General features: G+C 58.7%; 3 protein-coding genes across 5 annotated transcripts; 1 reads left to right on the top strand and 2 right to left on the bottom strand.

The window, feature by feature from the left end:
* Positions 1-468: 468 nt before the first annotated feature.
* Positions 469-98,886, bottom strand: LFNG (LFNG O-fucosylpeptide 3-beta-N-acetylglucosaminyltransferase). Of its 3 annotated transcripts, XM_047779429.1 has the most exons (13): positions 98,790-98,886; positions 47,519-47,581; positions 31,228-31,380; positions 18,701-18,804; positions 13,577-13,664; positions 8,626-13,032; positions 4,108-4,156; positions 3,499-3,598; positions 3,214-3,367; positions 3,007-3,092; positions 2,400-2,565; positions 1,783-1,868; positions 469-1,595 (listed from the first exon to the last, which is right to left on the bottom strand). In XM_047779429.1, exons 6-13 carry the CDS (start codon positions 9,046-9,048, stop codon positions 1,529-1,531), a joined length of 1,131 nt encoding a protein of 376 aa, XP_047635385.1. In that variant the 5' UTR covers positions 9,049-13,032; positions 13,577-13,664; positions 18,701-18,804; positions 31,228-31,380; positions 47,519-47,581; positions 98,790-98,886; the 3' UTR covers positions 469-1,528. The 3 variants fall into 3 exon arrangements, with proteins under 3 accessions (XP_047635385.1, XP_047635386.1, XP_047635384.1); XM_047779430.1 differs by lacking the exon at positions 13,577-13,664; XM_047779428.1 differs by lacking the exons at positions 13,577-13,664; positions 18,701-18,804; positions 31,228-31,380; positions 47,519-47,581; positions 98,790-98,886 and having other exon boundaries at positions 8,626-12,656; positions 12,863-13,140.
* GRIFIN (galectin-related inter-fiber protein) lies at positions 42,368-43,957 on the top strand. Its single transcript, XM_047779433.1, has 5 exons — positions 42,368-42,428; positions 42,702-42,781; positions 42,878-43,037; positions 43,420-43,586; positions 43,766-43,957. Exons 1-5 carry the CDS (start codon positions 42,417-42,419, stop codon positions 43,779-43,781), a joined length of 435 nt encoding a protein of 144 aa, XP_047635389.1. The 5' UTR covers positions 42,368-42,416; the 3' UTR covers positions 43,782-43,957.
* Positions 76,333-98,907, bottom strand: CHST12 (carbohydrate sulfotransferase 12). The gene is made up of 2 exons (XM_047779426.1): positions 98,790-98,907; positions 76,333-78,072 (listed from the first exon to the last, which is right to left on the bottom strand). The coding sequence occupies exon 2, from the start codon at positions 78,010-78,012 to the stop codon at positions 76,744-76,746; it is 1,269 nt and encodes a 422-aa protein (XP_047635382.1). The 5' UTR covers positions 78,013-78,072; positions 98,790-98,907; the 3' UTR covers positions 76,333-76,743.
* Positions 98,908-101,462: the final 2,555 nt, after the last annotated feature.

Raw genomic sequence — 101,462 nt, 5'->3', positions numbered from 1 at the left:
GGGGCTTCAGAGCCTTAGAGCTGCTTGTCTGGGTGAGGAGGCTCTCCTACAGCCAAGGGGGCCCTGGGGTGGCCACACCTCCCAGGCCACTGCAAGTTACTTTTTTTTTCTTTTTTGCCCCCCCCCCCAGGCATATGGAGTTCCCCGGCCGGGGATCAGATCCAAGCCATAGTTGCAACCCTCACTGCCGCTGCGGTAATGCCGGATCCTTTAACCCACTGTGCTGGGTCGGGGACCAGGCCTGCATCCTGGCGCTGCAGAGATGCCGCCGATTTCACTGCACTACAGAGGGAACTCCAAGTTACTATTTTGATGGCACATGTTCCCTTCCCACAATAGTAGGCTGGAGGGGGGAGGGGTCTACCCACCTCCCCCACGAGAGTGCAAACAGGCCCCCAGGCTCCCTGGAGCCACCTCTCACAAACCTGCACGCTGGTCCAAGTTCCAGCCAAGACCAGGACCCCCGGGTTGTCCCAAAGAGCATCTTTATTCACAGCAAAGGACGTCACCATAGCAACACACTTGCATTCCCTGAGAACTTTTCCCTTATTCACTTTCCTAGCTGTGTCTTTGCAGAAAGAAAAACAGAAGACAAAACACACCCCACGGGCCAGGTGTGCGGAGCTGGGCTGGTGGGAGTCGGGCTATGCAGGAGGTGGGCGGGGAGAGGCCAGGGGCCACGACATATAAATACACAGCGTGTCAGACATTGCCATCCGCTTTAACACAAAAATTATCCCAAGTTTGGCTTCTGCTTTTTCTGATCCACAGAAAAGATAAAATAACACCCTCCCCCAGCCCCGAAAACAAAGACAAAAACACCCTACTTTTTACCCAGCCCCTTTCCGAAAACAAGCACAGTAAAAAATACTGTCACAATATTTACAGACACACCCACTATGGGCGACTTTCTCTCTACTTGGGAGAGGAGATAAAACCCTCAGCTGACTCCCCGTCACAAAGGGAAGAGGGCTGAGAGGCCAGGGAAGACCCCTGCCCGGACAGCGCTGCACTTCACCCGGCGGCAAGACCACCGCGGCTGCTGTTCCTCTGAGCCACGGTGCCCAGGCCAGAGCTCGGGGGTGGGCAGGGGGCTCGGGCCACACCTCCCAAGACCCAGCTTCCTGGCCCTGAGCCTGGTGAGTGGTCCTGGGGGCTCTGAGGCAGACGCAGGACCCCAGGGTGCAAGTGCCCGCAGAGGCAGGCCTGTGCTCAGCAGGAAGAAAAGGCGCGTGCACATCTGGTCCCCATGCTGCCCCAAAGACCCCAGAGTCATAATAAAACCGCTGTCCGAGGTCAGTGTGACTTAACAATCCTCCCGGGGTGGAGCAGGGAAAGACAGACGGGACCGGGCCTGCCCTCGGCAGAGCAGAGCTGCCCAGCAGTCTGCTGCACGGACAGGCACACGGTACACACACAGGCACAGCCCTGAGAGAGCCTCAAATGCCAAGGCCAGGGCGGCACAACAGGGGTCCCCGGGCCCTTTGGATACCAGGGGTGCCCAGGGACCGGGTTTCAGCCATAATGGCTAGAAGATGGCAGTGTGGGGACACCAGGGTGTGTCCGGGTACAGGTGGCAGTGGATGGAGCGGAACCTGTGGGGACAGAGTGGGGGGCTGGTCTGTGGGGGGTGGGGGTGCTGAGTTCACAGCACGGGGGCAGGCGCCCTCCTCCACCCGCGCAGGCTCCTGGGGGCACTGCTGAGTCATGCTGCTTGGCGGCAGCAGACCCCCAGGGGACCCTACAGAAGCCCCGCCCCTACCTGGGCCTCAGGTTCCTCACCTGGATGGGTCCGCCTCCACTGAGAAAGGCCCCTTAATGTGGACGGCATTCCGCTTGTTTTCAAACATGCCATAGCTCAAGGTCACCTGCAGGGAGAGGGACAGAGTGATGCCAGGAGGGTCCCAGTGCCTCCCCCCCCCGCCCGGCTCCGCCCACGGCTCGGAAGGAGGGAACAGCCTTGCCTTCCGCCCACCCTCGGACCAAGGAAGATCCACGCTCCCACTGCCCACACCCCCGGGGAGTAAAAGTCCACAGGGGCTTCGGCCGGGGCTGGCAGTGTCATTAGCTGTGACCAGAATCTCTGCGGACACAGGGAAGACCCAAAAAGCAGAGCAGGGGTCCCGCTGAAGGCAGAGGCGGAAAGGATGGACGACAGGACTTAGGCGGGGGCGCACCGGTAGAGGGATCCGTGTGTGGGTGGCAACCGACAGTAGGGTCTTTGGTGACCTATTTAACACAGCGGTCCCACCTTCTTCCCCCCCGCCTTCCTCCCCCCCACCTTCCCCCCCTCCTCTCCCACCCCATTTCACTCCTCTGTCCCGGCTGCCCCTTCCTTCCTCTTCCAGCTGCTGCTTTCCTAAGTCCCAAGTCCCTTCCCAGGCCCCCGGGAGGCGCACCTGCTCATGGAGCTCGGAGATGGGCACCTGCTGCAGGTTCTCCAGGTGGGAGTGGAAGAGCCCGCTGCGGATGAGGGGCACGCCCAGCAGAGCCTCCACGATGTAGCCAATGGTACAGTCGTCCGGCAGCCGGATCCGCTCGGCCGTGCTCATGAAGTGGCCTCCGCTGTGGGAGGGAAGGACCAGGCGGCCAGAATGAGCAGAAGTGGGGGGCTGGGCGGGACCCCGCCAGACAGAATGTCACATGGAGCTCTTGGTCAAGCTCCGGAGGAGGCGGACATGCCCAGCGGAGCTCGCAGCCCCGTCTGTGTCCCTCACACGCTCTGGCGCCTGGCTGCTCCCGCCCACCTGAGCCACAGGACGGCCCCCTCCTCCGCTCCAGCCTGATGATTCTCTGCAAGGAGGGGGTTACCAGGTGCAGGAAGGGGTCCTCCCCGACCTGGGTGCTGACCACCCTAGTGACTGGTGGGCGGTGGTGGGGTCAGCTCAACCTACCCGTGCACATGAGGTCGGGAACACTGCTGCTGGGAAGATGAACCAAGCCAGGCCCCTCGGTGTGGTGACCTTGCCACGTGGGGCGGGCCCACCTGTGCCCCAGTGCACTCACCTGGCCCATGGGCTCATCTTCAGGGCCAGCCCTCGGCTGATGCAGAAGCCTGCCCCGCCGGTGGCAAACCAGAAGTGGACCGGCCGCTGTGGGAGAGGGAGCGTGGTGAGACTCCCAGACCCCACTGCCAGGCTGCGGGGGGGGGGGGGGGGGGGGCGCCGCCCCTCCAACCCCCGCGGCACAGGCCTGTGTGGCTGGAACACTCACCACCTTGGTCTCGCTGACCCTCTCTGTGGCCTGGATGGGCCTGTCCAGGCTGGGCTTGCCCAGGTAGATGTCCTGTGTGTGCGGGTAACTGGCCAGCAGCCTCAGCAAGGCCCGCACGTTCACGTAGTTATCATCATCCACGTGGCAGAACCACCTGGCAAGAGGCAGGCCGTCAGGGCGCCGTGCCGGGGCGGAGCGGGCTGGGGGGCGGGGGGCGCAGCCGGGGCAGGAGCCCTGCGAGGGGACGGGGACACCGCTGGGCCCCAGCCAAAGGCCGGCACTCACTTTCTCCCGGATTCGATGAAGCGGTCGTACTCCACGGCCATCTTGCAGGACAGCGCCTGGCGGCTGTGGGCGGCCGAGCAGTTAGTATTGACCACGTTGCCTGCGGACAAGGGGAGGGGCTGTGAGTGGGTCCCAGCCGATGGCGAGAGAGCCGCCGGGGCCTGGGCTCACACAGCAGGCCCCGGAGAGCAGAGCAAGATAAGGGGGTAGCAGTCGGTCCCCGGGCAGACTGCCCCAGGTTCAAGCTGGGCGAGCAGCAGCGGCCTCCCGACTCAGCCCCTCGCAGGACCGGGACCCAGGCCTGGCGAGCCCCCCGCCCCCCCAGCGTAGCCCCTCCCAGGCGCCCCGCCCCGCCCCGCCCCCGCCCATTCAGGCAGCTTTTCCCAGCACCAGCCACCTGTTGCCGCCACAGCAGCTCAAAGGGCCCTGGGAGCTGAAAGGGCCTCATTTGCATGAAAATTGGGTGAGGGGGGGCGAGTGGGGGGGGCGGGGCCATGAGCAAACCCGTTGAGTAAACTGCCCTCCCAGGCCCGTGGCCTCGGTGACCTCTCCAGAGGGGAGGGTTTCCAGGAAGTGGAGCCCCCCTCCCTCCCCACACGCAGGGCTCACCCGTGCGCTTGGCCAGGGCTTCATCTTCCCCGTCCGTGAAAATGAACGTCTGCAGGGAAAAATACGGCCTTGAACAGGCAGTCATCGTGGGGTCCAGGGCTGGGCACCCTGCAGCTTCACAGGACCCTCCGTGGCGCCGATGCCCCACCCTTCTCTGAGCCTCAATTTCCCCACGGGCAGCATGGGGCTCGAGTGCCCAGCCTGAGGAGATGTGGGCCAGGGGCTCAGGAAGAACCCCCTCTCCACCTGGGCAGCTGGGCCCAAGGTCACCTGGCAGCTGTGCCGGCACGAGCCAGGTGGGGCGCCCCGCCCACCCGCCAGGTAACCGGCTCCCCGCCCGCCCCACGCACCTGGCGGGGCACACACCCTTATTGACACAGCGGCCGGCCTCTGGGAGGGGCAGAGGGCGGTGGGGGGACAGGCGGAGGAGGTTGGCTTTGGGAAGCCAAGTCTCAATCAGTCGGGGACAAAGGCTTTTGCTGGGCGGCTGCCAAGCCCTGGCGGACAAAGGGCCCGGAGGGAGGGTGAATCACCAGGCATTGTCCGCCAGCTTTGTCCTGGGCCGCGCGAGGCAGGGGAACTCGGCCGCGTTAAGCGGGAGTGGCCGCGCAGCGCATTACCATACAGCTGGCCTGGTTAACTGGGCCGGGCTGGGCGCAAGGTCCGGCGGGCAGAGGTGCAGCCACAGCCTGCAGAGTCCCCCGGGCTGGGCCCTCAAGCTGAGGCCCCCCGCACCCTGGCCGTGTGACCAGCCAGCAGAGCCGGTCACTTTCACTGAGCCAAAGCATCCTCCAGGGTTCTAACGAGACTCCAACGGTCAGCAAGGTCGAGGCAGGAAACCGCACCTGCTCCAGTGCAGGGATCAGCGCCCCCAACGCCCCGCCCGCTGCTCAGGCAAGGAAATTCGGGCGTGCAGACCGGCCTCCCTCAAGGCCACATCAAGGCTCCACCTGTGCCAGCACAGGGCTACCTCTGCCAGGATCGCTCCGCGGAAGCGGGGGGGGGGGGGGGGGGGGGGGGGGGACAACGAGGAGGGGCCAGGAGCTGCCGGCGCCCGCCTGGGCCCGTCGGCACACGGGGAGGAATGTTCCTTCCTCTGCCCGGCCCGCCCAGCGCGTGCCGCCCCGTGCACCCAGGCGTGGCTGAGTGCAAAGCCAGGGGCCCGGGAGAGGGTGCTCTGAGCACAGGCCGCAGGAGACCCCCCCACCTCCTCGCCCACCAGGGCTCGGTCTCCTTCTGGGAACAAAAACGTCCAAGGTTAGATCCAGCATGTGCAGGCCTGGCACACATTACACACCCGGGGACCTGGGGGCCGCTCTCGACTGGCAGCCCCAGCTCCTTGCCTGGCCGGACCTCACACCTGGGCACACGTTCGGCAGAGACAACAAGCCGGGTGAGCCCAGACAGAGCTAAGCGGGTGGCAGACTCCTTCCTCACCATTTCGGCACATGCACCCTCTCCTTCCAGAGCAGACACCCCAGGGCGGCCCGCACGCACAGACTCGCATCCAGCCCCCCACCTGCTCCCCAGCACCTCAGCCCAGGAATGCCGTGGGAGGTTGAGGCCGGCCCGTGCAGACGCCCTGTTGCCGCCACTGGATTAAAAGGAAAATGCTTTCTTAATGAGATCAAGCGAGGCCTGTTCTCCCGCGCTTTGGTGGTGTCCTAAAAACCCAGCCCCAGGCTACGGAGATTAAAGTCACCTTTGTTCAGAGAGCAGCACTAGGAGGCGGAGGCGCGGGGCTGCGGGGGTGTGAGGGTGCCGGGCCTCCTGTCTCCCCACGTCAGAGCAACCAGGAGAGGAGGGGATGGAGGGGCTGCCCGCCGTGGGCCTCCCCGGCTGCTCAGACCTCAGTTTCCCCCCCGTGCAACGGGGTAACCAGGGCTCACAGGTGCCCCCTTCTTTCATCTAACAGCCCTGGGAGGAGGACACGTTAACCACCAAGTGCACAAGTGGGGAAACTGAGGCCCTGAAAGGGACAGCCCCCCCGTCTCAGGGCACACCCTGAGACAGGGCTGGTACCAGTCCACCCCAGCCATGCCCTCCAGGGACCAAGACCACCCCCCCATCCCGCCCTCCCCACTTCCCTGACGAGGACAGGGCTGGAGGAGGAAGAGCGGGGCAGCGAGGGCAGCAGGGCTGCCTGAGGACGGGCGGGGGGACACCCACAGGAAGCAGCATTGTTCCTGGAGCTGCGATTCAAAGAAACACAGGATGCCAAGCTCTCCCCCCAACTATTGTGGCCGCTGTGGTGGCAGCCGAGGCAGCCTGGCCCACTGCTGGGAGGGATGGGGGAGGAACGTGTGGGCCAAAGCCCAGCCCCTCATCCTAGAACTTCAAGGCCTGTCATGGTCCGGCCTCTGCTGACCGCCCCCCACCCAAGTCACTCCAGTTGCTGGAAGCTTCTTGCACACACACCCCCCCCCCACAACCAGGCTTGTGCGCGAGATGCCCAATTGCCCTTTCTGGGCATTTTCTACTCTCAGTCTAGCTCAAATGGCACCTCCTCCAGGAAGTCCCCCCTTCCCTGACGTGGGTCAGATGCCCACTTTCAGCTCGCACAGCCTCTCTGGGTTTCCCCCGCTGCAGCCCTGACTTCCTTGAGTCTCCCCCATTAGACTGGCTCTGAATCACTGCACAAGGTTGGGAAAGAAGGACCCTCCGCTGAAACAGTTTCAAGGACCCCTTCCCCCATACACTCTAAGAGGGGCTCTTGCTTGCGGTGACACATGCACTGATCAACCATCAGGGGCAGGGACAGATTCCGCCTCTCCTGGGTGGGGTCGGCTGGCAAGAAGGACACGTGAGTGGCCCTTCACTGGGGAGCTCAGGGTCCAGGGAAGTGATGGTCCCCGCCCTGACTGAGAGTGCCCCCTGGCTCACTCCCCACATCTCCAGGTTTTGCTAGTCCTCTTTGCCAACCCCCTATTGGCAGGGCAATGCTTGCCCCATTTCAGAGTCTCGGAGGAGACTGAGGGTCAGAGAGGCCCTAGGTCTTGCCCATGGTCACCTAGCTTGACTGAGACCACCTGAGCCCCACTGACCATATCCCCTTTGCTGGACAAAGCCTCCAGAGTTCAAAAAGAGAGGTGCTCAGAGCTGATGGCAGCCCAGAGGGGGCTGAACACTGGCAAAGGTCACACAGCAGGGAGGCAGAGTTCTAGGGGGTGGTGCCTGGCTCAGTGACTGTGCCCCACAAGTGCTGTGACTCGGGGACATGGGGGGGGCCACAGGCCCTCATCGCCAGGCAACCTGAGTGGCCAGCACGCCGGCGGCGGTTCCCATGGAGCACATAGCTGCACACAAGAGGCCGGACGCCTTTCTCCACTGGAGAAAGGGGCTTTGTTACCTTGCCCAAGCGGCCGGCGTGAGAGCCGCCCGGCGCTGGGAATCCTAACGGCCCCGGCAGCCAAACAAAACCCTCGGCCCCCGCGGCCCCCTCCCACCAGCCTGCTGAGCCCCTGGGAAAGGGACGCTGTGTTCCCGGGAGGCTGCCACGGGGTTTCCAGGGCCCCCTCCCCACGCTTGGACCAGATAGGATCCTGCCCCTCAGTCCCCATCATGACCTCACCAGAGCCCTGCCCCCAAAGAGGGCTCAGCCAGGCCAGAAGATCCCCAGACCTCAGGGGTGTAAACAAAGAGGAAGAGGGGTGGGGTATCCTCCAAGCCCTCACCCCAGTGAAGGGTCCTTCGCCCTCACCCCAAATGCCCAGCTGGTCCCTTGAATCTCCCAGCTCAGGGATGTTCCCCTCACCCCCACCCCTCCCCAAGCAGGGCTCACACTCTGCCCTGGTCCTGCCCCAACCCAACCGTCCTGCTGCAGCCGGAGGGCGATTTTCAAAGTGGGGTGTGTCTTTATTATGTGTGTGTAGGAAGTTGATGCTTGACTAGGATGTGCAAAAGGTTCCAGGCTCTGGAGACTTCTGCGCTGCGGAGAGAGAGCCCCCGAACCCAGAAACCTTTCTTTCTCTTGAGATGTACTCCCCAGGGCCCACCCATGCCCACCCCCCAACTCCGGAATACCGTCAGTAATGACTTGTCCCCCATCCCATGGGGGACGGGACTGGCCCTGTGCTCCGGGGACCTAACCTAAACAGTCAGGATCTCCTGGCCTGGCTGAGTCCTGTTTTGGGTCCTGGGTGGATGCCCCATGCAGAATCTGCTTTGGGAGGTTTGGGGAGTGTAATTCCCTATAAATGCATTCCAATGTTTGAGGGGCAAGAAGCACCACAGTGCACCAGCCCCAGCACTGGTGCCTGGGGTAGGGTCCGTGCAGGCCACTCAGGGCCCTGGAAGTTGGGGTGGGGGGACCAGATCCCCACTCCACTTCCACAACTGTATGGGGAGAGTGGCCACACCAGGCAAACTAGGCTGTAGGTGGATGGACTGGCATGACTGGCCCCCACACAGTCCCAGTGGCTGGACAGAGATGCAGCCTGGCGCCCATGGGATGCTGCCACCAGCTGGACAAGAGGGCACCTCGTCCCCTGCCCACCTGCCCAGGTCTCGGGGGCTCACCATCTCCTTGTGGCGGGAGATCCATGTCTCCAGCAGCAGGTCGAGACGCGCGCGGTGAAACTTCTTGGTGGTCTTGACCGCGATGAAGACGTCGTGCGGCGCGAGTGGCTCCAGGGGCCGAGGAAGGCCGTCGGCAGGGCGGTGGACGCCCCCGGGCGGTGAGCCCGCGTCTCGACGAGCGCGGGTCAGCAGGCTGAAGTACTCGGACAGACTGTGCACCTCGCGGACTAGCGCTGGCGCAGCCGCCGCCTCCAGCCCGGTCGCCGGGGCCGCCCCCGAAGGGCCCGCCAGGCTCCGCAGCGCGCGCCGACCGCGCTCAGCGGGTACCGGGGGCGGCGGCGGGTCGGCCGTGAGCACCAGCAGGCAGGCGAGCAGCGCGCCCGCCAGCGCCAGCAGCAGGCGTCGGCCGCAGCGCTTGAGCATGGTGGGGTGGCGGCCGCGCGGTGCGCCCTACCCCGCGCGCCCTGCCCGGCACACCAGCGTAGAGGACCTAGCGTCCAGCGGCACCGACAGCAGGGAACTGCCCGTGCCCCGGGCTCTTAAACCTCCCCAGAGTGGCTCCGCCCCCTGAGGGCGGGGGATGGCCTTAGGCCCCGCCCTCTGCGCGAGTTCACTGGCTCCCGGACCCTGGGGCGGGGCCTCACCGGGTTACCCCCCGACGCCCGGCAGCGCCCACGTGGGGCCGCAGCTGGGGTCTGGGAACTGCAGGGCGGGCGCCGTGGGCTCCCGCCCCCTGTGCGCACGTGCACGCCGGGCCCCGCCTGGATCGCCCCCAGCAGGCCGCCGGGGGGCGTGGGGATTTGGGCCTGCCCCGCCCCAGTGACTCTAAAGGGGAAACCCGAGCGCCGGCTGGAGCTGTACTGGGCTTCTGGCTGGCAGAGGGGCGCGCCCTCGGCGCTGTGACCGGGATTCTGGGACAGGGACTTAGGGCTCAATTTACCCGCGGGGGCCGTCCTTACTTCCTCGCTGTGCACTTCCCCTCCCCAAACCCAGCTTCCTACCACAGGGCCGGTGCCAGCCAAGTCACAGGGTCTGCACCTGCGTAGAGCAGCGCGCTCCAGGTAACAGGGTCTGCACCTGCGGAGACCTGCGCTCTCGGTGCAGAGCAGCTGTTATTAATATCGAGAAGGAACTTAGTCACCTGAGCACGAGGTTCCTGGGAGAAAGCACCTTATAAATTCCCTCCCTAGGCCTCGAGCTAATTTCCTCGTCACGGCCCCACGTCGGGGGGGTGGGCGGGGGACTGGTCCCCAGAAATCCTTGGGCGCCCAGGGTGAGAAGAAACCGATAGCGCCCCTCGTCGCGCGGGATGAAAGGCGGCCTTCTGTCCCATTTGGTCCTTCTCCACTCGGGCCAGATGTGGCCCAGCTGTGCCCCGCCCCGCCTCCCCGGCACACGGCGGGCCCCAGGCCCCCGGCCCTTCCCACGGGCCGGGCCGGCCCACCGCACGAGCTGGGGCGACAGGAATGCGTGCCGGCTGCCCAGGTTGAGGGTGAGGGGCGAGGAAGTGGCCAAGGGCCCCATGCCGAGAAATTCAAGTCTCAGCCCCTGCCTACAGCCGCTTCCGGAAGCGCAGCTAGGGGTGGCTCTCCGCTTGGCTGCTCCTCGTCCCCTTCCCTTCCCTCCTAAGCAGCCTCCCAGCGACCACCGTGGCTTAACCAGTCCCCCGCTTATGGCTCACTCTGCCCGGTGGCCGCGGGCTTCACAGCAGCTCCCCTTTCGTGGTCCCGCTCCCTCCACCTGAATGTCCACCGCTGAAGAACGGGAACACAGTAGGTGCTCTATAAAGATTTACTGTGTGAATGTCTGGTCCAGTTTCCAGACTTGCGCCCAGGGGGCCTGGCCCATTTGTTCTTCAGGCCCCTGCCCCTCTGATGGGGTGTTGGGGAGTGAGAGTTCCCAGGCCTCTTCCTGTACCCGCCTCCGAGGTAATTAGCAGGCACCACCTCAGGCAGGCAGATGCCAGAGCAGATGGTGCTACTGGGTCCAAGTGACAAGACTCCCATAGAGTCACCTCCTGCCATAAACCCCTCCCCCATCAGCCGGAGCCCAGCCTGGGAGCCTTTAGTCAGCTGAAGGGGTGGGGGTGGGCAGGGGAGAAATGGACCTGAAGGCTGGCAGACGGTCAGCTCCAGCCTCTCATCTGAAAGGTCTCTGTGCCCGCGTGTCCCTCACCCACCACCAACTCTTATCTATCCCGGGTCTGGGCTGTTTTGAGAGAGACCCTCCTCTATCCTGGACCTTTTTTTTTTTTTTTTTTTTTTCCATCCGGCTGAGGCATTCTAGTTCCCAGGCCTGGACCAGCGCTGGAGCCTTAGCCCACGGTGCCGGCTGGGGATTGAACCCACGTCCCTGCTGCTGCAGACACACTGTCGATCACCTTGCGCTCCTGCTGGACCTGGACCTCTCGAGCAGCCTCCACCCTGGTCTCGCAGTCCCCAATCCACCTGCTGTACGCATTCTCCACGCAGCTCATCACACCCCCACACCCCCCGCACACACACACATGCAGATCGAAATCTTTGTGGTTCCCCGTCACCTGTGAGTTCAAGTCCTGGCCTGACGTACCTCCCAACTTGGTTCCGGCTCTGTTTCTTACTGTTCCCTGCAATGCCTCCCCATGCTCTAACAGCCCCCAAACTGTCAAGCCCTGAATCATTGCATGAGCTGTGCTCTGTCCCTGGGATTCTGTCACTGGCACCGACATTCCATGATACCCACTAGGTGCTGAGCATCCTGCAAGAGGCAGGAGGAACAGCAGCGTGCAGCCACGCCACCCCGCAGTCCCACCTGGAGGTCCTGGGAACCCACCCTTCCATGGCCCCCACCCAGGGGGCAGGACTCCCTGCCCTGCGCCCCAGAGCTTCCCTGCTTTTTCCAGCTGGTGCTGCCTAGCCCTGGCTGCTGTGCTGTTGATACACCAGGAAGCGGCAGTGACGTGCCCACTGTACAGAATGCAAGTCGGGGCTCAGGAAGCTCTGCTGCATGGTACTCAGGGAGCGAGGGGGAGGAGCCACTGTACAGAGGGGTTGAGGCTCAGCCTGGCAGGGGCGTGGCCTAGATGCGACAGGGAGTGTCTGTACCACCTCTCTGAGGCCAGGCTTGGTGGGAGTGGGGGGGTCTGGGTGCAGCTGCCTGTCTGGGAACAGCAGGACAAAGCTTTGCAGCATTCTTGTGGGGCCGTGGGCTTTGGCAAGAGTGATTCAATTTCTTTGCTGTCAGGAGAATGGAATTTCGTGGTGACTCCTTGAGGTCTGAAAACTGGAGAAGGGTGGCTGGCCCAGCCGCCCCTGCCCCCCTCCCCAGGCTTGGCTCCAGCCTGAGATGCTCCCCTCCCCTGCCCTCACCCTAGACCCAAAGGCCCCTTCAGGGGACCTACTGGGCCAAACAGCTGTGGGGTGGGAGCAGGGGGTGCTGGGCCCAGGAGAAGGAGGTGGGTGGGGAGGGCTGACCCGGTTGCCAGGAAGCCCCCTGGGGCCTTAGGGTCCTTGGGAATTGGGATGGGCGAGAGGCTGTGCCAGGGCCCTCCCCAGACACGGGCACGGGAGTGTAGACCCAGGCTGGGAGCTTCTGGAGAAAGACTGCTTGCTGTCTAATCCCAGAGGGGCCACTTCTCAGCTTCATGGCCTTGGACCTGGGGTATTCCTCCTCTGAGCCTCAGTTTCCCCACTCAGGACGCGAGGACCCATCTTATAAGCTGCTCATGAGTGATGAGGGCCTCGTGCTCAGGGCCAGGGGTCTGGGCGCCTCCTGGGCAGCCGACCTCCTCTCAGCACGGCCCCTCCACCCACCGCCGAGGGGAGCTGGGTGGTAGAATGACTTGAGAGCTGCCCAGCGAGGCTTGGGTGGAGATGGCGGAGGACAGGGGCCCGCGTGACCAGTGAGGCCCCCGGGGCTCAGCTCTGCCTCCCCCGTCAGGCTCAGAGGCGGTGTTGTGTACCCATCACCTGGGGCCTTCTGCAAATGGAGAGGCAGGTTCTAGCAGTCCCCTTCCCCATGGGCTCCTGGGGCCTCCCCTGGGTGTCTCTTTCCTGCGAGATCCAGGAAACATAATGGGTGAGCCATTAACTCGAGGGCAGTCACCCGAGGCAGCCCTGCTCAGTGTCCCGGGAGCAGCCTCCTCCAACCCAGCAGCAGAGCCCAGCGAGGGGAGGAAGGCACTGTCCCCAGTTCCACGAGGTGGTGGCAGGAAGGTGGAGCCAGGCAGGGGCCTCACACTGCCCTGTCGGACACAGACCTGAGAAGGCCCGTCCTCAAGGCTGCCATTGGATCGTCCTAGGAGGAGAAGTGGCAGCAGAGAAGCCCCAGACGTCAGGGTGCTGTGGGCTCGCTCAGAGGCAGGGGGTGGCATGGCCACAGTGGCCCGGAGAGGGTCCAGCCCGGAAGCTTCTGGATGAAGAGTCAGCGCTGGCAGGAGGGAGGGGAGGGAATGGAGAGGGGTTGGCTTAGATGCTGGATGCACGGGCTCCGTGGCAGCTGATTCCCGTTTTACTGCTGCCAGGGGGACGCTGCCTGTGAGAACAGACAGCCCACAGCTGCAAAGGAGCCCCCCGCCCCATCCACCTGCCTCTGCTCCGCCAGAACCCCTCACCCCTGGCCCCTGCTCTTTGTGGTCTTGGGCCAGTGCCCTTCTCTCCATGAGTCTCAGGAGCTCCCTCGACCCTACAGCAGGGATCAGGCCACCCTGGATCCACTGGGGGCTGGAACTCTGCAGACGCCAAGCCCCGCACTGTGGACCCTGAGGGCCTGGCCCTGTGGCCTGAACCCTTGGGCCTGGTGTGGTCAGAGTGGCCAAGCCAACTTTGCCTGGGTGGCTGAGCAAGGCTTTGGAGAGCCCCCTTCAAGGCCAGCCAAGTGCTGCCTTTCCCAGGAAGTCCTCCCCAAGTCCCTAGGGTTCCCCCTAGTCTGGTACTGCCCACCTAAGGGTGTAACTGCCCCTCGCCCTGCCTACCTCCCCAGTAGCCTGGGGGCTCCGTGAGGGCAGAAGTGATGCTTCGCTTCTCATCAGAGCCTGGCACAAAGTAGGTGCTCCATTATCCCTGGTTGACCAGAGGAGGAAGGGGACAGACGGACGGATGGATGTGATCAGGCAGACATACAGAGGCTCGTGAGAACAATCCTTCCCCCCAGGCCCCTCCCAGCCAGGGGAACATGCTCCCAGGGCAAGAAGGCCCGGCAGGACTGTCCGCTGAACTCAGAGCTGGCGCTGGCGGTGGGGCCTGAGGGCAGGGTCGGCCCCATAAAGGTGGCCATAGGCCACATGCCCCGGGGTACCATTCAAACTATGGGCCTTACAGGTGGGACATGGGGGTCCACAGAGGGGAAGAGGCATGCCCTTGACCCCACAGGAAGGTCGGGGGGTCTCTCAGCCTTGGGACCAGGGTTTGTGCGCACAGGGAGGGCGGCAGGCCTAGCGCTGGCAGCTGGGTTTCCTCCTGGTGGCTATGCTGGGGCCACCTTGGTCGTGGGACTGGACAGAGCTAATCTGATTTGCAGCCCACAGTGGCAGAGCCCCCCCACCAGAACCCATTACCGACGTCCTGCAGAGGCCAGACGCCCACCAGAGAGACACCAGATCCACTCCGCCCCAGCCCGCCTTTGTCTTGCCAAGAATGGCTAGTTTGTGCAGGGCAAGGGGTGGGGCATGACGGTGCTGGTGCCTGCCAGGCTCCAGGGACGGTCCCTTGCCCCAGTCATGACCCCGTGCCCATGTCGATGGGACCAGATCCCAGATGAGGCAGCTCTGGGCCGGATGGAGGTAGCAGGCGTCCGAGACTTGGCTTAAAGGAAGACCAGCTTCCTGCGTGACCCTGAGCTGGTCTGTAGCTCCCTGATCTCGGGCCCCTCCTCTGGGACCCGGAGAGCACTGTCTTCTCCCTACTCATTGAGGGGGGGACGGGACATGGCATCCCTGGGTATTCCTAGCTGCCCTGGAAGAGAGGGTGGGGAAGGTTCTGTGCCCAGGAGGGACATTTGCACCCACAGGGAGAAAAGCTGCCGCCATGGGTCCCATCTGTTCACCTGTCTGTCCACTAACACTCCCACCCAGCGGCATCCCTAGGCAGTTTTTGCATCCCTGGCTCTGGCTCCAGTGCAGTGTAGGGGGTGACTCAGACACAGCCCCTGCCTCCACACAGCTCACCGTGCCGTGGGGAGGATTTACCCCGCATCCACAAGTAGGCAGGGGGTGGGAGGGGCTGGAAGGCGGGTCAAGCCCAAGGGTGCCAGGAGCCTGGGCAAGAGGAATCCACCCTGTGCCAGGGCCAGCGGTACAAGGCCTCAGGAGGGGCTTCCAGGAAAAGAAACCTGTTCCCCTGGGTGGGAGAGGGAGGCACTGGGGAGCCACAGATGGTGCGCGAGCAGGGAGGGGGGTGGTCCAGGTTGCTTTATTATATTAACTTTTTATTTTATTTTTGGCTGCCCCACGGCATATGGAGTTTCTGGGCCAGGGATCAGAACTGATCTGAGCCACAGTTGCAACCTATGCTGTAGCTGCCGCCTGCTCCTTCACCCTCGGTGTGGGGCCGGGGATTGAAGCCGCTCCAGAGACGCTGCCAATCTCATTGCGCCACAGAAGGAACTCTGGCCCAGGGTGCTTTGAAGATGGAAGAGAAGCAGCTGCCATTAAGCCCAGATATCAGGAGTCAACCCTGGTCCTCCCTGTATGTCTGTCTGTCCCTCTGGGCCTTGTGTCCTTGTGGCCAGAGAGGGAGGGAGCTGGGGGGCGGCCGGGGGCCAGCTCGGCCTTTGTGCTCAGTCCTCCCTTCCCTCGGAGGCTCTGCCAGCAGTAAAGCTGAGGCTGGGGAGGGTTTTGGGCAGAGGGCAGCGCTGGGTTGCTAGGAGGTGGTGAGAAGGGATAGGGCAGGGCAGGGCAGGGGCTGTCTGGCCCCAGCCCCTGAGGCTCTGCCGTCCCTCTGCAAGCCCGGCTGGCTTCCCAGCCTGTGCACTGCCGGCAGGGCTCGCGGATGGTTCTCAGCCGGGGGGGTTGGCGATGCCTGGAGACGGTTTTGGTTGTCACACCTGTGGGCTCAGGTGGTGCTAGTGGATCTCACCAGTAGAACCAGGAGGAATGCTGCTAAACATCCTAGGATGGACAAGACAGGCCCCAAAGAGTGTCAAGAGGCCGAGGGAAAAATCTGTCATGACGGGTCTCTCTGGGCTGGGTCCTCCGTGGGGCGCTCGGGGGTGGCTCTTTGCCATGCCTGGGGTCGGTACCCAGCGGGCATGTGCCTGGCAGCGAGGCCTCGAGGAGTGGCTCGCATCCCCTTTCCTGGGGGAGGTCACACAAGGGCAGAGGATGCAGCAGGCAGGGCCACCGGGACAGTGCACCCGCCCCGAGCGGAAGGATTACACAGGGGGCTTCCGGCAGAGGCCTCGACCGGGGTCAGTGGGGCTGGGGCAGGGCTGGGGGGCTGGCCAGGGTGCAGTGCAGGGTTTGGTGAGGGGAAGGGGGCTTCCTCCTGGCCCTGCCCCCATCCCCCCAGCCTCCAGGTGGTTCTGGGCTCAGGACAGGCTGGGGATGGGGAGGTGGCAGGGAGGGGCCGCCTTGAAAGCTGTTTGCTCAGCCGAGGTTTAATCTCCAAAACAGGAAGGCTCATATTGACAGAAGCAGCAGACGGAACTGCCTGCCGATGTGTCTGCCAGGTTTAGCTCCTGGGGCCCCCACTCCTGGCCGCATGCTGGGGGCTTCCCACAGAGCCTGCCCTCAGAGGCCAGGGCTTCCACCCTCTCCCACAGCCTCTAGGCTGTGCCACTTGATGCCAGCCAGGCCTTTGAAGAGAGGGCATCTCAGTCCAGTCTGCCAACCGCAGGGAGGGCTGGAGGCAGAGGCAGGGGCAGTGGGGGGGGGGGCAGGAAAGTGGAGGGGGGGAGGGGCTACAGGGTCACAGGCTTAGCAGGGCGTGTCTCCCGGTCTCATTTTGCAAATGAGGAAGCTGAGGCTCAGAGAGGGAAGTGAGCTGGCCTGCGATCCACGGTGGGAGGTGGGGGTGTCTGCCCCGGGTGCCCCCAGCCCAGGTCTAGAACACCCGTGGGTGGGGTTCTGTCCACCCGCACCTTCCTCGGAGCAGAGAAGCAGGGCCCCAGCGGCTGCGGGCGCCCTCCTGTCCGCCCCCTCCCGAGGGCACGCTGAGAGGGAGGATCTGCCCCGGGCTCAGCACGGCTGCCGTGACCATGAAGGTTTGCCAAGCAACCACTGCCCACGTCATCCATCTCCCCACTGCCACCGACAGGAAGGGGCAGGCCTGCAGGTCGCCCACGGGCAACCTCTGGGGACATTCTGGAGGCAGCCATGTCAGCCCTGCAAAGGCCCCGTGGCCCTGACTCCTCTCAAGCACCCCGGTCGGGTGGACCAAGGTTCAGTGGGCAGGGCTGAGGGCACCCTCTGGACCACGCTGCAGAGCCCACACGCCTCTCCGGGAGGGCCCACAGTTTCCCTGGCTGCCTGGGGTGGGAGGTAGGTCAAAATTCCAGGCCAGTTCCATGCCCAGATGCTTGAGGTCTTGCCCGGACGTGGGGTAGAATGAGGAGCAGGCAGTGTGGTCTTGGATGGGCACCACGTTGGCCCCTGAAGCCTAGAAATGGGGTGACAGTCTGACACCCTCCTTGGCTCCCCATTCACTGTCCTCTTGGGAGGGCTGGCCTGCCCCTGGCATTCCTGCCTGCCAGCCTCTCAATATCGTCCTCTCCCTGCTCCCGACACACCCCAGGGCTCAGCCACCCCGTCTTCATCCTGCCTCCCCGCCGGAGCCTGTGTCTCCCCAACCCCGGCTCAGCCTCCCTGCTCAGCTGCCTCCTCCTTGGGGGCAGGCGGCCAGGTTCACCGCCTTCTCGTCTGTCCTGAGTTCCCTCTAGCTGACGAGGAAGCAGAAAGTGCCTGACAGTGGTGACAACCCAAGAGAGCTGCGTTTGTGGGATGGGCCAAGAGCTAGAAGAGTCTGAAAGGGCCAGGTCCCATTTCACAGGTGGGAAGACAGAGGCCCCAGGCGTCACACAGCAGTTGGCATGCATCTCCAGCCACCCCGAGCATGAGCATCTGTGGGCTCGTGTCTCCTGCACCCCAGGAGATGCTAGGGTCCTGTGGGCCCGAGGCTCCAGGGCCCGACCCCTGCACAGGGCAGCAGGAGGGCGAGGCACTCAGAGCAGTGACGGTCCAGGACGCTGGTCCAAGAGGGGCTTGTGGCTAGGCCTGAGTCTCCCTGGCTGCCCCCGGTTAGCTCTGTCCTGGCCAGGAAGCTGCATCCGAGTCGGACACACCCAGGCTGAGGAGCAGTTAGTTGCTGGCTGGGTGCTCCAGGAGGGGCGGGGGCTGGCGGGCCGGAGCCTGTGCCCAGCCCCAGTCCCCACACCCCAGCCTGCAGCATGGCCTGGGGTGCCCCTCTGGGTGGGGGGAGGGAAGTCCTCGGTCTTGGTTCTGTCCCCAACCCTTCTTGGGGTCTTGGGCAGGTGCTTTCTCTCAGCTGCACCCTAAACTTGAGCCCCTCCTTGGAGACCTGGGCCAGACCCCTGCCCTGGGAGAGCTGGCTGCCCTGAGGCAGACCTTCTTTGGGCCAGGCCAGAGTGTCCTCAGAGGCTGGCTGTGCCTGCTGGGTCCCCCCAAGCCCCGTCTCTTCCCTGTCTGCCATTGCTGTCACTCTATCCCAGCGACCCAGTTTTTCTCTCTGTCTATGCCGGTGGGGAGGGGACCCTGGGGGGACAGTGTCCCCCTTTGAGGCGAGGGCGGTGGTGGATCAGGTGTCCCAGGCGGGGCCGTCTGCTGGCTCAGGGCAGGGGCCACAGTTTTCAGGTCTTCAATAGGCTGAGATTAGGTTCCATCCCCGGGGGCCCCTGTTGTGTGGCCATTGTGACAGCGTGGGAACCGCAGCATCCTGGGCCAGACAGTGATGCGCTTCCCTGCCCATGGGAGCCCTGGCTGAGGGGCAGATGGGTCCCCTCCAGAGTAAGAGCGCAGGCAGGCCCATGGACACAAGCATACACAGCCCTGAGACAACGTGGGGTCTTGGGGAAGCAGGGACCCCGGCCATGCGGGCTGAGATGCCTACTCACTGGGTCCTCAGAACCCTGCCAGGCTTCTTACCTGCCTCCCAGGGCCATTGCGTGGGAAAAGGTGCTCCGCCTCTGCCGCCTGGTGAGCAGGGCCTGGGCTGGATTTCAGGCGTTTGTCCTTGGTCAGAGGTCGACCTGTGCAGATGTGCATGGCAGCTGTGGCACGGCCCCCAGCCCCGCCTACCTCTCCCGAGGCTTCCTTCAGCCTCTTCCGACCCTCTTGGCAACGTTCTCCGCCAGCTCTCTGCCCCGACTGCAAGGCCCATCCTCAGCCGACAAAGTCACCAGGTGAGTCCCCGCTGAGCACCTGTGGGCTCGCGTCTCCTGTACCCTAAGAAATGCTAGGGTCCTGTGGGCCCGAGGCTCCAGGGCCCCACCCCTGCACAGGGCAGCGGGAGAGATGAGGAAGCAGGGGACCACGGGCAGACAACTTTAGGCCCTGACTGCCAGGCCTTGCGTTTGCTCCTCCCTGAAGGTGGAAATGCGTGAGCTGCCTCAGCTGCGGGGCCGAACCCGCCCCACCTCCATCACTGTCAACCTGCCCCAGCTGCGGTCCCGAGGACCCGCTTTCCGGGGGCGTCATGCACGGTTTGGCAAAGAGAGGCCCAGCTGTGCCCCTCCAAGTGCCCCAGACGGAGTGCACCTGTGCAGGTGTGTGCACGCCTTCGCACGTGCGGATGAGCCCATGGGCACTGGCCGTGCTAGGGGCATGGCGGCTCCAGGCCCGCAGGCGCCAGCGGGCAGTGTGTGGCTGTACAGGAGGACACGTGTGTCGCCGCACACACACACACACACACACACACACACATACCCGGAGCTGGCCCCTGCAGCTTGAGCCGGCTCCTTCCTCCCTTGCAGCTGGAGACTTGGGAAGGGGGAGGCGGGTCAGGCCGGCCTCAGCCTTGTTCCCCAGAGAGGTGGCCAGGCCAAGGTGGCGGGCCGAGGCCAGGCCAGAGTGCTGGGCGGGGGCCAGGGCTGAGGTGTGGCCTGCGCCACGTGCTTCCTGTCCGGCTGGTGGCGACAACGTGGGACGGAAGGTTGGCCCCCATCAGGAAGGCGCTGCCTGGAGAAGCGGGGCTCCTGGAGGCTGAGTCAGCTTCCCCCAGAGCTCATCCTAATCCTTGACTGATTCTTCCACCGTCCAGCCTTCCCTGACCTCCCTCCACTGTTGCCCCAGAGGCCTCATCCCCAGGACTTGGGCACCGAGCCCCCTCCATCTGCCCCGTGGGCCTGCATGCAGGACTTGAGGGGCAGGGTGCCACTCAGCCCTCTGAGCATCCCCTGGCACCTCCTGGGTTGAATGGCTGCTTCTCTGAGACCCGGGGACCTGGTAGACACAGTCCCCAAATTCTTGCGGCCCTAAGGAGGGGCTGGGGACCCCGAGATGGGCAGGATTTGTTTAGGGGCACGCAGCCAGCTCTGGAAGCATGTGCTGGACCCTGGGGAGCCCAGCTCCCAGTCCAGGGCACTTGCGACTGAGGCAGCCACCAACCCTCCCTGGACGGCTGACCCCAGATGCTCCCACAGCTCACCTGGACCAATGAGCTGAAAACCATCTGCGGAGCAGCCCCTCGGGTCCACGGGAGGTGCCAGGGGAGCATTCACCCAAGCAGTGCCCCGGGCCTCTGACCCTTCCCGCTGCCTACTGGGGTTCTGGGAGATGAGTCTTTTCAGACCCCCTTCCTCCCATAGCAGCGTCCTAGGGATGCTGCAACAAAGGACCATGAGCCTGGCTTAAAACACAGGTATTTACTGTCTCCCAGCTCTGGAGGCCACAGGTCCGAGATCAAGCCGGGCAGAGGCGCTTCCTCTAGAGGCTCAGCGGGGACTCTGACTGGGGCTCCTCCCGGGTCGGCTCCCACCAAGCTTCTGGTGACTGCCCGGTCCTTGAGGTTCCCACTCCCTGCCTCTGTTGGCACACGCTCTTTCTTCTGTGTTTCTGTGTCCTTTCTTCTTTGAAGGACTCAGGTCACTGATTTAGGACCCACTAAGTCCAGGATGACCTCGTCCCAAGGTCCTTCCTATAACTTCATCTGCAAAGCCCCTTTCTCCGAATAAGGCTCTCTTCATGGGTTCTGCGGGTTCGCTTGGACCTATCTTCTGGCAGGGGCCACCATTCAACCCAGCTCACCCTTAAATGCCAAGGACCCGGGAGGCTGCATCTCCTCACTGTCACGCCAGGGTCCCTCGGGGCCAAGGAGGGCGCCTCTTGACAATATGACTCAGGAGGGGCAGAGAGCCCAGTTGATGGAGGCGGGGGTGGCGGCTTGGAGAGCAGGCAGCACCAGGCCTGCCCACTGGGAATGCGGCCTGTGGTCCCCACCTCTGCCTGGGATAGGTGGACAGACAGGCGCCTTACCCCTCTGCCCCTGGCTGGTTCTGGGGGGCCTGGGCAGCTGCCCAGCCTAAAGACGGCGGGGCACATGCTGATGGGCCAACAACCCCTTAAGGGCCGGGGCTCTGCCAGGCCTCTCAGTAGCAGGACGTTTCTCTCTCAGCCTCAGGTCTGGGCATGAGCGCCGGGCGAGTAGCCAGGCCCCAGGCCAGTGAGACCCAGGGCCTGCCCCCCGTGACTGCTCCACGGCGGAAGGCGCCTTCCACTGTAATCACTGTGCCAAGACACAGGCCCAGCCGCTCTTCCAGCTCAGCGGATGCTGGGCTCTGAGCTCACCCAGCCGGGACTGTGGGCCCCCACGCCAGAGGCAGCTTCCTTGGCCCCGAGCTCTGGCCCTGCTGCGGCAGAGCTGGGAGTTCCACGGTGTCTCCCGTGAGCCCACGTGTACCATGGGGTTAGGGTCTGCACCTGTGCTTTGCTCCAGGGACCCGGCAGGGGAAGGACTGTGTCCCGAGTCACAGATACAGAAACTGAGGCCAGGAAGGGCCTGGCGCAGTCGCCCCTGCCCGGCAGAAGCGGGTCGAGGCAAGCCTAGGCCCCAGCTGGCCGCCACCTGCTGACCTGCTTCCTCCCAGGCCCTCTGGGGGCAGGCGGTGGGAACCAGCCCCGGCTCAGCCTCCCAGCCCCCAGGCAGCTGCCCCCTGGGAGGCCTGGTCAGCGGGCTCAGGTGTCCCGCACAGCCGGTTCCTCTGTCTCTTCCCACCCTCGCCTCTGTGGAGCCAGAGGGAGGGTCCCTCCGCAGGGACACCGAGGACGGAGGGCGGGAGGGGCGGCCGTCTGGCTTCTGGTGGGCCGGGCCGGCTCTGATGCCATCTTTGGGTCCCGCAGGAGGCTGGGCCGCCCAGGTGTGTCCACAGGGACCTCCCTTGCTGCCCCTTCCCACGACCTCCATGCTGCCCCGCAGGGTGCAGCACATGCCGTCGCGCCCGCCCCCACCCAGCCTGCTCTGCTTGTGGGGGTGAGGCCCGTGTGGTGTCCACCGACTCAGGCCAGCGGGCGGGCTGCTGGCTGCAGATGGCCGGACTGAAGGCTGGAAATCTCCCTGGCTAAGGAGGCTGCACTCCTCAGCCCCTTGGTTCTTCCTGGAGGGCCAGCATTCTGACGCGTCTGCGAGGGACGCTCAGCACGGGGCGGGGGTCCCACAGCCTGAGAGCCGTCCGAGCCCGCGTTCAGGACGGCCCACCTGCCCCTTGTACTTCCTGCTGTGCCTGGGTTTGGCCAGCAGGACCTCACCTCAAGCCAGGGGGGCTGGGAAAATGGAAGATGAAACGGGGCTAGAAGCTTGGCTCCAGGGCACCCAGCTTATCTGCCTCTGGAGCCACCCCACCAGGGTCTAGGGCCGGGCTCTGCTGTTAGCTGGGTGACCTCAGGTGAGCCACTCAACCCCTCTGTGCCGCGGTTTTTTCAGCTCTAAAATGGGAGCAATGAGGAAGCCTGCTCCAGAGAGTGTTGGGAGGACAGTGAGAGCGGCCCCGCGTGGGCCTGGTACATGGGGAGGGAGGTGAGAGGCCGTGGCCATCGTGGCCGTGGCCACGGTCAGGCAGGCCCTGCTGCTCTGCGAGCCTCCGAGCCTGAGCTTGTCCTGGTCACTTCGGCTTCGCTAGGCTGGGCCGGGGGTATGTTCGGGTTCCTTTGTCAACTTGGGGCAGGAGCGTGAACCCAAACCTGCCTCGCTCCAGAGACCGCGGCCTCCGGGAGACCCCCTCCGCCAGGCCCGACCCCCTCTGGGGACCCTCTGGGACTGGGGACTGAGGCCAGAGAAGGCAGACCCTCTCGACCCGGTTTTGGTGGGTGCCAGGGAGCTGCTGGGTGGTCTACGCCGCTGGGGGCTGGGCCCGGGGTCAGGGCAGAGGAGGAAGGCAGGGCTGGCGGGTGTGGGCCTGGGGCCCCTGCAGGCACGAAGCTGGGCCAGCTTCCAGGTGGCCGGGCCTGCTCCGACTCGCAGTCCAGCCCCGCTTCAGGCCGCGGGCGCCCACACAGCAGCAGATCCAGGCACCCTCCAAGAGTGCCAGGGTCCAGGGTGGCTGTGGGCGAGGGCTGCTGCTAGTGCTGGATGGGACTTGGCAGGGGTGGGCAGAGGCCACTGAAGCTGGTGTTGGCCCCTAAGTGAGCTGCCCCTGCCCCGAGGCTGTCCTGCCCAGAGCAGGGAGGCAGCCCAGGGCGCACGCGACCCACAGGGCGCTCTGCTGGGACCTCCGCTCAGCCCCCCTGTGGACAGGCACGGCTCTTGCCGTGTGGCCCCCCCTCATCCTCTCCGGGCTGTGATGGCAGCTCCTGCAGAGCAGGAGGGGCCCGACCCTCATGACCTGTCTGCAGCCTCCAGGGGGAGTGGGGGGCAGGAAGTGCGGGGTGGGGAGAGCCACAGCCCCCGCAGCACAGCCAGTGGCGCTACAAAGCCAGCTCTTCCTCAGTCCCGCGGGGGTTCCGGAATCTGGCTCTCGCCCACACGCTCCAGAGACGCTCCCAGCCTGGCCCCCCTCCTCTTCCCTCCTTTGCCCTGGGCCCCACACTCCCGTCCGGATCGGGGGGGGGGGCGGTTTTCCCTCCTCTGTCTCTGGGACAGATGGGGAAACTGAGGCAGGGTGGCTCCCACCTCGGCCCGAGGCTTGTAAGGCCCCCACAGCTCCCCCAGCCGGCCTTTCTCACCGCACCTCTCGACAAGCGCATCTTCTGAGCCTCAGCCTCCCTCGCTGTGGCCCGTCTTCTCGGGGTCCTGCCCAGCCGGCACCCTCACCCCCTCTCTGCACGGCTGTCCCCTCACCCCAGCATGACCTGGGCCTCCTATGGACGGACCCCAACTTTATACTGGGCAGGAATCTGGGGAGGCAGCCTCCCCGGCCCCTGTCAGTCCCACAGCCCTGGGAGCTGAGCGCCTGGGGAGGGGGTGGTTGTGGGAGGAGGGCCTGGGCCCCAGTCGCACCCACCTCACACTCAGTACACGGAGAGTCTCAGAGAGCCGGCTCAGCGTGAGGTCCCTCAGCCAGAGGCCGTGAGGCTGGCCTGTCACCCCTTGCCACGTGAGCTGGGGAGAAGCCTCAGGGTCAGAAGTCAGGCTCTGTCTCCCCGCAGCCATCTCCAGCCCTGTCCGCCTAAGACTCAGTGGTTTCAGCTGTAAAATGGAGCCAGGCCTTCCTGCCTCACGTGATTGTGGTGAGCGCCAGAGGGCATTAGCAGAGGCCTGGCTTTGGAACAGCGAGGAAGGAGGGAGGCGGGGACGCTCTGGACACATCAGGCCTGGATCCTTGCTCATAGCCACTCATCCAGGGCCCAGCCAGCGACTGGTCACCCATGTGCCCCAGAAGCCCCCGCAAGGGGCAGCCAAGCTGAGCTTCCCTGCTCCCTGGAGCACACCTGTGCACGAACGCACTTTATCCCACCTGCACCGCCCAGGTGGTGAGATCCCCGTTGCTGGATGCATGCAAGCAGAAGCTTGGCAGGAGAGGTGCTATGGGAGCCCAGCATGGGACTGGCGGCCAGGCTAACTGAATCCTAAAATTTCAGGACCCTGGGACTCTGTCTCCTGGGGACAGAGGGTGCTGCAGCGGGGAGAGGTGGTCTCTGATGAGAGATTCTGGGCCCAGGAGGCAGCTGGGACAGCGAGGACCTCTAGCGTGAAGCCAGAGCAGCCCAGACTTGGGACCATCTACCTCCTGATGCTGTGCGTCCTTGGGGCTCGGGCGCCCTCTCTGAGCTGAGAGCTCCCCCTCCTTTTATGCAGAGCATCCCCCCGCCCCCGCCCTCGCCAGAGGCCAGCCATGGTGCTGGGTCCCTGCCCTCCTGCAGCTGGCATTCCAGAGTGGACGAGGACCCTATGCTCCTGGAGGCGTGTTGGAAGGGACGGGGCTGCAGGGAAAACAGAGCTGGTGCCGAGGAGGCAGGGCAGGGCCTGTGGCCTCACAGCGAAGGGGACACTCGAGTGAAGTGGGGGAGCAATGCCGACATCTGGGGGAGTACATTGCAGACAAGAAAACAGCTGGAGCAAAGGCTCTGCGGTAGGAGCAGGCCTGGCACAGCCCAAGGACAGCACGGAGGCCAGGCCAAGGGGCGGGGGGGAACACAGGAGAAGGAACAGAGAGGAGAAGTGAGAATACAGGGGACAGGACAGAGCCATGGCTGGGCCTGGGGACCTGCCACTCCCCAGGTCAGGAGCTGACCACTTGGCAAAGGCTCCCTTCCCGCCACTGGCTTTCCCAGAAGGGGAGGGCTGGGGACTGAGGGACAATGCCAGGGACAAAGGCCTGGGGCCAGGGGGCTAGGGGCCAGGGGGCTGGATTTACGGCCTCCTCTGACCCCGGCAGAGAAACCAGCCTTGTTGGGCACGGCGAGTCACCAGCGACCAGCCCCGGGGGTGGGACGGCCAGGATGAAAGGCCCAGAGAAAGGATTAGCCGTGGCCCAAAAGGCCACGCAGGGCGCCATGGCAACCGCAAGGCCACGGAGCCCCCGGAGAATGGAGCTTGTGTTAACACCCCGCACAGCCTCCCCAAAGGGGCTGGGGGCTTGTTAACCAGCTTACCAGGCGGCCTGGCCCGGCCCATTGACATGGAAATCCAGACCTGCCATCAGTCAGCCCTGAAAAGGCCTGTCGGACCCTGAAAGGAGGCAGCCGGGGGAGGAGGGCCCCGTGGGCTGGCGTGGTGTGCAGGCGGGCGGGGGCAGGTGCCGGGCCAGGACCAGACGAGCTCCCACCTTCCCACCCTGCGTTCCCCCACAGCCCGGTGCTGACGGGGTCTGCGGAGCCGAGCCCTGAGCCCAGCGTGTGCCCAGGGCTGGCGGGAATGCCAGGTCTCAGAGGGCTGAGGGTTCCCAGCCAGACGCCCACTAGACGGTCTGTTGGGCCCTGGGCAAGCAATGGCAGGCAGAGTGGGCCCCCTGGGGAGACCTGCAGAGGCCACATTTTCCGAGATGCTGGCTGAGCGGGGCCTGTGGGCCCAGGCGCAGGGCGGTGGGCCAGCTCGGTCCCAGACGTTGGGGGTGGGAGGGACACCGGGCACAGCAGTGGGTGCAGGTGTGGGCTGGCTGTGGCGGCCTGACTCCCGCCCTAGCCTGGCCCTTGTCCTGGCTCTGCCTTCAGCTCCGAAGTGACCTGTCCCCTCACTGGGAGACTGTCTCAAGGCTGGCCTTGGCCGCGGGGAGCTCTGGGCCCTCTCATCACTCTGGCCCCCTCCTCGGGGGCGCCCCCGTCCTGGCCCCTCAGCAGGACTCTGTTCTCGCTCTCCTCCCCTCCCCCACCCCACCCCAAGCCACCTGTTCCAAACACCTGAGCGTCTCCAGCCCCAAGCGGGTCCAGAAAAGGCGCTCGAGCTTCCAGTCTGTCCCCAGGACGGCCCTTGGCAGCCCTGAGACTGAGCTCAGACTGTGCCTGGGCTAGGGAAATCTGGCGGGAATGGGGCGGGGGTGGGGAGCCAGCGCCCTGTCACCCCCCCACCCCCGGAGCAGGAGGCCCAGCCTCCACCGTGGGGAAGGCCCCTTGCAAGCAGAGATGTGCAGAAATGCCGGCAGGCCCGCAGGGAGGGTGGGAGGAGGCCGGGCAGGTGTCTAAGCCCCTGTTGACATGGGATTACAGCCATCTGGTGGCTCCCTTCCCTCACAGCCCTCTCCCTCCCTCCAGGCTCTGGGTGGGACCCAGGGTGCCAGGGCAGGGTGGCTCTGGGTGGCTGGCACCCTGGGTGGGGCCTCAGTCTCCCTGTCTGCAAAGTGGGCTGGTGGGGGGCATGGGCACGGGGCGGGTAGGAAGGCTGAGGGCAGGAAGGAGCACTCTGCATCCACCTTGGAGGGCAAAGCCCGCTGGCCCTGGTGCTGGGCGTGTCCCCAAGCCTCAGCCCCACATCCCGGCACATGGAGAGGGTCGGGAGCCTCGGGGTGGCGGTGAGGCTCCCTCGGCAGAAAGGAGCTAAAGGTGTGATCACGGGAAACTGAGTCTTGGGCCCTGCCCAGCCCTGGGCTCCAGGTCACCCCTTTCACTGGCGACAGACACAGCAGGTCACAAATGGCCGGAGGCCCTGGTGGGGGAAGCCCGCGAGCAGCCTTGGGCCCCCTGCCCCCCACTGGTGTTGGATTTCTCAGGGCGAGGCCCCAGCTGCACACAGCTGGCAAGGGCTGGGGGGCCGGGAACTTGAGAAGGCTGTGCCCCCACAGATCCCGAGGAGGGGCACAGGCGCCCATCGGAGCCTTGGGCCAGGCGGGCTGGGCCCCCTCTGTTCTCAGCCCCCAGCTACCATCTGCCTCTGTCCCTCCTGGGGAAAGAGGAGGGGCCAGGCCACATTCCTCCGCACGGGGCCTCCCCACATCTGCCTTCCCAAACCGCCTCCTTCCCAGCAGCCCCAGGACGCCGCAGCCCAGACCTGCTGCAGCCCCCCTGTCCAGTTAACAGGGACCCATAAAGTAGTGCTCAGAGGGGCAGTGCCCCTTCCCTACCCAGCCCCCCAACCCGTGGTAACCCGTGTCCCGCCGCAGCTCTGAGTCCTGCACACCCACTGCATGCCCTGCCTGGAGGGCGCCTCTGCCCCCATCCTGCACCCCAGTGACGTGGAGGCCTCTCATGAAGGGGTACCTGGGTGGGTCAAGGGAGACCGTGGGCCAGCGACAAGGGATAATGTGTCCTGGAGGGAAGTGCAGACACCCCAAGCTGAGGGTCATTATGCGACGCGCTTTCTTATTGATCCTCAGAGCACTCTGGATATCCTGGAGGAAGGGGTCCTAAAAGTCAGGCCATAGCAGGGTGCATAGGAGTTTGCCAGGCAGAGACAGGTGTGTCTGCTGCCGGACTCCTGGTTTCCTAAACTGTGGGCCTGGCATTTTATCCTCTCAGCCAACACCTCTTGAGCACCTGCTGTATGCTAGGCCCCACGCTGTGCACCGGGACAGAGCGGGATCCAGGCAGAATTACTTCTGCCTCCCTTGCAGGGGGGAGGCTTTTGGCTACTTGCTCTGAAGCCCAGGGATGACGGGAGAGTGGAAAGAATGGACCCAGGCTGGGGCAAGGTTCTTGCAGGGGAAGCTGGCCAGGCATGGGAGGACCGTGTATGCAAAGGCCCTGTGGCCAGGAGGCTAGGGTGTTTGAGGAGAGGACAAGAGGTCAGTGTACCAGCAGGGGTGGGAGGACCCCCTGTGAGTTGGAGGTTCGCCTGGTGCAGTTTGCAAGGAGGTCTCACTCTTCTGTGCGCATGACCCCCCGACCCCAACCAGGCTTCCTTCCTGGGCTTCGGGATGAGGGCTTGCAGGTATGGCTGAGGTGGGAGACACACAAGGGCGTGCAGAGCGCTATGGGGCCAGGTTTCTGTAGGGGACAGACGTGGGCACACAGGGACCCAAGGACTCAGCAGAAACACACAGACACAAGCAGGTCGTTTGCCTCCCACGTCCCCCCCCCCCAGCCCCCGCACAGCACATACACCAGCCGCCAGGCGGGTCCCCTTTCTCTCCTGCCCCTTTCTCTGGCTCTTCAGCAAAGCAGTTGCTCGAAACTAATTGAATTTTCCGCCTGGGAAGGGCCTGGGGAGTTAAGGCGGGGTGGGGGCTGGGAAGAAGCTTGTTAACAGGTCTGGCCCTCCCCCCTCCCTCCCCCCTCCCTCCCCCCAGCTCCTCCTCTCTGCAGTGGGGGTGGGGTGGTCGCTCAGGCCCCAGTGGCCTAGGAACAATGGACAGACGGACAGGACGACAGGACACAGCCTCCACCCTGGGCCGAGCCTGAGTGGATGACAGGAGGGCTGGCCGGGGGGACAGTTCCGCTGGCCACGAGGCGCCATGGCCCTCTTTACCTCCATGTCCCCTCCTCCCGCCACAAAGAAAGGGGTTGGGGTGGGGGGCATGGGAGCATAAGCCAGACTCGCCTGACAGTGGGCGTGGGGCTGCCCTTCGAGATCTGGGAGCCCGGCCCACTGTCTGGATGAGGAGACCGAGGGCCAGGCAGGTCCCCAGTACACTGCTGGCCAACGGTAGGAGAGCCGGGGCCGGTGCTTGGGGGAGGAAGGTTTGGCTGAGGGTCCATCACCACCCGGAGTTTACCCCCCCACCCCAGGCACCAATGCTTCCAGTGCAAGCGGTGCTGCCTGGGCACACACATGTGTGCCTGGTGTGTGTGTGCGTGTGCGTGCACGTGCATGTGTGTGATGGGCGGGTTGGTGAGAGAGAGCAGCCTGGGGACAGAGGAGGGGGCTTGCGACCCTCCCTGCCAGACCCCTGCCCGCACCCACCAGCCCTTTCCTTTCGGACCTCAGCCCCTCCGCACCCCCACTTGGAGATCACCCCACACGTGCAGAGGAGACTGTGCCAGGCCCCGGCCCGCCAGCCTCCGGGGGCCCCAGGGAGCAAGAGGAGGGGGCCCGCACACCTGCTCTGGGTGCTGCAGGAGAGCTGGGGCCCTGGGACCGGCCTCGGAACGAGGACAGCCTGGTGGACCCCCTTCCTCGTTGAATAATGGCCTCTGTGCACGCCGGGACTCCTGGCCTGGGGGGCGGGCAGCGGCTGCTGAGGGCCTCAGGAGACAGAGCTTCCCCTGGGCAAGCAGAGGGGTCTTGTACCACCCGGGGGGGCTGAAACCTCAGGCCTTGTGCGTGTGAGTGCGCATGGAGCCTCCTGGGCGCAGAGCTGAGCCTGGCACCGCTGGGCAGGGAGGGAAGCCAGAGACCTGCCTGTCTGAAGGCAGTGCAGCCTCGGGGTCCAAGCTACAAGTTAGGACGCTGAGGCCCGTGGGGTTGGTTGTCTGACTGAGGGTCATACAGACGGGGGCTCGGAGTCAGGGGCCAGATCCTGACACTGCATGGAGCTCCCCCCAGTTTGGCTTCTCCCCCCGACTGGGTCTGCAAGGCTGCTGGGGGTTCCCCTGGAGCAGGACCCCCAAGGGTGTGGCCAGTGTCCCCTAGCCTGGGTCCCAGACAGAGGGGGTGGCTGGTCTGGGGGAGGGGGCACGGGGAGGACCAGGGGCCCAGGCATTGTGGAGGCGGCCTGGGGTGATTGGAGTTCCGGAGCTGCTGTGGGCCCCACCCAGCCCTGCCTCCCAGCTGCCCTCAGGGATGCCCGCTCCCCTTCCTGCCCGCCTCCTTGGGGCCCTGGCCCACCAGGCAGGCACACCCATTCCTGCCGGCTTACACGTGCCAGGAGCCTCTCTGGCCTGCGCCCTGGAGGTCACGTGGGGAGCCTGGAGGCACAGAGTTGGCCATGGGAGCAGGCAGACTCTCAGCACAGGTGACCAGCACGGCCACGCTCGGGTCATCATCCATTTTGTCTTAGCCCAGCTACTACTCACACATCCACCGACCCAGCTCCCGACGCACCCACCCACAGGCCCTCCATCCACCTGCTCACCCACTTGGCGCTCCCACCTAAGCGCCCCCTGCCGGAGACCCCGGGTGATGCTGGGTCACGCCCTGACCACACAGGGTCCAGCTCCAGGACCCCAGGCTGACCGCACTTCAGCGTCCAGGCAGGCAGCCGGGGGATGTAGGTCCAAGGTGGGGGGTGTAAATGGGGTCACTCCTAGAAGCCACTAGGAGGCCATCCTGGGAAGGAGGCTAGGGTTGGGGTGCCTTAAGTGCAGAGTCCTGGGCAGCCTGACTCTGGGGGGCTCTGTTGCAGAGCGAGCCCTTGCAAGGAAGGATGTGTTTGGAGACCGAGGGAGTCAGAGATAAAAATCCAGAAACAGTGAGACCCAGAGACGACGAGATTCAGAGAAAGACGAGCGAGGTCAACCAGGTCCTAGCCCCTGGTTTGGGGTCCCCACTGCGGGGCCAGTGAGCCCAGAGCCCCCCGCCCCGGGTCCTAGCAGGGAGATAAGAAGGATGCGGCTGTGATAAGCACAGATTGTCTTGGCAGCCAAAGCCTGACACTCCTCTTGGGGGCATTTTTTCCCCATCAAGTCATCCTGGGCTTGGTCCAGGGGCCTCTCCACAAGCCCTGGGGTGACCAGTACTCCTCCGCAAGACGCCCTGAGGCCAGCGAAGGGGCCTTTCCCACAGCCTCTCCCGGAGCCCAGGGCGAGCCCTGCGCTGAGCTCAGGAGGAGAAACAGGGGGCTCGGGGTCAGCGAGGACCCGCTCATTCCTGCATCAGCCCATCTGCGAGGCCAACGGGTCCCCTCCGCCGTCCAGGGGCTGCGCCTGAAAGGAAGGGGGTGTGGCTGCCCCGATGATGAGCATGCGTCCAGGTCCATGCAGCAAACACTCACCGGCTCCTCGGGGCCTGGGTCAGAGACGGGGAAGGTCAGCCACGGCCTGTGTCTCCTGAGAGCCTCCACTCGGGGCATGTGGGTGTGGCAGAGGAAGCCATTCGTCTGGGGGGCGGCGGTGGTGACAACGGGTGGTTCCAGGAAGGAGCTGAGCTGTGAGCAAGAGGAAAACTGAGCCAGGCAGAGTCTGGGAGGGTCGGGACTCCGCCCTGTGTCCCCACCACATCCTCCATGATTCTCTGGTCCTCGTCCCTTGGCCTCCTGCCCCACCTGGACAGACAGATGGACAGGTGTGCGTGTGCGCGGACGGACGGATGGACAGATGGATGGGTGGAAGTCTGAACTGACAGACGGAGAGGTAGATGGACGGATGATCAGTAAAGGGACGGGCTGGGGGGGGGTGGACGAAAGGATAGATGGGAAGAGGAAAGGATGCAGAGAAGGACAGATGGACAAATGCCAGGCTGGCTGGCTGGCCGATGGGTAAATGGTGTACCGTTGGGCAGATGGCGAGAGGATGGCGCGTGGATGAGCCGATGTTCAGGGACCCGGAAGGATGACGCGGCAGGCGCAGCAGCGCCCTCCCACCACCGCCAAACTCGGCCCCACCCTAACCCTGCCACCTGGAAACACGTCGTCATCACGGGCAAGAGAAACTTGGATGCTGTGACAACTAGGAATCGTAAGATGGGGAGATTATGCTGTACCCCGCCAGTGGACCCCGTGTGACCACGAGGGTTTTATAAAGGAACAGGACACCCGGGGGCGCTGTGACAACTGGGGCCGAGGCTGGCTCTGAAGACTGGGGCGGGGGCCTCCAGCCAAGGACCGCAGGCCACCTCCAAGAGCTGGAAAAGGCCAGAAAACAGAGTCTCTGCTAGAGCCTCCAGAAGGGACCACATTTTAACCTGCAGCACGCACCTCTGACCCATAGAAGCGCAGTGACAAATTAGCGTTGTTTCAAGCCACGCAGGCTGCTGCGGCAATTTATTACAACAGCAAGAGGAAGCTAGCAGAGACGGACAGACAGACATACGAGAAATGCACGGGCGAGCGGGTGGATGATGGGAAGGACAGGCGTGCAGAGGCGTGGCCTCGAGGGCTCACTCCTTAGCTTTCCACCTAAATCTGGTCTTGGCTGGGAGCAAAGACCCCTGGCTGGAGGCAGAGCAAAGGTCAGGGTTTCGACACCCGAACCCCCAAGATAAGCAGAGCCCCAGCGCCTGTAAGAGATGCCCTGGAACCCGAGCATGAGGGCTCACCGAGAGGGACACAGAACACCCAGAAGGGGGTCCGCAGTGGGCCCCGCTCTAGGTCCCCCCGGAACCCAGAGCGCCCTCGGTTGGAGGGTGCCCAGGTTTAAGGGCAGGGGCCCTCATCCCCTCCTCCCGGTGGTCCCAGTCCGGCCCCTACACACCTGGAGAGGGGCCCTGGCTCAGTGAGGAAGTCAGACCCCTCCAGCTAAGCCGGCTGCAGAGCCCTAGGGCCACCCCAACCAGGCACAACCTGGCGCACGCACACGCCTAACCCCGCTGCCACCTGGCACCACGCAGCAGTGGGAGAGGGGCTGCTCTGCCTGCAACCTGTGACTCTGGCCACATCCCTGGGCCTCTCTGGGTCACTGTCTCCCCAGTGGTGGGCGGAGGGGGCAGGGGGCCAGCAGGAGAGGGGCAGGGGGGCTGAGGCCACGCGTGGGTGGGGCGTCCGGGCCGGTGTCCCGGCCCTCACCCGTTCCTAACCACTGGGCTTCCTCCCCCGCGCCCCTCTGGGAGCGACTGTAATTAGCCTCTTCCTGTTCTGATCAGGAGTCCGCTTCCAAAAACATATTTCGAAGGATTATTTTGCAGAGGAAATGTTTTTGAAAGAATCTCGTGTCCCATCCCAGCCTGGGGAAGTGGGAGCAGCAGTCAGCGCAGGAACAGGGGTGGGGTGGCCTGGGGTCCTGGTGGCCGGGGTGAGCTGGCCTGCTACACCCGGGCCCTGAGCCGCTGTCTGGGGCAGGGAGGGGGCGGGCAGGGGAGAGGCCGAGGAAGGGCCAGGAGCTGAGGGGGGAGCAAGGGTCTCCACTTCCTCCCCGCCCACTCGGCCTGGCCCTCTGCCTCGCCCCACCACCCCGCCTCCCACCGCCAAGCTCCAGCTGGGGTCCCCTCTCAGGGACCTCTCCCACCATTTGGGGGATCAGGCCACCTGCAGAAACCCTGCCATCCAAACACTCCCGTCCTCACCTCTCCACGGGCCCTTTCCTGTCCCCTGAGGGTGCCCTGGCTTCTGTCCTGGCCCCGGAGTCCTGCCCACCCTGGCCATTCTCTGGAACATTCAGCCACGGCCCAGGGGACAGGCACCGTCACAGATGGACGCCTGCCTGGAGTCGGCCTGCCCCTCCCGTGTCCTGCCGCTCCCTTGGGCACCAGGTGGGCACTCGCTTCCTGAACCTGGCCCTCACTGGGGCTTCCCCATCCCAGAGAAGGCCCCTAGCACCCGTGCAGTTAGGCACACAAGTGGTCTTTCTTTTTCCTTTACTTTCTTGTCTTTTCTCTCCCAAGAAAGATGTTGCAAAATTTCTACCACCACAAACAAACAAGGACCGGAGGTCCCGTGGTGGCGCAGTAGAAACGAATCTGACGAGGAACCATGAGGTTGCAGGTTCGATCCCTGGCTTCGCTCCGTGGGTTAAGGATCCAGCGTTGCCGTGAGCTGTGGTGTGGGTCGAAGATGCAGCTCAGATAGGGCGTGGCTGTGGCTGTGGTGTAGGCCGGCGGCGGCAACAGCTCCAGTTAGACCCCTAGCCTGAGAACCTCCATATGCCTCGGGTGTGGCCCTACAAAGGACAAAAAGACAAAAACAAACAAACAAGGACCTTGATAGCAGAGGGTCATTAAGCGGCCAGTCTTGGTTTTCAGTAGAAAATGCCTGTCTTCTCTGAGACCTGTGGGCCGGGGACACCCCAGACCCTGCAGAGTCCTGACCTGGACCGTGCGGACTCCAGACCAGTCCACGGCTGCCCACCTCCCCGTGTACCGTGGCTGGGTGGGCTCAGGCTCGCCTTCCATCGCGGCTGACCTTGACCGTTGTGGCAGCCCAGCCCCCAGCACAGGGTGAGTGTTGGGTAAATGTTTGTTGAGGCAGGGGCTGGCTGGCTGGATCGTGTGGCCCAGGATGGGGGTCTTGCAGTACAATATGTTAATCTCAAAAGACCACCCCTCGGTCCCACTTCCCAGAATTCCAAGCTGGGCCCTGGGGTGCGGAGGGCCAGGCTCCCCAGGCAGCGCCCCCTCGGCCACCGCCTCCCCCCAAGCCCACTCTGCGGGCACCAGCCCACCGTGGCTCTCTCCCGACCTGGCCCCTGGGCTGGGGAATTTCCACAGGGCTGGCCCGGGCTGGCCACACGGCTCAGGGGACAGTTCCCAGCTCCCTGGGGATGCAGGGCAGGGGAAGAACGTTCCGTCAGAGCCAGCGCCTCGGCTGGGGGATGGAGACCAAGCGTGTGAGGGACACGGGGGGACGTGCCCTCGCCTGCCGCTCCCACTTGCGTGCTGTGCTCCTCGGGCAAGTTTCTCGGTCTCTCTGAGCCTCGGTTTCCGTCTGAGAAAATAAGAGCCTAGATGACCCTCCGAGGCCCCGTGAGGCCCGCCTGGGTCAGACCAGGCTGCTGGGCTCTGGTGGCTGTGGGGGCCCCACCCCTGGCAGCCACCGTCCATCCAACCCCATCTTTTGTTCAGCTGCCCACCCAGCCAGACCTCGACTCAGGGTGTAGCCCCCTCCCCTGGAGGCCCACCTGGCCTGGCCCTTCTGAAGGGGCTGGGGGCTGCCCAGCCTGAGAGGAGAGCTCTCTGGGAGGCCCCCCTACTCCCCCTGCTGCCTCGACCCCCTTCTCGGCCCGTTTCTCCGTGTGCCTTTACCGGCCTCTGTCCATCTGCCTCTCCCCCTCCCAGCCGCCCCCCCTGCATGGGACCTCGGGGCTCACAGCTTGGGGCCACGGACTCCGCCCCCCACAGATGTCCTGGAACCGGCGTGAAGTTATGTGGGGAGTTGGCGGCTCCCGTGGGCCTTTCCCAACAGCCTTGGCGAGAGCATTCAAAGCGAGCGGGGCTCAGCCCGATGGAGCGGGGGGGGCGGGGGGGGGCGTGTGGTGGCTACACCAGGCGGGGCTGCAGGTGTGGGGATCCTGGAGGTTCCTCACGTGGTCCAGCCCCAGCCCGTCCTCCTCACAGGCAGAGCCTCAGCTCATCCCCCCAAGGTGGCTTTCCTCTGCCCCCGGCCCCTTCCGCTCGCACCCTCCAGCCGCACCAGCCCCCTTGCTGCTCTGACCTCAGGGCCTTTGCACCGACAGTTCCCTCTGCCTGGGTCACTCTTTCCGAGTCTCCTGGGCCAGGTCTTTCTCAACGGGGGGTCTCAAGGCGGCGGCCACCTCCCTAGGACGTTCCCTTCCTGCCCCAGCTGCAGCTGCCTCCTACCCCTGCCCTCCCACCGTCTCATCCATAGAAATACAACGCAGGCACAGATGCAATTTAAAGTTTTCCAGGGGCCACGTTAAAAACAAAGTTTTTAAAACAGGTGGAATTCATTTCAGTCATATCTTACATTTAACCTGGTATATCCAAAATATTTTAACAAGTGACTCATAAAATTATTGAGATATTTTGCACCAAGTCTTGCAAATCTTATTGTTTTTTTGTTTTTTGTTTTTTTGTCTTTTGTCTTTTTAGGGCCACACCCACGGCATATGGAGGTTCCCAGGCTAGGGGTCCAATCGGAGCTGTAGCTGCCAGCCTACACCACAGCCACAGCAATAAGGGAATCGAGCCGCGTCTGCGACCTACACCACAGCTCATGGCAGCACTGGATCTTTAACCCACTGAGCGAGCCCAGGGATCGAACCCGCAACCTCTTGGTTCCTAGTCAGATCCGTTTCTGCTGCGCAGGACAGGAACTCCCTAGTGTTTTTCTTTCTTTTTTTTTAATATTCACATCTCAATTCACACATCTTAGGGGCATGACGTCTAAGTGCAATCGGGGGCTGTTGAACTGGACGGCACAGCTTCGAGCTGTTTAATGCTATTGCCCTGTTCTACATTCTCCCCAGCACAAATCCCCATCTAGAACATGCAGGATTGGTGGAGCTGTATCTGTCTCCCCCGTGCAGTGCGTGCTCTATGTCGCCCCCACAAGGCCACGCAGTAGGCACTCGGGAAAGGTTTGGGAGTGAGGGATGGAGGGCTGCGTGGGTCTGGCCCTTCTCCCCTTGCCTCGCCTCCATCCAGGGAGGGGTCAGGGCCCCAGGTCTCAGCACAGCACATGGAGGTCTACACTCCACAGAATGGGGGCTTGAACCCACGTCTGGGGTCCTGTGTCCTCCTCGTTGTCCCCATCACTGGCCTGGTGCTGGGGGAGGGGCCCTCAGGATGCCTGAGGCTCCAGCAGCTCCATCTTCAGGTCCACTCTAGGATCCCCCAGCCACTTTCTCATCTAATTGGATTCCCAGCTCTTCCTTCCTCAAATCCGGGCTGCTGCAGTGTCTGTTTATAAACCTGGCCCAGCCTGCTTCCCTGGAGGCTCCTGGAGCCCAGAGCCCAGCTGCAGAAAGCATTACATTCCTCCAGGCCAGATGTCAGCCGGCGGCTCCACCCTGCTCAGCCCAGCTGGCCCCCGGCCCCTGTCCTGCCAGCAAGGTCTCTCACCCGTTACTGTGCCTGCCCAGTGGCCGCAGAGCCCAGGCCGCCTTTCTGACAGACCTGTCTGGGCTGGTTGAGCTTCCTCAAAGATGGCTGCCCTCATGGGTTCACCCCTGGCTGGTAGTGGCCCAAAGCCCAAGAGGGTCCCACAGGTCGAGCCAAGTCCCACCCCACCCGATCCAGGGCCATGGAGGGGGGCCTCTCCTTCAGCCCCAGACCCCAAGTGGCACCACCAAGGGCTTTTGGAGTCTCTCAAGCGCATCGTTTTGACAGGGCTCCTGACGGACCCCTCGAAAGGTCATGGCAATGCCTCACCAGGGACACGTGCACGCTGCCCTCAGTGCCCTCAGTCTCCCCATCTGTAAAATGGGCACAAAGCCCCCTCCAAGCAGGGCCACGAACAGACATGAACTCACTTTGAAGACTGCAAAGGAAGGGGCCCCTTCTAACACATGCAGAGCCAAGAACTATAGCCGTGGAGCTGGAAAATGAGGGAGGGACACTGGGGGACTCTGTCCTGCCACCCCAGTCCTGGCCCCACTTCTGAGAGTTGTGACCAAGAACACTGGCTCCACCAGCAACTGGCTGCATGGACCTGGGCCAGTTAGGACTCCCCTTGAGCCTTAGCTGCCGCCTCTATAAACGAGTGGTGAAATAGAGTGGGGTATGGCCCCCCTCCCAGGGGCTGAGGCCTGGTGGGGAGTAGGTTCTGCACCCGCCCCCAACAGGAGAGCCCTTGTCTGGGCAGGATCCCCTATTTGTTGCCTAAGGCCCAGGCCTGGCAGGGAGGGAACAACACCAGCCTCACCCCCAGTGGCATGGTGTCTCAGTGGCTTGGACTGCCCAGAGCCCCACTCCCCGACCCTCCTTGGGGCCAAGGCCAATCTTGCTTCTGTCCCCAGCTGAGCTCACAGGCCACACTCACTGTCTCATTTTCAACCTCAGATGGAGAAACCGAGGCCCGGGGAGGGGCAAGAACTGGCTGGCTGGCAGGGGCAGGTGGTCCTGCTTGGATTGGCAAGGGCGTGGCGGGAGAGGTGGGGAGCGGGAGGGGTGACCCCAAGGGGTCAGCCCTGCAGAGTCCCCACAGGAGGGAGGCCAGGCTGCTGCCCAGTGTCTTTGGGCCGCCACTGGCACGCCCATGCCAGCAAGAGGGGTGGTGTCAGGTCTGGCAGCCCCTGCTTGGCACTGGCTGCAGTAAAGCCTTATCAGCACCCATGTGCCACCAAGTCCGCGATTCTCTGTTGATAAGAGACTCAGGGGTGGAAAGCATGAGACACAGACAATGGCAAGGCACTGGGTGGGTGGCTTGGCCGGGACAATGCAGGGCCACATTAGGGAGTGGAAAATGGTGCCTGGGTGGGGGACGGGAAGGGCGGGACTTCAGCCAGGCAGCAGAAGTGGGCTGGGGAGTTGTCTTCCCTATCCTGGCCCTTCCCTCCCCAGGGCCTTCGCACATGCTGTTCCCTTTGCCAGCAACACTCTTCCTTCCCTTCTGGCTAGTTCCTTCTCTTGAGGGCTCAGCTCAAATATCACCTCCTCCAGGAAGTCTCCCCTGACCAGCCCATGTCAGTCCAGGTCCCCCCCACCCCGTACACGATTACCATTCCCCATATTTTCCCTTCAGAACTTTTATCCTAATAATAATTCAACAATGGGATGCCGGGTTTGACAGTTAATGTTCTCTCCCTTCCTCAGACACTGGCAGCTCCGTGAGGGCACGGGCTCTGTGTGTCTGTCTGTCCTGTGAACCATAGCACAGGGCCTGGCACAGAGCAGGTGCTCAGCTAACATCTGCTGAGTGACCGAATGGGCAGCTGGCTGTGATGTGGGTTTGGTAACCCACCTGGTGGAGGAATGAAGGACGAGCACTCAGCACAGTACTGAGCACACAGTAGGGACTCAGCGGGCAAGTAATAGCAATTGTGGCCAAGATGAGCTGTGTTTCCTCTTCTCTCCCTTCCCTGGGCCTGGGGCCTCCGTCTGCCCCGAGGGGCATGGTCCTCAGTCACTGCATTTTCCTGAGCACCTACTGTGTGCCGGGAGCTGCATGGGTACTGGCAGGTGAGGGGGAAGAGGTGCCCGCATGCATCAGGCTCAGACGGGCCTCCTCCTACGGACGGCAGCTCCTGCACGAAGCAGGGCCTCGGCGAATGGCTCGGACTGGAAATGACCTCTGCCGCGCTTGACAGAGTGCAATTCGGGGAGGGAGAGGCCCAGGGCGATATTATGAGACTCAACTCAGCTTTGAGAGAAGCGGACTCGGGACAGGGTGTGGCTGAAGAGAATTCAGAAGGTTCAGGTGAGGGAGCATCGGGACACTGCTGTCCCTCCCCGGAGCCCTGGGGTCCCCGTCGGCCCTGCAGCAGCCCTCCCCAGCCCTGGGCAGCTCCATCTTTTCACAGGCCTTACGGTCAGCGTCCTACAAGGGGCCAGGAAGGGGCACAGGAGCCAGAGCTGCCCCCGCCGAAGCTGCCTCCCAGCCAGCCCCTCGCCTCCTGGCCTGTTCCCCGAGCTGTGCGAGGGTGCGCAGGGCTTTCCAACCGTCCTTACTCTCTGTTGACCCGGGGGCACGCTCACGCCACGGCCGCAGCAGCAGGGAGAAGAGGTGAGGCCTCTGTGCCGAGGCCACCCGTGCCCAGCTGGGGACAGCTGGCCCGAAGCTGTGTGTCCTGGGCACGAGAGGGCCCCCGCCTGGCAGAAGCTCCCTGCTTCCCTGCCAAGTGGAGGCTGAGAATTTCCGTGCTGACCTGTCACTGAGTGCTTCCAGATGTGGGCTGGGGGTGGGACGGGGGGTCCTGGGAGGGACTTGGAGCCTGAAGAGGGCTCTGAGGGCAGCCTGGCCCAGCCCGAGACCCACCGACCCTGGACCTGGAGTCGGTCACTGGTGGGCTGGGCTGGGTGCTCGTGCTGGGGTGGGGGCACGGGACGCAACAGGGGGTGCTGGGAGCACTGGACTGGGGGTGCAGAGGGGGTGCTGACGTCCGCTGCCACTGTCCTTCACTCCAGGGCTCTGGCGCAGCTTCCTTCCATCTGTGCCTGTTTCCTCGTCACTCAGGTCGGCGCAATGGTGCCTGACCCCGCGAAGCCCAGGAAGCCTGTGCTGGCCTCCTCCAAAGACGTCAGCTGTCTCAGGAAGAGGGGGCTTATGCCTGAGGCCTCTGGGACCACTGAGGTATGTCAGACCCTGCCTGGCATCGATGCCCTGGGCCTAGCTATGCTGCTCTTGCTCTTCCTACCACCTTCTAATTTGTACTTAGATGCCTCCACCTCCAGGAAGCCAACCCTGATCACCCTCCATCCTGGCCTGGCAAGAGGCTCCACACCCAGGAGCAGACCGCTGGGTGCAAACCCTGGCTTTGCCACTCCCTAGCTGTGTGACCTTGAGCAAGTTACTTAACTTCTCTGTGCCCTTAGATCTGGTGCAGGACCTGTGAGGCTGCCTGCAAAGCGCTTAGCTGAGTGCCTGGCGGAGCGGGCTCCTGGTGGATGGTGGCTATCTCTACACCATGGGGGTGTCCCCGAGTACTGGCCCAGGCCTGGCGCCACCTGGCGATGGCGGCCCCGGGGCTTAGGTGGGTCCCTGAGCCCAAGCCCCCATCCTGGAGAAGGTCCCCCATGGAGCGGGGTGGAGACCCTGCTGGCTGCTCAGGAGCCCATGGAGATCTACAGCCCAGGGCAAAACCACACATCCGGGAAAGGAGGGCGGTGTCTGTCTGGGCAGGTCTGTTTGCTCCCAGCCCCCGCCGGCCAGCACCTAAATGTGGGGGCACTGTCCCAGAGGACGGGCGGGGGCCGACCTGCATTCCACTACGTTGCGGTGGGCTGGCCATGTGGGGCCTGGGCTCACTGGGGCCCTCTGGGCCCGTGGCTACCCCCGGCACTGAGAGCTTCTGCCGCTCCTGGCTCCTACCCTGCATAGAGGCCTGGCTAGGTGCGGGCTCATGCCAGGTACAGGTGTCATGGTGGGCAGAGGCCCAGTGCCGGCTTTGTCCCAACTGGGCTTTCTGAGCCCTCCAGGCTGGAGTGACTAGGCCAGCCCAGTGTGCTCCCTGCAACACACACCCACTGCCCGGACGGGGAGGCGGAGGTTCAGAGGGACAGGCTTGCCTGAATCAGGGGTCCTCAAGCTCTTTGCCTTGGGCGGGGACCCTCCACAGCGATGTGCAACTGAGCCAAAACTCCACGGCAAGCAGGCTCAGGCAGGCAGGGCTGCTGCTCAGGGCTGCCCCCTGCAGGCAGGGCTGGATGGAACGGCCCGCACTGCCCGCTGGAGGTGGCGGCCACCTCCGTGTCCCTTCCCAGCCTTGGCCTTAGCATCACCCCCTTCATCAAAAATGACAGGCACACGCCCATCACCAGCACCGTGGAGAGAGGCCGGGCGGGACCACCAGGGGTCGGAGGGAATAATGGCTCAAGGGGAGTGCTGGGGTTCTGAGGGCCTGGCACTCCTGGCTGATCACCCCTAAGGGGCTGGCGAGCCAGGTACATGCCTATCCTGAGACTCACTGGGCAGGGAAAGAGCAGCCGCACCCAGAGCCACACACGCTTACCCTGGCACAGGACACCCCGCACACCCAGGGGCTCACTGTCCACGCACACTCGAGTTTTCCCACCACTGGGTCCCCGGCTCAGCACACCGACACACACGTTCACCTGCACACTTGCTCACACCCTCAGCCACCTGCTCACGGCACACTCACGGCATGCTCACCACACACAGCAGCCTGGTGCTCTGCGCCCAGCCTGGCTCCTCTCTGGGTCCCGGACAGTGCAGCTCCCCCACCACAGCTGCCCCCAAAGCCTGGGGACACTCTGCCTGTCTCCCCAGCAGGCTTCCCGAGGGCCCCCGGCCTGGCCCCCTCCCCAGCTCGGCTGCGAGGGGCCCAGGAGCCAGGCCAGGAGGGGCGAGGGGGTGTGGGAAAGGCCCTCCCCCAGCCCGTCTGTCCACCCAAGCCCTGGAATGCGCTGACCACAGCGGCCCAGCCTAATCCCGACTCTGCCCCGTGGGGCCAGCTGAGCCGCTGGAACAGGGCAGCCAGGGGAGGCTGGGCTGGGGGACGTGGATTTGGGGTGCCAGGTGGCCAAATGGCCCCCGAAGCCCAGGGCAGGGTTGAGAGCCCTCCCCCGGCCCCCTCGCTAGACCAGATGGGAGGGTTTGGGCCCCTGAGATCCTGGAGGTCAAGGCTGGGTGGGCTGCTGCCTCAGCCCCGCCCTTCCCACGAGAATGGGTAGAAGCTGCTTTCGGGGTGGGTGGAGGATCCTAAGAAGTGAAGTTGGAGAGCCAGACAGGCCCCTGAGGAAAGGAGGGTGAGGAGGGGGCCGCCCTGTCCTGGGGCTTGAATGGAGGACCTGCTGGTGGGGGAGGGGGGAAGCCGAGGATGGGGGGGTGGGGAGTGGGGGCAGGGAAGGGCAATGAGCTCACCAGGCCATCCCGGGGTGGGGCTCCCGCACCCCCGCCCCGCCCAGCCCGCCTATATCCCCAGGCTCGCGCTGCGCCCAGCAGAAGCTGGGGAGATGGCACTGCAGGTGGGTGAGACCTGGACTCGGGCGACGGGAGCAGGGCCTGGTGGGGTCCCCAAGTCAGCTGCGCTCCTCCCGCCCAGAGCTGCCTGCTCACCAGGACCCCCGCTCATCAGGCTGCGAAGGCATTGCCTTTAGACCCCTGCCGCCTCGTCGCGAAGGGAACGTTGCTCAGGGGGCCAGGGTCCCAGCAGAGAGCACCCTGGGTGGTGGGAGGGGAGCCTCCGGACAAGTGGGTGGCCACACGCCAGGGGTCTCTGTCCCCTCTTTTGTCTGCAGTTTGAAGCCTTCTATGCAGGGGGCCTGGCCCCCGGCTGGAACCTGCTGGTCCAGGGACACTCTGACTCTGGAGAGGACAAGTAAGGGACATCGCCCTCCCCGGGGTCCCCTCCCCGGCCTTGGGCGGGTGACGGCTCAGGCGTCTGCAGCTCTCACGGACCCCGTGATGCCCCCAGGTTCGAGATCAACTTCTTGTCGGAGGCGGGGGACATCGTCCTCCATATCAAGCCCCGCTTCTCCAGCGCCAGCATCGTGGCCAACACCTTCCAGGGCGGTCGCTGGGGCCAGGAGGAGGTGTCCACCGTCTTCCCGCTGGTGCTCGGGGAGCCCTTCGAGGTGATGGGGGTGGGGGAGGCCCATGGGGGAGGGGCGCCCGTGGTCGCATCAGGCGCCCGCTGCTTGGTGGGAGGGATGCTGCATAGCAGCCGGGGCCCCTGGGGCGGGGGGGCGGGGGGAACTAACTGTAGGTGCTTACAGGTCAGCCGGCTAGGGCAGGAGTCTCACTGCGGGCCCCCAGCCACCCCTCTGAGGAGAGAGGAAGGGCTCCCAGCAGGGGCCTCAGAACTGCCCTGGGTGGGGGGTACTGCATGACGGGGTTCCACGTGCGGAGGGGACCCTGGGCCTCCGGCTGTGCTTCCTGGACTCAGAGCCGCCTGAGCTCAATGCAGGGGCAGGAGAGAGGCCCGGGGGGCTGTGGTCACTGTCCCCCTGCCCCCAGATGGAGGTCAGCTCGGATGCGGAGCACTTCCACGTCCACGCCCAGGAGCACAAGGTGCTGCAGTTCGCCCACCGCCACAGGCCGCTGGCCGCCATCACCCGGGTGCAGGTGCTGAGTGACCACCGGCTGGCCCAGGTGGAGCTGGCCAGGAGAGGCCTGAGCTGGGGGTAACGTTCCTGTCCCCGCCAGTGCCCCCCCCACGGCAACATCTTTACCCAGGACCCCATCCGCCGGGTGGGGGTGGGGGCTGTGGGCTGGGTCCTCCCACCCTGCGGGGTCCACCATCCACACCCCGCGAGTCTGGGGCGGGGGGCTGGGGCTGAGGCGGCGTCTTGGATGTTTGCAGGGAAGGGGGCTACTGAGCTGTGCCTGAAGTCCCAGGAGCGAGCCGTGGCCATTGGCCACCCCACGTCCAGTGAAGCCCACCTTGGGGAAGTTGGGGGGAGGGCTCTGTAGTCCTGGGCACCCCCCCGCCCCCCGCCCCCATTCCAGCTCTACCTTCAATAAAGTCTAAGCAGGCTGCAGGATCCTGGCTACTGTGAGGGGGTCTGGGCCGGGGCCGGGGCGATTCCATGCAGCTCCAGATACTCCCGCCAGGGCCAGGGCCAAGCATCCCTGAGTCCTACGTCCTGGGGACAGTCTGACCCCTCATCTCATCCCAGGACACTGATGGTCTGTGGTGGGGCAGGTGGACCCAGGTCTGCAGGGAGGCCACGGCCTGGGTTAGGGCGGGTATGGTGGTGGGATCTGAGGACGGGAGCATCCCGGTCATAGGCCAGAAGGTCCCAGCTGGTCCTCACCCAGGACCCCGGGCTCACAGCCCTGCAGCTCTGCCCTCCGACCCAGGGGACGCATCCTGCCCGGTCAGGACGGTCTGCCGAGGGGGTCCCCAAACTTTCTCCTCTCCTACTTCCTGTAGGAGGGAGGGAAGGGTCCCACCAGGAAGGGAGGACGGCTCCTGTCCCTGCCCCACTCTGTGCGTGTCTCAGGGGGAGGGAGCCTGGGGGGCGGGTGCAGGTCTGGGGAGAGGGGGCACAGCTGGGAGTCTCCCAGCCCTGATTTCAGAACCCCCAGCTCATCCATCCAGCTCGCTCTCGCTCTCTTTTTTGTCTCTTTGGGGCCGCACCTGCGGCATATGGGAGCTCCCAGGCTAGGGGTTGAATCAGAACTACAGCGGCCAGCCTACACCACAGCCATGGCAACTCGGGATCTGAGTCTGCAACCTACACCACAGCTCACAGCAACACCAGATCCTTCACCCACGGAGCGAGGCCAGGGATGGAACCTGTGTCCTCATGGACACTAGCTGGGTTTGCTACTGCTGAGACGACACGGGAACTCCATCTCTCTCTCTATCTTAATGAAACGGGCAATGCCAGAGTTTAGGATGAAGCCTAATAGGTACTTAACCTTTACGAGTGAGTCATTCAGAGAAAAGGAGCAGGTCAGCTATAGCACAGGCGAGGGGCTGCTGTAGAACCAGCTGCCTGGACCTGAGGGCCAGCTCTGCTCCCTGTGCAACCCTGGGCAAGTCCCTGAATGCCTGGGGACAAGGAGAGCCCTCAGCGCATGGGGAACCATGTGGCTCCAGTGAGCTGACTCAGGAGAAGCACTAGAGAGATGGCTGGCACTCGTCACGATGTCACCTGCAGGAATTCCAGGCCGGACACAGATCTGCCCTCTAAGGTTCTGCAAAGGGGGAAACTGAGGCTGGGTGGGGGAAGAAGCCAGCAGCAGGGTGGGGCCTGGAGAGGGGAGGGCCCAGTGACCCCCTGCCCTCCAGAGCTGAGAAGCCATCCCGGGTGGCGGGGAGGCAGCTGAGCAGGACAGAGGGGAGACGATAGCGCCCCCACCCCCAGGTGCGACAATGGTGGCCCCAGACTCCAGCAGTGCGGCTTCCTTCCTGTCTCCGCTCACTTCCCTGCCCAGCTGGCCCAGGAGCCCCTTCCCGCCCCCTCCTGCAAGAGGCCTGGCCTTTTATATCAGCCAGGAGGAGCCGGGGACCGGTGGGCTAGTGGACATGCAGCTGACCAGGCCCTGGACAGCACTGTTGGGGGGAGCAGGAAAGGGGCCTGGGGCTGTGATCAGGCCAGGCTGCTCCCGCTTTTCTAGGGACCCCAAGCCCACTGATGGGGCCTCCCTGCTCAGGACCTGAGCGGGCTGCTCACTTTCTCTGGGCCTGGCCTCCCTGGAGACAAAGGGCTCCCCTCCTGGGGTTGAAACTGGCTCCCTGGTAGCAACGTGAGCTGGGAGTAGGGGCGGGGGGAGCACAGAATACGCCAGGTTTGGTTGAACTCCGTCTGGAGCAGGTGCTGCTAAGTCTGGGGACTGCCTGGGCTCAGTCAGACACACTGACTCCCAACTTTGTTGGGCTCTGCCCAAGGGCTAGGTCTAGACCATCTCCTAGGAACTTAGCCAGATGCGAAAGGGGCTCAGAGAGGTTAAGTGACTTGCCTAGGGTTGCTCAGCAGATAAGGGGTGGAGCCCAAAAAATCCAGATCTGACGGACTTCTCACACACAGGTGCACACACACACACAGAGACGCATGCACGCACGTGCGCACACACACACACCATCCCTTGCCACTGGCCTGAGCTGAGTCAGCTTCGAACCAGCCCCTCTGTGGGGCAAATCAGATCTCAGGGGCCCCAGAACCAATGCATTCCTGAGCTTCAGTCTCCTCGGCTATGAAGTGGGTGCAAGGAGCTAGAATCTCAGAGGGTCCTGCTGCAGGAGCGGCATGCCTTGTGTTAACCCTTCCGTGACCCCCATTGTTCTGGGCACCAAGTGGGGTGACCTCTGTAACCATGGCTCAGCCCAGCACTGCAGTCCTGTGGCCAGAACTGCCAGGGGTTCCCTCAGCTCAGATGACACCTCCTCTGGGAAGCCCTCCCTGACTTGGGCCGGGCTCCTATGCCCTGGGCTTGTCTCCATCTGCCACCCTCATCACAATGCCTCTTCCAGAGGCCCAGGACCAGGTCTTACAGCAGCCCCCACCCCAGATGATCCGGAGCCCCTCTAGCTCTGGAAATGTTTGCTGAATGAATAAGTGAATGAATGAATGATCGACTGGGAGAAAACCACTCAGAGCCTTGAACGAGCTAGAGACGCCCCCTCCCGAAGGCAGCTGGAGAATCAAAGAAGCCTCCACTGCCACCTCCTGTCCCATTTAAAGTGGTTCCTGCCCTGGGGAGATGAGCCCAAAGCCAACCCCTCCCCTTGGCTCCCGAACCTTGCACCTCCAGCTTCACCTCTCCCCTGGCGCGTCCAACTCCTTCCGGTCCTGGGGCACACTGAGCCCTCTCTGCCCCAGGGCCTTTGCACCTCCCTGCACACTCTTCCCCAGCGCTCAGCCTGGACGGCTCCTCTCATTGGTCAGCTGCTGCCTCCTCGGGGGACCTCTAGCCTCCCTGGCTGAGTTTGTCCTCCATCACTGCTGCATGTGTTCCCAGGCAGCAAATTATAGGTCAGAGGTTTATCTACTCACAGGTTGCCAGCTCTCTTTCCCCCACTGGAAGGTCAGCCCCTAGACAAGGGCCGGCTGGCCTGTGTGCTCACCAGGGGACTTCTCATGCCTGGAACACAGCCTGGCACACCAGAGGCACCATTCGTATCGGTTAAATGACTGGAACCAGACCCTCTTGAGCTCTTCCAGGGACGGGAAGCTCACTACCTACCATCGTAGCCCATTTTCCTGCTGGCTGGGAGCAAGTTCTGCTCCTGCCCCCACGCATTCCCACCCCCCCACCCTCCCGCGTGCCATGGCAGACGCCCTCGGAAGGAGCCCACGAGCCCCTTGACGCAGCCGGTGCTGCTCTCCAGCTAAAGGAGCTGGAAGAGTGGAGCCTGGAAGCCCCCCTGCTCCTGACCGGCTGCACCGAATCTCTGCAAGGGCCCCCCAGGTCTCGTCGGGTCTGGTATACGCATGAAGGCAGATCCACCAGGCGAGCCCCGCCTGAGGAGATGCAGCTGCCCTCACAAGAGGCTTGGCCCTCGGAGCGTCAGGTCCACAGGCTGCCACCACCACCACTGCCTGATGGTCAAGGAGAGAGCTCAAATGCCCTTGGGGCCACAGGACTGAATGAGGCCAGGACTCACCCCATCACGCTCAGCTCCTTCCAACGATGCACAGGAAGATGTGGTCCAGGGTCGGCAGGTGCCCTGATTAAAAAAACCGGAAGTTAAGATGCGGTCCAGGAAGCTCTGTTTTGAAAGACTGGCCACTATGGACACTTAACGGGGTATCAACCTCCAAGCAGCCCCGGGGGGACTGGTTCAAGACCTCTGCTCTAAAGCCCACTCTAGTCCTGTCCTGTCCTGTCCCACTGGGACAGGGTTAGGTTATCGGTCACCCCACAGGGGAGCTGCCTTCCTGTCCCCACCCCACCCCACCCCACGCAGCCCAAATTCCACAGCCTTCCTAAAGCCTCTCGACCAGAGGAGGAACAGACCGGCCAGCAGAGGGCGCCAGACATGGGGTTCCTCAACCCCAACTGCAGTTGCAGAAACCTGCTTCCAGCGTGGAAGTGGGAGGGTATGCATTCCTGGGCTTGAGACGCAGAATGACACACTGGGTCTGAGGCCAGAGGCTGAGACAGAGATCAGGTGCGGCCAGGCCCTCCCGGTCAGCTCTCCTGCCGAACCCAGGCCCTGGCCCTGGGCTGAACAAGGCCTTGAGCAGATGACGACTTCCAAGCCTCAGTTTCCAGCTCCGCGCAGGGCGGTGGCTGCAAGGAGCCCGCGGCACTTGGCTAGTGCGATAGGATGCGGTCGACACACACCCCTGCCCCTCCCCACCGAGGGGCACAGGCTCGGGCCACATCTGCTGCCTGCCAGGCCCCCTGGATGTCGCCAGCCTGACCCGGCACAGCTGAGGGTCCCCCACTGCGCCCCAGCCAGGATTCCTGTGCCTCCGCTCAGCTGATTCCTGCTTCCGGTTGGGTAGGGCTGCCATGGCTCCTTTACGGCCACTGTGAGCACAGGGGCTGCAGGAAGGCTACACCGAGCTCCAACTGTGCCTAGGTCTCGGCCTGACCCGGTACTGGGGGCCACCAGGGCAGTATGCTCAGGGGGCTCCAGTGACATCCCCAGTGGGGTTCCTGTCTGCTTAGGGCAGAAGGGGGAGGGGGAGCAGAGCGTCCATCAACAATAGCCAGGGGCCGTGGTCTGACCGGTCGCTTGTCCCAGCTGCCCTTCCCGCCTGGGCTGGAGCCCTGGACCCCCTGAGTCAGCGTGCATGTGGCCAGGAGGAGGGGGTGCATCCCTCCCTTGAGCACCCCTTCCTATCCTGCAGGCTGGAGCTGTCTTTTCAGCACCAGGGGGCCCTCCACTCCAGCCAAGGCAAAACCCCCAGCCCATCCTGTGAGCGGCAGCCCTTCCCTGCAGGGCACCCCATGGGCATCTGCCAACTGGTTGGGGTGGGGGTGGGGGTGGGCTCATCAAGCTGGCATCGAGCCCCCAGCCCACCGGCTCTCCTCCGGGAGGCGGATGTAGTGCCGGTGCGGGTGCCTGACTGCGGCCGTCCACTCTGGCAGGCAGCCTGGCGGGTCCTGGGGCATGACTTGTCCAGGCCAGGGAGGCCCGTGGAGGGGCGGGGTCCCAGAGCCAAGTGGGCTCAGTGTCCTCTCCGAGCCATGGCCTTGGTTGTTGTTGGGGGCAGGGCCTCTGTTCTGAGGATGGGGTCTTGCTGGCCTCTCTGTGCTGCAGCCCCCACCTCCTGGCCATGTCTTTGGTCCCCACGGGAAGGGAGGACAGACAGGGGAAAAGTCCCCTCCCCAGACCTCCCTAGCCCGCCAGCAGGGCCGGGAGGGGCGGGATGGCCCAGAGCACCCGCCCGGGTGGGCCAAGGTGCCCCAAGAAGAGGAGAGACCTGCTGGGAGCCGATAAACTAGGCGGGAGAGAGACACCACCTCCCCAGCCTCCCTGGCGCCCGCCTCCTCTGAGGCCCCTCCAGGGGGGCAGGGTCCCCTTCCCAGCTTGGGGGAGGGGTAGCATCTCTGACAGGTCAGTCCCGTTCCCTGGGGGAGGGGCAGCCCTCCCCCAGAGTCTGGGCCACACCCCAACCCCCACACCCATTTCCCTCTCTGTTCACTGTCCCTCCGAACTTGATGTCCCAGTGAGGACTTCAGGGGTTAAGGAAGCCCAGCTGTGGCACGGGGTGGTGGGGGGTCGGGGTGGGCAGTATATGTGGCTGAGAAGGGGGTCACGTGTGAAAAATATGAGAACACTGGAGGCTTGGGACATGGGGCCAGGCTCTCAGGGGCTCAGATGTCCTTTCTAAACTCTTAGAGGTGACCTCATTTCTCTACACAGGAGCCCTGTGAGGTTGGTCCCGTTGTCGATTTTTATAGATGAGGCGTCTCAGACACAGAGAGGGGAAGACATCTACCTGAGGTCACACAGCATGCTGCTGGCAGACCCAAAGCAATCTGATTCGAGTCTTCTAGATATTTGAGTGGGTATGGTTGGAAAAACATCTATCGGTTCAGTGCCATTTTTGTGGCTTTTCCCTTCATATTTTAAAAAATGAGGTTTTGCGCTTGCAATGGTGGGTTCTGGAAAGATGATTTTGGGGGGACTCGGACCCTCACAGTGAGGGAGGAATTGGTCTCCCTGGACCCTGGCGGAGGCCTCACGCTCATGCTCAGGGCCTGCGAGTCTGAGGGGAGCCGCTGGGACAGGCAGGGAGCGGGAAGCGGGCAGAGCCAGTGGCTGTAAGGAGCCTGGCGGAAGGCCGGAGGGGGCCCCACGTACCCTGGCCAGCTGCCTGGAACATCCCAGAATTTGGAGAAGGGGGCAGCTTCCTTCCGGGAGCACCGGGCCCTGTGCCTTGTTGGCGGGGTGGGGTGGGGTGTTCCTGTGGCCCTGCAAGCAGGCACCACCAGCAGGACAGTGACCCGGTTGTGCTCCGACCAGAAGCTGGCTGCGGTTTCAGGACCCCAGAGAGGACTCTGCCGCCTCACCTTTCCAGCCAAGAGCTTCGTTCCTTTGCAGGAAGCACTGCCCTCCCGGACAGCCCGCCATTCAGAGCCTGCTAGCCCGGGACCAGTTCCAGCCTGCGGGACAAAGCGGTAACCAGGGCCGCAGGCCCGGATGACCCCGGACAGGCAGTTGGCTCTGCTGCCTGGCAAGGCCCTCGCCATGGTTACGGCCCACCCATGGCTCTGCTCAGAGGATGGCATTGTTTGGGCGGCAGAGTGTGGCGAGCATGCAGGAGCCAGGGCTGGCACAAGCGCGAGTGCTTTCCCACGCTCCAGCCCCTCAGCAGCGGGACGGCGAGCGCGGGGCCCTGGCTTTGGTGGGCCGGAGGCTGAGGCCTGGAGAAGCGCACCGGGGCGTCGGGGCCAGCCTTGGGAGGAGGCAATCAGGCGATGAGCAGACGCCCCACATTTGCAAGGGAGCAGCGGCACAATGACAGCCTTGCTAAGATCACAAACACGCCCAAGCTAACACCGGGGGCCTCACCAGCTCCCGTTCCCAGGCAGACAGGAACCCGCGATGCTCGAACGCCCTGGAACCTCCAAGCCTCTGCTCCCACTGACCACTCGGCCTGAGGCCCGTCTGCCAATTCTACCCCTGGCAAGAATCCTCCCTAGAAGTTGTCGCCTTCCTTAGCTCCTCCCCGTGCGGCCGGGAGGGACGCTGTCGCCTGCCCCTTTCCACACACACCAGCTTCTCTTTGGAAACTTGTCCCTCCCCCGTGCTGTGGGGCCTTGGCGTGAGGAAGAGCGAATCTCAGAGGCTGCAGGCGCTGGAAGGTCTGGCTGGACCCCCCTTGGTCCCCTGGACCAGCCAAGGAGGGGCTGTTCAGTGTTGTCTGCTGGGCCCTGGGCCCTGGGCCCTGAAGGAAGGGCGCAAGGATGAGTCTATGGTTTTACCCACCATCCTGTGGCCACCACAAGGTTCAAATCAAACACAAAGATACCATTACGAAAGCGCAAGGGAAAAACAACTCGTACATACACAGGGACAGTGCGACGATGGCTCGCTTCTTATCAGAAACAAGGGGGAGTTCCCGTCGTGGCTCAGCAGGGAACAAACCCGACGAGCATCCATGAGGACGCGGGTTCGATCCCTGGCCTCGCTCCGTGGGTTAAGGATCTGGTGCTGCCAGGAGCTGTGGTGTGGGTCGCAGATGCGGCTTGGATCCCACGTTGCTGTGGCTGTGGGGTAGGCCAGCGGCTACAGCTCTGATGGGACCCCTAGCCTGGGAACCTCCATATGCCACAGGTGTGGCCCTAAAAAGCCAAAAAAAAGAAAAGAAAAGACGAGAAAGACGGGAAGCCAGGGAAGGACATGTTCAAACTGGTCAAAGAGAAAGAAGTCGACCCAGGAGCCTACATCCAGCAAAACCATCCAAAATGAACATGCTGCCTAATAAATTCATTGAGTAATAAAAAAATTTTAAAACACACACACACATGACAAAAAAAAAAAAAAAGGAACATGCTATAAAAACATTTCCAGGTTTAGCAGGTCTAAGGGAGAATGGTGCTGGCAGACTTTGTCCTCCAATAAACTCTAAAAGAGGGTCCTTCGGGGCGAGAAAAAAGGACAAAAGACGGTGACTCCAGTCTATAGACGTGAGAAGCCTGGGAGGGTGATTGCGTCTTGGGGTACAAAGCCACGTAAATATACTTCCATTTCTTACTTCTTTACAACATGTGACTGCACAACTACCCAAGTATAACGCTATATATGCACACGTATCATATAACAAACAACTGTGCCATTGCATTTAGGACATATGTAGGTGTAACATACACGACAATAACAGCACAAAAGAGTGGAGTGAGACGGAGTTACGTTTTACGGAATTAAGGCAGGATTAATCGGAAGGAGAGGCTAATAAGATGCATACATAATCTTCAGAGCAAACACTAATAAAAGAACTAAAAATATAGTTAAAAAATCAGCAGAGGCATTCCTGTGGAGGCTCAGTGGAAATGAATCTGACTGGGATCCATGAGGACGCAGGTTCGACCCTTGGCCTCACTCAGTGGGTTAAGGATCTGACCTTGCTGTGAGCTGTGGTGTAGGTCACAGATGCAGCTCAGATGCCCCGTGGCTGCGGCTGTGGTGTCGGCCGGCAGATACAGCTCTGAATCGACCCCTAGTCTGGAACCTATGCTGTGGGTGCGGCCCTGAAAAGCCAAAAAAAAAAAAAAAAAATCCACAGAGAAATTTAAGTGATACACTAAATGAGTAGTTGCCCAAGTACATGAAAGGAGTTAGCAAGAGAAGAGACAAGGAAGGAAAAAGGAGACGGACAGAAAATACACAGCAAAGTCAAAAACGTGAACCCAAGTGGAGCAGAACAAAAAAGTGTCTGCGTCCCGGGTCCCTGGCCCCGGACACTGCGCTCCTCAGACCCTAGGAACCCCGCGTGGGAGGACTGCCTTTGGTGGTTCATAAGAAGCGCTCCGGGCCAAACCTGAGTTTATGCGAATGAGCTAACTCTGGCTGGGCCAGTGCCCCAGACAGCTCCAGGATGAAGGCTGGGTGCCCCAGGAACCAGCTCTCCCAGGGACTAGAGGGCTGGGACTTGTGGCCACCTCCCTCCACCCTTGGGGGGTGGGGGGGGCACATATTGAGTTCAATCAGGAATGGCCAACGATGTAATCCACATACCTATGTCATGGGACCCCACCTAAACCCCTAAACAACAGGGCTTGAGGGCTTTCAGGTTGTGAACATATGGATGGACGGAGGGGGGCGCAGCCAGAGCAGGTAGGAAGCTCTGCACACCCTTCTCTTCCACGCCCAGAGCAGGTAGGAAGCTCTGCATGGCCCCCCCTTCCATACTCTGCCCTGTGCATCTCTTCCATTGGGCTGTTCCTGGGGTGCACCCCTCCGCAGCAGACCTGTAATCCTAGGCGAGTTCCGCTGAGTCATTCCACTGAGCTTCTGAACCTGAGACGGGGTTGTGGGAGCCTCTGCGTGTGCAGCCAAGTCAGACAGAAGCATGAGGAGCCTGGGGACCCGGGACTTGCAACTGGCATCTCAAGTGGGGGCAGCCTTGTGGGCTGGGGCCCTTTACCTGCAGGGTCTGTGCTGACACCAGGTAGTTCTCGTCAGAACTGAATGGAATTCCGTGAGTGGTAAAGCTGGAGCATCAGAGAATTAGATTGATAGATACTAATTATGTCTTTAATTACATTAAATGTGAGCTTGGGTCTAAACACCCCAATCAAAGGACAGAGCTTTTCAGACTATATTAATTTTTTTTTTTTTTTTTTGGTCTTTTTCTAGGGCCGCACCCGAGAGGTTCCCAGGCTAGGGGTTAAATCGGAGCTGTAGCTGCTGGCCTACACCACAGCCACAGCAATGCTGGATCTTTATCCCACGGAGCAAGGCCAGGGATTGAACCCACAACTTCATGGTTCCTAGTCAGATTCGTTAACCACTGAGCCACGACGGGAACTCCCCCCCCCTTTTTTTTTAAATTCAGGATCCAATTCTACATGAGCTAAACCTTGGATTCAAAGACACAAATCGATGCAAGTAAATGCACAGAAAAAGACACATGTGCAAACAGCCTGCCATAAGACAGCTGGGGTGGCTATATTGATATCAGACCAAATAGACACTAAGGAGAGTCATATTCCTAGGGACAAGGAGGGACGTTTCTAATGACACAGCAATTAGAAATGCACACATCTCCAGCCTAAGAGTCTCAAAATACATGAAGCAAAAGCCAACAGAATTGAAAAGATTAAACAATGCGGTTGGAGATTTCTACACCCCACACTTGATGATGAGAAAACAGCTCGTTGGAACGTAAGCCAGGGCAGAGAAAATCTGAACAACACTGCAACCAGCCTGACCTGACAGGTAGAGACGCCCCGCCCAGCAAAGGCAGAAACACTCCTCCCGAGCGTCCCTGGAAAGGTCTCAGGACAGAGGGCAGATCAGGTCTCAATACTCTTAAGAGGACTGAAATCACACAGAGCCTGCTCTCCAGCCTCAGAGGAATTAAATTAGAAACCAGCGACAGAAAACAATCTGGGAAACCCACAGATATTTGGAACTTAAAGAACATATTGCAAGAAAATAGGAGTCAAAGAAGAAATTGCATGGGAAAATAGAGACTATTTTGAGCCAAATGAAAATGAAAACGCAGCAAATCAAGCACTGCCACTAACGCAGTGCTTAGCAGGAAATCACAGCTCTGAACACCTAGGTCAGGAAAGTCGCCAATCCGTAACATGTTTCCACCATAAAAGTTACCAAGAGAAGAGTCAATTACACCCGGAGCAAACATAAGACAGGAAATAACCACGATTAACACAGAAATCAGTGACAGAAAGCAGAAACACAGGAGAGAAAATCAGTGAAACCAAAGACTGGTTCTTTGAAAACATCACTTCAAAAAAACAAAACATAAATGATCAAATTCAGGAACGAAAGAGGGGCTGTCACAACTCTACAGAAATACAGGCTCATAAGCGAATATTACGAACAATTCTATGTTAACAAAATAAACAGATAAAACGGACAAATTCCCATAAAGACCCCAAATTTTAAACTGACTTAAGAAGCAAGGGAAGATTGGAAAAGACTCTTAGCTGGGAACTTCAATCAGTAACATAAAATCTTCCCACATATAAAAGTCCACCCCAGACAGTCTTACTGATAAATTCTACCAACTCTTTAAAGACATAGCACGAAATCTTTCACAACGTAAAGAAGGAAACATTTTCCCAACTCAGTCTATGAGGAAAGCATTATCTTCTACCAAAGCCAAAGATGTCTCAAGAAAACCACGGACCAAGAGCCTCGTGAACACGGATACAAAAAATCCTAAAAAGAATACTGCAAACTGAATATAGCGCCAGGTAAAAAGGACCATACATACGCCACGACCAAGAGGGATTTATTCCAGGAATGCAAAGTTGGTTCAACATGCACGAAACAATTAATGTAATATATCCCATTAACAGAATGAAAGACATAAACTCAGATTCAGGAAGAGCACTTGACGGAGTCTAACACCCGTTCGTGATAAAAATTCACAACAAACTAGAAACAGAAGGGAATTTCCTCAAACTGATAAAGGCACCTACAGCTACTGTCCCACTCAGGATGAAAGACTGTGTTTTCCCCTCAACATCGAGAACAAAAGAAGGGTATCTGCTCTTGCCACTGTTACTCAGCATGGCACCGAAGGCTCCAGCCGGGGGAAGAAGCGCACATCAAATGAGATAAAGCAAAGGAAATAAATGAGAAGCATCCAGCTTGCAAAGGAAGAAGTTAAACTATTGTTATTCACACAGGACAGTCCTGTGTGCACAAAATCCTACGGAATTTCCCCCAAAGCTATTAGCACTAATAAATGAGTTTAGCAAGGGAGCAGGATTTAAGATCAGTATTCAAAAAGCAACTGCAATAAACATTCTGAAATTGAAATTAAGAAACCAAGTCCATTCACCAAGGCAAAAAGAATAACAAAATGCTGAAGAATATCTGTAGCAAAACAAGGGCAAGACTTGTATCAATAAAATGACCAAACACCGTGGAGACAAAGATTTAAGTACGTGGAGACGGCCCACCTTCAATTCTGCCCGGACTAATCCACACCTTCAGTATAATATCTGTGGAACTCCCGGTGGGTTCTTTTGGGTAGGAATTGACAAGCTGGCCCCAAATTTATCCGGAAATTCAAAGGACCTAGAATCTAGAATCGCCAAAACAATTTTGAAAGGGGACAGTTGGAGGACCTGCTGACCCAATTCCAAGACTTACGGCAAAGCCACAGTGATCAAGACAGCAGCATCTGGGAATGAAGACCAATGGAGCAGAATTAGGAACCCAGAAACCAGCACTGAGTTTACTGTCAAATGATTTCCTTCCCTCCCTCCCTTCCTTCCGTCCATCTGTCTTTCTTTTTTTCTTTTTAGGGCCACACCTGCAGCATATGGAAGTTCCCAGGCTAGGGGCTGAATTGAAGCTGCAGCTGCCGCCCTATGCCACAGCCATGGCAACACTGGATCCGAGCCACATCTGTGACCTACGCCACAGCTTGCGGCCATGCCAAGATTCTTAACCCACTGAGCAAGGCCAGGGATCAAACCGGCATCTTCATGGATACTATTCGGTTCTTAACCCGCGGAGGCACAAAGGGGGACTCTGGTCGAATGATTTTCAATGAAAATACAAAGACAATTCAATGGCAGAACAATAGTCTTTTCAACAAACGGTACTGGGACAACTGGATTTTCCACAAACAAACAAACAATAAAACCTCACACCATATACAAAAAGCAACTCAAAATGCAGCAGAGAACTCCCTGTAACAACTAAAACTATACAACTTCTATAAGAAAACACAGGTGAAAAACCTCTGTGATCTTGGGTTAGGCATGACACCAAAAGCACACTCTATATAGAAAAACTGATAAATTGGACTTCATCGTAAGAAAACACTTCTCTTCAAAAGTCACTGTTAAGAGAATGAGGAGTTCCCTGGAGTTCTCGTTGGGGCTCAGCAGAAATGAACCTGACTAGCACGCATGGGGATGCAGGTTTGATCCCTGGCCTCGCTCAGTGGGTTAAGAATCCGGTGTTACTGTGAGCTGTGGTGTAGGTCGAAGATGTGGCTCGGATCTGGTGTTGCTGTGGCTATGGCCTAGGCCAGCAGCTACAGCTCTGATTCAACCCCTAGTGTGGGAATCGCCATATGCCACAGGTGCAGCCCTAAAACAACCAATGGGGGGGAAAAAAATGAGGAGTTTCCTGGTGGCACAGCAGGATAAGGATCTGGCATGGTCACTGCTGCAGCTCAGGTCACTTTCGTGGCAAGGGCTCCATTCTTGGCTGGGGGATTTCCAAATGCCGTGGGTGCAGCCAAAAAGAAAAAAAAAAAGAGAAAACAAGTGAGAGACAGAGGAGAAAAGTATCTGCAGAGCAGGTATCTGATAAGGGACCAGCACCCAGAATATATAACAAACACGGTTCAGTGAGAACACACCTCATGTTAAAAATGGGCAAAAGACCTGAATAGCTTATGAAAGAAGATACATGAAATGATAACAGTACCTAAAAGAAGGCTCAACCTCATTAGTCATTAGGGAAATGCAAATTAAAGCCACAGTGAGATGCCACTTCGTACCTCCTAGGATGGCTAGAATCAGAAAGACAATAACCAGTGTGGCTGAGGATGTGGGGCAGGTGGCACCTTCATGCATCTCGGCTGACAATGCAAAATGAGGCAGTCACTTGTAAAACGGGCCAGCAGTTTCTTTGAAAAGTTAAGCACCAACTTCCGTATGACCCAGCATTTCCCCTCTCAGGAATCTACCCCAGAGAAATGAGAACATATGGGGACTCACAGAGGTGTGGGAATGCTCAGAGCGGGGTCTCCGTAAGAGACCCCAACCGGAAACCATCTAAATGACCATCAGCTGGGGAACGGCTAAACTGGGGGCCGTGCGGACAAGGAAACTCGGGTCAGCAATACAAGAATGAGGCGCTGACACCTGTGTCGACTGAATGAGCCTCAAAAACATGATGCCGAGTGAAGCCGCCATGGACGACAGACGGCGTGGTTCCGTCTTTGTGAAGGTCCAGAAAAAGCAGATCTGTAGAAACAGAAGGCGGGTCAGTGGTTTCCTGGGGCTCCGGCGGAAGCAGGGATGGGCTAAATGGGCTTGAGGGAACTTGGGGCACGATGGAGATGTACTAATAGTGGATTGTGGTGATGGCTGCACAACCCTGTAAGTTTACTAGAAATCCCTCCCGAAGGGTAAATGCTATGTGGTGTTAATTTCACCTCGTCGACAAAGCTGTTTTTAAAGAAACAAACATTTGGGAGTTCCTGCTGTGGCTCAGCGATAATGAACCCGACTGGTATCCCTCAGGACGCAGGTTTGATCCCTGGCCTCGATCCACGAGTTAAGGATCCGGCGTTGCCGTGAGCTGTGGTGTAGGTTGCAGATGCGGCTCAGATCTGGCGTGGCTGTGGCTGTGGGGTAAGCCGGTGGCTACAGCTCTGATTCGATCCCTGGCCTGGGAACCTCCATGTGCCGTGGGTGCAGAGACACACCTTGACGTTGGATTATAAAGCCAAACATAGAATGATGGCATTTCTCCCCACGCTGACATACGGATTTAGTGCAATTCCCGTAAAAAATCCCAGCAATGTTTTTGTAGAATAGACAAGATTATGCTAAAACTTATATGCAAAGACAAAGGAACTCCAATAGTTCAAACGATTTGGAAGAATAAAGTGAGAAGAATTACTCTACTCGATTTCAAGCCATATTAAATAGTGACAACAATCCATGCTGTGAGGTATGGGGGGTGGATAGACACAGATCAACAGAACGGAACAGAGATCTTAGAAAAGGCCCTGCATAAGCACAGCCAGCTGATTTTTTTTTTATGCCCACACCCGTGGCATATGGAAGTTCCCAGGGTAGGGGTGTAATCAGAGCTCCAGCTGCCAGCCTACATCACAGCCACAAAGCAACGTAGGATCTGAGCTGCGTCTGTGACCGACACTATAGCTCACAGCAACGCCGGATCCTTAACCCACTGATAGAGGGCAGGAATTGAACCCGTATCCTCATGGTTACCAGTCAGGTTCGTTTCTGCTGTGCCACACTGGGAACTCCAGTTATTGCCTTTTCAGTAAACAGCCTTGGAATGACTGAATATCCACAGGCAAAAAAGTAAACTTCAATCTAAACGTTGCATTTTATTTTTAAAATTCAGCTCAAAATTAATCATGGATTTAAATGTAAAATACAAAACGTTTAGCAGGTCCCACGGTGGCTCAGTGGAAATAAACCCGACTAGCATCCATGAGAACATGGGTTCGATCCCTGGCCTTGCGCAGTGGGTTAAGGATCCTGCGTGGCCGTCGGCTATGGGGTAGGTTGCAGACACAGCTCAGATCCCAAGTTGCTGTGGCTGTGGTGTGGGCCAGCAGCTGCAGCTCCGACTCGACCCGTAGCCCGGGAACCTCCATATGCTGTGGGTGCAGCCCTAAAAAAAAAAAAAAAAAAAGCCAAACTTTTACATGATAGAATCAGAGAAACTCTTTAGGACCCAGGGCTTGGCGAAGAGCTCTTAGAACTGACACCAAAATCATGGCCTGTAAAAGAAAAATCAACGAGCTGAAACTCACCAAAATAAAAAAAACCTCCTGCTCCGTAGAAAACCCTCTTAAAGGACAAAATGACAAACTGCAGGGTGGGAGCAAATATTTACAAGGCACACAGCAGACAAGGGACTCCTACCTAGAGTCTGCCTGTCTACATTAAAAAATCCACGAGGGAGTTCTCGCCGTGGCACCGTGGGTTAAGCATCCGGCGTTGCTGCAGCTGTGGGGTAGGTCATAGCTGTGGCCTGGATTCAGTCCCTGGCCCGGACACTTCCATATGCGATGGAAAAAGAAAAAGAACCCCGAGAAGATGGACAGAAGACACAAAGAGACATTTCTCTTGGGGCCCGCTAACAAGTGCGTGCTGTAGGGTGGGGCTGTGTCCCCAACTCAGGGCGGGCGGGGCTGAGTCCTGCAGCAGCATCGCGCGTATGGGCGCAGGTCTGACTCTGGGTCACCCCCAGAAGAGAGGAGGCCCTGGGGACATGTCCGTGGGAGGGCGGGACCTGAGGGAGGCCTTCCTCAGAGAGAAAAGTGATGAGCAGAATGTGATCTCAGGCCTCATGAGGGGAATCCCACCCCAGGCCAGCCTGGGCTTGGCCACCTCCTGCCAGGCTTCTGCTCTGGGGTGGGGGACCCAGGAGCACCCACCCTGAAGACGGGGATGTGGGCGCATCGGGTCCCCGGCAACCCGCCCTCACCCTCCATGGGGCCCCTCTGGGCTCTCCTGGCTCCACCATGCAGGGCTCTGAGCTCCCAGGGGCCACCACTGGCCAGGTAATTTTATCTGCTGTCTGTGCAGGGCCCCTCCCCCGCAGCCCCAATAGCGACTCCGCCAATCAGACGCCCTCAGGACCCTGGTTCATCTCAAGTGGTCTTAAGGTTTGGCCCCCGACTGCAGAAAGCTGCTCCGGGCGGTGGAGGTGCCTGTGCCCGCGGACCAGTGCACTGCGGCACAGCCAGGCTTGGGGAAGGGCCCTACCCGAGCCGAGGCGGGATTCCTGACCCGAGGCTGCCCCCTGCTGGGAGGCTCCGAGGCCAGGCCAGCCCAGCCCAGCCCCGTGCAGCCCCTCTTGGGACCCTGGCTGCCTTGGCTGCTGGCCTCAATGCAGAGCCGGACGGCTCCCCGGAGAGGACATTCCTTGTGCACATGGTCGGCAGGAGAGGAGGCATGAGTCCTGCCCCCTCCCCAGGACGGGGGATGCGCTGGGGGCCACTCCCAGGGCTGCAGGGCACAACAGTGCCCCTGGGAAGGCCCCCCCGTGGGGACAGAGCCAGGCCCCTGGGGCAGGTGCTGGGCAGCGGCCTCGGGCACCTGTGACCTTGGTCTCACTTCTCCAGCCTCACTTTCCTCCTCTATAAAATGGGAATGGATATGGAAACCACTCCTCAAAGGTACACGGGCCATGATGGTGGCCAGCGGCTATGTGACCACGTGAAAAGGGCTACTCTGAGCTGGGACGTGCTGTTAAGTGTAAAATACACACTGGCCTGTCAGTCTTCAAACAGAACAAACACCCAGACTGTAAAATATCTTACAACTAATTTTCATGTGATTCACAAGGTGACAATGTTTTGGATACATTGGGTGAAATATACCATTAAAATTAATTTCATGGAGTTCTCGTCGTGGCTCAGTGGTTATGGAATCCGACTAGGAACCATGAGGTTGCGGGTTCGATCCCTGGCCTTGCTCCGTGGGTTAAGGATTTGGCATCGCCGTGAGCTGTGGTGTAGGTCGCAGACACAGCTTCGATTAGACCCCTAGCCTGGGAACCTCCATATGCCACAGGTGCGGCCCTAAAAAAAGGCAAAAAGACCAAAAAGAAAAAAAAAAATTTTACTCATTTTTTAGTTTTTGGGAGGTTACCAGACTAAAATTTTACATTGGCATGTGGCCCAAAGGGTTGTAGGGAAAATTCAATGACACAGCACGTGCTGACCAGTAAACCTTGATAAACGGTAGCCAATCCTATCCTTACTAGCACACAGTGGCCACTACAAGCAGCAGTTTCTTCCAAATCTTGTGTTTTATTAAGAACTCCTAGTAAGTTTGGGGAGTTCCTGTCGTGGCGCAGCAGAAATGAATCCGACTGGGAACCATGGGGTTGCTGGTTCAATCCCTGGCCTTGCTCAGTGGGTTAGAGATCCGGTGTTGCCGTGCATGGTGCAGGTTGCAGATGTGGCTCAGATCTGGCGTTGTTGTGGCTGTGGCGTAGACCAGTGGCTACAGTTCCGATTCTACCCCTAGCCTGGGAATCTCCATATGCTGCAGGTGCAGCACTAAAAAAAGTCAAAAAAAAAAAAAAGAAAGAAAGAAAAAAAAGAACTCATAACTTTGAATGCTATTCTTGTGCTTCTTTTCATTAAAAAAAACAATTTTTTTTTAGCAAAACTTGAATCAAAGTCACTAGTTCAGGAAGACGTGCCTCCTTTTAACAAGTGGGTCAGCGGCCAAGGCTGTACTCAGAGGAGGCTGGAGGCCTGGGCCTCCGTGAGCCGAGACTCTCACAGCCCACCTGCGCGCAGCCCCATCCCACTGGCGCCACACGGGAAAGAACTGCCTGTGCTGCTTCCACTCCTCAGGAGGAGCCGGGGGAGACAGCCACAATCTCTGGAGCCCCCCAAGAGGGGCCCAGAACAGACCTTCCTCACAGAAGAAAGTAAGGGAGGGGACCCACCAGAACCTGCGTCTGGGTGAGTTCTGGAACCGTCCATCATGGAGACAGACGAGCCACGGGTGGAAGTCAAAGTCAAGGGATGCAGAGGCCAACTGTGGCTGAGATTCGGGGAGAGGCGAGGTCCCGGTCGTCAGGGGAACAGGGAGAGAAACACGGGGAAGCTTCTGGGAGGAGGTGGTGCCATCCTGGAGGCTGCGATTGAGGGAGGCCAGGGAGGCTCCCCCTCCCGCAGCTGATTTCATCAGTGGCCTCCCTGCGCCAGCTCCGTCGCTCCAAACTCTTGGAGCTGATGCCACCTGGAGGGAGAGTCTGGCCACCTGGGGGGCAGAGTTGCTCCAGGCGGGCATGACCTTGGCCTCTCGGGTGGCATGGAGCCGCAGTTCCTCCTGTGACAGCAGAGCCCTTCCCCCTCCACCTTCCCCCACTGGGGATTTGGGCCACGCCGATGGCCAGCTTGCAGGTAAAGAAGCTGGAGCTTGGGGGTCTCCTCGCTGAGTCCGCGGGGGGCCCAGCCAGAGCTGGAGAAGAAGCCGCGTTCTTTGGCAGCGCTCAACCAGCGCTGCCAGGCACACGCTTGGCCTCTTTGCACATGGCAATGTGAGCACAGCCAGCCTGATGACAACATTCTGGAGAATGCGGGTGGCACTGGGTCCCCTGAGGAGTTACCAGAGGCAAGTCCAGAAACAAAGCCCTCCTTGGGGCACCGTGCCTGGTCCCTGCCAGCCAAACCCCAGAAGACGCTTCAGAGGGGAGCTGGGCACCAATGAAGCCAGAAGCCCACTTCTCCTGAGCCCTGGATGCCAGGCCTCTGGGCAGCTCCGGCCGACCTGCCAGGTCCATCTTACACTCCTGCCAACGATGCATGAAGGGCCCGACTTCCCCACATCCTCACCAAACCTGCTGCCATGACGACAGCCATCCTGCTGGGCATGAGCTGGTCTTTTCGTCTTTTTAGGGCTGCACCCACAGCATAGGCTATTTCCCAGCTAGGGGTGGAATTGGAGCTGTAGCTGCTGCACCACAGCAACAGCAACAATGTATCCAAGCTGCATCTGCGACCTACACCACAGCTCATGCCAACACCAGCTCCTTAACCCACTGAGCGAAGCCTGGGATCAAACTCAGATCCTCATAGACACTAGTCAGGTTCTTAACCCGCTGAGCAACAACAGGAACTCCTGCCACTGTGGTCCTTTTTTTTTTTTTTTTTTTGTCCTTTTAGGGCCACACTCGTGGCTTATGGAGGTTCCCAGGCTAGGGGGTGGAACTGGAGCTGCAGCCGCCGGCCTACACCACAGGCACAGCAACACAGCATCCGAGTCGCATCTTCAACTTACACCACCGCTCAGGGCAATGCCAGATCCTTAACCCATGGAACAGGGCCAGGGCTAGAACCCACGTCCTCATGGATACCAGTCAGGTTCGTTAACTGCTGAGCCACAACAGGACTCCCCCAATTTGCCCATTTTTGAATGGGATTTTTTTTTTTTTTTTGGTGTTGAATTTTAGTGGTCTCTATATTCTGTATACTAATCCCTTATCGGATAGACGACTTGCAGTATTTTCTCCCGTCCCGTGGGTTAGCTTTTCACTCAGGTGACAGCGTCTCTTAATGCTCCAGCTTCACCTTTGCAGGTGGACCACTCCCCGCCCTGCCCACGCTCCTGAGGAAAGGACCTGCCCGCTCTCTCCCTGCCTCCCTGCCCACAGCCAGATGGCGTCTGCGGTTGCACTTCCCTGCACTTCTAGCTGCTCTGTGTCCGTCCTCCCTCCCACTGCCTGGAGCCCACGCGCACACACACACGCACACACGCACGCGCACGCACAGCTCTGAGTTCTGTGGCCAGGCTCCATGCCCAGTGGCTGCCCCGCACCCCCCCAGCGCACAGGGCTTGGAGAAAGGCTCGGAAAAGTGGATGCCGCCAGCAGCCAATCTGACACAATACACAAGGTGTCTGGCCAAGATGGAACACATTTCCATTCAAGGCAGGACCAGTCTATGGAACGGAGCAGACTTTGGCTTCTTCACCAGCTGAGAGACTTGGAATTGCTCAAAACCCCTATGGAAAGGCTACAGCATCGTTTGCACACATGTCTCAGAAGTTCCTCAGGAAGCAGAGACGGGAGCTGAGCTAAGACTGCGGATTCTTCCGAGGCAATAACGGGGTGGTGGCCGGGCTGGGACAGGGGTCAGGCTCTGACCGCCATTCTTCGAGGCTTTTATACGAGGTTTTCTTCAACCTGGCATAGACAAGCAGGGCAGCTATCTTCTGAGATCCTACCCCATCTAAGTGGAAGAGGCCCCAGGTTTGTGTGGCCCCCGAGTTCGAGGAGCTCAGTATGAGGAAGAGAGGAGAAGCCCCAGTTACCCTGCTGCCAGGGGAGAAGTGCAGGCGTGCGCCTCCTGCCACGGCAGGTGTGCAAGGTGTGCAGGGAGGCCGCCATGGTTCCAGGGCGACACAAAGATGTCCTCCCCCTCGAACATTTTCTGTTTCTGCTTTCTTCACCCGCACAGACTCTGCCAGGGCTTATTCAATCGGCAAGTCAACTTCGTGGGGGTGGGGGGACACCAGGAGCCACCTCTGCAGAGAGACCTGCCCAAGAACCTCCCCGTGTGGGTCCATGTGGGAGCACAGGATGTGGGGTGGGAAGAAGCAACCTGGACGGGGCTCTAGAGAAAGCTTGTGGCGGAGTTCCCGTCGTGGCGCAGTGGTTAACGAATCCGACGAGGAACCATGAGGTTTCGGGTTCGATCCTTGCCCTTGCTCAGTGGGTTAAGGATCCGGCGTTGCCCTGAGCTGTGGTGTACATCGCAGAGGTGGCTCGGATCCCGCATTGCTGTGGCTCTGGTGTAGGCCGGTGACTACAGCTCCGATTCGACCCCTAGCCTGGGAACCTCCATATGCCATGGGAAGTGGCCCTCGAAAAGGCAAAAAGACCAAAAAAAAAAAAAGAAAGAAAGAAAGCAAGCAAGCTTGTGGCTGGGCCGCCCGGGCCTGGACAGCCTGAAGGAGGCGTCCTGGGGGAGTGAACCATTGGAAGTGGCCAAGAGGAGGCCGTTTGCCGGGTGTGGGTGATGCCACCCGGGCCTGGCCTCCGCCAGCTGAGACGGTGGCCTCGGGTAGGCTCGGACATGGTGGAAATAGGCTCATGAGGGCCTGGGGTGGTGGGGGCGCCCACAAGTGCCCATGTCCAAGTCCCTGGGCAGGGTCGGTGCCAAACCAACGTCTGCTGGCCTCCGTGCTGCCCAGCTGCTGCCCTGGTGACATTCGGGTCCTTCCAGCTCATCCGGACACTGTCCCCAGGAAGCCGGCAGAGAGGCACCAGGCCAGGTCCTAGGAACCCCAAACCCCACAGCCTGCGGGGCCACAGCAGGAGGGTGTGTGGGGACCATCTTTGCTCGGGGCTTAGAAGCCCAGGGCCGAAGCTTCAAGGAACCAGAAAGGGCATGTCTCTGGGCCGTCTTAGCAGAACAACTCAAGGCTTGCTACTTGAACCTGTCTGCAGGCCAGGCCAGGCAACTACCAGGCCACATGGGTCCATCAGCCAGGCTGGAAGAAGTTCCAGCTGGGAGAGGGGAGGGCTGCCTGGCTTCTCACCGGCTGTGAGCACGGGGTTCCCACCTCCCAGGGGGATGGAAGGGCGTGCGGGAAGCAGCGGGCAGCTGCCCAAGGAGCTTGGTAGCAGAACGGTTTTCTTTTGATTGCGCCCTTGAGGTCTGCACCTCAGGGGGCATCAGAACCAGCTCTGGGAGGAGGAGCTGATGGGCAGTTAGAGCAGAGGCCTTGGCAGAGGAGGAGCCAGCAGCCTCGAGGACGGCACGCCCGGCCCTCCCTGGCTGCGGCCCGAGCCGGGTGAGCTCCACGGCACGGGAAGGGCCCCGAACTAAGCTGCCCATTTCAAGCCAGACCTTCCTGGCTCCATGGACCGGCGCTGCTGCCCAGGGTGGGGCTGCCCCACCGGGCGTGACGGGGTTAATGCGGCCGCTCCCTCGGCTGGCGAGGTCCTCCTAAGAGCTGGATTTTTCCTCTCTCCTCCCCTCTGCTCCGGGCCTCTCTGCCAACGCTCAGTCACCCATACCACTCCACCCCCAGGACATGCAGCTGGCTGCCGGCTAAGTGCCCTTTCCGCCAGCTCCCCCCTTTTTCGTCGTCACCAGTCTGAGGGCCAGGGCCTCCCGAGGTCCTGCCTGTGGTCTTCCAGCCACTGTCTAGCCCTGGGCTGGCTTCTTCTAAAGGCTGGCCCTGCCGCCACAGCCCCCGGGGGCCTGGGGGACCACAAGCGGACGGGGCAGGTTGGGGGGCCCCTCGGGGGCAGGGAGGGCTCCTCAGTGGTGGCAGATGAAAGGCCGGACTCGGCAGGGCTTTCGAGTCAGAGCATCTCGGTTCTTGAGTAATGGTGGGACCATCAGACGGGTCTCAAGGCCCCCATCGGGTAAACGGCCCCAATAATCCCCGGCCGGAGGTTCGGTTTCGCTCAGGACCTTACAGGGACCTTCCCGAAGCCCCGGCGCTTCCGCCAACGCGCCTCTTCCCGCATGAGCCCCTCTTCCTTGGCAAGTCTAATGCCCTGGCAGCTTTCTCCTTGGTGTGTGACACCCAAGATCAGGGGCCACCTGAGGTCAGGATGAACGCGACGAGCGCCCATTCACAGAGGGCCCCACAGGGGACAGGCAGCTGGAGGAGAAAGGACACACAGGGGCGGATTTCTGAAGACACTGGCCTGAGCCAGACATGAGACCGGGCGCGCCCAGCCCCTTCCACCCGACTACTGGCGGGGCAGCAGGGCTTCCCAAGGCCGGGACGGGCCCGCTCACCCCAGTCCACCCACGGCAGCCCCCATCCCCCCCCCCCCCCGTGGGAGCTCTGTGCTCTGGGAAACAGTTCCAGAGGATTTTATAACCAAATCATGCTTCAGCCAAACCTTTGAGAAACCCAGACCACTTTCTAAGCCAACCTACTTTGAAATCCAACACTAAAATCCACTTTTCGAATGTATGCCCCACAGTTCTGAAACAAAAATATTCTGGAAACCTCCTGGAAGCTAAGCTACTTTGGAAGAAAATCAGTGGAAAATGGCCAAGCGGTTTCATGTGGATTGTTTTTAAGCCTCCCATGTTTGTAAACTGCTTTGAAGTCAAAGCGGTTTTGTCAAAGCCAGGGTTTCCGCTAGAATTTTCCTGGGAAGAAGCTCAGATGCTTGGACGGGGCTCAAGGAAGGGCCTGCCCGTTCCTTAAGGACACACACCAGGCTATACACAGGGGCCGTGCCCGCATCTTGGTTGGCGTCTCGGATCTTTGGTGGACACACTTCTCTCTCAAACCCTTTGCCCAGACACCTCTCCCGATCTGTCCGATCCATGCTGCTCTCCTCTAGAGACCGGGGCGGAAAACCCACCCCAAATGCATCCGAATGCCTCAGCTAGCCCGTGCCTCCTCCTTCCTGGCGTCTGGGTGGGCCGTTCCAGCCTTGGTGCTGGAGGTAGGGCCCAAAGTACCAGAACTCGGTGACGGGGGGGTAGGGGGGGGCTGAGCGGAGATGATCACCGGTCTCCCCACACTCACATCTGTCACTTGAGGTGCCATCATGCCCACTTTCGTTCCTCTGACAGGCCCAGGAAGCACCACTGGGTCCTGGGTCTGGGGTGGGGGTGCCTCATCGGCTCTTTGCCCCCCGCTCCCCCGGCTCCTGGGGCAGAGGCGGGTGAGGAGCTGGGAAGGACACACACAAGGCTGGGGAGGGCAGGGCGTGCGGTTCAGGGGCGTCGCTATACGGGGTTCTGAATGACACGTCTTTTCTTTATAGTTTTTGTCAGCCTAGAGCCAACCCGGTGGCGGGGGGGGGCTGTTTTCTCAGGGCAGAGAGTACCCGCCCTGTTTTGCCAAGAGACCACCAGCGGCCAGGCGCTCCCAGCCCAGGGGCAGCAACACCAAGGCTGGGTCTCCGGGGCCAACCGTGCGTCAGGAGTGGCCTCTCCCCAGCGAAGGTGCCACCTCCTTCAGAGACACACAGGCTGCGGTCTGACGGGTAGGAGCCGAGACCTCTGTACGACCTGCCAGAAGCCACCCTGGCTTGGGCCTTGAGGCTGGTGTTTTGTTCACAGCAGCACCCTGCCCGCCCATGGGGGGGGGGCAGCAAACATGGGGGCACCCCGTCCCAGCTAATGCATGGACGGCGGCGGCGGCTCTGCCTTAGTTCTTGTAAATGTACATGGACTCGAGGAAGCAAACGCGGCGATGGAGCCTCCTATGTGTTGCACTCACGCGTTATCATCTGCCAGCATTTTGTGAGACCGAAGGGCACGGAGGTGCAGTTCTTGCAAAAAAGAAACACAGAATGACCACTTCTGGGTCTACAGCCCAAAGCACCGCGAGCAGGACTCGGGCAGAGGTTTGCGCATCCATGTTCACGGCAGCAGTACTCACCGTCGCCAAAGGTCAAAGCAACCAAGTGTCCACGGACGTGTGATGGCCCGTCCAGGCCGAGAGCTCTTCAGCCTTGTAAAGAAAGGACACGTGCTACACCACGAACCCTGAAGACACTGTGCTCAGTGAAACAAGCCACCATAATAAGCCCAAAGGACAAACACCATGGGATGCCACCAGGAGGTCCCCGAAGAATCAGATTCACAGAGACAGAAAGTAGAAGACCGGCTGCCAGGGTCTGGGGGAGGGGTGGGGGTGGGGTTAGTGTTTCACGGGGACAGAGTCTGGGTTTCGGACGATGAAATGATTCCTGGAGATGGATGGTGCTGACGGCTGTGCAACAACATCCACGTCCTCGATGCCTCTGAACTGGACACTCGAGAGTTTTAAAAGGGTGAGTTTGATGTTGCGTGTATTTTCCCCCAGTTTTTAAAAGATCTGAAATGAACACCAATTGAAACCATCCTCGTCAACTCCGATTCATCCCGGAAAGTACAATAAGGTCAACTTTCTTTGTCTTCAGCAGTCATCCAAAGCGCATGGTCCTGGCGCAAAGACAGAAACAGAGACCAATGGAACAGGAGAGAAAGCCCAGAACTCCACCCACGCACCTACAGCCAACTCCTCTATGACAAAGGAGGCGAGAATATACAATGGAGAAAGGACAGCTTGCTCAATAAGTGGTGCTGGGAAAACTGGACAAGAATGGAAATCAGAAGCATGGAAAAGAATGAAATGAGAACCCTAACACCGGACACAAAAATAAACTCCAACTGGGTCAAAGACCTAGATATGAGGCCAGACACTATCAAACTCTTAGAGGAAAACACAGGCCAAACACTCTCCAACATAAACGACAGCAACATCTTCTCAGACCCACCTCTCAGAGTAATGACGGTGAAAACAAAAATAAACAAATGGGACTTAATGAAATTTAAAAGTTTCTGCACAGCAAAGGAAACCCTAAACAACACAAAAAGACAACCCACAGAATGGGAGAAAATCTTTGCAAGAGAATCAACTGACAAGGGATTCATCTCCAAAATTTATAAACACCTCCCACAGCTCCATACTAAAAAAACAAACAACCCCATCAAAAAATGGGCAGAAGATCTAAACAGACGATTCTCCAAAAAGACATACAGATGGCCAAAAACACATGGAAAGATGCTCAACACCACTCATGATTAGAGACATGCAAATCAAAACCGCGACGAGGCACCACCTTCCACCAGCCAGAATGGCCGTCATCCAAAAGGCTACAAACAGTAAGTGCTGGAGAGGGTGTGGAGAAAAAGGAACCCTATCACACTGTGGGTGGGACTGTAAACTGGTGCAACCACTGTGGAAAGCAGTACGGAGATGCCTCAGAAAACTAAACATAGAACGACCATTGGATCCAGCAACCCCACTCCTGGGCATCTCTCCAGAGAAAACCACGACTCGCAAAGACACATGTACTCCGATGTTCATTGCAGCACCATCTGCAATAGCCAAGACATGGAAACCACCTCAATGTCCATCAGCAGAGGAGTGGATCCAGAAGAGGTGGCACATATACACAATGGAGTACTACTCAGCCATTAAAAGGAAGGAAATACCGGCATCTGCAGCAACGTGGATGGACCTAGAAACGATCCTGTGAAGCGAAGTCAGTCCGACAGTGAGACACCAGCATCCACTGCCGGCACTGACGTGTGGAATCTGATAAAAGGACACAATGGACCTCTTTGCAGAACAGATACTGACTCACAGACTTTGAAAAACTGGTGGTTTCCAAAGGAGACAGGCTGGGGGTGGGGGGATGCACTGGGGGTTTGGGAGGGAAGTGCTGTAAAATTTGGTTGTGATGATTGCTGTTCTCCTATAAATGTAATACAATTAAGTAATAAAAATAATTTAAAAAACCCCCAAAACTTTGTCTTGTGAGAAACCCATTGTCCTAAATAGGATGGCCAGCCACCTAATGATAAAATAAAGTCTTATTATGGTCATTATTTTACTGGGTGAAAAAAAGCACTTTAAAGCTTCCTACTCTAAATTTGCTCAGCCCTGGGCAGAAACTCTGAAGCTGAAAGTCCCTGCTGGCCCCCTTGCCCACCCCCTGAGACATGGCTTCTGGGCCCCGCAGAGCTGGGCCTCTGAGCTTGACGTGAGGGTGAGTGTGCTGGCTGCGGCCACCAGCCTGCCTCTGGCATCTGGGGAGCTCTGGATGGTGGCCCGGCCACCACGTGCTCTTCCCTTCCTGCTCTGGTCTTTCCTCCAGCCTGGGGAAATTCTTGAGATGAGCAGGGCCAGCCGGCCTCCGCTGACCCGGGACCAGGGCACTGGCTGAGCACGGCTCTTGTGCGCCGAAGCCCCTGAAACGTGATCAGCAGAACACTGGCCCCAAATCCAGAAGGGTTGCTGTCTGTGCTAAGCAACCTGACGCTCTGGATGTGCTGAGAGACAGGGGAGCCGGAGGCCACCTTTCCCACGCGAGAACTCCGAGCGGTTCAGGCACCGGGCCCAGCACCACCCGACTGAGGTCATTTCACACAAACGCAGAGACGCGAGCATGAGATGAAGTGTCAGCTCCCCCAGCCCAAGGCAAAGCCAGAGAGACGCGGGGTTGGCGGCAAGTTCCGGGCTGCTGTCACGTCGTGCCTTCTAGCTGATCTACCTAGGGTTTTCCCTGCACTCTGATTATACAAAGACCTAGTGTGTGGTGCTGCTGCAGCGCCACGCAAAACAAAAGGAACCTGCAAGCAGAAGACCAGACTCCCGCTCCAGGCACCAGTGCTGACACCGAGGGCCGCTGCCATCCCGTGGCCCTCTGAGGAAGCGTCCTTCCCTTCAAAGGGCAGCGGCATCCCGCGGAAACCGGCCCCCAGGAAAGCGCTGGAGGCCCAGGCGCTGAGCTGGGTCAAGCGCTCCCCAAGACCTGAGCTGGAGTTTTCAGATCCACCTCTCCAGACACAGTCCGCGCCCACAGTCCCGCCAGCCTCCAACCAGGACGGCAAGCTCCAACGCTCAGAGTCCATCAGGCGGGGACGCAGTGCGACAGGTGATGTTCACTCGTCACCAACAATGTCACCCGGCAGACCGCTGCCCGCCAGCGTGACGGTGCCATCCCCACGAGCAAGTGCCCTCCAGATGGCGACCGGGACAGTCCAGGTGAATCCTCTAGGCAGGGCTGGTTCGCAGCAGACGCAGCCGAGGGCAGAAGCAGAGACCAGGTCAGAGCAGGTGTCCTCCTCCTCAGCCCCCCCCACCCCCCGGACGAGGCACCAAGAATTCCCAAGGGAAAAGCATCCCAGGGCCCTGCCATCCGTCTGCTGGCCTGAGCCAGCACCGCCACGGGGACCTGTGCCTCATCGCTGGTCTCCGCAGAGTAAGGAAGTGCTGCGAAAGTCTCCTGATGCTGATAAAAGGTTCACGCCTACATGAACAAGAGCAATGCGCTCAGAAGGTCAATGGCGCCTCTTCACTGATGGGCCCCTTTAACCCCAGAGGGTGAGATCCCGGGCAGTGATTAAACGGCGAGGGGTCAGGATCCTGTGGGTTAAATGCCAGCAATTCTGCTAAAAGGAGCTTAAGCGAGTGGGAACGACTGCTCGCTCGCTCACTCACTCTCGCTCTCTCTCTCACACACACTCAAAGTGCGAGGGGACCCAGCCCCACTGGGCATGGCCCCCAGGCTGTGCAGCTCCTCTCAGGCCCATGCCCTCACCGTGCAGTCAAGTCAGACTGGTAAAGGCCCTCCCCAGAGATTTCCAGCTGAGGACACTGGGACTGGTGGGTGCACACTGGGCGGTGAGCCAAGCCAGTGCTCAGGCGTGGGTGGGGACGGACCTGCTCAGGTCTCCTGGGCTGAGAGGGAGAGAGAGTCGGCCTCTCTGACCAGAAGGGAGAAGCCGTGTTGGCAAAAAAACAACAGACACCCACCGGAAACAGTTCTTCTAAACTCCCCCTTTGGGAGAAGCAGGTAAACATTTTAGGTGAATTATGCCTACGTTATCCAAATTTTACCTGTTCGTATTTGGGCAAAGGGCAATGATTAGCCCTGGCTAAGTTGCCTGGTGAGCAGACCCCCTCGCATCTCCGTGGCTCGGGGAGGCTGTTGCTCTGCAGGACAGGCCTGTGGCAGAAAACAGACCACCCCAAGCCGTGTGTCAAGGGCCCACGCCGCCCCTCTGAGATGCTCTCCTGTCCACGTGGGGAGAACGCAGGCTGAGGAGCAAGTCCCCCTGGAAACCGAGCTTCCTTCCGAAGACCCTTCAGGAGGAGGCTCTGCGGCTATCAGAGCAGCCCCTGAAATCTCGCTGTTGGGAACCCAGCTGGAGCCACGCCTAACAACCAGGGCAGCACAGCTGGTCCAGAGCAGGGCCCTGCCACAAAGGCACCGCCAAGGCAGCTGATGTCGGGGACACTGCCCGAGCAGCTCTGAAGGGCCCGGCCTAGGTGGGTGTGTGGACGCAGCTGGCATCCATTCCAATGGTCCCTGGGCCTCCGCCTCCCTGCAAAGATGCCCCCAACACACAGAGACCAACCTGCACGGTAACTACTCGGGAAGAAGCAGGAATGAAGAAATGAAGGAGGTGTGGTCCTTTCCTTATTAAGCTCACGACCCAGTGAGGTTTGATGTTTGTCTGAATAGTCTTAAAACAGACACACTTCGGTGAGAAACTCCTCACCGAGACAGATGCCCAGAGCCATGCCAAGGGCAGTTACAGAAGCACTTCACAATCATTGCATTATTTACTGTAAACATCATGGCTTGCTTTGAAGAACAATCGTTAGTCCAACTGTTAATGCCTTATTGAAATCCACAGTGTATTGACAGTGGATCTGTTTTCCGGGATATTTTTTCAACTCACCTCTCACACCGGGAAACATACCAGAAGATGTGCATGTTTTTCCATGTGGACGCCGTTTATGGAAAGCTATCCGGTCAGGTGTGACCCAGCAATTCCACTCCTGGGTCTACACCCAAAAGAACTGCAAACAGAATCTCAAAGACAACTCTGTACACCGCTGCTAGCAGCAGCCTTCTTCAGGGGCGCGCCCAGGCACAGACAACCCGCGTGTCCATCAGCAGAGAAAGGGATAAACAAGACGGGGCTCCAGCCACAGAATGAAGTACGATTCAGCCTCAGAAAGGAAGGGAAGTCTGACACCTGCGACAACGTGGATGAGCCTTGAGGGCACGACTAAGTGAAATGAGCCTATTCAAGACGGACAAACCCGCTAGACGCGCACTCACATGAGGACCCGGGGACGGAAAGCAGACGGGTAGGTGCCAGGGGCAGGGGAGCCAGTGTGTCGGGAGGACAGAGTTTCAATTTGCGAAGGTAGACAGAGTCATGAGGCTGGATGGTGGCGACGGCTGCACAGCAAGGTGAAGGCAGGTACCTAATGCCGCCGAACCGGACACTTAAACATGGTTAAAAAGGCAAATGTTATGTCATGTGTATCTGGCCGCAATTAAAAACAAAAAAACGGGGGGAGGAACAAAGTTACCAGGTCTGAAGAAAGTTCTCTGCTCCACTTTCCCCACAGGCTCGTGCTTCTGCCTTTCCTCGCATTTATAAAGAGCTCAGGCGGGGACCCGACCAGGGAGCCGCGTGGAGAAACCGCCCTGTGCTCATCAAGGGCCCCTGAAGACATAGAATGACATGAAGGAGGCATCTCCCACTGCAGCCTCGCTCTGCTACCAAAGGACCAAAGGAGCCAAGAAAAGGCAGGGCCACTTCCCTTGAGTGGAGCGCATTCTTCCAGTCACCAGGGCGCCTCCCGCCTGTGCTGCGGCCCCTCCAGCAGCCCACGGCCACCCCCAGGGTGCAGCCCTCTCCCTCCTTGCAATCTCCGGTGACTGTCCCCCCCCCCGTCCCCCCCACTCCACACTCCAACACCTGAGTGAGCCAGATTCCTCCGTCCAAAGGCTTCTGTGGCTCACTGCTGTCTCCCAAGTGAATTTTCATCTCCCGGGCCTGACGGATGCCGTGACTGGCAAAAGGCACCTCGTGATAACTGCTGGCAGGTGTGACCTACTGGTCCTCACACACGCGCGGCACGTTGCTCCCGTGAGCTGCCTCGCACACCCTTCGGGCTGAGCTCAGACGCTGCCTCTGTCAGGAAGCCCCCCTCCCCGCGATCACTCCTCTCCGCTCTGCCCTTGCAGCCTCCAGGGCCCGCTGGGATCGGGTGCCTGCCCTCGTCTCGCACCAGAAGACCACAAAGTCACCAGAAGACAGAGCCACAGCCCAGCCCCCCATGTAGTCCAGACAACTGAGGACTGAACAGGTGTCCCACGGATCCCCAAGGTGACGACGGCTCTGCAGACAACTACTCGAAAAATGGACACGCAAATGGAGTTTGAGTATCGGCTGTCGACTGTCTTAGGGAGAAGCAGGGACGCTTCCAAAGGAAGCCGTGATTCCCAGCACTGTGGATCCTGAGCCTGCAAGGTGGACACCAGAGGCCCAGGTCCAGCTGCTGCACCACCTCGAAACCAGGAAAAACAGCAAGGTCAAGGACCACCTGCCCAGGACACCCAGGGAGGGTTTCATGTGCGCTGCCAGCTCTTCAAGAATTGGGCGTCCAGGACCAAATGCTACAGATGAAGAAGACGTGGTCCAATGTGAAGCCCAAACACCATGAATCGCCTGCACGCATCTCACCAACTACAGGTTCTCGGCAAAACCTGCAAAGGGACTTGAACCAGATGTTCAAAAAGAGCCTTCCTGGGAGGTCCTGCTGTGGCTCAGTGGTTAACGAATCCGACTAGGAACCATGAGGTTGCGCGTTTGATCCCCGGCCTTGCTCCATGGGTTAAGGATCCGGTGTGGCCATGAGCTATGGTGTACAAAAAGACAAAAAAAAAAAAAAAAAAAGCCTTCCTGGACTAGCAAACATCTTTACCAAGGCAGGGCCATCGAACAGGCGGATCCCTGCATCAGTCAGGTCCTTGAGGGCAAACGTCCTTGCAACGGAACCCAATCAGCCAGGCACACGCGAGCCTCACTCTGTGACACTAGGAACACATTTGAGAGAGAAACTTGTCACACTGGCCCTGCTACTGCATATCCTCATGTCCAGGATGGATACGTTTGTTTTTTTGTTTTTGGTCTTTTTGCCTTTTCTAGGGCTGCTCCCGCGGCATATGGAGGTTCCCAGGCTAGGGGTCGAATCGGAGCCATAGCCACCTGCCTACGCCATAGCCACAGCAACATGGGATCCGAGCCGCGTCTGCAAGATACATCACAGCTCATGGCCACACTGGATCCTTAACCCACTGAGCAAGGCCAGGGATTGAACCCGCAACCTCATGGTTCCTGGTTGGATTTGCTAACCCCTGAGCCACGACGGGAACTCCCGGGCTGGATAAATTAAAGGGGTGGCTGGAGTTTCGGTCCAGCCTCTGTGACCTGGACGTAGGATTTCTGTGTGATGTGATCTGAAACGGAAAACCCTTCCTAACAGCCTTCCCTTTTCAGTCACCTCCTCAGAGCGCTTTTGCCTTGAAGCATCTGTCTGCCACCCTGCCACCCCGACACCAATACAGTACGGCCTGATCTTCCTCCTTCCGGCTGAAAACCACCATGAACCCTCCCTTCCTGCAATCAAGTTTCCGGGGCCTCCGGCGTGGCCAGCACGTCCCTCAGAGCCCCTTACGAGCAGGTGTCACGCTGCGGGAAGAACCACCAGCACAGGCAGAGGGGCAGATGCGACTTTTTACTCCGCCGTTTCCCTCTCCGTGTTTCATATTAAATATCTGAAATATATTAATCTTAAAAAACAGTATTCACACAGTTCTTGATGATATAGCAGGGGAGGAAACGGTAAGTCTAGACTGCAAAAATCATAGGTTATTTTACAAACGAGAGTGTGGGTGTGGCCCCTTCCTGGTGTTTCCAGCTGCCTCGTCAACAGGTGCCTGGGGGCGGGGGGATGCGGCGACACCCGTCCCTCCGGGAGGGAAACACAGCCGTAAAAAGAGATGTGTGGCCCCCACGGAGCCCCCCCTCAGGCAGATGGTCTGGTCGCAGTACCACAGGCCCCTCGCTCGGGTGTAAAGTAACAACCCGGCCCGTGGTTTTGTGGCGTCTGGGGGGTTTTCCCCTCACGCCTTCAGTCTCTGAGCAGGTTCTCGGGCTTGGGGTAGCCAAAGAGAACAAAGTCGGCCTCGTAGAGTTTGTACAGCTGCTGCCTCCAGGCCAGGGGGATTTGGGCAAACCAGCCCTCCTCCCAGCTGCTGGCAGTCCTGTTCCGGTAACTCGGGGGGAAGTGCAGCAGCTTATCCACCTTGAGGAGCCGGAGCAGCTGCGCGGCGTCCTGGTCCAGGGTCTCCAGCTTGCCCACGAAGTCGTAGTCTATCTGGCAGGGGTGGCAGAGGCGGTGCACCTGCCGCCAGTGCTCGTTGAAGGGCGCCAGCTGCTCGGTGTGGGGGTCCAGCAGGTACTGGATGAAGTTGGCGAAGGACACCCTGAGGCCGGCGCTGAAGGCCTCGCTGACGGACGCGGGCGGGCTGGTGTGGTTGGAGTACATCTGCAGCATGGGGACAGCGAACTTGCGGTAGAACTCCTCGTTCTCCAGCTCGAACTTGCTGCGGAAGGCGGAGATGAGGCGCACGAAGGGGTCGCGCACGAACAGGAACTTGGTGTACTTCTTCAGCTTGATCTTCATGAGGTGGCGCGAGAACTTGCCATAGCGCCGCCAGAACTTGTTGAAGGTCAGGTGCGTGCTGGAGTTGTGCACGTACTCGCGGGGGATGTCCAGCGGGTCGCGGTAGGGCACGCCCCGGTCCGACAGGCTCTGGCTCAGGACGATCATCACGCGCTTCCAGTTGGTGCAGGCCACCTTGGGCACGTAGCAGTAGATGACGCCGTGGCGGTCGTCCACGATGAGGTGGTTCAGCTCGTAGTTGGGGATGTCGTCGAAGGAGCGCTCCTTGGTGGGGAACACGAAGCTGGCGTTGGCGCAGAGCTCCCGGAGCACGCTCCTGCGCTCGGCCTGCCGCCCGTCGGGGTCGGCGCTCTGCGGCGCCGCGGGGCTGGACCAGTCGTAGCCCCTCACGCTCTCCTCCAGGTTGCCCGGCGGCCCGGGCTTGCGCGACGCCCGCGGCCAGGGCTGCCCCGCCGGCCTCCCCGCGAGGCCGGGCTGCCGGCCGCCGCCGCCGCCGCTGCCGCCGAGCAGCAGCATCTCCAAGGGCCGCGCGGGGAGCAGCCGCGGCGGGGCGGGGCCGCCGGAGGGGCGGGGCTCGGGGGCGGGCGGCCGCGGAGGCGCCGGGTGCAGGTAGAAGTGGGCGGCGCCCACGTTGTCCCAGTACACGATGATGAGCAGGATCATGAAGAGGGAGCCCAAGACCAGCCACAGGCGGAGGAGCCGGCTCTTGGCCATCCTGTCCCGATCCTCTCACCTCAGCTTCATGGAGGGGCTGCACGCCGGGCTCTGGGGAGGCTGGAAGGCAAGAGACGCCACGTTAACGACCAAGGTCTCCTCGCGGCCTGCGATCCTGGCGGCGGCGGCCGGCACCTGCCGCCCTGGTCTCCGACCCCACGTCCCCGCTCGCCCTCCCCCCGTCTCCCAGGTGGGCCCCGCCGGGCTTCTCCGTGGGAGGGGCCCACGCGGCTGAGGGAGGCCGGGAGGACGCGTGTGGCTGGAGAGGGGGCGAGAGAGCCCTCCCCACCGCGCAGAAAGCGGCCCTGGGCGGGAAGGCAGGCCCCCGGGCCAAGGGGGCCGAGGGTGGAGGAGAGGCGCGGTGCGCACGCAGCGGGAAGGGGGCCATCGGGACCGGCGACGCGGAGAAGAACGCCAAAGTCGCCCCTCAGCGCCCCCAGCCCGGGTGAGCCGGGCGGCCGCAGGGGCGGAGGCCGCTCGGGCTGGAGGAGGTCTGCGTCGGGGTGCAGCCGGGCGGGGCGCCGGCCCGTGGAGAGGGCGCAGCTTCCAAAGAGGGAAGTGAGTGGAGCCCCAGGAAAGAAGAATAATGCTGAGTGGGCCAAACCCTCAGGGGCTGCTTTTTAAAGCCGGGGGGACTTCTGTCCCTGCTGCACGGGGCTCAGACGGAGCACACTTGGGGTGCTCTGGGGAGTCAGTCCGGCACGGCGCACCCTCTGCGACACCATTCACCAGCACACACACTGCCGGGTCCACATTGCTCGTGGGCATTCGACCTCGAACCTGGGATCTGATACATTCTCATTAAACGAATCTAAAAGGCCAGTAGGCAGCCCTCTGGGGGCGAGCTCTACCCACCTGCGCAGCATCTGTTTACTCCTACGGAGGAAGTAATACATAGTCTCCGTAAAGAGCTCGGCAGACAAGGGGTGGGGTGGGCTTTTTCATGAAAGGAGCCGAAATGACCACCTGACGGAGGAAAGAGCCTTCTCTGGTCATCCTCACCTTCATGGAGCGTCCCTGAGCCCCACCCCCACCCCGCCCCCGGGCGCTAGGTGTGCCCCAGGGCAAGAGGAGGTGCTGAGGAATCTGGTGACCCCTACCCTGGGGGTGTGATCACACCTCCCCTCTCCGCCGGCTCAGCACTGTCAAGCCACGTGCCAGGGCAGACATTGGTTACACGTTACAGAGTCAGCATGTAGCTGCTGCCCATGGTAAAGGTAATACTTACCCTGCTAAAATCATGAGCTAGGAAACGGCATTACAGGGAAAAACCCTGTGGTCTCTGCACAACTTGCTGGTACTCGGGCTGGCTCCCTTCGAGTGGGCTGTGGGTGTGAGTGCATAAGAACAAGCAGCGCTGCCACCGCTTTTAATACCCGTTTAATGGGTGTAATCACGCAATTTTACAGCCTATTTTTAAAACGAGATCATAAATACCCCTGTCATTAAAGTTTTCAAGACCATCCCTTCTCAAAGATGCAAGAGGGAGAACAGTTTATAAAGATGAAGGTGGGAGTTCCCGCTCTGGCACATCAGAAACAAATCTGACGAGGAACCATGAGGTTGCGAGTTCAATCCCTGGCCTCACTCCGTGGGTTAGGGATCCGGCGTCGCCGTGAGCTGTGGGGTAGGTCACAGACTCAGTTCGGATCTGGCTTTGCTGTGGCCCTGGCGTAGGCCAGAGGCTACCGTTCCATTTGGACTCCTAGCCTGGGAACCTCCATATGCCGTGGGTGTGGCCCAAAAAGGACAAAAAAGACAATAAATAAATAAATAAATAAAGATGAAGGTGAAACCAAATTGAACGGGAAAAAAAAGGGTTGTCCAAGCCGGAGAAAGCAACAAAGGGAAAGAGTAAAATGTCAAGGGATTTATGAGATTGGTTTTCAATTCTAAGATCCAGACTCACGGAAAGAGTGGAAATGACTCGGGTCACGGGCAGATCTGTGGACACGGGCATGGCCACGGGTCAAAGACTGGACCACCAGGCATGGATTTATAATGCTGAGAATCAGAACTCCCGGCCCCATCGCCTCAATGCCTTCCTTCCTTTCAGCCAAGTAGTATCTGCACTAATAGTAGTATCTGCACTAACAGTAGCATCTGCACTAAGAGTAGCATCTGCACTAATAGTAGCATCTGCACCAATAGATGCCACTGCCTACAGGGGTGCAAGAACCCTGATCCTCTTTACCAATAATTTAATATGACTTTGGTTTAACTGCAAGGAAAAGGAATGACTTTTAGGATCATTACTATATATTGATAATATCCTATTACTAGGAGCGGCCACTTTTTTCTTCTCCTTTTTTTTTTTTTTTTTGGTCTTTTGTCTTTTGAGGGCCACACCCACAGCATATGAAGGTTCCCAGTCTAGGGGTCGAATCGGAGCTGTAGCCACTGGTCTACACCACAGCCACAGCAATGGGAGATCCAAGCCGCATCTGCGACCTACACCACAGCTCACAGCAAAGCCAGATCCTTAACCCACTGAGCGAGGCCAGGGATCGAACCTGCAACCTCATGGTTCCTAGTAAGGTTCGTTAACCACTAAGCCACAAAGGGAACTCCAGCAGTTGCCACTTAATGAGCCCTCACTGTGTGCCGAGCACTAAGAGTTTCATTTTTCACAGCTGCCGCTTCATTCCCCCTGCATGCAACCCCAGGAAGGGCAGCATAACCCTCTTACAGTGGAGGAAGCTGAGCCCCGGGGGTGTTAGGTCAGCATCTGAAAATTAAGTAGAATGCCCAAGGTCATGCCCCACCCACATCCCCTCAGCTTTCTTACGGTTAAAAGCACTATTTCTTGCGAAGCGCTCTAATGAGATGTCGTGGACACACAATAAGCTGCACTTTTAATGTTTTTCTATTTTGTCCGCCCTGTGGCCTATGGAGTTCCCGGGCCAGGAATCGAACCTGTGTCCCAACACTCCTAAGTTGCCGCTATCCCGTTGCGCCACAGCGGGAACTCCAAGCTGTGCTTGCTTAAAAGGTACAACTTGATGAGTTCTGATGTATGTGTGTACCTGAGACACGCTCACCAGAGTCAGAGAGTAAAGCTCTCCCTCAGCCCCAAAGCCTACCCCGGACCTCAGAGAGTCAGGCTGGCAGCTGCATATCTGCAGTCTGTCACAGTCCGTGAGTCCGAATGTTCTAGCATCTTCTCTAAGTGGAATCCCACAGAATGCATGGGAGGTGAGATTCACCCACGTGGTTCTGTCTGTCAGCCTCACCACCAAGGGGTATTCCACGGTGATAAGCACGCACGCGGGAATCGCTGTAGGATCTCTCTCTCTCACACACACACACACCCACCCACACACGCATGCACACACCCATGTTTTCGCAGCTCTCCCCAGGGGTGAGGTCACACAGGCACGTTCCTCTATTCAAACCCCAACCCGGTCAACAGAGGCCCCAAAAGGACCACATTTTCTTAGAAGTTCAGACGCTGACAGCTCTGTGGTCACAAGTGGACAGGAGTTTCTGGCTTCTCTGACCCAGCAGATACAAATGCTCTGGTCCTTGAGGCGGAGCACTGAGCAGAGCGACGGCCACCGCGGGAACAAGCCCCTGCTCGGACCCGAGGTTGGCCGGGAGCCTGCCCCGGCAGAGGCGGCTCTGTTCGCTGCGCCGAACACGGTCGTCTTGGGACAAGAGGGACGTCTAGTTAGATCACCGTCCCTCTGACAGTTTCCCCACTTGGCGCATTAGCACCAAAGGTTCCAGTCTTTCAACCTTTCGGATATATTTAAGGTCTCAAGTTCTGTTCTTAGTCCATAGCTAACCAGTCCAAGTACGACTGGGCTCGGCCACGCTGTGCACACGTGGAGTCGGGAGCCCACGCCTGGTCGGGGGGGCAGGTGCTCCCAGAGCGTTTTCATCAGCCAGGGGACTGCAGCTTTTTTTTTTTTTTTGAATTGGGAGTCAATGAACTGATTTATATGGAGACTCAGAAGCATATCATGCAGAGCGGACCACTCAGCATGACCAGGGTGGCCTCTCCCTGGGGACAGCTGCAGGGAGTTACCACGTGATGGTCTGGTCACCTGATGGCCGTGGGCTCCATGACCCCGCTCCAAGAGTGCCTCAGTAAACATCCCCGGATGGCAGGCATCTGGCTGATTCTGACTCACTTCTCTATGGTTTTCTGTATTTAAGTTCCTTTTTACACTGAGCATTTATTGGTTTTTACTCAGAAAAGAAACCAATTTTCTTTTGAAAAAAGATACAATCCCTGGAAGTTCCCGTTGTGGCTCCGCGGTAACGAGCCCGACTAACATCCATGAGGATGCCGGTTCGATCCCTGGCCTCGCTCGGTAGATCAAAGGATCCAGCGTTGACATGAGCTGTGGTGTAGGTCGCAGACATGCCTTGGATCCCGCATTGCTGTGGCTGTGGTGTAGGCCTACAGCTACAGCTCCAATTTGACCCCTAACCTGGAAACATCCATATGCCTCAAGTGTGGCCCTGAAAAGCAAAAAAAAAAAAGAGAGAGAGAGAGAGAGAGAATCCCTGATCCGGGAATTCCATATACTGCGGGGCAGCCAAAAAAAGAAAAAAGCAAAAAAAAAGGATACAAAACCATGAAAAAATTAAGGCATCGACAAATAAGAAAAATAGGCAAATTGATCTTCAAATAAATTAAAAATTTTATGTATCAAAAGGTACTTATCAACAGAGTAAAAACGCTCCCACAAAATGGGAGAAAAGGCTTGAAAATCACGCATCTAATAAGATACCTAGAAGAACAGAAAACTCATAAAAATCAACAAGAAGAAAAACATCCGGATTCAAGAATGGGCAGAGGACTTGAAAGTCATTTGTCTGAGAAAGACATACAAATGGCCAACGAGCACATGAAAAGATGCTCAAAGTCACTAATCACTAGACAAATGCAAATCAAGACTCCATGAGATACCATCTCACACCCACCAGGATGGCCACTATTGCAAAACCAACAAACAAAAAAACCCCTGAGTTCCCGTCATGGCACAGAGGAAACAAATCCGACTAGGAACCTTGAGGTTGCGGGTTCGATCCCTGGCCTTGCTCCGTGGGTTAAGGATCCAGTGTTGCCGTGAGCTATGGTGTAGGTTGCAGACGAGGCTCGGATCTGGCGTTGCTGTGGCTGTAGGGCAGGCCAGCGGCTATAGCTCTGATACGACCCCTAGCCTGGGAATTTCCATATGCCGTGGGCACGGCCCTAAAAAGCCCAAAAAAAACAAAAAACAAAAAACCCCAAAGAGAAAATAACAAGTCATGGCGAGGATGCAAAGAAGGTGAAACCCTTGTGCCTATTAATGGGCATGCGAAATGCTGCAGAAATCAGTATAGAGGTTCCTCAAAAAAATTAAAAATAGAGTTACCCTATAAAGTTACCACATGATGCAGCAATTCTACTTCGGGGCTACACTCACAAGAATTGGAAGCAGGGCCCTGAAGGGCTATTTGTACACCCGTATCCACAGCAGCATGACTCACAGCAGCCAGAAGGCGGAAGCCACCCGTGTCCACGGATGGACGACTGGATAAACAAAACTCGGTCCAACAGTACCAGAGACGATGAGGCAGCCTTAGGAAGGAAGGAGGGGAGTTCCTGTCGTGGCACAGTGGTTAACGAATCCAACTAGGAACCATGAGGTTGCAGGTTCGATCCTTGGCCTTGCTCCGTGGGTTAAGGATCTGGCGTGGACGTGAGCTGTGGTGTAGGTCGCAGATGAGGCTTGGATCCCGTGTTGCTGTGGCTCTGGTCTAGGCCGGCAGCTACAGCTCTGATTGGACCCCTAGCCTGGGAACCTCCATATGCCGTGGGAACGGCCCTAGAAAAGGCAAAAAGTCAGAAAAAAAAAGAAGGAAGGAGGTTCTGACACCTGCTGCAACATGGATGAACTGGCTTATTTCACTGAGGATGTGACCTCAGTGAAATAAGCCAGTCACAAAAAGGAGAAATACAGCGGGAGGCCACTTACTTAGAGGAGGTTCCTGAAGCGGAAGCGGGGACAGTTTCAGGTTGGGAAAACGAGTTCTAAAGACAGATGGAGTGACAACAGTGGCACAGCAATATGAATGTGCCTAAGGCCCCTGAGCTGTCCTCTTCAAGATGGTTAAGGTGGTAAAGTTTTCTGTGTATTTTACCCAATTTTAAAAGTGGGAGGAAAAGATGAATTATCGCTGTGGCGTCAACGTGGAGGAATTTCCAAGGGGCATTTGTGGCACGAATAAAGCAAGATGCAGGACAGTGTGTAAAAACAAGTAAACAAAAGCCTAAACATGGCAGAGCACTGTGACAGAGGCGTTAAACTCGCAGGCTGCTGCTGAAGCCCCAAGTCCTCTTGCAACCCTGCAAGAACGCTCCCGAGGCTGCAATTTGTTTATTAAACAAACATAAAAGTTTAAAAATCTATAATGGGGGGGTGGCTTGCACAAAAACAAGACAAGTCTTCCCCTGGAAACAAGCACAACCCTGTCTGGTCTTTCAAGGGGGAGACCGGTCCCTGGAGCCCTGCACGGGCCTGGAGCCCTGCCACGGGGTGGCCACTTCCGGGCCTCTCTGAATCGAGGGGATGGGCTCCTGCACACTGAGCTGAGGCAGCGCCTACCCCCGAGGCCGAGGCCACAGCTCTTTTTCACCATCAAGGGATAAGGACAGCCCTTTGTGTTGTCACTTCTAACCTCAAACAAGCCACAAAAACAGCGGTGGTGGAAACAAGATGCACGAGTGTATTAAATGGCCCGTGAGAGCCGTCCTCTGAGAAGGACGGACTGTGGCTACTTTAAAATGTGCTCGGAGGAGAAGCCCACAGTTTCTTGGAACAAGGAACAGAGACTAGCAGTTTTACTTTTTTTTTTTTTTTTGGTTGTCTTTTTCCTCCTGCAGCATATGGAGGTTCCCAGGTCAGGGGTCGAATCAGAGCTGCAGCTGCGGGCCTATACCACAGGCACAGCCACGTGGGATCCTGAGCCCGGGTCTGGGACCTACACCACAGATTGCAGCGATGCGGCATCGAACCCACATCCTTGGGGATCCTAGCTGGGTTACTGCTGAGCCACGACGGGAACTCAAGTTTTACTTTTTAAAGGGAGTGGGACACTAGGGATTTCGGGCCCAGGCACCTGGGCAGCTCGAGCCGGACGCTCTGGGCAACAGTCTGCCGCCTCCTGGGGGTGAGAGCCGCAGAGCGGGGAAACCAGGCTGAGAACTGCAGACGCCTTCAGAGTCATGTCAGGGAATGACGCTGACCTCGGACGGTCATTTTTCCTCCCCAAGGAGGGTGTTAATTCTGAGCACATCTCTCCCGCGATTTCCGAAGGCAGTCAACACACAGTCGTGCGAGAAGAAGCAGGGCAGGCAGGGCCTCACGGAGGAGGTGACCTGCAGAGCCTGCTGCCTCTGCAAGGCACTGACAGCAACTTCTTTCCAGAAGTTCTGTCTTTGGGGACTGGATTTCCAGCAGGGCTCTGTCAGAGGCCCTCGTCCACGCCACTGACGGGAGAGTGAGCCTGGGCTTCGCGACCACCCCGCCGCTGGGCCGAGATGTGTCTCAGCTCAAGCCGGAGCGGCTGGACGGTCCTTCTCACCCAGGGCAGCGACGGTGGCCCGGCGGCCCCAGGACGCCAGCTCCCCAGGCCGGCGGGGCTGGAGGAGGCTTCACACCAGCTCGGGGAGAGGCCTCGGCAGAGCGCCGAGGGGCGACAGGTCCACCGGCCCCCGATCGGGAAGAGGGCCGCACGGCCACACGCAGCCAGGCCGTGCGAGGGCCCCTTCCACAACCCCACAGAAGCAACACGCCCAGGGCACAAGGGGCACGTGATGTGTGCTGGTTAATTTTAAGGGTCAGCGTGACCGAGCCACGGCTGCCCCGCCAGCCGGCCGCACGACCCGCGTGTGTCTGCGAGGAGACGACCGTGTCGGTCAGCAGGCGAGGCGGCCTCGGCCAGCCCGCCCAGAGCCGGCCTAGAGGACGGGAAGGGCTTCTGTCCGCGGACTCTGAGCTCGGACCCTGGTCCTCCGCCCCCAGACTCGGACTGGAACCGGGAGTCCCGCCATCGCCTCCCCTGGGTCTGAACCCAGCCTCCATAACCACGTGGCCAACTCCTTAGGATACACATGGATTACACGCACGAGAGCACACACACGCGTGCACACTGACAAACCCCAGGCCAAATGGCAAAGCAGATGTACAAACACAAGATAGGGCTCTCTAGAGAAACCAACAGAGTGTGTGTCACCACGCATTATGCATACAAGTGATCAAACCAGCGAGAATTAAACAGCGGGGGTTAATAAATGGAAACGAAGCTATTTCCCGCCGTGGAAAGAAAGGAACGTTCAAGGCAGAGCGTTTCAGCCACCATCTGATACGAGCATTCCAGCGGGAGAGGCAGAGCTTCCCTTTTTCCCCATAGAGGTGCCCTGCGGTTCCAGCACCATTTGCGTTAAAGCCCATTCCTTCCTGATCAAATGACTTTGGCACCTCTGCTGTTTCTTTTTTAATCAAGTTTATTGAGGTATGATTTATACACAATAAAACACACTCTCTTTAACTGTACAGTTTGCTGACGTTGGGCAAACGCACACTGTAATTAAGGTACAAAACATTCCCACGTCCCCCAAAGTTCCCTCCCCCTCCCCTCACGCCCAGCTCCAGGCAGCTACCAATGTGTGTTCCGTCCTACGGCTCTGCCTCTTCTAGAAAGTCACATCAAGGAAATGACTCGGGAAGTGGGCTTCCTTCATTTAGCAAGACGCTTTTGAGATCTGTCCGGGTTGTGGCCTGTATCACCACCGTGCGGCATTCCACGACACGGATGGACCATTGCGCATCCACTTAGCAGCTGATGAACGTCGGAGTTCCCTTTTCTGACTATTTTGAATAGAATCAATATCAATTTTCTTTGCATACAGATATGTATCTCTTTTTTTGGCCACACCCATGGCATATGGAAGTTCCCAGGGCAGGGACTGAATCCGAGCCACAGCTGTAGCAACACCGGATCCTTAACCCACTGTGCCAGACTGGGGATTGAACCTACATCACTGCAGAGACAACGCTAGATCCTTAACCTGCTGTGACACAGCAGGAACTCCTTTCTCTGCAGACAGACTAGTTTGTTTGTTTGTTTTTAATGCCGAGATGTTCAAAAAGTCAGAAAAGATGTATTAAAAAATATCAAGCAGATTTTTCACCCCCTGGAGGGTTCTATAAAATCCGTAACAGATGTTCCATAATGAAAGCTTAGTGACTCTATTTAAAGACCAATCAAACATAGCAAATGATGTACAAATCTTAGATTATCAACAATTTTTCAATCATAAAATTTCCTGGGCCCAAGTGATTAAGAGCAAGTTTGTAAGACACAAAGCTAATACACAAAAGTCAACCATCTTCCCAGGTATCAGCAGTGAACAAGCAGAGTCTGAAATTAAAAACACAATTTCATGTAGCACTTCCCCAAGTGAAACAATGTGTAAGATCTCTATGAGGAAAAGCACCAGATTCTGATGAATGAAGTAATACAGACCAAGCAGAGAGAGTTCAGGGCCAAGGCGCCCAAGGACCGGGACACTCAGTATCCTCAAGGTGTCAGTTCTTCCCAACTTAATCTGCAGACTGACCCAGCCCAACACCAGCAGGTGCCTTTGTAGATATAAGCAAACTGTTTCTCCGGTTTCGAGCGATGAGAGACCCAGAACAGCCCCCGCAGCACGGAAGGGGATCAGAGCTGGAGGACTGATGTTGTCCGACATCCAGCCCTGGCGGTAAAGCTGCAGCAACCCAGACGGTGTGGGACTGGCCAAGGCACAGGGGCGCAGATCAACGGAACAGAACGCAGAGCCCAGAAACAGACCCCCAGAAACACAGTCCGCTTATTACGGTTATTTTTTTATGACTGCACCTGTGACAGAGGGAAGGTCCCAGGCCAGGGACTGAATCCCTGGATCCCCTACAGCTGCGGTAACACCAGAGCCTTTCACCCACGGTGCCAGGCCGGGAAATGGAACCCGAGCGGCTGCAGTCCGTTCTTAACCCGCTGTGGCACAGCGGGAACTCCGCAGTCAACTTAGTTTTAACCAAGGAGCAAAAGCAATACAATGGAACGAAGACAGTCTGTCTCCTCAAGGAATGATGCTGGATCAACTGGACATCCACATGTTAAAAAAAAAAAAAAAAAGATCTTGACATAGACCTTATTCTCTTCACAAAAATTAACGTGAAATGGGTAACAGGCCTGACCGTAAAACACAAAACCAGAGCAAAACTCCTAGATGGTAACGACACAGGAGAAAAACTGAATGACCTTGTGTACAATGATGCCCTGAGGGCCAACAGCCAAGACACTCTTCCTCAATGAATCGCTGGCCACACAAAGATCTGTACAAGAATGTTCATTGCGGCTCCATGCAAAATAGCGACCAACTGACACCAACCCGGCCGCCCCTCAACAAGTGAATGAATAAACAAACGGTGGTGTGCTCTTCCGAGGAAAAGTACGCGGCAACTTAAGAGGAATGAACTACTGGAGTTCCCGTCGTGGCGCAGTGGTTAACGAATCCGACTAGGAACCATGAGGTTGCGGGTTCAGTCCTTGCCCTTGCTCAGTGGGTTAACGATTTGGCGTTGCCGTGAGCTGTGGTGTAGGTTGCAGACGCGGCTCGGATCCCGTGTTGCTGTGGCTCTGGCGTAGGCCGGCGGCTACAGCTCCGATTCAACCCCTAGCCTGGGAACCTCCATATGCCACGGGAGCGGCCCAAGAAATAGCAACAACAACAACAACAAAAAAAAGACAAAAGACAAAAAAAAAAGAGGAATGAACTACTGATGATACTCACGGCAATCCATGCAACGGCATGGATGGATCTCACAGACAGTACACAAAACGAAAGAACTCAGATACCAAAGAGTTCATACACATCCCATGCTTTCACGTATAGGAAGTTTTTAAAAGGCAAAAATAGCGGCAGAAACTAGGGACTGCAAGGGACAGGAGGCAATTTGGGTCACGGAAATATTCCATTACCTTGTTTACTGTGGGAGTTACGCAGGTGGAAAAATCTGGCCACATTCGTGGAATTTTACACTTAAGATGTGTGCATTTTATTGCATGTCGATTACACCTCGATAATTTCATTTCCAGAGGGGCAATGGAAGCCGTCTTATCAAGTCCATCTCCAGAAGCTAGAACATCTCAGCAGACCACCATGAACTAACTAGCAGTCACCAATTTCTGTCACCCCGGATAAAAACACCAGCATCGAGCCCCACAAAGATATTTAGAGACTGGGAAGAAAAGCAAAGGGATTGTGAGGCCAGGTCCAGGCTCTGCTGCGTGGCCTGGGTGTGACTTGAAGTCTGAGTTTCAAGTCTTAACCTGTAAAACAAGAACATGCATGGTCTTCCTGCAAATAACAGCTAATGAGAGGACGACCATGAGGAAACAGCAGCTAAGTGCTTTGTAAAATAACAAAGCACATTGCTTTTTTTTGTTTGTTTGTTTCTTTTTTGGCATTTCTAGGGCCGCTCCTGTGGCATATGGAGGTTCCCAGGCTAGGGGTCTAATCGGAGCTGTATCTGCCAGCCTACGCCAGAGCCACAGCCACAGCTGCGTCTGTGACCTACACCACAACTCACGGCAATGCCAGATCCTTAACCCACTGAGCGAGGCCAGGGATTGAACCCGCAACCTCATGGTTCCTCGTCGGATTCGTTAACCACTGAGCCACCACGGGAACTCCAAGCATGTTCTTTAGACTATACCACTGGCTTTGTTTATCTTTCTGTTTCATTGGGTCCTCGAATATTTGAATCATATAAATAAATACATTATCTTTATTATTATTCATGCTTTCCACCAATTAATTTTATGATAATGACAGAGGGCTGTTATAAGGCCTTGCATATCTTAATTTCTTTAATCTGCACGGTAACTGTGATAAAGTTGGTGCCAAACAGCCAGGCGACTGGCCCAAGCATACACAGCTCCAACTGTGCAGAGTGGCATCTGTACGACTGATTTAAGAGCTTTGGCGTTCCTGTCGGGGCCCAGCGGTCAATGAACCCAATAGCATCCATGAGGACGCGGGTTCAATCCCTGGCCTCGCTCAGTGTGTTAAGGATCCGGCGTGGCCGTGAGCTGTGGTGACGGTCACAGATGCGGCTCGGATCCCGAGTTGTTGTGTCTGTGGTGTAGGCCGGCAGCTGTGGCTCCGAGTGGACTCCGAGCCTCTACGGTAAATACTTAATGCAGACTCGGTTGGCTTTTCTAGACACTCGAATTTTTATTACCTCGATTTCTGAGAGAATTTGCTTCTCCTTGCCCAAATAACCAACTTCTGAGCATTAAATCAAGTGACACAACCTTCATGCAGAAGTCCAAGAATGTTTCAAGATTGATTTATTTATGCTACTGGCAAAGAGACCAGAAACCACCTATTTCTTTTCCAGCTTTGCAAACAGTGTATAAGGCAAATAACTCACTGCAGTTCCCATCACTGCAGTCAAGAGAAATCGGGCAAGTTTACTAGCGGCCTCAACAGTGATCCTCTGCAATCGCCGCTTTGGTGCTGGATTAAAACCCCCAGTGTAAGGCGGGTTTTCTCTTCGTGCCACCGGCACTGGAGTTTGTTTGCTTAGAAAATTACTTCTCTTGTACTCGGTTAATCCCGAGAACTAAATCTGACAGTGTATCCAAATAAAAATAAGTAAGAAATGGTCACGTTGATGAGAAGGAAAGGATGAGGTCCATCCCAGAAGACCTGAGGGGGACGGAGGCCCGCTGTGGCCTTTGGAGGAAAGTAACTTCCCACAGAGCTGGCCCCCAGCACAGAGGGGACATCTGCTCACACGGTGTCCTGGTCACGGGTCTGTAAGCCCCGTCAGTGTCGCACGCGGAGACAGAACGTTCGGGAGGCATCCCAGGCCCACATTCCCAAACCAGAGCCCACGTTCCTGGGAGACGGGGATCACGTGTATTACAGCTTCCGCTTTCCTCACGAGACTCAGGTACGCGCTGTGGGGTATCTGACTCTGGCCTCTGAACAACTCGTAGCGCACAATGAAGGCAACTCAAAGAAAGTATGTCTCAGAAAAACGATGATAAAGTTCACCACGGAGTTCCGGTTGTGGCGCAGCAGAAACACACCCCAACGAGGGTCCACGAGGACGCAGGTTCGATTCCTGGCTGCGTTCCGTGGGTTACGGATCTGGCATTGCCGTGAGCTGTGGTGTAGGTCATAGATGCTGCTTGCATCCCACATGGCTGTGGCTGCGGTGTAGGCCGGCAGCTGTAGCTCCAATGCGACCCCTAGCCTGGAAACGGCCATATGCTGCAGGTGCAGCCCTAAAAAGCAAATAGAATAGAATAGAATCAAACATCTAAAAAAAATAAAGTTCACCATGATGAGCTTAAGAACCTGTTTAGGTTTACCTTCAAAATGCATGCAGACTCTGACCTCCCTCAGCCCCTCCATCGACCTGCCTCGTTTACCAACTCCCACCCCCACCAGGCCCTGGGTCCAAGCAACCACCAGCTCTCACCTGCATGACTGCAATAGTTTCCAACCTGGTTCTCCCTGCCTCTGTGCTCAAACCCAAAAAATCCACTTTCGATCCAGGAGCCGTGGCTCTTCTGCCCGGAGTCAGATCATGTCACAGCTCGGCTCAAAACCCTCCAATCACTGGAGTCCAACAGCTCCCCACTTCCAGTCCTTACAATGGCGTATGACAAGCCCTGCGGGACTGGGGTCCCCCACGTCCCACACTCGCATCCCCCCTCACCCCCCCGCTCCCCGTCATTACTGGCCCTCTCCAGCCACAGTGGCCTCCTTGCTGTTCATCAGCTGCACGGACCAGGCTCCCGCGGCCCAGCCGGTGTTCACCAGCCCTGGCTGGGCTACTCACACCAGGGATCCTGCAGCTCAACTCAGCACTTCCCCTGGTCTCTGCACAAAGCTTGCCTCTCCGGTGAGGGCTTCCCTGATTGCTCCCCATCCTTTTTCTCCTCGTCATTTGGCATCACCTCCAAAGCATACACTCACGGGTGGATCCGCTCATTTCTATCTGCACTAGACTATACACTTTGGCAGGGAGCTACCTGAATCTTCAAAGTATGTCACAGCTGTAGCCTCAAAGCTACAAATAATGCAGCAGGTGTGCAATAAAGAGCCGTCATGCTGGGGAGCTCCCGTCACGGCTCGACAGGTTATGAACCTGACTAGGATCCATGAAGATGCAGGCTCAATCCCTGAACTTGATCAATGAGTTAATGATCCGGCATTGCCGTGAGCTATGGTTTAGGTTGCGGTTGTGGCTCAGATCCTGCATTGCTGTGGCAGCTGCAGCTCTGATTCGCCCCCTGGCCTGGGAACCTCCATAAGCCACAAGCGCGGCCCTTTAAAAAAAAAGCCAAAAAAGAGTTATGCTGGAGTTTCCATTGTGACTCAGCAGGTTAAGAACCCAACACAGCATCTGTGAGGAAGCAGGTTCAATCTCTGGCCTCGCTGAGTGGGTTATGGATTCGGCTTGGCTGCAGGCTGTGGAGTAGTTCACAGATGGCCTCAGCTGTAGCTCCAATTCGACCCCTAGCCTGGGAACTTCCCTATGTCAACAGTGTGGCCGTAAAAAAGAAAAAAAAGAGTTGTTAGGCTAACAAAAACATAAACATGACTGACCTGACGTCATCATTTCTGAAATTGGCTGAGAGTAATCGTAACACTTTTCTCACTACTTTTGAGTATGTTTTAAAATTCCGGCATAACAAGTTAAAAGAAAAGCAAAAAAGCTAAAGAAAGCACCCAATCTCTGATCTGCGACCACAGCCAAGAGACAGGATACGGAGAACAATGACAATAGCAGAGAGGAAATAAGGTGGAGAGAGCTTCCCCTGATAAGAAGGAGCGCCTGTGGAGCATCTAGCCACACACAGGCAAGAGCCTGGCCCCTTCTTCCATCAGAGTCCGAAGCTTACTGCTCTGCCTTTATTTTGATCAACGTTACGCACTCAGTTAAAGGATTAAGTCCTTCTAGGAGTTGGATGCAAAACTAGCCCCGGACCTTCCCTTCCCTTTACCCATTTGCATCTTTCTCCAGCCTTCTTTTTGGCTGAATCTTCTGGTGTCACCACCCACCTCTAAGTCAGAGCCTTGGGTGATAATGTGGGCTCAGCCTGGGCATCACCTATCGACTTCCCAGGACGGTGGCGAGCGGCAGCCTTTCCTCCTTCAAACCACCACGCCTCCTCCAAACAGGCACATCATCATTCTAATTAGAGCCATATTCGATGTTTACAGAAATTATGGTCATTGTGCACAGGCTATTCACGGCTGCGCCTGGCCGTACACACAATTATTTTTCTTTCCTACACAACGGCTTGTTTTCCCTGGAACTCGCTAACAGTCCTCTGTTTTCACTTGCTGTGTTTTCTATGTACTTACCATGAAGACAGCCCTGATTGGGCCAGCCGCCTACATCTTCTCTCCAGCGGTTTCAGCGCTTCAGGTGCCAGGCACTTTCATCTTCGCCTTTCTCTCCGAGGAGGTCTTAACGCTCAGGCCACGAGATACCTGCCTCCGTGCCCGCTGCCGAGCCGCTCCATCGCATCTGGCAGCCTCTTTTCACCTCTCTCTGAGGCTCATTCTGCCTCCTCCAGCTCTCTTTCCACATTCACCACCTCATTTGGGGAGAGTAGCATGCCCGTCGTTTCCGTAAAATACATGAAAGGCAAATGTTTGGAGCGTGTGTGAAAATATCTTTATGCTATCCTCCACCTTCGTCTAGAATTCAAGGTGGAAAACAGTTTCCTTCAGAATTTTGAAAGCAATGTTCTTTTTTTATTTTTGTCTTTTTGTTGTTGTTGTTGTTGTTGTTGTTGCTATTTCTGGGGCCACTTCCCGCGGCATATGGAGGTTCCCAGGCTAGGGGTCGAATCGGAGCTGTAGCCACCGGCCTACGCCAGAGCCACAGCAACGCGGGATCCGAGCCGCGTCTGCAACCTACACCACAGCTCACGGCAACGCCGGATCGTTAACTGAGCAAGGGCAGGGACCGAACCCACAACCTCATGGTTCCTAGTCGGATTCGTTAACCACTGCGCCATGACGGGAACTCCAAAAGCAATGTTCTCATCTCACAGGGTCCAATCTTCCTGCAGCTGGGTCCACTTTGCTTCATTCTGCGATGACCTGTTGGTGGCCTATTTTAGTTCTTTCTCTTGAAGATAAAACAATCTTCTTTGTCCTAGAGCTCTAAAATGTCACCACAACGTGTCTTGGGGCAGTTGGGCACGTCTCTGTGTCCACGTGAACGCTCACTATCCAAATTTGGGAACAGACAGCTTCAGATGTACTTTCTTTTTTCCTTTTTTTTTTTTTAAGGGCTGCACCCGTGGCATATGGAAGTTCCCGGGCTAGGGGTTGAATTGGAGCTGCAGCTGCCAGCCTACACCCCAGCCACAGCAACCCTGGATCCCAGACACGTCTGCAACCTACACCACAGCTGGCGATCACACCGGATCCTTAACCGGCTGAGCGAGGCCAGGGATCGAACCTGCGTCCTCATGGACTCTAGTTGGGTTCTTAACCTGCTGAGCCACAATCGGAACTCCCAGATGTACTTTCAAATAACCTCCCTGCTTCCCAAACTCTCACTAGGCACTGTCAACGCCGGGAATCCCTCACTGCGCAGACTTGCTCCCCACACTGAACATCCAACCTGGGAACTGGAGGGACAAAGAAAGTGAGGGACACCGGCATTTTCACCCAGGGTGCTGGCCACTCAGGTGGGCCCCTTCGATGCAGGAAGTTTTGGTTCTAGGAAATCACCTTATATCATTTTGTGGATGATTTTATTCCATTTTATTTCTTGCTGAAACTCTTATTATTCAGCTGCCAATTGCCTAATCTGATTTTTTTAAATAACTCTATGTCAATATTTTTGTTACTCAGAGACATTCCATTCATATGACTTTCCTCCTAATGAGTTCTGTTTGAGCTTTAATTACTTGATTGACTCTGTTTTTCCAGTGTATATATACATATATTTTTTTGTCTTTTTATCTTTTCTAGGGCTGCACCTGCCGCATATGGAGGTTCCCAGGCTAGGGGTCGAATCAAAGTTGTAGCCACCAGCGTACGCCAGAGCCACAGCAATACGGGACCCGAGCAGCGTCCACAACCTACACCACAGCTCACAGCAACGCTGGATCCTTAACCCATGGAGCAAGGCCAGGGATTGAACCCGTAACCTCATGGTTCCTAGTCGGATTCGTTAACCATTGTGCCACAATGGGAACTCCCCTAATCTGATTCTTAAATTTTCTTTTTTCTTCTCATTTTCCATTTCCTTGTTTTTCTGTTCTATTTCCTGAGTTCTCAACTTTTTCACCCATTGAGTTTATTTCTTCCACTGTATTTTTAATATCCATAAGCTATTATTATTTGGTTTTTCGAATACTCCTATAAAAAAAGCATCTTGTTCTTGTCTCTTGCATGAAATGTTTTCTATATCCATGTGTGTGTATTAATTACTGACCAATTTTTTTTTTTTTTTTTTGCTTTTTAGGGCCACACCCATGGTATGTGGAGGTTCCCAGACTAGGGATGGAATTGAAGCTACAGCTGCCGGCCTTCGTCACAGCCACTGTACCATGGGATCTGAGCCATGACTGTGACCTACACACAGCTCACCACAACGCTGAACCCCCAACCCACGGAGCGAGACCAGGGATCGAACCTGCATCCTCATGGATACTAGACAGACGGATTTCTGTTACGCCACAACGGGAACGCCCCAGAGTGCTTTTTAAGTTTTCGTCTTGCACACTCTATATGAAATAGTGTGTGTCAGAATCTCTATCTTCCAAATCAGAGGTTTCCTCCCTTGTCCTCAGTTATTTGTTCCCAGCCAAGGTTAGGGGCTTAAAAGAACTGGGAAGCTTTGGACCTTAGAAGAGGGTTATTAATGATAAGCTTCATTAGTGAGGGATCCAGCTGGGCCTCCTTCCTGGGGACCCCCCCGATGTCACTATTGTTAGGTCCTTTCTCAGGCTGCTCCCTTTCCCCAAAGACTCTTCCATTCTCCTGCCTGGGAGGAAAAGGCCCAGCTGGGAGTGTTCTGGGGCCCCGCAGACCCCATTTGCGTCACCCTCTCCTGTCCTGTCCAGCGGTCTCCTCCCTCCCCCATTCCCTACAGCGGGGTTTCCTCCTCCTCTCAGAAATACTTTCTCAAGTTCTCTGGACTGTTAGAGAAACCACCACCTTGGCCGACTACAGGAAGTCCTGAATTAGTCACTTATCATTAAGCACATCTGTGAAAGGACCGGCGAACCATCAGCCCTGGCTGCGGCCAGAGACCCTTTGAGTAGCTGTGAAACGAACCACTGCTTTCTGAAGAAAAAGAGGAAAAAAAAAAATCTAAAAAGGGAAACGAACGGTGTACATTGAAAAAAAGCTATAAACCAGCAGCAACTGTTTCGGTATTACCGTTCACCTGTCTCTCACCCAGGCACAGCACTTCGACCTCGAGATCTGTTCTAGAAGAGAATCCCTGCCCAGCGTTGTCAGCACCTGTGCAGGTAGGACGGTAAGCGGCGTTTCCACCGTCGGTGGTCAACCCCCCACCCCGACCCCGACCCCAACCCCGTGCTTCTCTTGGGGCACCATCCTCTCCTGCGGGCGCTCCCCGGGATTCCACCTCCGTACAATTCTTCCTCCACGAGGGCATACCTCATGTGCGATGGCCCACAAACCCTGCCAATTCTCTAGGGCTAAAAATGCCATGCGTTGTAGCCCCTTCCTCCTCCAAACCTGCTCTAGCGTTCCTGAACGCAGGTGCCAGGCGGCCCTCAGAACCCAGGGGAGAGGTCGATTCCTTTTGCCTTTTCCTTCCCCTTTCCTCACATCCCACAAAGTGCCACCACACTGTGGATTCTGTGGTTCATTTCAACCCAGTACACGTGCCCTTCCCGGCCCACGCCCGCTCCGACGGTACTCAGTCCCCTCTCCATCTCCCTACGCCCTGGGTCCATCCTCCGTTCTCACTGCTGTTGCTTCTCCAAAACACATCCTCCCATCCCACCCCAAACCTTGCCGCCTCCTCACCCAAAGGATAAAAGTCCAAACTTCCTGGCAGAGCGTGCAAGGCCCCTCAGCCAGAAAGCTCTTTCCGGCCCTGCCTTGACTTCCACTCTAACACCCTGTCCTACAACGAACACGGGGACTCCCTGCCTCTCTCCACTGCCTATGGTGCCTTCCCTTCCCTCCACACACCCTGCCGCCTCCAACCTGGAATGTTCTCCCTAAGCTTCACTGTCTCTCAAGGCCCAATTTATACATCATCTGGACCGTGGAAAACTTCTCCAACACCAAGAAATACATCTAGTTGCTCCCTCCTTCTTCACCCTTTGTAAACACCTAGCTGACAGCGCTAATCACATGGTTTTCTCGTCAGGCTATAACCCTATTACCAGCGTCCAGCCCAACCTGGCACCTTACAAATGAGGAAAGGCTCAATGTTTGCTCAGATGATGAAGTGGGCGCACGCTGAGTAACAGCAAACCGTGCTGCTGGCCTGAAAATATCAGCCTAAAGTCTTATAAAGCAACTGGCAAGAAAATTCAACATCTATGCAATTCCATGCAGGCACTCTAAGTCCTCAGCAATGCTACCCTCACCTAAACCATTTCCTAGGTGTGAGCTGACAGTTTGATGGCAATCATGTTGCAATATACGTGTATCAAATCAACCCTTGCTCATCTTCAACTTACACAATGTTATGCCAACGATAACTTCAATGTTTAAAATTTTCTTAATAGCTCCTTTTGCACACAGCTAACTCACAGTCCCAGCACTCGCTGTTCACAGAGAAGAGCAAATCGGTTTCCCGGTTCCCGGGCAGATGAGGACCAGCTGAGCCGTGTCCTAGCTGCCAGCTACCTGAACCCACACTCTAGGGGACAGTACCCTTAAAGATGCGATTGCATCCGCTCCCCAACCCACATTCTCATTCAGGCCGGGTCTCCCGAGTCTCACCAGCGTCGGATTATAAAATAAATAATTCAATAGTCACGGAAACACTACGGCTTGTTGTGCCCCAGCCAGACAGAACCTCGGCTCCAGCTAACGGCTTGCCAGTGGTGTCCTGGTGGCCAGAAGCCCAAATAGAAGATATAAGTCCTGCTGTTAGCGACTAATGCATGGCTTCCTTGCGCCGTTTCTGGAGCAAAGGGTCATCTGAGTGGTACTCTTCCAGGACCCGCCTGCAACCGCCGGGTCTGCAGCTACTGGTCAGCGCGACGGGGAAACCAGGGCACCGGGTTGGGGGTCTCCCCCTGCAAGAAGCTGGTGGAGAGACGTGAGAGTCCGGGGAGCCGCGCCACGGGCTCTCCGGAATACTCCCGTGCAGCCCAAGGGGAGGCTGACGAGCGTGCCAGGATCCCCGCCGCCCCTCCCGCGGGGCCGATGCCGGGCGCCCAGAGGCGGGCGGGGACCGGCCCCGACGGCCGCAGCTGACCGCAGCCTGGACCCTGCCGCGGGTGGGCGGCGCGGCCGGCCCCCACGCCCCGTCCAGGTCTCCCTCATCCCCGCCAGGACTGGGGCTCAGAGACGGTGCCAGCCGGGCCAAGGTCACACAGCGACGGCGCGGGGCTTGGCCCGGGGCCCCGCCGGACCTGCCCAGGCGCCCGAGGCGCAGGACTCGCCCCGGGCCGCCGGGACCCCCGCTCCCCGCCCCTCGCCTCACTTCGCCCCGTGCCCCTCATTTCGTCCTGCGCCCCTGACTCACCTCGCGCGCCCCTCGCCTCTCTTCGCCTCGCCTCTCCTCGCGCTGCCGCCCGGACCGCAGCAGCCTTGGGACCAGCAGACCCTCCCAAGGCCGCCCCTCCGCCGGCCCCGCCCTCGGCGCCGGCGCCCCGCCTCTTGCTCCTCGTCTCGCGAGAAGTCGCGGCCCGCGGAGGGGCCTCGAAGACAGAGGAGCGCCCCTCTCGACGCGCCTGCGCCCTCCGCACCCCCCGGGCCTCCCCAGCCAGTGCCATGTGGCGCCGTATTTACGGCCAGGAGCGGCCCCGCCCCCGGCCTCAGGGAGCCCCGCCCCTTTCCCAGCAGCCAATCGCGTGCTGCCTGGCGCCCGAGGCCAGCGCGGCGTTGCAGCCCCTCGGGGCCCGCGGGCCGGCACTTAAGCAGCGCCTTCTGTCTACCCGACCCGTTCGCGAGCACAGATTGCCTGCACTGGATCCTGATGCCAGGCCCTTGGGCTTGACGTGCGGTCTTGGGCAAGAACTGAACGTCTCTGAGGTTGTCTCCGAGTCCATCAGTGGGGTGGTGACTTCGTCCTGCAGGGAGTTAGTGAGGTCCAGATGAGAAGGTGCGTGTAAAGCGCTGAGCAAGATGCCTGATGCATCGTCAGCACTCCCATCGCGGTTCTTACTATTGCTGATGTTTTTTTTAGTTGTGGTAAAATACGCATAACATAAAATTTGCCATTTTAACCATTTTTAAGTGTACCGAGGGGCATTAAGGACATTCGCGTTTCCACTGTCGACAGAAGTTTTTCCGTCTGTGTTCTGCATTCAGAGGCACTCAATTAATGTTTCCGCTAGGCCTGCAATTCCCCATGTATGCCGTGAAATGGGCCTGCAGAGAGCATTGGGGGTGCCCCCTTGGTAAGATCAAAGGGTTCCCTGGTCAAATAAGAGTGAGACAAAGGAAATAAAGCTTTAAGTGTTTAATTGCAGCCAGACTTCTGAGACCCTTGGCCAGGATAATGCATGTAAATAGGAAAGAATTTCCCTGTGAGTTCCCCGAGCCCAGCTCCTGGGTGTGTTGCTAAAGGTGTGTTTGATTAAATAGATGTTCACGTGTCCAGGAGCCAGAATCTCTCACTGCAAAAGCTTCTTGGGGATGTGAACAAAGCACCAATGCTATTGGGTGAGTGCCAGGACTGGGCTCTGGAAGCAGGGCCAGGGTCTCAGTTGACAGGACCTGGAGCTGTGACAAGGACCACTGTTCCCTGGGGAGAGACGGAAGGGGAAGCAGCTTCGGAATGGGGCCGGGCCGCTTTGCGGTGATGAAATGTTTTGGAACCAGACAGAGGTGGCGGTCACACAGTATTGTGAATGTATTAAGTGCCACTGAAGAGTTCCCTTTAAAAGGACTGATTTTCTGTTATGTCAATTTCACTTCTGTTAAAAAACAAACAGTTTTTATATTAGCAACCTACGTTTTTATTTACCCTCTTTGAAACCGTTACCTGTTACCTCCTTCTTTACAGATAGGGTAGCAGAGGCTCAGAGAAGTTAAGCAACTAGCCAAAGACACACAGCTGTGTAAGAGGCAGAGCTGGGACCAGTAGGCAGATTTGGGGCTCCAGAGGCAGAGTGCCACTGCACTCCAGTGACTTCCTTGCTGGGCAGGGACCTGCTAGGAGAGATCTGTGAGCAGACCATCTCTGTCCTGGAGAGCCCCCCGCCACGTCCGTTGTGACTTTCATCTCCTCCCCTCTTCCAGGCCCCGAGCTTCTTCAAGCTGGTGGACCCTGGCTGGCCATCTTTCCCCACAGCCCCTTCATGGGTTGCCACCCACCTCAGGGACCCTGGACCTCTGTGCAAAGGCTACAGCCTGCCCGGAGCTGACCACAGCCTGCCCAGGGCTGACCACAGCCCTGCCCCGGTCTCCACGTTTTGGCTTGAGTTATCACCATGTCCCATACTGACTGCAACTATTTCTGCTTTCATAACCAGTGTTGCAACAGAGAAAAAAGATAGAAATAACTGTGGCTTGGGCCAGGAAATGTCAGCTTCCCCTGTGAGGGGCGGCTGGGAGATTCGGAGTCCTTGTAATCATCAACAGAGTAGGGAAAAAAGGAAGAGAATTGCAAATTCAACTCACCTTCTTTGCAGGTGATTTAAAAAAAAAAATCTGAGAGAATGGACGAGATGAACCTTCCTGATTCATCTGAGCTCATGCACTCTCCGCCCCACCCCAGTCCTGTTGCCTGGTTTCTTTTTCAGATGGCTTGCTGCGGTGGGGAGTGGGGGGGGTAACGCAGGAGGGGTGGGAACCCGCCCGCCCAGACTCTGAGGTCACACCCAGCAGCGGTGTGACGGTGGCAGGTCTTCCAGCCTCTCTGAGCTTCAGTATCCTTATCTGTGCAAGGCTGGAAATCATGACCCTGCCTCCTACGGCGGTTACGCATAATGAGAGAGGTGATGTCTGCAAAGTGCCAGCCCCAGCGGCATTTTTGCAGGCAGACCAGCTGGGAAGCGCTGGGTGCTCCAAGGAGGACGATGGTGCCTTAGGCTCAGGTGGTGGTAGGACAGGAGAGGGGGAGAGGACGCGAGAGAGGTTTGGGGAAGGGTGGATGGAATGGAGAGGGTAGGCTGGTGGAGGGAGAAGGGGAGAAAGAGAGGGACTGAGGGGGAGGCCCGGACCCCTGTGCCCAGAGAAGACTTTGGGAGCA

This window comes from Phacochoerus africanus, chromosome 5 (genome assembly GCF_016906955.1).
Source record: "Phacochoerus africanus isolate WHEZ1 chromosome 5, ROS_Pafr_v1, whole genome shotgun sequence".
Taxonomy (NCBI): domain Eukaryota; kingdom Metazoa; phylum Chordata; class Mammalia; order Artiodactyla; family Suidae; genus Phacochoerus; species Phacochoerus africanus.
The sequence above is the reverse complement of the archived record's forward strand: the minus strand, read 5'-3'. Positions and strand labels throughout refer to the sequence as shown.

Bases quoted from the DNA above. Each gene is read 5' to 3' on its own strand.
- CHST12 (XM_047779426.1), bottom strand. From the start codon at position 78,012: ATGGCCAAGAGCCGGCTCCTCCGCCTGTGGCTGGTCTTGGGCTCCCTC.
- LFNG (XM_047779429.1), bottom strand. From the start codon at position 9,048: ATGCTCAAGCGCTGCGGCCGACGCCTGCTGCTGGCGCTGGCGGGCGCG. The intron at 3,093-3,213 runs GTGAGTGTTCCA...CCTCTCCCACAG, and splicing joins GGGTCAGCGAGACCAAGGTG to CGGCCGGTCCACTTCTGGTT. The intron at 2,566-3,006 runs GTGAGTGCACTG...TCCCTCCCACAG, and splicing joins AAGATGAGCCCATGGGCCAG to CGGAGGCCACTTCATGAGCA.
- GRIFIN (XM_047779433.1), top strand. The intron at 42,782-42,877 runs GTAAGGGACATC...TGATGCCCCCAG, and splicing joins TCTGACTCTGGAGAGGACAA to GTTCGAGATCAACTTCTTGT. The intron at 43,038-43,419 runs GTGATGGGGGTG...CCCTGCCCCCAG, and splicing joins TGCTCGGGGAGCCCTTCGAG to ATGGAGGTCAGCTCGGATGC.